This window comes from Glossina fuscipes, unplaced genomic scaffold, assembly GCF_014805625.2.
Source record: "Glossina fuscipes isolate IAEA_lab_2018 unplaced genomic scaffold, Yale_Gfus_2 60803, whole genome shotgun sequence".
Taxonomy (NCBI): Eukaryota; Metazoa; Arthropoda; class Insecta; order Diptera; family Glossinidae; genus Glossina; species Glossina fuscipes.
In genome coordinates this window covers 55,581-190,771 of record NW_024003102.1, presented here as the reverse complement: position 1 = coordinate 190,771, position 135,191 = coordinate 55,581, and the positions used below count along the sequence as shown (strand labels likewise).

At 34.7% G+C, this 135,191-nt stretch overlaps 1 protein-coding gene and 1 long non-coding RNA gene across 5 annotated transcripts; one reads left to right on the top strand and one right to left on the bottom strand.

Moving 5' to 3' along the window:
• Window positions 1-17,619: 17,619 nt before the first annotated feature.
• Window positions 17,620-108,335, bottom strand: LOC119643438 (calsyntenin-1). 4 transcript variants are annotated; one of them, XM_038042785.1, is made up of 10 exons: window positions 108,165-108,335; window positions 29,169-29,339; window positions 28,469-29,112; window positions 28,304-28,405; window positions 27,027-28,245; window positions 24,835-25,356; window positions 24,421-24,504; window positions 24,215-24,351; window positions 24,022-24,145; window positions 17,620-18,844 (listed from the first exon to the last, which is right to left on the bottom strand). In XM_038042785.1, the coding sequence occupies exons 2-10, from the start codon at window positions 29,329-29,331 to the stop codon at window positions 18,768-18,770; spliced, it is 3,072 nt and encodes a 1,023-aa protein (XP_037898713.1). In that variant the 5' UTR covers window positions 29,332-29,339; window positions 108,165-108,335; the 3' UTR covers window positions 17,620-18,767. The 4 variants fall into 4 exon arrangements, with proteins under 4 accessions (XP_037898713.1, XP_037898712.1, XP_037898711.1 ...); XM_038042784.1 differs by lacking the exon at window positions 108,165-108,335 and adding an exon at window positions 29,862-30,563; XM_038042783.1 differs by lacking the exon at window positions 108,165-108,335 and having other exon boundaries at window positions 29,169-29,355.
• On the top strand, window positions 42,427-44,895 carry LOC119643440. The gene is made up of 3 exons (XR_005248288.1): window positions 42,427-42,734; window positions 43,731-43,869; window positions 43,990-44,895. It is a non-coding gene; the product is annotated as an uncharacterized LOC119643440 (long non-coding RNA).
• Window positions 108,336-135,191: the final 26,856 nt, after the last annotated feature.

Below are 135,191 nucleotides of genomic sequence, written 5' to 3'. Positions count from 1 at the left end.
AAAGCTTAGTACGCAAGCGGCCAAGTAAGAAGAGAACCATATCTCCTTTAGCAGAGAAGTGAAAGTCCAGAAAAGGTTGCCGCCTGAATGCCCCTCTCTCTCGAATGAATGCCACAGCCTCTTGCTATATAGTCGCATACAATAATATAATAATAACATAATATGAATGAATACCATACCCGACAGAACAAAATAGATAATGACTCAGTTAAGCGAAGCAATATATGTATTACTAGATTAACAGTTACGAATATTTTATATCAAAGCAATTGGATAAATAATAATATATTTGAAATGTTCTTTCTGTATTTTCTGCCTCATATTAAAATTACGAAAACATTGTGGTTCTGGAGAATATAATATGATATACATATATAAAAATAGAAAACAGACATTCGTGTACTTAAACAATGTTAGAGCACCCCCGAATATATCAAGAAGAAAGGCCTAGTGATATATATGCGATAATTCAGTGGGTTGAGAATATAATGTGATATATAACAAATATAATATTTAGATATTTGTAATTTAAGTGTGACAAAAAACTATGGTTGAAATAAATAAGGATTCAAGCGAATGGATCAAGGGCTAGCACGTAAGTAATTAAGTAAGAAAAAAGGGACAATATCTCCAATAAAAGAGATGCGAAAGTATAAACTACATACAGTACCCTTTAAATTTTGATTCTCTACACGTTTTTACTTCCGAAAAAGTTAGTTATGATAACATTAGATCTATTCTCTATTTGATCTGGGAGTCAAATATTAATTTCCAAGTTGACTTTTCAGTTGTTGCACACGCATTCGGACGGTGGGCTAATAACAGTTTACATAACTCTTACATATATTTCGGATTATCCATCTATAACTGAATGATGTGTATAATGTGTATAACGCCATTACTTCTCAAGGCTCTTTAAAATTCACATCGAGTTACTTCCGAATCCTGCCCTCTCAACACTACTGGAAAAATTCCAAAACAGCTAGTAATAATAAGTTATTTTCGACTTCTCGATTCTGTAATTAATGGACTTATGGTCCTTTGATAACAAATTAACCGATATTAAAAAATAAAAACATTTAAACGCCTTGGCAAAGTTTAAGTAGCAACCTATAGGTGATTTCGACGTATCAGTGTTGTATTTTCAACAATTGCAAAATTTTTTAGCATATTTTTTACCAGCAGTAACTTTGAGCCAATTTGTTCCATGTTTTACTTCGTAACTTGGTTAGGATGTACACTCTCGTAGCTGTTAGGAGACAATCTGGGTGTGAGGAGAATTCAGATTCATCAATGCCAAACGTAAATGTGCTTTCACTACTACGTCTTCTTCAAAATTACAATATCATATTGTGAAATCATGACGCGTTTCAACAGCTACCTCCAATGGACATGTTTCATTGGCCCTAATTTGCATTACATTCGATTCTCTAAAATTACTTTGCATATCTGAAATTAGCAATCTTGACATAGCATCAGCATTCGTATTTTCGGTAGGTTCCCAATATCGTATGGCAAAATCGCCGGATTCTAAAAAAATTGCGTAGTGTTGCATTCTTGATGATGATAACGTTGACATTGACTTTCTTGGTGAAAATATTCGACTTAACGGTTTGTTGTCTGTAACCAGAATTAACTTTCGGCCGTAAACGTTTTGCTAAAATCATATCATCCCAAAAATTATTACGTATGCTTCACGATCTTGTAATATGAATTGTTTTCAATCATTGGAGCATCTAAACGAAATGCGCTTACTTTACCCCTATAGGACCCAACAGACGAACACTACTTACCGACCGAGCCGATGGGTCTAACCTGCTTTTCTCTTTACAAAAAAAAAAACTGCAATTTTTATATATATACATATAGGTATATAGATATATACAAATATATATATATATATGTATATATATATGTATGTATGTATATACATATCTCATTTTTAATCCATATCATTTCATAACAAATTTGTATCATTTTCATTAGCAAAAACAAATATCAATGTCTCTACGTTTATTAAAAGGAATCGGCTTTAATAATTTGTTACTGTACATGTATGATTACGTAAACTAATAAAACATATATATATATTTATAAAATAAATACAATGAAGTTGATGACGTGTTATCTCAGTGCTTAGCAAACATGGTTACTCAAATTTTCAGCACTAATATTTCTTATTAATGCTTTTCTTAGTAATGGTACCTGTACAAATAGAAGTAATCGGACAATTTTTAAAAAATTGTTTCATTTAGGACAGTTTATTATTTTAACTCCGTATAACAATAAGACTATTCCTAATGTTTAACCGACGTTTTCATGCGAATCAAAATCTTATTTATATCAATATTGTTTTTTAAGCAAAACTTTGCATACCTGGATGAAAAAAAAGCGTCAATAGAATAAGTAAGCAACGCTTTAGTTCATTTTTTAGCACCAGTTTTAATATCCGCTTTCAAAAAGCAATCGTTTTTCAATATTAGGTCAAATTTATAGCTATTTTTTTTTAAGTCCAAAAATGAGGCATTATTTTAATAAGGACAAATTTGGACTTCATTTTTTTTTTTAACTCAAAATACGGAGCATTGCTTTTATATATATATATATTTCCAGCTGTCTTAATATTTACAGATGTATAATCCACAGAATTAAACGATATATCTATGAGGAGTGTTTCTGCAACTACGTAATAAAATGAAACAAAAATTAAGTACAACTTTGACAAATGAACTGTTAAAAAAAATATTTTCGCAAGTTCACTTAATTTCCCAAGGCATTTTTCTTAAGTTTTGTCCGTGCATTTCGCCCGAGCTAACCCAAAATATTTTCCTCTCCCTTTTTTTTTTAAAATTGCGATCTCAGCATCCGTTTTCCCTCCACGCGCGAAATTAACAAAGCGACTTTCTGCAAGGTTGTGGTTGTAGCATTTATAACAGGAATATAAAACCGGTGTTACGGACTTCCTCACTAGAACACAATGTATCAATTTTATGGAGAAATATGAACAAATGGGCCACATGACCGAGGTACGCATCAATTCCTTGTCAAGATCCAATTATTTCATTCGACATCACTGCGTGGTCAAACCAGATAACAGAGCAGCAAAATTACGTACAGTTTTTGACGCATCTGCGAAAACATCATATGGTTATTCATTTATTGATCTGATGTCGGTCCAACAATAGAAATTGACTCATTTTCAATACCTGTTCGTTTCCGATTGCCACGACTTAGAAACAGACACAAACATAGAGAAAGTGTTTCGAAATATATTAACAAGATCAAGCTTATGGGAAGTATCAAACAACGTTAATATCTAACTCCTAAAGAACCCGATTAAGCACTTTCCATCATCATACTTACCGTCCAAAGAACTGATTTTCAAGATAAAATCAGAAAATAAAAAAATCACGAAGACATTAAAAAACAAAGCTTCACCTGAAGTTTTTCTCCTTTTATTGATAACAAAAAATAATCAGAGTCAGAAGTGGGTTAAAAGAATCAGCATTATCCTACGATGTAAAACGTTCGATACTCCTTCCACGCAATGTTACCTTGGTAATACTATTAAATAAAATAGCGCATGACGACAATAAACGTTGTAGCCCACAAGCATTATTAGAAGTAATACGGCAAAGATTTGGTCCAATAAAAGGAAAAAAAGTAAGAGCAACCATACAAAAATGCATACACTACAATAGGTCTCATCCCAAATGTCGTCAGTAGATAATGGGAATTTTCCACTACCAAAAGTCATAGCTTCTAGGCCTTTCATTAATATAGACGTTGTCTGTTTTGGTCCGTTAAGAATACACTACAATATAAAACAAAAGAAGCCAACAAAGACATACGTCGCAGTATTTTGTTGCTTTGCTACAAATTAAAATTATGCAACTCAATCTTTTTCAAAAAGGTGTGTAACGCTTTAGATATCTAACCTTTGCACGGATGTAATTATTTTCTTAATAGAAATGAACCTAACCCACTTTTCGGGCCTGGCTCATCGCATGGGTTGGGTAAAAATAAAATGTAAATAGGCTCATGATAAGTTTTCGTTTCGCTTTAAATATTTCATTATTTTTAAAATAACGTGCTTACTATTAATATCGACTTTTTTCCGATTAAATACAACTCTGTGCCCTATCCATACTACTTTTTCCCCGCCCCTCAGTCACCCCCAGAAAGTCTTACCAGTATTTTTATATTTTTAATAATAATACATTTATTTTTACTTTTCAAAGAAATAGAAAGAATTATAACAAACAGAATTTATAGGTAAATAAAATAATCTAATTTATAATTTAAGATACTCATTTCAAGGTCAGTTATGTTATTTCTTTTTTTTGTTTTTATCCTTTTTGATATAAGAAAAAAGGGGTAATCTATCACAATTTATAGGATATTAAAAATTATTTATAGTTAACAATGGACATACAGAATTATAAATTAAAAAGAAAAAAAAAGGTTATTCAAAATAAAGGGAAATTTTAGTTTATTTTAATTTAACAATTTATAAGAAACTTACCAAATCTAACAACCTAAAGAACTTTTAACATATTATAATTTTTGTGGTTTTGCATATTATTAAGAAAAAAATATCACAAAAAAAATGTCAATTATTGATTCGACGTCTCAGGGACACCACGCACAAACCCAAGTTAAGTAAAACGGTGTGAAGGGGAATGTTCTTTTACTCGAATTATTGATCTTTTCATGTTTTTCACTTTCTTTTACATTAGCTTGCTAATTTTTTAGCTTTGAGTTTTCGTCTCCTTTTTATATGTCACAGTTCTCAATAATGTTCGAAGAATTTGTTTGTCGGTTTATTTTTAAATTAGAACAACAGGTATTGTTTTTCTTAACATTATTCGCCAACTTTTCAATGTATTCACTTTTTTTTATTATTTAAATGTCACTCATACAACATCTGCAGCCGACCAACGATTTAGCTAATTCATTATTCTTATTATTATTATTAATTTCGCCAGAGAAATAAATTCTAAGACTAAACTCTTAAAAGCACTAGCATCTAAAGGCTATCGGCCTTTATTAAAAACGCTACCGCACTTGAGATTCGAACCCGAGTTGCTGAGTCGAGACTCTTGCCTACTCGGCCACCCAGGCGGATTTAGCTAAATCAATTTACACCATTTTGAAGTTTTTTCCATTTCCTTTTCTTTTGTTTAAAAAAGTTTCTGTCAATTTTTTTATTTTTTCCTAATTCCAAAACATATATTTACGATAATTTTCCGCACATACTTCTTTCACTTTTATGGCCGCAACCTAGCGAACGTTGACTCCTGCACTCTCTAGTGTACGTTCACACGTTCCACATTTTCCATTAATTAATAAAAAAAACAAAATTTTATTTTCTGCTCTTTTTTTTCACCAGCAAGAAAATTCCTCCTTTTTTTTCTCTTTTGACAAAAAAAACCTTTCCCCTACCTTTTTATTTCCTTGTCTCTTGATTTATTTTTTTTATATACTGCAGTGTCTATTACAGGTGAAAGATTCAATACTTTCAATATACAGCTCAAAGGGAATATAATTCCACTTCATTCCACCCGGGGAATTTCTATTCGGAAGCAGTGAAATCAGCAAAGCAACTCTTGATTCGTGGTGTCGACAACGCTTCATTAACGCATGAGGAACTGAAAACTATAATCGTGGAAATAGAAGCCATATTATGTCACTTACGTTTAATCACATAATATCTCCGATATGTCCCCACTGTCTGCAGAACATCTATTAATTTGTGAACTGGTGATTCACACAGCTCAAGAGGGCTGCTCATCCAGCTCAAGAAATTTTCACTCCTCTTAAGATTAAAACCGGAATTCTGGAAATCATGGACAAATGAATATCTACATAGCTACATCAACGTCATAAGTGAATGAAAATATGTAACGGGGGTTTATTTGTAGCTGGGTTTTCACTCAGGGCTGTCCAGCGGTCTGTTCGGAGAAAATTTGTTCGTTGAATTAACGGGACCGTCGTATTTCGATGTTAGATGAAAAATATATATTTATGGAATCAAAAAAGCATACAACATGGCGACGTAACGTTATTTGCGACGTGACTTGGTGGTGAAAGAAAAAAAAACCCACAAGTGTTTTTTTAGCTGGCAGCCTTGTTTACCTTTTTACCAAGCCGCGTGCGACTGTGTTGCGAAAATGAAACTATTGCATGTATGCTCTGTTAATTAATTTGTTTAGTGGTTCAGTAGGCAGTTTACTGGGTTCTTAAAGGTGTAAGAGTAATATAGTGTGCTTTCGGGCCGGGAGTCTGTACGATAATAATGCAAGCGCACACTGCTATCTTAAAGAACTCGTCCCGAAAGTAACGAACTACTAGTTTCTGCAAGGCCAGGGTATCCTTTCGGGCCGGGAGTCAATAAAATAATGATCCAAGCGCTCACTGTTATTTTAAAGACCCCGAGAGTGCATAAGATAATTATGCAAGAACACACTGTTATCTTAAGGACCTAAGCCTAATTCGCTCCAGAAAAAATATAAACCAAGAATCAACCAGCAATTTATATTTCACATTACTTCTGATACATATGATACTTCCTGTTGCTTTGGGAGTCAAAACAACTTATCAAAAATTTAGATTCAAGATAGCAATTTATTGGTATACTACGACGTACATTGGTATATATCAACATACTGGACAGATGGAGCAATGGAACCAGCTTACGACAACTACGTAACAACAAAAAGTCCAATTCACCAAGAAAATCATAGAACATTACCAACAGAACAGAGCTGATTTCAGTATGGACAAAAAATTGCCACAACGCAAAAGAGATGAAACTGATTTCGTTGAAAACATTGGACATTCGTTATTTGTTGTTCCTGAGTCCGAATACACTGTCATCAACAATTATCGAGTTATAAGAAAACGATTGGTTTATAGTAACACTCCTAAAGGTTGTCAATTCCACAATAACCGAGCACGTTTAAAAGTCCAGTTTTGACCGTCTTCAAGCACAAATCAATAAAGTCAGCAAAAATAAACAGGCACTCTAGGGCCAGTTATACCAAATTGAAGTCATCCACCATTGCAATATAGACATTATGCACCTTTCTTTTTTTTACTGACAAAAACTTACAACGAACGCAAACATGTGTTTTGATTACATTAATGGACATACATCACGAAATCAATCCGTTATTACCGGCTATAATTAAGAAAGTTGAAATACAAGAAATCAAAATGCACGTGCCTCAATCGTTTTGTATTACCAGCACCTGAAGACGCAATAAGTCAAGTTAATAAGAATGAAGGGTAGATTTACCCGTAATTATCTACTGTTCAACATAACATTACCTTTGATTGATCATAACAGACCTAAACCGTATGATCTAACACCTATTCCTAACTTTATAAACAACATTATGGCAATCATAAAAACATGCGGTCCAGTGCTAGCCAACACCAATCTAGGCCATTATCTTTAAATTTCATTATAACAACGCAACGCCTATGATGTTATCACTCAGAATTCGTTCATTTGCTTTAATGTTCAATTGCAATACAACTTTGGTGCGGGTAAATTTTCATGTGAAAGCGATTTGTTTAACAATAACACAATGCCAAATTTTCTCTTAAAAACTGTCTCAGCAAACGTGTCGTAGATACTCGTGTACATAACAATCAATGTATCTACTCAACAAGATCAGATACACCAACAAAAGCAGTACGCGACAATGAGACTATACCCTGAATATTTACATTGTTCCGGTGTGTTAACCTTTAAGCCACAATTCGTCCTCAAACTTGGTTTCATTCATCTGTCGGAGCATCAATCAACATCACTATTCTCATCATGCATGTGTCTTGAAAAATTCATAAAGTTATCACACTAATAGCCTAAACCATAAGCACTTCACCTCAATGAATTGATGTCTTCAAAGCATAAGTCACAATTAATACAAGAAGCTGAAGTACAACATGATTTCACCTTAAGTCATGGTTTAAGTGTTGCATATTCCACAGTATTCATCAGTTTAGTTACTATCATCGTTCCATGCAGCATGCTGTTCCTCAAGAGAGCTGGAACTTCTCAGACAGTTCCTGTACCAAAGCATGAATTGCCAACCCGCGACAGTGAATCACAAACCGATTAAACAACACCTGTACCAACCCCGACAGAGCTGCACCGTTCAGATTTCAAAGAACTCACCTATATTTGACCGTTGGTCAACACGGGGGAGAATGTTTAGTTTTAATATATTGCAGTGTGATCGCATACCGTCATATGCATCCACTTTGAAGTGTGAAGAAGAATAACAAAATTTTTGTCGCACTTCAACTGGCTGGGTATTGCATTACGAAATGCAATGCTAGGCGCCCCAATTGATTAGGGATTACGTTAGTATTAAGTCACCTATTAGAATTAAGTATAAATAGTGTACCTTTTAATAAAGAACTCAATTGTTATCAAGCCATTCAAAATAACAAGCGTATTAATCTGCTGAAATCCCAAAGGCATCCAATCCGCCTGAACCATAAAATTTAGCGACCGTCTCTCGCCGAGACTTATTGGCATCTTAAGAGACGGACGGACTTGGCGCGGCTTAGGGCTAAACTGCGGTACACTTTATCACACTTTGGAAAGATAGCTAGAGAATCTTTCCACCAAATCTCACCAAATTTTTTCATTACAATATATGTATTTATAATCTTTTATTATATGTTCTTTACTTTGGTTCATTCATCGCTCATCTAATTCATTTGTATTTGTGTTTTCTCAATTGCATGTGCACGTTTCTCTTATTTTTGTACTTTTACTGATCTTAGGCAATTATTTCGGTTATATTTGCATACAATTTGGGGCGTTTGAGATATGTCGCTGGTTATTTCTTGTCTTTGTTATCAATTTGTAACCCCCTTCAAGTGGGCATTCATATGCACGTTTGCACGTACAGGATTGTTACAGGAATAATGTAAAATTCATATATAATAACTTGTATAACTCGGCTATAATTGAAGTTTATATTAATTCTTATTCTTCAGTAAATTTCATGTTAGTTATTAGTTGCAATCAAGCGTTTCTTGTTTCAATTGCCTGGTCTTCTCTTACTAATACAAGCGTGGAAAACACCAAAGTTAGTACAGATCCCACGCAATATCTGAACTGAATAATAATAACGGGGTTTTTCATTAATAGCTGGAAAATAGGAAAACTGGGCCTAGGATATGCGCCTGGTCTTCACAAAGGCCATAACGCTGATATTTCAGGCAGATATTTATGCAATCTCTGCACATGCCCCGAATTTCTATAAAGGCACTGGTGGAAGAGCTGATCGTCATTCATTCCGGAAACCAAGCGACTTTAAAAGGCTTTAAAGGGCAAACAATAAGGTCCACGTTAGTGTTGGAGTGGCTCCAAACATTGAATGAAGTACTATGATGTGCACCTAATATGGGTACCTGGGCGTTTACATATCGAAGGCAATGAAAGGGCTTTTCCTTTAGCCATCCGGGGGCCCGAGGGACCATTGTAGGCTTAGCTTAATCCTAATAGAGACAGAAGAAATTGGATCGTCATTGGAAGCAAAGCGCAAACCAAGCGCAAGCAAATATATTTATGAAATCTCCTGGCACAGCACACACACTACAGGAACTACAAACGCGCGAGCGGTCAACGGCTTTCCTCATATACCGCCTGAAAATCTAAGACATATCTAATGCGGATTCATCGAGATTGTGCCAAAGGAAGAGTGAAACGTCTCATCATACCCTAAGCGAATTCAAAGCAGAACTAGGCACGAATATGGGGCCCCAAACCAAAGAGAGTAGAGATTCAAAACGATCTTAAAGCCGAACGTCTAAGGACATTGGTATGTTTCACAGATCTCTAAGGGAGCGGTACGGAGCGCTCACATCAGAACATGATAATGCGGTCGGCGGCCCAAAGTGTAATAGGCACAGATTTTAATGACAAAGAAAAAGTGTAACCTACATGTGTATAGTTAGAGGAACGTGTAAGATTTTCCAGAAATATTAATCTTCGTGCGATTGCCGAATATTTAAATAAAAGAAATCAAAACTTCGACTTAAAAACATAACTTTATTTAATGAATACTTACATCAACTTATCAAACAACGTGTTTTTCAAATATATACTGAAAAAATCTAATTGAATGAACATAAGCTGTAGGAGCTAGGTTGCTGGCCGTTTTGGAAAACCATGTTTCGGGGAAAACGTGTTCAAAGTTTTAAAGCTTATTTACCACAACAAGTTTTTCCCCATTGCCCCACAACCTGAAAATTGGAAAATTGCTCAGCCACATCTCACATTCTTTTTTCTTGAATATTTTATGGTAGAATGTGTTGCTTTTGCTACATCTGTCGCAAGCAGCATCGCATCTTTTAAATCTGTAACGAAATAATCAGGAAAACGGTCAGAAAAATAAGTAGTTGTGCATCCGGAGCCTTTACTAACATCTTCTGTAAATAGTTCTAATTGCTCTGCAGAAGCACTGAATTCGAACCGGTCCCAGCTTTATATAAATACAACAGTCGCCTCAATGAAGCTACCCCAACGTATTGTTGTTCCCAAATGCAATCAAATAAAGACAAAGAGAAGATGGAGATCAACGGGCAATATGTTGGACTGTAATTTCCCAACATAATTTCCTTTGATGCGCGTGAACAGTTCGACACACTTCCAGAAATGCCTCAAATTTCGAGGGAAAAAATTTATTTTAGATAATGAACGTCTTCCATAATTTCAAAACCGTCGATTAAGCCAACAAAAGAAAATTTTTTTCTAAAAAATATGCGGTAGTTTCCCTCACAAAAATGAAAATATCGTTTTCAACGTTGATAAAAACATTAGAAGTTGCTGCACGCATGTTAATACTGAACATGGGGCAAAGTATACATTAAGAGTGCGACATAAACTTTTTTGCGTTTTGTATCTATTTTGTATCATAATCCAAAACAGACATGTAATGAATATATCCACGTATATCTTAGAAAAATGGAACAATTGAGGCACGCCCATCCCATATTATAATATATGAAAATTTAGTTTTTCGTCTCTTTGTTTTGTCTTTCGTAAGATAAAAGCGCGACTTATAAAAGATTAGGCCTTAGCTAAATATAATTTTCTTACTTGTTAACTTACTGCTTGGAAATATTTGTTCGATGAGTCCGACAAATCTACTTTTGATTTGGGCAGATCACCCAACTCAAGATGCACTTGCTTTTCCCTTCCAGTGCTAGAGATTTAACACTTGTGTTGTTAAGATTATCTCCATCAAGAAAACTGTGTACGGATTTGCGAGTGTTTCGTTGATGGTAAGCTCTGAACAGACAACTCTATCAAGAAGTTCTCTTGCGGCAGCACTTTAGCACCCTGATACTTTTGTTCGTTTTTAATAATTATAATTTACTGGATCAAGTACATGAAAACTTAAACTGAAAGCATTGAAGAACAAAAAAGGTCTCTTTTTTAAGGGTTGTACAGTGAATATTAATCGCATCTGGTGCTTTGCCAAGTGCAAAGAGTGCTGATGGCATTATGAATGAAGGAGATAATAGAGTGCGTCTTAACCCTATTAAGGTGTTGAGACAGGTGACTGCTTTGCCTGGAATGATGGTAGGGTTTGCTCTGTCAGTGGTAGTAAGAGTTCAGGTAAGGTTGATGATATGTCAAGTGCGACTGGCTCATACGATACGGATGTGTCATTAAACAAAAATCGCTTAGGCAGTGGCATCTCTAATTCCCTACGGCGTAATAATGAGTGTATCAGTGACGGGCAACAGCAAGTTTAAAATAAGGCGGCTTCTGTACGAGAAGATAATATTAAAAAAAATTATAAACCTGTGGATCCCCAACAAAAAGGCAATATTCGTGTGAAAGCTGGCGCTTAGCACTTCTGAGAATAACATAAAAAGTTATCCTGCTGCAAAAGTCCCATCTGTTAATTTGAAGCGCATTTTCAAATTGGCCTCATTTGAACATAGAACTCTCTCGTGTTTTAGGTGTTAGTTTCGACTGAAAACATGGAAATCTTTTTAAGTAAAAGATTGTGGCCAATTAGACCCTTAATAAAGGAGCTTATTCCTCGGGATCGACACCGCAATACGTTCTCGGTAGTTCTTCTACCCACAAAAAACTAAATGTTTCTTCAGGCCTAGTTACCTTCATATATCAAAATGTTAGACGCCCTTGCTCAAAATTTTACTCTTTTTTCGTAAATTCAGTGAGCACGGAGTTTTCCAATTTAGTTTTCGCTGAAACATGGTTAAAGCTTGATTTCCATTCGAGCTTTTTCACAATTCCTTCCAGGTTTGCGGAAAGAATCGATTGGATCGAACTGGTGGTGGTGTTTTAATTTCCATATCTACTGCAGTCCCTATTCTTTTGAGTTTCCTACTTCTAACAATGAATTTATTACCATTCGGGCGAAAATTGGCCTCCGTTTGTGACATGGCCGAAAAATATAAACCTGCTGATAGACTCATAGCGTTGAGAGACTTCAATTTGGCACAAGACGTTGATATTATAATGATAATTCTGGCTGTTTGGTGTCCACTTCAACTTGTGATAGAGTAATTTGGTTTTTAATAAATTATTTGACCGTAATTTCCTTCAATACAACTTTACTCCTAACTGTAGCTCTAAATGGCTGTCTACCTTTAAGTTTACCTGAGGATTCGTATCAACCTACAATTTGCATTTCCTTTTATTACGGGCATGGTGGTCCGTTGAGTCACTCTAACAAGTCAAATCCAACTTGCTCAAATAAACCTTATAATTGTAATAAAATCAATATTTTACTGCTTAAATCCACATTATACCCGATTTTTCTGCTAGGAATATTGAAACCCTACTATCATCGTTGTATAATGTGTTTAACTTAGCTATTTCTGTATCCATTCCGTTTAAGTCACCTCGCTCTCGAGCCACGTGCCCACATTTCGTATTTCGCCTATTCTGCTGCAAGACATAGATTTAATTACATGGTTGTTGCAGATACGTTCAGTTAATAAAAGCGTCACTGTTGGTTAATCCTAAATACTTTTTTATAAGTTTGAAAAGAAAATCCCCATAAATCCCTTGAAGGTTTCTTTAAGGGCCCCTTTTATTTATTCTATACATTAATGATCTCCCTTCTGTGATTACATCCAACGAGATCTTAATGGACGCTGACGATGTTAAACTGCTTTCTTGCTTCTCCGGGGAATCGCAATCGCATCAGCATCAAATTGACTTAAATAATTTTCTTAGATGGTGATCGCTAAATTTCATGAAATTACACCTGAAAAGATGCAAGAAGCTTTCTCTATTAAGAAGAAAACCATTCAATACCGAGTATTTCATTGATTCACCCAAACGTTGATTCGTTAATCGGCTTAGGTGTTTTATTTGACCAAAGATTGCGTTTTAATTTGCACATTGAGCAAGTAAAGCACTCTTTAAGTAAAGCTAGGTCCGCGTTTGGTTTTATTAAGAGGTGGTTCTATTAATAGCGGAAAGGCCCTTACATAACAAAAAGGCCATACATGCGCTTAGACCAATACTTGAGGATGCCTCGGTTGTCTGGTCTTCTTTCTATAGGTGTTATGTGAACCCTTTAAAACACCATTTTTGCTATTTGCCCTTAGGAATTGGTGTTGGGACCTGCTTGTCTCTAGCCGTCCTTATGAAAATAACTTCTATTGTCCTTACCATTATTTGAGAAAGGTAGATCTATTCTTGGTTTTTCTTCTTAATTAAGGTAATAAATGGTACTATCGATTCGCTCACATTGCTTGGTGGCATAAGCTTTATTGTCCCTAATCGCTTCCCTAGACAATTTATCTTTATTAAGCTTAGTCAATGCAGATGTAATTACGAGACGTTCATCCGTTCAGAGTTGTTTTCAGAGATCTAAATCATGTCTATCGCTTAATCTCAATATCGCACTCTTTAAAGTCCATCAAAACAACTACGCTTAATAGATACCATTTGCCTATGTCCTCTTTATCGCAATCCTAACATCTCACTATGATTCGAAAATTAATTGGTTAGTTTACTGTTAACAGTTGTCAAGCTTCTGCATGTTTGCAATTGTTTAGGCGTTTATTTGCAACTTTTATATGTAACGGCTGTGGGTGCGTCGCTCTGCTTTTCTTTCTTATTTATTTATACATGAATTATTGTTTTGTTTTTTGTTTGCTTCTTTTTATAAACTTTGTATTATTTTTTTAATTGTTGTGTTTAATTAGTAAAAGATTTATTTCTAAAAGTCAATGGAATCCGGCTGTTAATTTATTTTAGCTGAGTTCCATATGTATATAAATAAATGAATTAAATATAAAATAAAAGTAATCCTTGAACCAAAAATTGTTTATGAGATTTTGTATGTCCCACACATTACCATTGAAAGTTCTTGGGAATTTGCCATCTCTGTTGACTTTCAGTTTAGTGTCGAAACTCCTTTCGTTATATACGAATCCATGACAGTCTTGGTTCTTTGGCAGTGAGATTGATGTCGAGAAAAAGAGCGTGTGCTCAAATCTTGACAGGAGAACATGTCAACCGACGTTCCTTTATTAGTTTATTGTCTTCGCTGATTTGACAGACGGAAATGGATTTTCCGAGAGTGGCCATACAACATTCGTGTTTGGCAATGTCGTCCCCTTATAAATGTTTACACAAATTGGTCACAGGGGACCGGGATGCTAGGCAGACAAATAAAACCGGCCCCTCAAAAGCCCTAACCGGCAGGTTCATGCCTTTTGGTCCTAAAACACCAAAATAAAGTATCTTTTTATAATATTAATTAGGTTTTTAAATCAAGTTTTTTGTGTTTATTGTTACTGTTGTGAATATGTTATTTAATTTTTTTTTACAATTGAGTGTTTCGTTTTCTCTTTTCTTCTCTTCTCATAGTTTTGTCTGTTTCCGTCTTTTTTTTTGCTGCGGTGCTCTCGTGCAATTAGCTCCCTTCCCACAGGGCCCATCTTCGATCAACGCAATGAATACATTAAAATCGTTATAAAAACAAAGAGCGCCTTCCTTTACAAAATACCATAAAAAAAATTGGGTTAAAAAATTGGATTAGCCAAATTGCCAACCACTCTTGATATGACAATGAGACATCGTTAACTGGTCCGAGAATCTTCGATTGTATATATAGCTAATCTAAAAGCGATTATTCAACTGACAGGCTTAGAGGGATTGATTAATCAAGGGCGCTAACTGAGTGATTGAAATATCTTGTTACTCGATAAATAAACGGCAAAACCATTATCTTCCTAACCCAACATACTTCATCTAAGTTCAACTGATTTCAACCAACGTCCTTGAATTATTCTGCGCTATTGATAAGGCTTTCTTCGACAATTGTCTAACTGAAGCTGCTCATGTAGATTTCAATAAGGCCTTTGATTAAATACATCATGAGTTTAGAGAAACTTTATCTACTAGAATTTCCGACCTGCTTGATTAAATGGATAAAACCCAACTTAAAAAATATACTTTTACTTCTTTTTTCTAATGTTTTAGCGCTTCAAAATCGTATTTATAAGACAATAATTTGGTGTGATATTGTGTAATCAATTTTAAAAGCAATTGAAGAAAAAAAAGAAAAGAATACAAAATATTTTTTTCAACCCATCGGACGAGGTCTTCGTTTCCTCAAGAGTCTCTCAAAGCAATTGCTTATGTCTTACTTATGTCTTACGTGTTACGGTTTATTCTATATCTTCCCCATTTCTCTATGGTCATCCAGTACCTCAAAATTCTTAAATACACGAATGAGGTTAAATTGTGTTAATCTTCTAATAACCTCCAAAATCCATATTTAATTTTGGGCGTTATGACTCGCATGGCTTTGCTGTGCAAAGTAAGCTTCATATGCTTCCCCTTTAATAAATACGAAATCTTGACTTTCTCTAGAAGAGCTGCTTTACCAGCGCCTTGACATATTAACAATTTTAATTGGAAAGGGCCCCTCATTTTGAGATTGACGCGTCACCTTTAATACCAAGCCTCGCTTCAAATTGCCTATAAGACAAAAACAGAAAAATAAAGCGACAAATCTGCTAGTCTTCATTACGCAATGTTCGAATGAACTCGACGAGCCCCATATAAAGAAAAGATTATTCGTAAGTCTGGTGAGACCTGTTATTGAATATGGTTTACCCGTGTGATCCTCTTATATATATTGCATTGGCTCAGTTGGGTATGTTCACAATCTACTACAGCAATTAACAGTACAATTTTAATTTCAATTTATTTAGCTTTTATTTCTTATTTATTTATAACTGATGAAGAATTTGCTGTAATGTAGCGTAACAGTACATTAAAAATAAGTCAGAAATAAGTTGGAACTAAAATGCATTGTTAATTGTCGCCGTATTAGTAAACTGATCGCAACCATATTTGGAGTGAATATGCATGCAGGTGGCTCTGTCGAATATAATTTGCAATTGTAACATTTTATTTGTTTATGTATTTTTTTGTTCCCACATTCACAAATTCATCAACATGTCGCTTTATTTAGTAATTTAATTTTATTGAATTTGCAAATTTAAGATTGTTATAATAAATTTTTTTCCCTTTTCTTTCAAGTCCCGTTCAGACACATCGAATATATTATTACTTCTGTGTATTGTTTTTCTCACTATTTAGATTTTACAAATAAAACATTAACCATAAACATGCGCATTTAAAAGTTATAGTACACATTCTTACTAAATAACGAACTAACAAAAATGTTTACATATGGTGTGTCTATTTTATTTTCCAAAAAGAATAGTTGATACCATATTAGTAGAAAGATCAAACAAATCTTCAAATGACCCGTTTTGTTGATTTCTTACTCTTTTTAAACGCTGAAGTCTATATTTTTCGGAAAAGTTTACAGAAGTAAAAAACCATACAAAAAGCACAACTTATTTATACATATATATTTCCCAAAGCTTTTTCTGATAGAGTGCCAAGCACACTCACGAATTTAAAATTAAAATATATCTCTACACTTTGATCAAATATACGGTATATGTTTCGTATCGAGTCTACACAAATTTTTGTTACAGCCCAGTTTTGCGTTTTAAAGTGAACTTTATATGTTGTATCCACCGTCAAAATGTATAACTTTAATAATTTTATTAATGTTCGTATCAGAGAGAAATATACACATACACCTGTCAATAGTTAACATGAAAACAAAAAATTCTCAATAATTGATTACCGTAAACCAAATTTACAATTTCGAACAAATTAGGCAAAAAACGTTGACAAACGTTAAACACTTAACACAATTCCAATATTTAAAGACCACTTTAAAAATCTACACGCCTGTAATTTATAAAGAACAATAAGCGTCTACCAGAAATCACGTAAAGAATGATATACGGTATGGCAATAGAGAAGCAATCTTTTTCGTATCACAAAACGGTTCTTTTCAAAATGTGTAATAACGTATATAATTTGAAATTAAATTATTGATTGAAGAGTATATTTATGACATTGATAAGGAAATTTTGGTAATTTAGTTCTGGTCATTTTCCTTGTCTTTTTTGTAAGACGCGTTCTATGCAAAAACATATGTAGTTCACTTATAGATTTGTAACTAAATTTAAAATATATTTCACTTTTGCATGTCGAGACAATTAATATTTCAGATTTAGCTCGGATTTAATAATTTAGTATCGGTGGACATATACTGATTTCCGCGTCTGCGACTTGTATTATTTTAGTTTGTAATTGCGTATACCATTTAATTGCTAAATAGTAGTCTGCTTTCTTACGTTCACGAGTTGTTATATCCGCGATTGTACCATAAGCATGCAACCATTATACACTCAAACCAGTTTTTTCGCCGTCTTTTTTTTTGCCTTTAGACGGTGCCTATTCACCGCACAAAAACATAAAAAATATATATAAAAAATAGCTTTCACAACACAATTAAAACTTTTTTTATGCGATGAATCGCATCAACGCACAAAAACTGGTTTGAATGTGTACGAAATACAAAATCGATACGCCCGTTTTTAGGTTGACGGTAGTCGATTGCTTTTGTAGCGAGTTAAGGTTCTCGCTCGTTGCAGTTACAACGGAATTTATGTGATATCATCGGTAAATATAATTTGAAAAACAAATCCGGTGAAAAAATTAAAATCTATTAAACAAAAATATAAAACAATGTCTAATATATGGAATTAAATATATGACTGTTTATTTAAATTGTCTTATTCTTTTTTCTTAATAGCTAGCTTGATGTTTATAATCTCCATAATAAATATGCTCTCTACATACTGCCTAAAGAGCCCCTAATATCACATTTGCAGAGTACTTTTTAAGCAGTTTCTATTAATCTTACATTTCCATTTTTAACACCTCAATTTTTTCATTAGTTGCATATTCACCTATCCCTTTTACTGGATTTTATAATTTTTGCAAACATATAGGAATTTCTGGGATTAAATAATTTTTCCATGTTCCATATGAGCATGCTATGCTATTTCCATATGAGCATGCTATACTATTCTAAATTCGTCCGAGGACAAACGTTTCTTATTTACGTATTTTGTTATATTGTTTGCCTTTTTATGTCTAACAGTACGCAGTGCTTGGTTTATCTTTGTTTTATTTATTCATTTATTAATTTGTTTATTTTAAGGTAGTGTTTAAATTTAATTACTTATGCTGTATATACTTTGTTCTGTAAATGTTATTTATATAGAAGCATTTCTTAGCGTATTTTTCTGGATTGTGTCTGCATGTGTTTATGTAAATGATTAGGTATGAGTAAATTTTAATTCACTGCCGCAGTAAATATATTCGAGTTGTCCCATTCTAACTGGTTGATATTAGCAAATCTTCCTTTGACCACTGAAATGAATAGTAAAACAGAATATAATTAATAAATAAAAAAGGGATCGAATACTGTACGTGCAATTTATGTCAAATCACGTATAGGTCGTAATAATGTGCGTAATACACAAATTTATAAGTCCAAAGTTTTATGAACATTTTTTTTTTTCAAAATCCGCCCCTATGACACTTAAAACCTCATCCTGTTACTACTTTGAAATAGGAATATTGGTGTGATATATACGTGTCATTTACATACCCGAAGTTTACATTTAACATTTTGCGAAACGCCATGTATTAAAGCTGATAGAATTGAAAAGAGCTGTCTGAATATTCGTAATGCTAATGGAAATTCCGCAGTCTATTAGTGTCTATTTGCTTTGTGGATCTCGTACAAATGAGCTTACGAGGAAATTTAAAAGGGACTTACGTAAAATTATGAACCAAAATGAGAATTTTCAAATATAGAATAGTTGCTGTACCAGAGCATGAATTCAGAGCGTACTTTTCGGTAGCGACCTTATGTAGTAAAGGCTCGAGTTATATTCCAACGAACCGACGAGCTATACTTGCTTTTTCAGATTCGGTATTGAGCAATATATCAGCGCTTAATTCCGATTAATAAGTTCCAAAATGAGTTTCATTCCGATCGATTACCAGTTAAATTTTCTTCAAGCACTCAAAAAAATTGTATCGACCTTTTTCCACTTACACTTTGAATGGTCAAAAAAGCTATGTCAATTTTATATTCACTACAAAGGAAGTAGATGACTGCGTCATATCACCGTATTATTATATAATACATGTAATCAGAAGCAGAAATTATTACAGAAGATAAACGAACAGCAAATCGACCATATGAACACTCGTAATTGCTCATCTCTAATGATAATATAAGAAACAAATAACAATTTTCTGCGTAGAAAACGCAATATTATTTCCGCGTGTAAGCATATAATGATAACGTACAAACTGTCATTGTTGTAAGTTTTGCTCTGCTGCTAACGAGCATATAGTAAATTCTCTGGCAGTGCACCTTAACCCAATTTCAGCACACATCTCATAAAATATAACGTCGTTAAACGTCGTTGGTACTTGAAATGCGCCCAAAAAAGTGTCCAGATTTCGATAACAACGAAAATATAATTTGAGAAACCATTCCCCATGAAGGAATCAAATTTTTAACTTACATAGTTAACTTATCGGTGAAGTTTCTTATATTTCGAGTATACGGGTATTGACTTAAGCCAAGCAAACTAGCAAATGAAGTTAGCGGTTATTTACCTACTGAACAGTTGAGTTCTCTACGATAGATCTTTGAAACACTTGTGAAAGGAAAATATTCCAAATGAACCTTTTGGTTTAGAAAGCAAATCAAACAAAGTCGAGACTAAAGAATCTTCTAACTGACTTGTCTTTCGCATTGAAATAAATTTTGCCATAGTGGTTTGGTTTTTAAAATTGTATCTAGTGGTTTTCCGCTTCGCGAAGTTAAATTAATTCAAAGCTTTGTGTTAAAAAAACATTTTGGCGCTCCTCGTTTAGATCGATACGCTGATTTGCCTTCTATCTCTGCAGGTGTTCCGTAAGGATTTATTCCGGTTAAAATTTTTTACTCGATATTCTTTTCTTCCCGAAACTTAATGATTTCCACGTTGCTCTATACTACAAGAATATGAGTATTCATTTACTGCAATAACTTGGTTATGACATACTAGATATTTGTATTTATATAACATAGACGTTGCTTGCCACTATGATATATCGAAACCGTGTTACATGAAACTTTTTTAATTAGTTATTTTAACTAATGCATAAAATAGAAAAATATGTTTAAGCTTAGATGTAATATATATCAAAGCAATGTGTATCATGTTGTTGTTTTGTGTTATATCGAAACCCTGTTATAAGAAACTTCGAAATAATATAACCGTTTGATATAATATAACCGTTTTATAACAATCACAAATTTTGTACCGCGTTCAATATTTTACAAACATCATGTTATGCGATGGTGGCCTCTGTTTAATTATGTAACTAAGAGCGAATTTAGTTAAATGCAGAAGAGACTCAAATCACCTTTGTTACTCGAAACCCTTTCTTTCTCCCTTTATTTATTTTGCCAATTCAAGGTCATGAAATTTCTTTTCCTGATCAGATACTTGATGTTAGCTACTTGAGAGTTATACTGCACATATAATCAATCTTCCGCAATCATGTTCAGCACATCGAAAAGAAGTACGGTATTCTAAACTGAGTGCTGTAAATAAGATTCTCCTACGTAAAGTTGGTTTTCAATTGGTTATATTAAATGCCAGTCCAGAATGGCGTAACTGTTGATTAACCCACTTTAAAAATTTGCAAATATGCCAAAATACATTATTGAAAATGAAGTTAAATTTGCCCAACAATTTTCCTAGCATAAATTTCAACAAAATCAGAAATGTAGGCCCATTGAAAACAAAAATAATCAAATTACGAAGAAATTAACTTTTTGTAAGTCCTAATATATAACCTATTTTATAAGCAAAGCTGTGATATTTAAATCGGATATCTTTATTTGTAGATTTTCTTTGGCTGTGTACATCACATAAATGGCATGAATTGTAATGCGCTTTATTTTTTTTGCATTTGTAACGTTATAGAATAAGCAAGTATACCATATTATTAATAGCTACGTAGATAGATCAAGTCAACTTGCTTATGATAAAATACCATTTAAAAAATGTTGTACTTTCGCAAAATTAACAATACAACAAATTCGCATGATCCAACCAGTGAAACTGTTTTTAATCCAGTTCATTTTCTGATGAAAGATCCCTGTGTGAATACTGCGAACATTGCAAAGAAAGCAAAACAAATAGAAACTTATACTTAATGCTATAGAACTTATTGTGGACAAAGTTCCACTTGCATAACAGAAAAGAAAACAACGGATATGTAAGAAAAATGAATTGGCTTAGTTTGTTGAAAACTTTTGTAAGCTTTTTTTGTCGTGTAAGACGATACGAAAACGAAATAAACAACTAAATGGTCTTATATATTTCAAAACGGTCAGTTCCATATGCCAGCGATACGAATTAGAAAACAACTAGTTAAAGGCCACTAAGTGAAATGAAAGGGCCATGATATACGTAATTGGACGTAGGTGTGTATTATTTCATTTATAAAATTAAGAATTATCGCAATTTGAAATTTGAATGACCTTTATAATCTCAAGTCAGTGGTGGATTCTGGTTGTGACTCAAGTCAGTGGAAAATTCGATTGAATCTTTATATATTGTTTAAGCTGCTTATATATTAGGATGCGACGAAATAAAGTCAGTCATGTTTGGTTTTGCTGTCAACATCTGCCTTTTAATCGCCGACTTAATTGTATCCCATAGGGAGAATTACACAATCATAAATCACAATCTTCATAATTATGATCGTTTATATTCATGATTTCTCAAATGCTCTTTTAATATACCCAAGCGATCTAAAGTTACTATATACTATTCTTCTTATCGATCATGATACGATAGAAATGGGGAAAGAGCAAACTATTATTACTATTTAGGAGTATGGTCCTAAAGGCCATAACAAAAGAAATTACCTGTTGTGTATACAAATGATCTACTGATAACATTTTCATGAGACCGCCTATTTGCTAACCTGTATCTTGCTATTCTAACTTTGTTTACATTTATCTTTATTAATGCTTTCACGTCGACACTTTCCTAGTGTTGATGCCATTACTTCTATAAATTGTTACGATTGATATCATCTTGCCTTGATACATTATGTTTGTTCGCATCATTATTATTACTACTCTCATACATATTATTGTGGATATTTTCATATTACCCTTATATATATATGTATATATATGTACAGTAAAAATTCTTTATTCGCGGGGTATGTGTGCCGCGAGTACGGAAACCGTGAATACGAAATATGTGGATACCTATTGGAATCCTTTTATTATGTATGTACTTATTAGATCCGCAAATAAAAAAATATAAAACCGCGAATGTAGCAATTTTTGTAATTTTTTTTAATCCGCGAACAGTAAAAACGCGATTGAAGGAAGCGCGAATAAGGAACTTTTACTGTATATGTATGTTGATATCATCACATTACTTTTGTATATATTGTTGTAGATATTATCATATTACATTTATATACATGTTTTTAATATCGTAACATTGTCTTGGATGGATTATCGCAATAGTTGTCATTTTCATAAAATCCTGCTATCATTGATTTATTATTTATTATCATTACTGATATTAATATTAGCTTTCATGCTATTAGCATCCCATTTTTTTAAATTATTACACATCCAATTCTTTTGCGTATGCATTCAATTCTTTCTTTAAAAAAAAAGATACTGTATTAAAATATCCATTTTGGGTCTTATGCATTGTATATATTGTGTTTATTGTATATTCCCGGTATATTCCTGAATTTATATGTTGTGGGTGCTTCTGGCAGTGATGATAGAAAAGGCATAGTTTGTGCAGTGAATTTTAAGTCAGTAACAGACCTAACTGCGGTTAAGCCTTTAGTTTAATTTGCGAAAATTAAATGGGCTGCCTTCCTAATCTAAGCATAGGAAATTCATCCAACCTGCTGTAGTTGGTCAATAGCGAATTTAGTCATTAGGCTAGTGGGTTGTAAAGGGATGCAGAGTTGATTGGGTTAATAGAGGGCTCTGTTGTCAATCTTAAGACACCCGTCCGTATGTGGAAAGAAGGTAAACCGGCTTAACCGAAGGCCGTTATTTACCACCTAAAAGGACTAGAATACGTAGGAGAGTTAGAGAGTACGTAAGGTAGTGAGAAAACTAACTTCGTTTACCGAAGGCTCAATCACCAGCTGCTGAAGCATAGCGGTCGGCAAGTCAAATAAGTTACCTGAAGGCTCTGCTTACCAATCTACTGTCACGAACAAGTATGGCGAGTTAGTTAGGAAAACAAGCGCAACATGTTTGCCAGCCACTCAAATTCGGGCTTACAGGCAAAATTATAAAGTTCGTGCAGTAACGCGCAATACAAAAAGAAAAAGGAATTAAATAAGGTGTGTAGTTTCTCTCTTACGTGAATAGTCTCTAACGAACCCTGATCAAGACGGCTTCACCTCTGTTGAAAGGTGAAAATATCACGTTACAAGAACGTTTTAGTGAAAGCCTTTCCTAGAATTTATTTTATTACCTTCTTCATCTTCTGATTCCGAAATTTCGGAATCGGAACTCTCCTCAGAAATTGCATCTCCTTGCATGGGATTTATTGTAATTGTCAAAGCTGAGTCATCCCAGGTAAGCCCTTCGTCAGCAATCTGTTCAAGCGTTAAAAAATACAATAAAAATATTATCTTACTTTTTTAACTTGCTATATATAATCAGACCTTTGGACAAGGTTGATGACGTTCGGCGTATTTATGGTTGTTACTATTTTTCAAGCGAGCAATGGATACTCCACTCAAAAGGATAACCGAAAACACACAAACTAGTATAATTAGCGTTGTAGGATGTGAACTTCCAGCTGCGAAGTATAAGGTAATATTCGAATGAAATTAATGATAGCATAGAAAGTATTTATAGCTGTACCAACCTTTGTGACCAATGGAGTGTAATTTTGATTGGGGTTCTTGTGCGTCATGCTGTTGTGACATGGCATGTGAGAAAATTTTGTTATCTAAATAGAGGGGTGAAAAAAATTGGTTCGTGATTTTTTTTCCACTTCCTATACAAACCATTAACGAAGAGACCCATGTAAATATATATAAAAAAGTCAGTCTGTGAAGCTATCACTAATTGTGGAAGAAAGCAGAAGCATTTGAAACTAAATCTTAAAGACCTTCAAAAACCCGGTGCCTTCTTCAGATTATTACGAGCAATTTTAACTGAGAAGATAATAAACTAACAAACAAACAGTCTGTTGTATTATAAAATTATAACAAAATATAGAGCCTCCGATTCGCTAGTGGCAAGTATAGAGTTTAGAATTATTTTAATTTTTAAATACCAGCATAATTGATGTTACCATAATCTGTGTGGGCAGCCGAAAAAGCCAACAGTGCATTAGGTGTGGTCTTTGGTGAATCTAGAACACCAGTGGGTATCTGCTTAGGGTGCAGAACTGTTAAAGTTAATGTAAACTCTCCTGTATTGTATTGTAAATTCAATTGGGAGCAAGCCACTTTAAAAACCCGATTTAAGTAATAGGCCGGCTTCTTGTTACTGTAGACTAACGCTTTTAGTACATACAAATAGTTAGCCACACTATCAGTTCCAATCATTTCAACGCCATCTTTGTTAATGTTAGTCTTAATGTCCAAAGTAGTAGAGAGGGTCTCGTCGCCATCAATCTCTATTTCTTCATGGTCAGGATTTAATGAAGGAAATACAATAACACTGCAGGTGTCCAAGCTCTGCAATTCAGCTGAAATGCGTTCACCAATAAGACTAATTACACTAACATTAACGGTTCCCAAAATATGCACACCGCGCTTTATTTCTGGATACGTTACCAAATTGTTTGAGTTGCCTAATAAAGTAAAAAGCAAAAAATTATGGATGATATTGGTGTGCATACATAAAAAAATATCAGAAAAAAATGGAACTGTAAATAATAAATCGAACTCCTTTCTTAAATACCTAAAAATACGAAACTTTGGGATTCTTTCCAGTGGGTCTACTTAATTTTTTTGACTATGGGCAAAAATTATTCTGGTTGGATTAATTTCAACTGAGACTATTTTCCAATTATCTGATAAGGTCAAAATAGTTTTAAAATCCATTCATTTTGAATTAAAACATAATCATATATTTTAGTTACATGCTGTACATATTGCCCAATATTTCCATGCAGACTTATTTTGCTCGAAGATTGTTCATTATTGTGACATCTATGACAATTCGTGTTAGGCGGGATCATATAAAGTTTGTTATGAATGTGCAACGTTGTTCATATCTTATCTAACTATTTGGCTTCAAAGATCTGATCGCTTAATTAAAATTTACAGTTACGTGTTAATTTGACCTTTGGTGCCGAATGTCAAGACTTCGACGGAGAATAATAATTTGAGTGAATGGGTTTGATTCAAATTGCTGTGTCTCAGCGATTCATTTTAATGCTACGTACAAAAAGCAAGACCAATATTCGAGTTAAACAACGCCATTATATTGAACATCAGAAATACTTCTTTCCTAAATCCATAGCAGTCACACATACATCTGTATCATATTTCACATCAGTAACGTTATTAGTGGTTCAGCTGTGTTTGGCTTTATGCGATACAAAAAGTAGTTTGTCTGGTTTTTATAATGTGTGTGAAAAGATGATTTCAGACTGTCAAACAGTCATGAAGTGGATTGCTACGAGATATTGAGATTTGTATCTACGAACGCGAGCCAAAAATGAAATGCTGACTTATTTTTAACTGTACGGCAAGGCCTTTTTGAGTTTTTGCTGAACTTTGAACTTCTCCCTCCAACACCTCCCGCGAAGCTGCAGAGCCTTAGTTGTTCTCAAGACTAAAACTCTTTGGCCGAAATCTCGTGATCTACTACCAAACTGTTTTACCACTTACTGAACATTCAGTACAAGCTAATGCATTCATTCCCATAGCTTCAGCTACATTCTTCTTTAATTTAGAATATCATCACACTTTAATATACAGTGAGCGAAAGCTGACAAAAACTGATATGTATAAAGTGCAAACGCTAATATTCTAGTTCCCTACATCCAAAATTTAGCAAAAATTGAACTCGTCATCTTCGTTTCATGAAGCAATCAATTTCAACCGACAGAAGTTATTTCAGTAACAGCTTGAAAGAATGCAGTACATCTTTGCAGATGAAATATTTACTTTTATACGAATAAACTACTATTCATTTTCGCTATAAACTGGTAAGGAACAACGGTAGATATGTCGTGTTTCCAAATTTTCCTTATAGCTAATAGGGCTCTCGTAATCCCCTAAAACGCAATCGATATTTTTGCGAAAATTGCGAAATTAGAATGGGAACAGTCACATTGAAACATATTAACATAATGTTGCAATGATAAACAAGTGGATGTGCAGTCGAGACGATTACGAAGAATGTACGACCAATTTTCTTGCTTTGGCTTTATGTTGTCTTTCTGTATAAAATTACCTGTGTAATTCGACAAAACAGAGAAAAACAAAGCAATCAAATGATATTAAATCGCACCTTTTATAACGATTTGTACAGATCCTTGTTCATAATGAATTTTGGACCCAAAATTATTATTAACTAGATGTTTGTGGTTTGGCGTAGACACCAGAAAAGGTGCTGGTGTTACAATAGGTCTTCCTATCTGGTCTGGCCGCTCTGATCTGTGGACGTTAACGTTGGTGGATCTATTCTTGGAGTTGGGGAATGAAGCAGTTGCTAAAGATAGCGTATTGCTAGGTTCATTAACCATAACATAAGTTTCTACGGTTGGCAAACGTATGGTGGTCTGATTAATGCAAAACAGAGTGGTACGTAATTCAACATTACGACGACCTATTGTAGGATTGTCCTTCGTATTAATGTATTGTATGCGCTGAAGCAGTTGTTCCAAATGATCTTTATTGTGAGCCGCAATATAAATTTCGTTAAGTTGAGTGTTACATTGTATTTGTGTTTCGGGATCTAAAAAATTGCCGAACGGAGGCAACAAGTGCTCCGCACAATTAGTACCGCATTCGACATCAGTTGGTGAAAATACTCTATTTAGCAAAATCTTAATCTCTGATATGTCACCATTAAAGCCGTGTTTAAGATGATTTTCAGAGCTTTGGTAGCAGGCACCTACAGTGAGTGTTGTATTGATGCCGTGAGCTGCATGCAGTGGCCAATCGTCAATTACTTCTGGATTACTATGATGGTCTTCAGTGGAGCTTTCGAAACGTAGGCCATCAATATATAGATCGATTTTAGAGTTTTGATCGACATTAAGCACATAATGATGCCATTCGTTGTCGCACACCTGCGGTATTTTCCATCGCCATTCCGCTGGACTAAAGATATTCAAATCTCCTTCGTTAAAGTTCTTGCGCAACAATAAGATCAAACGACAGTTGCGCACAAAGAGTGCCATGTGGTGGCGATTCATTTTATGATCGTCGGCGTTACAGATAATATGTTCCTTTATATGCCTATTGGAAGCCGTTGGGCCAGTCTCAACAAAGTGACGAAAAATTGTCACTATGCTGAATGGTCCTTGAGAGAAATCTTGATATGACAAAATTTTATTGGGTACACGAACGCCAGAAAACCCGTCAAAGTGAAATATAGGTTCCGGTCCTTCATCATAGCTTAGATCACTCGTCCAATCAGTGCTTCGCGGAAGAAGATCGATCAAGTCAGAATGACGAGAACAGTTACTTATATCACGATCGCAACCAAATGAAATATGTTTAGTCTATAATTAATTGAAATTAAATTGAAAGCATTTTGTTTTTCAATATTGATCTCCTTACTTTTAATACAATGTTTACGTTTAAATTGGGTTTTTCGCATAACATGCCACATAATTCCAAACGGGCGTTTGGAAATAAAAACAAGCTTTCTGTCGATGAGGCCTAAAGAGAAGTAATTCAAATGGTAAACATTTATTTAATACGAACATGTTGACATTTAATTACCGTATAGTCAATGCGTTCGGGTATGCCCAAAAATCGCGCTTCACACATTCTCCGCACTTTTATGCTAACCATTATTGGTTTCGATTGTTTCATCGCACAATCAAAAGCTACTACTGACAATATATAATTATGTGAAATTTTATGGGATAGAGGCTCAGTGTTCTTTATGGAACCTTCGTTGTCAATGGAAAATGGCTGATCTCCGTTTAATAACTGGTATTTGCAGACATCTCCATATAAAGGCGTACAATCTTTGTCGATTGCTTCAACTCTGATTATCTCCTTGTAGAGTCTTCCCTCATCAGCTTCCGTTACATAAGAGGGCTGCAGGAACGTCGGCGCGTACTCGTTTACATCGATGACAGTTATGTGAACGTTTGCCGCAGCAGAATGTGTTCCATCACAGAACACTGCTACAATCTCGAAGTGATAGCTTTTACGCTTCTCACAGTTGAGGTTCCGATGCGCTTTAAGCACGCCCAAGTTGTTAATCAAGTTAATTTGGAACGGCACCTCATGATAAGGCTTTTTTACAATTTGAAAATTGCAAATTTTTTCTTCGTCTACTTTAATAAGTGGTGTTATTTCAACTGACGTTTCGTTTTCTCTTATTAGACCATGGTATGATTTTTCTAGAATATTGTCTATAAAGAACAAATACAAAAATATATTGTATTGAAAAGCATATTTCTGATTATACCTTTTTGCGACAAGAAATCGTCGTCGTTTTCGCTGGACGATATTGTCTGATATTTATAGGACGGTGTAGATGCTGAAGAAGAAGATCCTGGCAGAACTACTATCGCTCCAGCAACGATGTAATAACCAAAAAGAAGTAAGAAACATCTCAATTGCAAAACCATGGCAAAGCCTGACATAAGAAAAATTTCATTTACACAATGTTGATAAACTTTATAGAATTAAGATTCTGTAAAAGAAAGTAATAGTGTCGTCTGTTAAACATGCTCTAGTTGAAAACCAGGTTTCACATTTCTTTCACTGAAGGCATTCGCATGCTGCCAATATACTTTCGAGTCTTTTGCGAAGCTCCGTACAAATGGAGAAAAAATAACAAAAAAATGAGAGCCAAAACTTTAATGCAAAGCACTTAACCAGAATTATTCAAATTGGCTTCAAGTCAGAACATTTGTAGTGTATAACGTCACTCAGTTGAACCTGCACATAGGAGGATAATATGTATACACAAGTACTTTTTGTAATCCGATCTCGCAATTCACCTGTGTACCGGTTTAGTGTTCGAATTCTTAATGTAAGAAAAGTTAGATGAAAAGGTTACACTAGGTATTATTGGTTGAATTTCGTAGATCGAATTGCAAAACAAATCTCTAATTAAGTAATTTCAACATCTTATCATCGTCAATTTTATACTTACTTCAACACATGTCAACTTGGAATAGCGCGAATATTTTTGAAGGTCACAGAAGACTTAAGTAAAACGGACGACCCACCGCAATTTTCTACATACAAAAAATAAATTTATTTGTATATAAATTTCAAGAAGAAACTTTCATCTTGCATGCGCATTTGGTAATTACACAAGATAATGAATTAATTAATATGGAATTAATTCACAACATTTTCAAACTTCCTACCATCGTCAAGAATAAGTTGTCTTTAAATATTTAGATGATACGCAACCATTAACATGATAGCAATTTTGGTTTTTTACACAAAACACAAACAACGTTTATATACCATTTTCTACCACTAATCTTTTAAAAACTATTGTTATTTTATTTTGACGTAAATTAAGCATATATTTTAATTTTTGCTGATGGTGCACATACACGTGTATGTCTCTCGAATTATTTAATAGATGTGACTACTTTTCTTAACAGATGGTTTAATTTTATTTCAAAAGAAAAAAAATGTTTTTTTCATTCTTATTTTATTTAGAAAATTTAAGCACGGTACAATATTTAAAGGTTCTCTCTCATTTACATCGGATAAGACATATAATAATTAAACTGAGGGTGCGGTAAGTAGAACTTATTACGATATAAGGGAGGAAATTTCATTTAATTTGGATGCTATGTTCACCAATCACCGCTTGCGTAGAATAAAACAATTCTTAAACAATTCTTTAATGCCCTCTTAACACATCTATTAGCGTCTTAAACGAAAATCTAAAACATGCAACACTAAATATTGCCAAAGATTGAGCGACTGTGTAAATACCGTCGTTCTACACTAAGAATGAAAAGTAATTGTAAAATGCATCGAAAAGTTTATGAATTTCAAAGCTTTTACAATTTCAAGATATTTTATATAAAATTTTGTTATTAGACATTCTGGATTATGTACAAGTATGGAAATGACATTCCTACCCACAAATCCAACAATAGCAAATTCCATTCCATCCGTTCCATAATTTTGTTACGAATTTTCTTCGCAAAACATCGCAGAAATCCGTTGAATTAAATAAACCGTATGGGTAGCATTCAAAACTACGAAAGAAAAACGAAAGAAATTTTTGGCTCCGAAGCACAATACGTTCAAATTGCTTGCATTTAGTAAAAGTAACGTTAAGAGCAGCGCAACTTGGCTTGAACAAAAAAAAAAAAAAAGAATGGAGCAATACAAACTACAATATTACTTAAATTGCCATACCAAATTAATATAATTTTCAGATGGTTCGAATGACAGCGTAAGCGGTGCTTTACACTGACGAATTCTTTCACCTGTTTTCCATAAAACGTGAACTACGTGGAACATGCTGTTGTACAGATATCGATATATATATAGGTATATATGTATATACAAGAATACCTTTTACCTGTTTTACTCATGCGTACATACACCTTAATGGACATGCTATAAAGTATTTTCTACCAACTCAGAGACAAATGGATTAATATTTGATGCGATGTGCGATTTGAAAGCAGATCTTTATACAATTTTATGGATCTTTAGAAGTTTACAATTTAAAACATCTTCATATTGCGTGTTGTGTGTTATATTTAGTTTCTAGATAACTGCGGGCAAACCCTTGCGTTAGTTGAACTTGAATTAGTTGAACTTGGAATCTAAAGCAGACTCTAATAAAGAAGTTAACAATATCTTCGATATGTAAATCAAGAAAAAGACTACAAATTTATTGTGTTTTCTTAAGTACATACTGGACTAACTTCCCTGATTTTCGAACTTATGTTGTAAGGAGACAAAGATGTGAGAAGACGTTGTTTTAAATAAGATTTCAAAGTCGTAAACGGATATTTCCAGAAGTAGAATAAGCAAGAAGGTGTTTCTAAAGATGAAAGAAATATATGTATGTGTTTTTCAGAGTTTTTATTGCGCATTGCTGTGCTTTGTAAACGTTACAATACAAAATCTGTACATGGAAGCAAAGCAGTAGCGGGTATTAAGAGATTGTCATGCCTTCTGTTTATGAATAATTTTAACACAGATAAAAAATGGATCTTTGAAACTTTATTCACAAACGTCCATTCATTTATTTTTTTTAACTTGAATAGTTTCACTGCAATATGGTCCGATTTTGCTAAAAACGCCCAAAACCAACACGAATGCTTCCATATTTTTTGTCATTGGTTCATATTTAATGGGCATGGGTGCACACGGGTACTTTTTCAAAAAAAAGTTTGAAGATAACATCATGAAGTAACATCTATACATACTAAAACATTTGCAGGGCCGTAGGAACGTCGAACTTTTCTTATTGCGCTGACGGAGATTATACCGCGCTTTTCATGTTATTTTTCCCAAAACCAATAGAAAATACCAAGTATTCTAAGTAAGGAATCCATATTTGCTGACTACCTAGTGTGTGTAGCTATTATGTCCATGCGCGGTAAAAATACGTATCTGATGAACTTGTGGCACTATCGTTAGACCACATTTTCTGATTAACAAGTTGTAGTGTTTACGAATGTAGAGGGGATCTATCAGTCTGTATTTGCCATGTTCTTATCACAAGCTTCAATCTTTTGCTGTGATAAAATCAAAGAAAATTATTCAAGATAGCACGAGAGGGCAAACGCAAGAAAAAAAAGAGGATCGAGTTTGTCTATATGAAATAATGGTGGACTTTCCTTTGCAATTTTGAATGTAGCCAGCTCATCATAAATAATCACAGACGCAGTTGACTAGGTGACTCAAAACCCTAAAAATAGGTATCTAGTGTGTACAGATGCAATAGCAGCTAAATTGGTACAAAAGATTTGATTTATACTTTAGAGAATTGCAAAGAAAAAAATAGATAGGTAAAGATATATTAAAACGAATTAGAAGAGATGGGTTAATCATTTCATATAAATAGATCTAAAATTCTATATAAAATAGTGCCAATGCTATAAATTTTTATCATAGCACTTAATAAATTTGAAATCAACAAATTTGTCTCTAGAAGGTGCTCGAATTTACAGAAATTAAACATTTTAATTTCAATCATATACGTGATACACATTTCTTCATTAAAAAATATGAACAAAGAAAAATCATCAAAGAGGAAAGAAAAAACGCTAAAGGCGTTAAGCAGCGCAATAATTTGACAAGAAAATTTTGCTGAAGATAAATAATCGGAATGCCATTGAAATCAATTACAAATAGCTCTTCATCAATCGAAATCAATCGATATATAAACAAGAGACTCGAGCGATGTCGTAAAAACTCAGAAGACCACACAATCCAAACTAAAATAGGTGTTCTTAGTTCGTTTAATGAATAGACATTGAAGATTCAATAAAATTTCGTCAAGGAGACTAATGAAACAAAATCTGATGAAAACGAAGTAGAGACTCTGTAGTGAAAAACATTACGCAAGTCACTTATTAAAATTATAATACGTAATGGAACAATAAGACGGGCTGATATTCATAAAACAAGTTTTTTAATTGATCACCTCACACCCATAGTCCGTAAACTTCATTATATCTGACGCAAATTGAAAAGAGGAAAGCGGATTACTGGATACAAATTTTGCAATGACGCTGTACTTCCAGCTGTACATACAGAAACGGAAGGAGTTGATATTATATTAGATGTATTTAATTTGAGGAAGAAATATCAACAATTTTGGTTATGCCTTAATTTTAACGTTTTTACGGTAAAATCGTACTAAGGAATCCTTATTAAATTGTGTTTTTTTTTTTCATACATGAAGTACTATACTTTGCTCGGTTGCTAATTTATCTATTATTTTCCCATTATATTCACTTACGCTTTCCTTTGATTAACTATTATATTTACTTTTATTGCTGAATTTTTATATTCTTTGCTCTTCCTTTTTTTACATTTATTTTAATTGAAGTGAATGTCATTCTCACTATGACATTGTTTTTTGACTTGTAGGCTTAAGGTGCAATGAATTTGTCGAGTATGGAGCCAAGAATGTTACTGGTCTATGAATTGTTTGTAATATATATATGTTTACACTTTTTTTATATGTAACCAGTTGAGTCTTTGACACAATGTTTCTATATTGAGTAATTCTGTTTTTTTCCCAACTTAATCTCTTAGAGACATTGCAAATAAAGCTTACGTTAAAGACCCTACATCTTACAAATGGAATGTGATTTGTAGTATAGAAACAATGCTAAAAAACTACATGGAGAAGAAAAGCCATTTTGGCAGAAAATGTAACATTGTCGATTCCAAGAGTAAATGAATCAATGAAGGGTTAGCAATAGTGACTCAGTCAACGATGACATTGATGTATATGTTGACCCCATAAATAAGTGTTTCTTATATGGTTTGAACGTTAGTTCCGATGCCCCTATTTTACATGTCTTAGTGATCGTCAGCTGCGTTTGGTAACATTATATTAAATGTTTGTAGTGTTGATGGAACCTCGTTGAAATTTCTAAAAATAGTTATCCCTTTAGTAAGTAAGCCTGTGTTATATGTATTTAACTGCATCATCATAACACTGGAAGCTTGCAAAAATTATTCTGATAGATGAAACTGGCGTTTCATTCAATATTGGAAACCTAAGACTCACAAGTATTTTGCCTACATTGCCGAAGGTATCTAGACATGTTATAATGTCTCAAACCTCTCGGCATATTGCATAATTTTACTTATTGAATGGTCGACAAACAGGGTACAACAAGGTCGCAGCGCGTCATGTACATTACTTGGAATTACTGCATCTATAAGATAAAATTTATTTATTGTAGTACCATTGCACTTGTCCAAAAGTTTTGATCGAATTCATCACCAGAAGATGGTGCAAAAACTCAATAATGGATTTATGTTCGTCTCTGCTCATAAAGTCCGATTTGTCGGGCAGGAATCAATTTGTCTTTTAAAGGTCGTTAATCACGCATAGAGTAGGTTCCCACCTTCATCCCTAGATCCCTCTAGAGTGACTCAAGGATCCGTTCTCGGCTCAGTATTGTTTTCAATGTACTTGAATAACCATGTTAGTGCTGATGAGTTGGGAGTATACTCGGTGTACGGTTTTGCAATCGGTATCCAATTATTTCTTCATGGTACTTAGTCAAGGGATTAAGACGGAGTTCAATGTTGGGTGAGATCTATCTCTTTGCCGTTGAATATGTCCAAATTGAAAGTTATGAAATTTAGTATCGTAGATATGAGAATTCAAATGGAAGGATGTAAATTGGAGTTTTTTGATAAATTAAAAATTTTGGGTGTTATTATTGACAAGAGACTTGGTTTCTGATACCATAGAAAGAAAAAGCAAGCAATCAACCATCAACTGCTTCTAAAGCTGCGTCAATTAAAAATCTTCACGATAGAACCAGGGAATACTTGCTAGCATTAGACATTGGAAACAGAACAGACACTTAGAGCCCCTTATTACTGCAGATTTTAATCAAGAACTTAGATTGCAATCTGCACATAAGATTTGAACAATCTCTAAAACAAACTAAAGAGATACTCATCATTGAGCACCTGCTACTATTTCTGCAATTTCAATTCCAAACCATGGACTCGATCGACCACATCATTTACAGCATAGTTGGCAGTACGTGATGAAAGAAAAGGTGATAAATGCATATAGGAAGCCAAGTTCTCAGTCCTCATCATTCCAGACTTTCGTTGGCAATAGAATTTCACGAATTCAGACGCTAACTCTACCAGAGCAGTGGTGGCATATACCACCAAAGTACAATCCAGCAGATGTCCTGTCAAGAGGCCTGTCGACAGAAGTCTTGTCAGAATGTGAGTCATGCTTTTTGGGACTATTACGTTAACATCGAAGCCCAAAATGTTGGCCTAAACTATTGGTACCACATTTATAAAGTCCTAAAAATCTTGAGAGGAAGAAAAACGCACCTGTGATGTTGGCAACGAGAAATAATTACGAGTTTGGGTATAACATCAAACGCAAGGGCTCATTCAGCAATTTACAACGAATAATTTCACACGTTCTCCGTTTTTCTTGATTGTCGTTTATCAAAAATTCTTCGATGCCCGATTTGATGACTACTGTGGTATTCGAAGCAGCGCTCATAGTGATAAAACATGACATGCAAAATTATTATTTTAAAGATGAATTAAGCAAATTTCAGAACCATTAAGAAACTGGAAAACTAAGTTCGATTAGTGTTGCTTATCTCGTTTCCTTCATGATACGGAAATCATTCGGGTCAGAGCACGATTAGAAAAGTCAAGTCTACCCTATGAAGCAAAACATCCGATGGTCCTTTCCTATAATAACGTGATAGTAAAGTTTTACCCAAATTGGTGTATAATGAAATCAAAGATTGCAGCCCACAAGTGCTATTAGGAGCCAGAGATTCTAGCTAATATAACGAAAAATTACTGCAAGAGCAACCCTACAGAGTTGCATGCAATGCAACAAAGCTCGCCCCAAATTACGTCAACAGATAATGGGAAATCTTCCCTCAACATATATTACACCCGTTGTTAGCGCCTACATTGGCAAAATTAACTAGCTCAACATTTTTCAACAAGGAAAAAGAATCAGTAACATTAGCATGCCGATCAAATGGAATAGCAGAGGTGAAATCGGCACAAGACCTTCTAATTCATAGTGTTGGTAATGCATCACTAATATACGAACAATTAGAAACTGTAATTGCCGAGATAAAAGTTATTTTGAATTCTCGTCCTTCAATACCCATATGTAAAACTCCATTCGATATTCCGCAACTCTATTAGTTGCTGAAGCACCCACAGTTCGTATAGACAGTACAGCGAGCTGAAAGAAACTACCACCTCCGTCGAAATGGGTACTCGTGTCTCATCTTAAACACAAATTCTGAAATCAACTGTCCGCCGAATATTGGCATAAGCTATAACAAGGACAAAAGTGGAAGAAATCATCTCCCAATATCAAAACAAGAGACGTGGTTATCATCAAAGAAAACCATATTTTTATTATAAAACAGCCATTCGAATGGTCGATTCACACACGTCTATCCAGCAAATGATGGATCAATCCGACATGCTGACGTAAAAACAGCATAGGGAATTCCGAAATGTCCAATACACTGCCTTGCGTTATTTCCTATTCATGATAACCCAGAATAGGGTTCAAACGAAACGCAATCTAATTCAGAGTAAAATATTGAACCTGAACCCAAAAGAGTGAAATTCGCAGGAAGTAGTTTAGCATTCACACTTCTGGCAATGCTATTGATACTTCCACTCGCATTAAGTCGCTCGGTAAACAACCAAAAATTTGGATCAAAACTGGGTATCGATTTTGACGATGCTGGATCAACAGCCATTTCCACTCGTCAATGAAATTTTATAAGCTGACTAGATACCATCAACAAACACAAGTCTACAAAAAGGTGATCCATTTTCTCTGGCATTGTTAAGAGATCAGACGTCACTTGCCAACTCTACTATGAATCTTTTAAGACAAAGTCTGACATCCACCAAATCTAACATTGCTCATCTTGAATCACAAATAAATGATAGAGATGGACAGATTTCGCATAATGAGTTTTCAGATTTAGTTAACCCAACTATTCAACGCAGGATTCATGCAGATTTCCTTCCTTGGAAACAATTGCGGAAAATACAAGCATGTATTTTGTATACCTTAATTGACACTCACCATGGAAGAATCAATCCTTCGCTTCTAACTGCAACACAACTACAAAATGAAATAAAAAAAACATTTACCGCAATCTTTAGAATTACCTGCAGCTGAGGATGATTCCGTGTAGCTCTGCAAATTAATGAAAACAAGGGCTGGTCCTGTTCATCTTTGTGTAGTACTTAACATCACTTCTCCATTCATACATGATCACAGATTCATATTGTATGATCTACCTCCTGTTTCTAACTCCATAGACAACATCATTGTAGTTATCGATATATGCAGTCGAATGCCAAAAACGTTACTTTTTAATTTCTGCACATCAACTCATTTCATGCGATTTGATCAACTACAACAATTTTATTTCCCACAACATTCAATTGCAATACAACTTTGATGCTGAAATATTTTCTTGTGACATCAATTTGTTCAACAACAGAACTGTACTAACTAACAAGTGAAGATATTAACAATAAATATCACCTAGGTACCCTTATCACACAACAATTAATGGATTTACTCCATCACTCCATCCACACAAGCAACAGGTGTATGTCAAAAGAAAATTATCCTGATAAATCTGAACGGATCTGGTTTGCTATCCATTGATCCAAATTTCATATATAAGCGCAATCACATCTACGTAACTGATCATCATCTTATTTCACCCACATTTAGATTTCATATACATATTCAATATATGTTTTCATTTCATTTCGTTGCTACTTGGATGTTTAGATTTAACAAATATTTTATTTTGTTCCATATATTTTTAGTACATTTTACTCATTTAATTATAAACTTCAATACATCACACGTGTTTGTGTGTCTGTTCATTTATGAATTTTTTTTCACTTTTACTGACTGTACTCAATAAGTGCATGTTGCAATTTAATTGATTCCAAGTATATCATCTTTTGTTTCATTTTCCACTTACTATTGTTTACATTCCGCTTTTGTGGCATAACTTTTAATTGTCTTATATTGCTCATCTAGCAGAAGCAATTAATGGACAGTGCAAAATATGCATAAAAATTCTATGAAATGATATTTTTATAATAATCCTTAGTTTAGGTTAATTTAAGTTAATTGTAACTTTTAATATCTAGTAAAGTTTATTTTCGTTATCAGCTTGAAAGACAAATCTTAGTTTAGTTTTAAAGCCCGATTATACTATTTTTGGTTTATAAACCTCTTAGTGACAAGCGCTAAGCGGCATTTTTTAAAGTTTGGTACAAACCTGACGAATCGTATGAGTTGACCAATACTTCTTTGAGTTCCTTGGGTTCCACAAGAATTCAGTTAACAGCATGGAAAATTCTATTTCTTCCAAGATGATCATACATATACGCACCTTTAGAGAAGCTAACCGCCAATTTTATTAAAGTTGAGATAAAGAAATTCGTATTCCATTTGAAGATTTTTTGCAATGACTTCTGTTTATTTTGAAACACCTTTTAAATACCTATAACAAATTTTTTTCTATACGGTCTAGATATCAAAATACCGACGTCATATATCTACTTCCGTCAAAACGGATCGAACTGACCCACAGTCTTTGTGATCAAAATTTATTTTCAATCCTAGTTGGACGATGAACGCGATGATGTATATTGTATATAAATTTGAATTACAATGCTATTGTGAATTGTGAACAACGAGTAAATCGGAAATTCATATAATTCTAATAAACATTTGGATAGGAAACTGTTCGGAAATATAATTAAGAGATCGAATTTTATGATGAAATAATACAAAAATTGTTAGAATTTTCATTTCAGTTTCTTACATATTGTGTGAATATATGTCAGCAGATAACATTTATTTTTGAACCTTTGGTTCTTAATTGATCAAGGAACACTTTCACCGAATGCCAGTTTCTTCTTTTCATTTTTGCTATTGTGGTGATTCCATAAAAATGATGAGTAATATTGACCCTTTATGGGAGAAATAGGTACAAGTCATTTCTATCTTGAAGATAACAAGAGATAGAAAAGAAATTGCATTTATTTAAAGACCTCTTTAATGCAAATGGTAATCATTAAAAATTTATAATGAGCGTTTTCTAAGCTCAAAAGTTGAAATGAGTGAAATTGTTGTAGTTGTTATTGTTAGAATTTTTGTACAAACACAAAGAGAATGCAAATTTCTGTCGCTATAGGAAATGTGTAATGCACAAAATACCCGACTGTTTTGCTCTAACACATGTAGTAAAAATCACCAATTTCTTTTTATTTTGTACTTACATCGTACATACGTGTGGAATATTGCTATATACAATTTAGGATATGAATAATAAGCAAAATACTCAACTTTTTTGAAAATAGAAGTGCGAGTGCCCAAAACTCGTCTATTATTAACACCAAACTATCTACAGTAACTTTCAATGTTATTATCAGATTTGCCGCGGATCTTACCTTTTTTGACCAAAAGAGTTGTTACCACACAAACCCAGCTGAACTAATAGACTAAAGAGTAGACGTGCTTGGATGGACTTAGGTTTTGATATTGGGCAAGAATATGTATCCCTTAGCTTCTTTCTGCGTATCGCAGACATTTTGGCCAAACCGTGATATCTTAGTATTCTACAATGTTGGGTAAGCTTTTTCCGACTCTAGGTACTGAAAAATAATTCAAGAAGCATATAAGGACTTTCTAAACGTTTTTTCTCGTGGTATACAAGTAACGAGCAAAATCAACAACGCTCAAAACCTTTTTTTTTGCTTTTGAAGAAATAGCCTCAGGTTACATTACAAAATGAGTGTGTCCTTTGCCAGATTTGGCAAATATTCAATATCAATCTGCGCGCAAGAATTTTCAATGTTTGCAATTAGGAGAGTGGTCATCACGAATGTTATACAGGTAGACTTGCTTAGATCGATTCAGACGGTCAGACGGACATGCTTAAATCAACTTAGGATTTGATGCTGATCGAGAATATATATAGTTTGTGGTATTTCTGATGCTTTCTTCCGGGGGTGTGCGAACGTTTTGACAAAATGCATGTAGCCCTCATCTTTCGGTGATGTGTATAACAAGAAATATATATATTATGTTAGTAATTTATTAAATAAATTAAAATTTATTTATTGGAAAAATTTGAATTCACTTAACAAGCATTTTACTTCTATACCCACATTAGATGCAATAAGTGCTATAAGCATGCGCCACAGCTATGCTCTAGTACACTCGGCTTCTCCTGCAGAGATTTAGAATGAAACAAATAATATATTTTGTGAAAGTGAAGCCACGTTAAAAACGCTAATTCTGTACGAATTCTACATCGCATCAGTCGATTCTTTATCCAAATTACAGAACAGATATAAAATGGCACAGACGACTCTATTATAAAAGACTAGTCATCGTCATGGATCCGTTAAATACCATAAATTTTTTTTTGTTTCAAACAAAATAAATTGCAGTACCGTAATGGGCATCCATGTGTTTTTACAGCAACTTGTAAACAACTGAGACTTGTAGAGTACGAGCACCAACAAAGCCGTACGCACTATTACACCATTACCAGATCTTAATACGCTCTTATAGTTTAAACCCTTTCCATTATAAGCAAAAAAAAAAATTTTTTTCTTTTTTTTTTTGTGAGAGATGCTGGAATTCGGTTTCTTTTACCGTCAACGTTTTCTTCAGTTTTTTTTAAGCACATCGCTTTAACATATTCGCCGCTTATCAACTGCTACTTGAATTGATCTCACGTACAACTTACTGCGCTCGTGTTGTAAAAATTTGCTCTTTTATATTTATAACTGCAAAATCCGTTTTGTTATACTTATAACTTTCAAGTATTGCTATTTCAATTTTGATTTATTTATAATAAACATAAAAACAAAAAAAACTTAAATGTTCCTTACAAAAATTCTTGATAAGTGATGCCTCCGCGGTTACCAACTCGAGAGAGTAATCGGTTTGCTTCTTAGCCGATAACAAAAACATAAGAAACATCAAGCAGAAGAATATTATATCGCCTTTCTTGAATTGATTTCGTCGCCTGTGGAAGTGCATAGTCGTCTAATGTCTTCATAAAGTAGAACCGATTACACCATGCCCGTGTTTTGCAGTTCATAGATGTCTAAAGACTACAAGCAAAGCAATGAAAGTCATTTTCGGACCTCGAAATAAGAGTTCAGTACTTCTGGTTAAGAAAAAAACAGCGCCAAGCTGTACAATTATTTTTATGTAAATGGCGTACGGAATATGTAAAATCACCACAAAATTGCACAATGCCACAATATAAGCAAAAAAATAAATTTTGATTGTAGCTAATAATTAATATGGATTTTAATGAAATTAAGAACTACATAATAATAGAAGAGCAGAATTATACAAATACACGATAATTGATTTGGCCAAACGTGCATATATGCGCCCACCTGAAGTTTTTCACAAAGTTACAGTGTAAACAAAACTTGAAATTAAGCAAAGAAATAAACGACGACACATTTAAAATGTCTCAATTCCAATTCTTATAAACGAACGAGACTACTGTCTAAGGTCAACAGTAATTAAAGAATGCAAAATAAAGAAGCACAAATGCGCACATATAATAAAAAAATTAAAAATATTAAATCTAAGCATACATATTTGAATGCAAATCGAATAAATGAATACAAATTATAGTAAAATTATGCAATTTCCCTGCATTGACCAGCGGTCAACTATAGTTTTGTGTGTTCAAATTTGAACGGTTAAGATTTATGAGAGACATTTATGAGAGATGATATGAGAGAGATTTATGGGATATAGCGATGGCGTTATTTCATTGTTTGTGGTGGCAATTGTTTGAGCAGTTACAGACTTTTTGGGAGAAAAACATGCTGGAGAAAACAATGATGATAGCAGCAGTGCTGATGATTAATGGGGAATGCGCGTCATTGGCACTATGAGCTGAAGTGAAATCAGTTTGAATTTTAGCGTCGTAGATTGATCGTAACGTATGTTGTGAAGATGCCAGTTCTTTGAGTTGGTCGGATATTCTTGATTGATGATTTTATGTCTTAAAAACGGTTGATGTGTCAATTTTATAATTTCTTCAAAACCTGTATGGGAGTGTATAACAATGTAGTTGAAATAGGATGATGACCAGACACGTGGATATGGTTGTGTTTAAGTATGCATCCTGGATTAATGGTTAAGACACCACGCACACTGCTGTTGCTTTTGTGGTTGATGTGGTTGACTAAAGCCATTGGTTATTGGACAGAGATCTTCAAGTGACATTGGTTGTCTGTAAGTGTTGTTGCATAGATCGACTTGAGAACACAACATGCTTCAGATCAGAAGTTGTATTGCAGTCGAATATTGAGACACATAAAAATTTTGTAGTTGAGAAATTATAATAACACTATACACCCACGGATTCTTGTTGCTCAGTCATTGATTCTACCTATAATTGACTATTAGTTATTGGAAACCTGCTGGAAGTAAGATCAAGCTTTTAAACGGTCTGTACGGACTCTGAATGGACTATTTGTGTCCTACAAGTTAAAAAAAATATTGACAACTACTGAGATCTTTGAATATATATACTCTTCTATTTATACCCCAAGATGAGATAAATTTGAACGAACACTTTTGAAATGGTCTTTCATTTTATGTAAAAACACGGATGATGATTTCCTTGTCCCTGCTACAATAATTTCATCAGGAAGTAACATATTTTGTCGTTAAACTATTTGCGCAGGCGTTGCTTGTAAAACTTCTTCGCAAACGGATCTGCGACCTAACAAGGCCATTGGGAGAGTATTATACCAATTCCCAGGTTGATTAACTGCTAAAATTGTCGTTTTTAATATTCGATAAAATCTCTCAACCGTATTCCTCGTCGGGGAGCGGTATGGCGAAGTAATGATGTTATGACTTCCTAGTAAGTAGTAGTGTCTGAAAACATCTTGGATGTGAACTATGTTTTTCTGTCGCTAGAAATTCTTAGTGGCATTCTAAAACGACTAATGTAGCGAGAAAGAAATGTCCGGGCCCCTATTGCACACCGAAATGTCTCTAAGAGGGTATACTTCAGGCCAACGGGTATATCTGTCAATAATAGTTAACAGGTATCTATGATTACGTGAAGGACATAAAGGCTACTATGTCAAGATGAATGTGTTCACACCTGCCTTTTGAAATTTTTAGATATTGGTGGCCGTGTATGGCTTATAACTTTAGACTTTTGACATTTAATGCAATCTCGACCAAATATTAAATTTCCTGTTATTATTATTTCAGCAGCAACGCCGCGAAATAAGTCGACCTATGGCCCAGGTACGTAGATGAAATATGATATGTAGTTCATCAAAAATTATTCCTCGCGGACTCAAAGGCACAAAAGCTGCTGGGTGGTACTGCGATGCTTCACACCTTAATTGTATGTTAAATAATAAAACCTTAATTGGCTCTAAACTTAAATGCCTCTCTCTTATTCTATATTATTTCTGTCAACTCTTCATCGTTTTGCTGTATCGTAAAAATTTCAACATCCCGATAGGTGCCGTAACTGCAGTCTTCTATATGCCTTCTACCGCCATAGATATATAATGGTAGACATGGACCAAATCAGCATGGACCATATTCATGTTCAAGATAAGTGGTATCTATTGGGAACGCTGACAAGATTTCTTAAAATTTCGACAAGACCGCTAGTCATGCAAATCAAAAGCAAAGCATAAACTGCACAAAAATTAAAAGTTACAAGAAATTACAACTCCTTGATTTTACTATAAAACCAAATTTTTCCTTAACAACCTTGTATTTCACCAGTTCTAAACGTCTAGGTCTAATTAAGGGTAAAGGCTACGTACAGAAAAGTATTTGATTTGTTGTGAGTAGTCTGATATAAATAGTGGGTACCGTTTTTGTAGCTCCGTGTATTGATTGCCAACGAAAAAATTCTTGGTAGCTGAACTTCACAAAGTTTGTAGAAGAGTATTTACCGATAAATTAGTTAGGGGATCAATCGTAGACTTATCCTTAATACCTACTGATACTTTACTTACGTAAAGAATCCGCACATTTAATTGGTATTCGCAATAGTAAAAACGAAAGTAAATTCCCTCCGTAGTCTTTAATTTAAATTTAATAATTTCTTGCCGTAAGCCATAACAGTCGATCCGTTTGCTGCTCTTAGCACAGAGTCTGTATTTCTTTTGTTAGAATATGAGCTCCGCCAAATGTAAAATGTAATTTATTCGCCTTATCACTAATAAATGGGCCAAGAGCCATCAGATTATCGTGCTAATTGTCTACTGCCGCCACAACGAGCTTACCTAGTTTGTTGAATGTTCCGTATCTTTGCTATGTGAACAAGATTATTCACATATATTCGCATTTTTGTGATTTGTGAATTCGATAAAGTGTTTTCGAATTGCACTCCATATATTATCTGCCAACTGCATTCGAGCCTGTTAATGCCTCATTTAAAATTTTTTTGTGCCACAACAATTTTCTTACCAAGAGCCTTTTTGAAAGATTTTGGCTCTAACTTGAGCCAACAAGTAACGAACGCTAAAATGCCGACGGTCTCCGAACTCTGTATCGGACCAAATCTTATCTAGTCATCTATTTTCCTTGGTACCATGTCGCTGAATCAAAATCTTCTTCAAATTGCCCTACTTGGTTCCACTTGGTGGACATTGAAGAATGTCTAATGCAGTAATAATCATATTTTTAATTTCTTTAGTAGCGATTTGCATCTTAGCATAAATAAGCTACGCTTGTCCAAAATTGTGGAAGTTTTTCCAGCGCGGCGGAAATCTCAATGCCGGATTGGTCACCAGAAAAATTATAATGATCCACAGGCTGTGTATTAATAACACTGGAACTAACGTTTGCTGCTAAGTCGATTGAAGGTGAATCTGCCGTATATGTCTGTTCATTAAAAAAAAAATGAAAATCCTAACGATATGTAACAATTAGCAAATAATCTTAACAAGAGTTACACTTAATTAAATAAATTTGTTTTTCAAGTTGTTTGTTCACTTAATAGATTTTAAATCCTTAATTTTGTCTTGAGATTTTGTTTTTACGGCTTCTGATGGATCAAAATGCTTTCAGCTTGCTTTGCCTATAGCCGTTGTAATAAACTGTCCAATTTGATAATCGCCAGCATTAAATCAGAAAATGCACAAACAAAGGTAAAATCGACGTTCCTTTTTACTGTTTTCTTTAAAATGTTGCTGATAATTGGAGCGACGTCTCCGTGATTATTTTTGCGGGGTCCGTTGAGAGTTGTTTGATTCCACAGCGGGTGTTACATAAGTGTTTCGTTGAAAGTTATGAATAAATTTGTAATTCAGGATGACTGCTTTAGGACGCGTTTAAAGATATCGCCAAATTCTTTGATGTCACTTTTCAATAGTGTTCTTCCGATGATGTTTGTATTGATAAATTGTATTTTTAATCAGTTATGTGCGAATCGTACGTACAGACGGGAACGAAAACGTTATGTAAACAACTCTTTAAGGATGCACGACCAGAATTATCCGGATAGATATTTTTATACACCAACGCATCTAAAATTAGTAATGCTGTTTCTTTTGCTGTTGTTCAAGATAATAACAATATGGTGGAAGCTGAAGCGGTAGGGATTTATCATGCAGTAACTTTCGAGGCACAGTGTAGAGATCCACTCCACGCATACACCGACAACCGTAGAGCCCTTAATTCTTGAATTTTACAATACTCTCCACTGTCAATACAAACCCAAGAAAAAGGAATTCGAAATGCAAATAAACTAGGACTCATGCCTGTGCAGGGAGGATGCACTTTAGCATTTCACATATAGTAAGATTAGCTTAAGGGCTAGTGTTAAGAGTACAAGATTGTGTGTTATCGGTTGGCCACGCCAACTTGGGTGACCTAAATTCAAGAAGACGTTGATTTCTGTTTTCAGCTAACGACTTAGTTTGATCAAGCCCCGTAGTCCAAAAGACGACAGTGTAATCGTCATGGTGCTTTTATTTAACTGTAAGGGGTCGTGATTTTTAATTACACCTGCAGTAAAGTACCGTCCAATTGAACCATTGATCAAAGTAAGTTTATTTATTCCAAAAAAGAAAGTTTAATTCTACCAGAAAATGAGAAACAATTTTCTTAAACAAAATAAAAGTAGTAGCCCTCCATTCATTCAAAATAACTGAAGTGCATTGGCGAGCTACCCCAGGCATTACATCGCTAACATTACCTCATTGGTGTTCTTTAAACCGTTTACAGAGACAATTTTTATCATCTAATGTTCACTTTCGTGGACCCTTCTTCATAAAACATCGTATTCATGGAGAACAACCTTAAAACACGCAAAACTCAATATTCATATGCTTTGCGAAACTGATCACTTCGAGGTAAAATTGAATTCTTTAGCTACTACCATTATATTAGACTTCAGAAGGTTCATTAAAAAGTTTGGTATTTCGCAATGTTTCTATTGGGAAAACGCAGTGTATTTTGTTGGTGGAAGATATATAATAAGGAATTCAAAGAACGGAATTAGTAATTTGTACTAATCTTAAGGCTGTACTAATATATTTTGTACATTCTGCGAAAGAAACTTGATTTATTCTCTTACGAATGAAACGCCTGGAAACGTTTACACGTCTATCAAAAAATTTCTAAAACAACTATAACTGTGTTTTTTCAAGTACATTTAGGTATACTACCTAGTTCATTTTTTCCTCAAGCAGGAAAAAAGTTAAGCACACATTTCTTTATACTTTACACTATAAATGAAATTTATAATTTAACATAGACAATAAAACACATTCTTAGTATTTCCATACGTTTAAAACCGCCCTATTAATTGTTGCACAGGACACAGGACTTATTGTCTTGTTCTGTTGTTCCCGCGACACGCTCACTATCAAAGGGTACAACCTATGAAAGGTATTGCTTAATATATAGGAGCTTTAACGTTACTACGAACAGCCAAATTTTTCGACCTAATACGAATTGAGCAATTAGTAATGATAATATATCGCCGTAGAAATGAATTTTGGCACATATCAGCAACATCATCTCTTGTTCTGAAGGTAAAGTTCAACTGGAACTACCGCTGCATATCAATGTTATGAGAGACCGCCACACAAGAAGAACCCGCTGTCTTTGCACAAGGATCTCGAAAGCATATGCTTTCGATGCGGGGAAAACAATAACATAGCTATATCGCTGTGCTTCAGATAACTAATAAATTTCGAATCAGAGGATGAACGAAAATTGTTAGAAGGTGTTTTAAAAAATCGTGTTTAGAAAAAACCACGCCTAAAATTTTGATATATGTAAAATATGAAATGTATCTATATATTAAAATAACTTCTTTATTTATTTGCTCCATTTGTTTGTAATTCCATGAAATCTCATGAAATTGCCGTTCCAAGTTTTTTTCCCTAATCTTTTTTCTTGAACATTAAAATGTTATGTTTTTATGTCAAAGGTAGAATCGGATGTTTACACTTTGTTTTGCGAAACGGCAGGGAAACGGAACGAAAGTTTACAATTCTAATGCTGAAATCATAACTAATATCAAAGTCATATTTCAAAGATGGTTTTATTGTAGAAAGAATAAAATTCACAAATTATTTACATACTTATTTAAGAATATTACATATTAGCTTAATTCTATATCATTAGTAATTCGGAAATAAAGACTATTAGAGTTCGTAGAAGGTATATGATGTACGTAGCGAAAAAAAATCTACAAGTAAAAACGTTCAATTAAAGTTAAATGTCAGACAGTAGTTTGTATAATATGTTGGATTTTAGGGTTCATTCATAAGAATGTTGTCGAATAAGTAATTTGTAATTTAATAATTTTTGTTTATAATTAGTTTACATTTGTTATTTTATGTAACCTTTCCATAGAAAAATGTTTGGGCAAGTTTAGTATCATTTTTCTTGATGTAGGTCAGAGCACAGTTGCTCCATGGACAGACATGCAGTATATCAATTGAAGACCAACTTAATATAAGAGAATCTTGCTTACAATGCTTAGTTTACAATTTCTGTACTTTAATGGATGTAGCATCTTTTTGGCAATGTTGTGTTTATTTCTGTTATATTAAGCATGATAACCGAAAATTAACTTTTTATCCAATATAACTTGTCAGTACATAACTCGGTCAGAGAAAAGAATTTTATAGTCTTGAATTATCAAAACAGACGAAAGGAGAAAACAAGGGTTTCTTTTTCGAGTAAAAAAGATGGCTTGCGCATTGTATGCTTTTAATTTTATTTTAGATTTGTTCAAATAATTGGATACTATACTAATCCAAATCTGCAACTTGTTTACTATTTTGCAATCAAGCTTATGCTAGGAGTATATACGATGTCATCAGCATACATGACAATCATTAAGTTTTTTGAAAAGTTAGAACAGAAAATTAAACATAACATTGGACGCAGAACGACTCCTTGTAGAGCATCTGCAGGAATAGGTAATAAATCAGAAAATTAATCTAAAAGAGAAATGCAAAAATACCTTTTTGGATTATTTTAAGTCCACAAAACGGCAAAGCAAGAGATATCAATTTAAAAATCAGACTACTACGCCGGTAAAGTTTAGGCCGAGCCGGCTCAACCTAAAATTTTTCAGCCTAGAGGCATGTGGGTACAATCTGGTCTGAAGTATTATGCTGATTTCTAAAATTAAGTTGTTCATTTGGCATGATATTTTTTCTTAGAAACTGTTTGCTATAATTTGCTTTTAACGACGTTTTCAAAGATATTGCTTAGAGCGCTGAAGACTATTGGGTCTACAACTGTTCACATCGTTTGATGATGCCTGGTTTAGAAACGGGAATAACTTTAGCCGATTTCCAAATGCTGAGAAAATATTTGATGCATGAGTCAATTATGCAATTAGAAAATCGTATTACTTCATGAATTATATATGGAATCTTTCCTGGGTGTATTTCATGCACTACACATTTAACGACGTCATCACTGTCTTCCTGTGGGATATGAACTGCAAATGAGTTCGGTTTCGCATACCGCAGAATTAACTATATGCCTTCTCGCACAGGAACTTATGTTACAAGAGACTATGATTCTCTATGATTCTCGAGAAATTTTTCTGTAAAAACTTAATTTAAGAGGCGGAATGACGTGGCGTTTTTTACGCAGCAATTTCATATTCTATAATCACTTGCTACTTTCATCTAAAGCACCTGTTGTACCATCCTTTTCTGAAATTTTGTAAAGCTTGCAAATTGGAAATAAACATCGGTATATAAGTCAAGACTAGATCCAACAAAGAGGGCATACATCTTCGAGCAGATGGAATACAGGTTAGATCATTAGTGTGTAATACAGTTACCGTAAAGAATGTCGTGATTTCATTGAAAATGTTATCCCAAGAATTTGCTCTTGTGCAGCACCAATTAAGTTGTCTAACATTTAAATCTTGACATGTAAGAAAATCAGCGTTTTTGTAAGTTTAAATTAAATTTGAACTTAAGCTCATCTAAACAAGATCCACCACAAGAATAGATATCAATGAACCATCTAGAATTATCATTAGCGTTGCGAATATCTACACCGAAGTTTTCAATTACATTGGTTTTAATTGATGGAATTTCGCCAAATGTCAACCTAGTTTGGATTAGAATTTCCACTCCTCCACCTAACTCTTTCAAACCTTGTGCAAGTATAGTTTGGATGAAATAATTTGTCGGAATATTTACACAATGTTTCAAGATTTAAAAAATCTCTGTAGTAGTTGTATATATTTTAAGATTATTAACAACATAAAAAGCTAACTGAAGAGAAAATCAAAAATACTCTTAAATACTGAGACAAATGATTGTTTATGTTGCGCATTCATTGCGAGTTATTGTTGCGAGATCTTACACCATCTTTATGATGTAGGTCTGAAAACATCAAGTTATTTTGCTCCACAGAGAATTGACCTGAAGAGGAGTTATTCGGTGATCTTTCTCTTTGCAAATCCATTTCCTCAGAGTCATCGTCGTTTGCATGAAACGGAAGCCAAGAGTTCTTCGACCAGATTAGAACTTTGGAAACCATAGTGTCTTCAAATAGCCACGATTCGTTTCAATTTTTTATCTTCTGATCATCACACAAGCAAATCTCGATTGAATTAAAGTCGTGGTCCCTAACTTTTAATTTCCTAGCAGGAACATTGAAACCTTTTGAATACGTTTCGATACAACTTGAAACTTGTTTACTTCTTCGAAGGAAATTTATTTTCTTGAAGAAACCTTTCTTCATAATTGGAGGCAAAACACAAAACAGACGCACAAGTTTCAAGACCTACTACATCCTGAGTAAACAACTCAACAGGAACAAATGATCTAATATCGTTTCCACAAACATCAAAAAGAACAGCAGAACGATATCGTCCTCTTTCTTCTATTTTTTTTAAGAGTTTTCCAGAACCAACGCAAACGAGTGGCAGACCGTTTAGTTTCTCTATAAAGTGACGACGGTAACGAGGATGCATTAATAATTCTGGCCTTAGCTTTGTTATATTCATGTAAACAAACATGGAATAGTTTAAAAGTACGAATCGAATGGTTGTCAAAGGGATTATTTGTAACCTTATTTACAGTTTGAAATAATTCCGACTGATTATGTCTTGGTATTTGTACGCTCTCGGCAGGATCTGTTTGATTCTAAACTGAATGAGTTGAGAGTCGCGCGCCATTAGAGGCATTGAACGGCCCAAGGATATTCCTGGTAAGTTCTTTTAAAAGTTTGCTGCATTTAGGATAACTTGATTTCAAAACATTTGGAGTTCCACAACCATACGAAAATATACGCCTATCTGCTTGGCAGTCTTCGAAACGATAAGCGTTCTTTACGCAATTTTTTAGTTTCCTCAACCATATTATTAGCTAGTTTATCCCCTGCAATTTCGGAAGTATTGTGAATAGTGAGTTTTGTGAACTTATATTTATTTAATTCTTCGTGTAGTAACCCATGTCTCAACACAAATTCCAAACAACAAAAAGTTCCTTATCAGTTATAGAAATTTCAATTCGGCAAGGACACGTCATAATATACGACAAACTTTTCAACTAACTATGGCTTTCTGTCACGAATCACTTCTCTTAAATCCAGATTGGGATGTCAAATCCTAAATTGAATTCTAAGTGTTTCCCATTCAACGACTTGAACTTACGATGGTATCGCCAACAGCAATCTAAGACTTTTCCTCCACACAATTAATAAAAATGGCGACGTAAAACTATGAAATTTCTACATAGATTTTAGTTAGTTAAAGCTTGAATCCAGCACAGAAAATTATCAACCGTCATAACTTCATTTCCATTGTTACTAAACCTTAAATGCCCACTGGAAATAATACTACATATTTTATCTGGAACTAAAACGTGATCTGAATGATTAAGAAGTGGTTTAGAGTGTATCAGTAGTGATGCAATGGGAATTTTTACCAGATTTTCACTGAGCACGTTATCGCCGGACAATTGTAATGTTGTGACCTGTCTATACGTTTTAAGTTATTCAGATTTTTCATTCAAAGTATCAAACGACGGCTCAATAGTATTACCATTTGTGTGTTTGCACCAACTTAATCCAAGGTGACAGTTTCAGCCGTACTCTTAACCAGACTAAATCTTGAACAAAGAACAATGTGCAAAGCAGCTATTTGCCAACTCTGAATGACTAACACATTAGCTTAATTAAGTTATCTTTAATTAAATTAATAGGAATTGAAGAGAATGACTTAAAAAAAATAAAAGTTAATCGTCATAAACGAGATTAATTCAATCAAATGAGACATAATCTATATTATGGTATGCGCGATAATTGCTTGAGAATATAATACGATATGTAGCAAATATAAGGGATAAGTACATATTTATAATATAAATATTCGTTATAAGGATATGATTTGCAAATCAAAAAGAAAAAGTAAAAGTTATACTTTTAATAAATTGGAAAAAAAAATTTTAAAAAAATATATAAATAAGTATATATAAAATATAAAAATAAAATACACCGATTGAGCAAAAAGACCAAAATCATTTAAAGATTGAAATTTATTTATTTATTTATTTTATTCCACTTATACTAGAAACTCAACTAAACAAATAACAGTCGAGTTCAATAGGCTCTTAATGCAAAACTAATATTAATTAACAATAAAGTTGAGTATAAGCATAATAAAACAAATAAGAAGAAAAAAAAAGAAAAAGAAAAAAGAAAAAAAAGCATGTACACTATCAGCATAGGAGCACACTTACAACCGGTACAGGACCAAATTGCAAATGAACCCATAAGCCATCGCAAACATGCATAAGCCTGGCAACCGATAATAAATTGACAATAATTCACTTTCGAAACGTAACGACTTTTTAAGGATAAAAGCTAGTTTAAATACGACATAGGTAAAACCAGCGTATTAAGCAATGTTGCTTTAATGGACTTTAAAGAGTCCGATAACGAGAATAAGTGGTAGACGTCATTTAGGTTCTTGCAAACGACTCTGAGCGGATTGAACAGCTCATAATTAAATTTACACTAATTAAGCTTAACCAAGATAAAATGCCTAGAGAAGCGGTTAGGGACATTAAAGCTTATTTCACCAAGTAATGAAGGCGAGTCAATAGCACCATTTATTACTTTAATTAGAAAGGAAACGCCAAGAACAAATCTATATTTCTCCAGAGACGGTAGGGGCAGCAGAAGCAACCTATTTTCATACGGAGGAAGAGAGGCAATCGGATCCCAACCCAAATTTCTAAGGGCAAACAGCAAGAATTGCTTTTGAACAGATTCAATTGAATCTACGTAGCACCTATATGAAGGAGACCACACAACTGAGGCATACTCGATTATGGGTCTAACCAAACACATGTACAGCCTTTTCGTAATGTAGGGACCATCAAGCTCCTTGGACCACCTTTTTATAAAACCAAGCGCGGACCTAGCTTTGCTAATCGAAAGCTCAATATGCAAGTTAAAACGTAACCTATGGTCAAATAGAACGCCTAAATCTGTAATCGAATCGACGTCCTCCAACTTATGCGAATCTATGAAATACTGAGTAATGAATGACTTTCTTCTTGAGAATGAAAGCTTCTTACATTTACTCAGATTTAGTTTCAAAAGATTCAAAGAGCACCATGCAACAAAATTATCCAAATCACCTTGAAGCTGATGTGATTGCGATTCAACAGAGAAGGAAGAAAACAGTTTCACATCATCAGCATACATTAAGATCTGGCTGGAATTAACCACCGATGGGAGATCGTTAATGTATAAACTAAATAAAATGGGACCTAAGTGACTTCCTTGAGGTACGCCAGACGTAACGGGGAATTCATCCGAGGTGATGAAGTTAAACAAAACTCTGAAGGATCTATTGTGCAGATAAGAGCTTATCCATTTCACTAAGTAGGGTGGGAAACCAGAGGCTTGGAGTTTAAAGATAAGTAGTCTATGGTTAAGCATATCAAATGCTTTGCTTAAATCAGTGTAAATAACATCTGTGCGAGAGCCACTAGAAAAAGCCTTGAAAACATGACAGGTAAACTCTAACAAGTTGGTGACTGTAGATCGCCCTTTCCGAAAGCCGTGCTGGTGCGGAGAAATATACGAATTAATGGCAAAGGCCAAATGGTGAGTCACAATTCGCTCGAACAGCTTGGACAAGACACTCAACTTGGCTGTGCCTCTGTAGTTCTCAACAAATTGTCTACTTCCACTCTTGTGGATAGGAATAAGGAAATTACTCTTCCAACACGAAGGGAAAACACCTAAGTTCAAAGACAGGTTAAAAATCTTTGAGATCACACCACATAACTCGACAGCGCAAGATTTAAGTACACATGATGGAACTCCATCAGGTCCTGGCGCACAACAATATTTTAGAGAACTCAACCCTTTAAAAACGTCATCTTCCGAAATTACCAAGAGACAGAGTTAGTTATAGGATATGGGTAGTCTTCTGATAAATCGAAGTTAGCAATCAAAAAGTTTCGTCGGAAATACTCAGCAAATAGATTTGAGATTTCAAAATCATCCGAGGAATCACAGCCATTAAAAGAAACATGAGAGGAATGTGTGGAAATTTTTCTTTTAGACTTAACAAATTTAAAAAAGTATTTAAGATTAGTAAACAGAGAGGATTTAATGAATTGAAGGTATTTGCAGTAATAATGGTTGTTGAGGGAGTTAAATCCATGCCTCGCCACCGAGTAAGCGAAATAGTCGAGCGCAGAGCCACTTTTCGAATATTTTTTGACTGGCGTGTTTTTTCTAGACTCGTAATATTTAATTGTCTTATTAAACCAGGGGGGACATCTGCTTCGAGGTCGACTATGCTTGATCGGAACAGATGCAGCAATAGCTAGATTTAATGTATTGTAGAACGATGGCAATAAGCTTTCAATACTACCGGTTGAGAAATCAAGCGTCAGATGTGAAAGACGATGTTTTAGTAATACAATATTGATCTTATGAAAATCATAATAATTATTTCAAAAAGTTTGAGTTGGCACATTAAGGCAGGATGATAAGGATCCTCAGGTAAACTAAAAGGTGGACAACGATTTACGTAAATCTCGGGAAAATTGGCAAAGCAGAGATCAAGCAGTCTACCATTACAATTAGGGGTACGATTATATTGACCCAAATTATGATCAAACAATTCACTAAAGAACAGCCCTATCAGACGTTGAAGTAGGAACCAAACAGCCAGAATTATCAGTGTTACACCAAGTGACTTGAGGCAAATTGAAGTCACCCAATGCAACGACCAAATCGGTGGGTCTATACCGCTTGGCCTCTTCACAAATGAGGGCAGCGTGTTTCCTGTAAATGGAGATATCAGAATTTGGGGGTATATAGGAGCAGGTTATAAATAGATGTTGATCAGGCATATTCGCACGAATAGCGATAAATTCACCGTCAGGAGAAGTGGGAAATTCAATTAAATTGGACGGGACTGACGCAGATACGGCAATTAATACACCACCACCAATGCGATTTACTCGATCATTTCTAAACACTTGGAAAGAATTATGAAAAAGTTCCGACGAATGTAGATTGGGTTTAGCCAAGTTTCAGTAAAGGCCAAACAGAAAAATTCCGTGCTCACAGAATTTAGAAAAGTGGAACGAATTTTCGAATTTAGGCCCCTAACATTTTGATAAATGAGAGATAGTGGGCCTGAAGAAACAATTAGCTTTTTGAAGGCGACAAGACTATTGCCTTGGTATTACGGGGACGATCTCGAGGGATAAATTCCTTAATTAAGGATCCTACTGGCCACAGTGATTTGTTTAACAACATATCACTGTTTTCAGTCGGAACTAGTATTTTAAAAGAGGAGATTGCCCTAGATTGAGAAGGAGCCATTTTGAAGATGCTAACACGCTTTAAGTTGACTGATGGGACTTTCGTCGCCAGATAACCTTTTATGTTATCCACCGATGTTTCAGGTGCCAGTCTTGACACAAATATTGCTTTTCTGGGAGGAACTGCCGTCAAGAAAATGTCATTATTTGGAACAGGAGGGGGGGTTCACGGTAGGAGAGTTTCGAGTTGGGGAAAATATAGATGCGGTTATCGCCCTTGTACCGGCAGCTTGTGCGACTTGCCCAGTCTGGTGACCAGCATTCACACGCGAACAGCCAGAAGGAGAGGATGACTTATTTTTCTCTTCATTTCTTTTAGGCGATGGCACTTGATTAGAGTGAGAGGCGGCTCTGGGCGGAGATACCCTTGCCACTTCAGCATAGCCTAAAACCGATGGACTTGCCGGTTTGTTTGTAACTGTTTTGCTACCAACCGACTCAGCAATATCGGAAACATTACTATTCATTTTAGAGTTAGAGGGAGCGGTAACTTGTACCAACGAATTAGATTTGGAGAAAGCCAGAGGTGATGTCCCACACGCTACGCTACGAGTAGAAGATGAGTGTCCAATAAAGCGACACTCATCAAACCTAGACTTAAAGCTCAAACTTTTCCCACAAGGAGCCGAGATTTCTACTCAATTCCGAGAAACCATAACGGGTCTCCGTGAAAAGTTTATAAAAGTCAATGTCCCGCTGCCTACAGTCAGGACATGACCATATTAAGCCTTTAGCCGGATCAGCGACTGTGTCAGCAGCACGGCCGAGAATACCGGCACACTTTGCATGACTAAAGGGCTCGCAGAGCCAACAAGAAACGAATCTATCAGAATCCGGGCCTGATTTCGCCCGACAAGGTGTATATAAACACTCGATGTCCTGTCAAAAAGACAGTTGTTGATTATGAAGAAGAGACACACAAATCACAAAAAAAAATCCTGAACATAAAAATTTATCAACCAATTTGTGCAAAACTTCTCTGTTAGGTTGACACTGTAACGAGAGATCACTAGCAACACAAACTCCAAACAGTAAAAAAAATAACAGAGAAAAAGAGAGAAAACAAAAAAAAAAAGAGAGATTTTTATCAGAGCTCAAAATTTTTGTTTGCAAAAATCAAATGAGTCAAATGAAATCGTAAAAGAAAAATATTTCTTTTACTTTGAATTCACTCACTTTCTTCTCAAAGTATATTATAAAATCATACACTATAAGGCAGAATAGCCACGAAATTCAACAAAAAATTAAAATTTTAATTGCCAACGCAAAAAATATACGACTATACCGCGCGACAAAGTTGCCAGAAATAAAAAGCTACTGAGAGAAATAAAGATTTTTATGGTCTTCGGATTCTTTATCAGTAACTAGAAACTAACGCTTGTTCTAAATTATGTTTCTTTTTTCGAATAAGCATAGAGCACAATTTAACATTAACTACGATTCAGAGAAAATAGTGGATGGCCTGGGCCTAAATGCCAAACATTGCACCATGTCACACATCCTAAAACAAATTTTGTTTCGTCTATGTATGGTACAAATAGTAGATAAGCAGGAACAACAAATTGTTTGACAATGGCAATGTGCCAAAAGCATCAAAAATTCCAAGCTGTACTTACTCAGTTCTAAAACTCATGGGTCTGCACATAAAAATATAAGTCACCACGTTTATGTATATATATATTCAAATATTGTTCTTTCGAAAATTAAAATAATATGTATTCAAAATCAAAGAAACTAGCATAGGAGGCGGCCTCTTAAAGGTTTGAAATTAATAATGATCTAATTATCGATAAGATGGACTCCGCGTTAATAGGAAGTCGTGTTCTAGTTCGGGGGATATGGGGGAGTATTACATTTTTGTCCCACGGACACTCCACGGACAGTTACACTTAGAAGAAATAGAAGTGCTTTACTCTAATAAGAAAGAACGGACGCATGAAATTTAGTTACCGAATGACCAGATCGTTAGCCCTGAGGCATTCCGACCTCCTTCGGCCCATGTTTTACAATGGGTGACCCCTAAGTTAGGTCCGATGACTCTCTAATCTGCTTTTTTTCACAAAAAAACCGTACTATATGCTTTTTTTCTTTTCCTTTTAATCCATATTACTTGCAACAGCAAAAACTATATGAATGTCTCTACATTATTTAAAAGGACGCGATTTAAATAATTTATAAATATGTATGTATGATTACTTAAGTTATGCTAAATACTAAACAAATCATGTATATATGTTATGTACGAAGAATAAACACGATGACGAACCTTATATGCCAACTGCTTGCCGCTGAATATGATGACTTCAATATAAGAGATGATAAATGAAGTTGATGACGTAACGAAGACTGGAACTCAGTATCACTGTTGTGTACTTTAAATATTTCGTTTACTCAAAAATTCGGCATGAACAACCAATTCGTGACGAAATCATTGCTTTCTTTGAAATTTAGTTTCTTTATTGTTTTCTATAATAACTTGCATAAATATATAAAATATATAAATAAATAATAATAAATAAAATATAAAACTTTTTCGTACATTTCAGGGGAAATGATGGCAACGCCAAAAGCTCGAACGAAGAACCTTTCTATGAGATTTTCTAAGAAATTTATTTCTTGTAAGCTATTCGTTAATATTATATTACATTTATTTATTTATTTATGTATACATATATTTTTCTCACACCAATTTCTAGCGCTTACATAGTCTCTTAAATACTTTCTTTCCTTTAAAACGTACATAGTACAACGTACAATTCTATTGAAGTACATATTAAGTGCGCGAAAAATTTAATTAGAACACTGTTGTTGTCTAACGGAACGGATATATTCCAATGTTTTTGTTCAAGTATGTACTAATTCAAATTAAATACAAGTCAAGCGTAGGGAACATGCAATAAAATTCGATACGAACAACTTTAACATTAGTTTCCAAAATAAGAGGTGTGGTTTGAAAATTTAAGGCCAAATATAAGAAACATAGCACTATCACACAGCGGGCAAAGTACCGCCATACATAAAATCAATTCGCAATATGCTATAAGCAATAAGGATTGTAATTCACTAATTAACTACAATATTGAATATAAAAATTTGATTTTTGTTATATTGTAGAACAATTAAAAGTGGTTCTTCTCCTCCTCCTTCGTAAGAGCGACCTTAAAAAATGAATAGACTTTATTAATATTTTTAAAATAAAAAATTGAATTACTAACCTTTGCATAAACCAAAGCATTGTTCCACAACGCATAAAGCTTTGCAATGAATATCATTGGATTTATTTTTTCACCAAACAGCGTGAAGTGGGCACAGGAGCCATTTTGCCTAAAACTTGTGTGTTAATCAACCCCACTTGTTTATTTACTAATATTATTTAGCAATATATTACTCACCTTTTACAAGCTTAAATTCTTGTTTTGTTTCTGTTTATACAACTTTTCTTAGACTACTAAGAAAATACTAACACAAAACGATAGCTGTTTTGCTCTCGTTTTATTTGACAGATTTGGGGGACAGTAGTTCCTATCTGTTATACATACAATATCAAAAAAAAACGAGAGTTAACGAAAAATAGTGGATGTCCATGTTATACATAATGCAAAGTTATCCCAAAGACGATAAGGATTTTTACTCTTTATACGAAATTATCCCCCAGGTTTCGATCTTTTTGCAAAATTTCGTGTCATTTAAATTTATAATTGAATTATACATTCCAATTAAAAGTTAAAAACATAACTCTAATTTTTTTTTTTCCGAAAAACTAGATGTTGTTTTGCTATTGTTGTCAATTTTACTTATAGGTACAATTTATACTATTTTTCGCCCAATCCAGGTGTCCACAAAATTAAGCGAAATAATAATTTAGAAATGCGAGCAACTCACGTAATTGTTAAACATTTGTTACTTTTATTTATTTACTTACTTATTGACACATAAAACTCAGCTAAAATCTATAATAGCCGAACTCAATTGACCCTTAGACCTTAAGCTAAGTATTGTTAAAAATACGACAAATTGTATGAAGCAAAATGAAGAAAAAAAGTCAAGAAATAATAGAAAGAGCAAAGTTCATCTATATATAAATAAATAATAGAAAAAAAGAGAAAATGCGTGTACATATCTAGCACAGAGGCACACCCGTAGCCGGTATAGTTTCGAGTTAGGAGTGCAAACAAGTAAAGGCTTGGCAACCGCTAATAGTAAACAAATTCATTTCATTTTCGAATCGTACTAAAACGTTTAGATTACAAGTGAATTTAAATATGACGCAGACCAATCGCTCGTATTAAGGAAAGTTGATTTGATGGAATTGAAGAATTCATTATTTAGATGAAGTAATAGATATCTTTTAAATTTTTGCAAACGAATCTGAACGGTTTAAAAAATTCATAATTATGTCTACCTTAATAGAAACTAGAAAAACGACTCGGGACAATAAAATTCACCATAAAAAGGTCGGCGTATTGACAGTACCATTTTTTAACTTAATTCGGAAAGAAATACCAAGAATAAATCTTTATTTCTCAAGTGACAAATAAACAATCTATTTTCATAAGGAGACACAAACGTATCTCGACCCAAAGGGAAAAGAGCAGGAACTCTTTTTGAATTGTTTGACCAATTGGATCGATCAAGGAATTTAGTGGCGAACATTAGCTTACCTGTATTTTTGCGATTGCGGCGTTCTCATGAAAAAGGCACCAAAATGATCTGTTTTTGGTAGAAATAGGTCGCTAGTTCTAATGCTATGTTGTGCCAAACTATGAGTAAAATATGCTTTTTCTGCGCAATAAACAGAAAAGAATATACACGTATGGGTCTAAAATTTTTTTGGTATGTGTTATTCTAAAAAAAAAAGACTGAAACTAGAAACGTTTGAAAGCTAAAAGGGCATAATTCGAACTGACTGGTTGTGAGTGGAAAAAGAGGATGTACATCATGGCATCCTGTTGATAGATCAGAACAAAATTTGGCTTGAAGAAGAAGTGAATCTTAGTGGTAGGCAAGTGCACCTTTATATTTTCATTTTCAGATATGAACCGTTTTGACATATTACAAACTGTAATGTTTTTGGCAAAAAATTAGAAGTGTGACTCAAATAGTGCATCTGTGGGTAAGGCGAAGTCTCAACGTATAACCATATTTGGTTAATGATAGGCTGCAGACAATAAATGAACCCCGGACAAGGCACAGACGGATGTAAAGCAAACAACAGAGAGATATGTGCTTCAATACTTTTCTCTTGTGTTATTTTGGTCAATAAGGTTAACTTATTTTGGTGATGCCAAGCTGAGCTAGTTCGAAGCAAACTAGATTTTGTCTTTAGTTTCCAGGACAATTCAAATTTACCCCTATCATTCACAAGACCATTAAAAAAAATGTGTATTTCAAAAAAGCTTGTATCCATATTTAGAAGAAAATTCGTAGCGATAATCTGATATGGAAAATTAATAGGTGGCATTAATAGCTTAAGGACATTATTTATACCGTACAACAATTGTGGTACATTAAGTTTTTGTAATTGTGTGCAACACTCACAAGGAGTTGATATAGACCGAGCTTTTATTATACAGATCGAATCAGAATCATGTTCTAAATCTATGTAAGTTTAATTGCTTGTTCTGTGTTCAACCTGCAAGTTGCAATTTTTGAGCTATTTCCATAAAACTTGCTATACCGACGTGTTGTGGTCCAAGGATGAAAGCTGTTTAAAGTGGTTTGGACCAGACTATTTTTTCACCCACTTCTCATGAAGCGTATTGTTTGGAGTTTGGTTGACTACATTAAGCAAAGGTGTGTAGGATATTTACTGGTGGGCCATGGCCCACTATAGTAGTGTTACTTCTTTTATTTTTAATTTGAGTAATAAAGATTTGATTGAATTATGTATGCGGGAAAATTACAAAGTTTTGGTATATTTACATTTATTTATTTACCCGTTTATACCTAAAATTCAACTAAAGAAAATTATAAACAAATTCAGTGCATCTTAATAGAAAATCTTATACTAATTGTTTTAAAATCAGTATACCATAAAAAGGAAGTAAAAATGGAAAATAATAGTAACAAACTAAGTTTAAAAACAAATTACAAATTTAAAAAAAATAATTCATGTATATATAAAAAAAAAGAGAGAGAAAGAAAATAAGAAAAGCATGTACACAGTTAGCACAGAAGCACACCCGCAACAAGAACAGATTCAGGTCACAATTGTACCCTAAACCATTGCAAACATACATAAACTTGGCAACCGACACGTTAAGAACCCAACATTATTTTATATAAAAAATGGGATATTAGGAATGAAATGTTAATTTAAGTACGACATAGGTAAATCGCGCATATTAAACAAAGTTGCTTTAATAGACTTTAAAGAGTGAGATAATGAGAATAAGTGATAGACATCATTTATATTTACGCAAATAACTCTGAACGGGTTAAACAGTTCGTAATTATATTTGCATTGACTAAGCTTTATCAAGATAAAGCGTCTAGAGAAGCGGTTAGGGACATTAAAGCCTACCTCACGAAGTAATGCGGGCAAAGCAATTGTACCATTTATTACTTTGATTACGAAGGAAACGCCAAGAACAAATCTACGTTTCTCAAGTGACGGTAAGGATAATAGAAGCAACCTATTTTCATAGGGTGGAAGAGAGGCAATCGGATCCCAGCCCAGATTCCTAAGGGCAAACAGCAAGAATTGCTTTTAAACAGATTCAATTGAATCTACAGAGCACCTACATGAAGGAGACCACACAACAGAGGCATAATCGAGTATGGGTCTAAACAAACGCATGTACAGCCTTTTCGTAATGTAAAGATCATCAAGTTCTTTGGCCACCTCTTTATAAGAACAAGCGCGGATCTAGCTTTGCTTATCGAGAGCTCAATATGCAAGTTGAAACCTAAGCTATGGTCAAATAAATCGTCTAAATCTGTAATCGAATCGACATCCTCCAACTTATACGAATCAGTGATATATTGAGTAACACATGAAAGAAAGAAAGTTTCTTACGTTTATTTAGATTTAGATTCAAAAAATTCAAAGAGCACTATGCAACCAAATTGTTCAAGTCACTTTGAAGCTGATGGAATTCCATTAGGTCCAGGCGCATAATTATATATTAGAGAGTTAAACTTTTAAAAGTGCCATTTTCAGATATAACCAAATTAGGAATTGAAACCAAATTAGCAATCGGATATGGATAATTTGCTGATAAATTGAAATTAACAGTTGAAAAGTTTTGCCGGAAGTATTCCGCAAAGGGATTTGAGGCTTCAATATCATCCAAAGACTCAGAGCCATTAAAAGAAAAATGCGAGGGATTTATGGAAATTTTTCTTTTGGAATTAATAATCTTAAAAAAGTATTTAGGATTAGCAAACAGAGAGGATTTAACAAACAGAAGCTATCTGCAATAATAATGGTGGTTGAGGGAATTATATCTGTGCCTTGCCGCTGAGTAAGCGAACTAGTCGAAAGCAGAGCCACTTTTCGAATATTTTTTGAATAGCGAGTTTTTTCTATTCTTGTGATATTTAATTGTCTTATTAAACCATAGGGGACACCTGCTTCGAGGTCGGGACTGCTTGATTGGAACAGATGCAGAAACGGCTAGATTTATTATATTGTAGAACGATGACAGTAAGCTTTCAATATTTCCAGTTGAGAAATTAAGCATAATATGCGAAAGATGAGATTTTAGCAATACTATATTGATTTTATGGAAATCGTAATATTTATTTGAAAAAGTTGGATTTGGAACATTAAAACAGTTTAACCATCATGCTTGTGATGAAAGGAAATACCCATTGCTGGATGACAAGGATCCTCAGGTAAGCTAAAAGGTGGACAACGATTTACACTAATTTCAGGAAAATTGGCAAAGCAGAGATCAAGCAGTCTACCATTACAATTAAGGATACAGTTGTATTGACCCAAATTATGATCAAATAATATGTTAAAGAACACAGTAGCTCCATCAGATGTTGAAGCAGGAATCAAACAGCCAGAATTATCACTGTTACACCAAGTGACTTGCGACATATTGAAGTCACCGAACGCTATGACTATATCGGTGCGTTTAGACTGCTTGGCCACTTCACAAATGAGGGCAACGTGTTTCTTGTAAATGGAGATATCAGAATTTAGGGGAATATAGGAGCAGGTTATAAATAGATGTTTATCAGGCATATTCGCACGAATGGCGATAAATTCAACGTCAGGAGTAGTAGGAAATCCAATTGAATAGGACGGGATTGACGCAGGCAATTAATACACCACCACGAATGTAGATCAGGTTTTAGCCAAGTTTCAGTGAAGGCCAAACAGGAAAACTCCGTGTTCACTGAATTTAGAAAAGTAGGACGAATTTTTGAATTTAGGCGCCTAACATTTTGATAAATGAGGGATAATAAGTCTGAAGAAACATTTCGTTTTTTGAAGGCGACAGGACTACTGCATTAGTATTACGGGGTCGATCACGACGGATAAATTCGTTAATTAAGTATCCAACTGGCAACAATGGTTTATTTAACAATATGTTCTCAATCGGAATTAGCATTTTGAAAGACGAGGTTGCTCTAGACTGAGAAGGAGCCAATTTGAAAATGCTAACACGCTTCAAATTGTCAGATGGGACTTTCGCTGCCAGATAATTTTTTATGTTATGCACAGATGTATCAGGTGCCAGTCTTGACACAAATGTTGCCTTTCTGCGAGGAACTGCCTTCAAGCAAATGTCATGTGTACTAGGAGCACTAGTGTTTGCAGATGGAGACTTTTGAGTCAAGGAGAATATAGAAGTGGTAACCACACTTGCACGAGCAGCTTATGCGACGTACCCAGTTTAGTGACCAGCGTTCACACTCGAACGGCCAGGGGAAGAGGGCGACTACGCCTGAGTAGATTGAGTGGGAGGAGTCATCCTTGCCACTTCAGCGTAGCTCAAGCCAGAAGGACTTCTCGGTTTGTTTGCGACTTTGCTACCGACCGACTCAACGATACCGCTACCGTTCTTTGTAAACTTTGCGGAATCGTTCACTTGCACCAACGAATCAGACTTAAGAGGTAGTTGTAGAAGTAAAGGAAGAAATTAGACTAAGGAAATTCATCAAAGGTGAGTGATTTGGAAAGAACTCTGCGCGATGTACTATGAAGGTAAGAGTTTATCCATTTCAATAAGTATGCAGAGTAGTACAATACAATACAGTTCGTCCAAGATAGTTAGGTAAAACATCCAACTTGGCAATGCGCCTTTTCTACGAGTTGTCTACTTTCATATTTATGCGGTGGAATAAAATAGCTAGTCTTCCAACACGACGGGAGAGGTCCAAATTTGAGAGAGAGGTTAAAAATAATTGATACAACCTCACAAAGTTCCTCGGCGAATGCTTTAAGTATACACGATGAGGTGCCATCTGGCCCTGGCGTGCAGCTATACTTTGTTATTATTATTCTCCTTTTTTTCTTCTTGTTTATTATAATCTAGTTTTACAATAATTAATATAAGATTTTTATTAAGATGCACCGAATTCGAGTGTAATTTGCTTTAGTTGAACTTCGTGTATAAATGGGTAAAAAAAAAGTAAAAAACATAAATAACGCACTCCTATCTCCTTCAGTTCGCTGTAAATAATTTCGTTACATGGTGCTCGTATGACTATGACATTAAACCTAAAAAAATGCAAGAAATTGTTGTCCTCAAAGTGGAGCCCATTTTCCACTGGATATTGTAGTTATTCGCAAAAATTGGGAAATGCCATATTAGGAAAATAGATTGTTTATTTTGGGCTTCCTCTGATTGTCTATATATTTCGCCTCCAACCAAGCTCTGATCAAAGGTGGCATGACATTCAAGGAGGCACGCAGGCACCTAATCGCGATTCGCGCAGCCTCTGCAATGGCGAAGGCCCAGATTAATAGCACGCGGGATATATCTATGATTAGTCCATCTCTAGCCACGGCAATCCGCCTAAACGCCCAGTGCAGGGGCTCAGACACCCGCAACTGCCTCTTCATACAAAGGAGTGATAGAGTTCACCAAGATAAGAATTGCATTAGTCGACTACCCCAAGACTTTGTGGAAGGACAACCAACTGACGTCGATAGAAGGTGCACTGTGTGACATGATCCGTAACCAGCGAAAGTAAAGCGTGATACAACAGTGTACTGGCTGCACTTTCTGCTCTGGTTGGAACGTACTTACCTGTTGAATGAGGCGACGGAATGGCTGAAGATCACGATGCCAGCCATAAAGCCATGGGAGGGCGCCCTCTTAAAGCTGTGGCTGAGGAAGAGTTACCTCGACCTCCTGTATCTGTCGGATATTTCCCCGAATGTGAAACGTTGTCCCGGTAGACATATTAAAGCTTCTGGAAGGCGAGAACAAAGAATTAAATACTGAGTTGGGGCAGGTGCTCCAGAGAGACAATAAAGGAAACACAACGGGCCTAACTCTGGCAGGGACGAATTTTCGGCAGCATTGCTGAGGAAAACGAACATGCTGCCAGTTTCGGCTCAGAAGCTCAAAACGGCCTGAACGCCGCGACCGACGACGGAGAAGGCTCATCGGGCTCTGTTCGAGCAGTTGGAACGTCTTTACCAATAAAAAGGGCAGCGGTGGAGTGAGAAATATCGCAGTACGGCACTTCCAAAAAAGGTTTCGGGAGGCCGCCTAGAAGATAATGGGCCATTAGGGATCGGGTCGAACCCTCAAGATATGCCCAGGCCTTTTACTGCCTCGAAAACTCAGGTGCCGCCTGCACCTAGGCACAGACAAACAAAGCGCGAATTGGGCAAGCCGCATTTCGCAGCACCGAAAGGCGGGCGAAGCTCAAGAGCTCAATTTTGTTTCGGGCGGCCTAAATCGAAAAAATAGCCACGTCAGGTACCAAGTGAAGCTGCACTATGCTAAATCCGTAGGACGTTCACAAATGATGGTCTTGGCGTAGCCCTCATCCAGGAGCTTTGGGTAAGTGCGGATGCTTTGCAAGGCCTGCGCACAAAGAAATGAAAGTTTCTTTATAACACCCAACACGGGCGGCCCGAAACCGCCCTGCTAATGAGAGGCAATATAACCTTCTTTTCACTTTCATAGTTTATGTTGGAGTATTTAGTGGCGGTTTAGGCCTTGAAGGCTTCCCCCAGGGAAATCGCTCACTGGTGCCAGCGTCCGCCTACCGACGGAGCGATGGAGAGACAACCACAACCGAGGTACGGAGGCTTGTTCAGCACTTCAAATCGCCAGACTGGACTGGCTTGTCGGCTGTGATGCAAACGCCCACCACATAGTTTAGAGAAGCTCACGTGACAAGTTGAGAGGGGAGGGCTTTCTTGAATACTCTTTAGAAAACAATGTAACTATTCTAGATTAGGGTAGAAAAATCATTTGAGAAGGGAGGGCTATTACTATTACTATTCTAGATTGAGATAGGAAAATCACCTAATTTCCCCTACTTCAGAATGGCATGTATCGAGCGAGGTCTCATTGTCGCCCCCTTTGGGGAGATGAACTATGCTTTGATGAGAAGCATAGATGTGCCGAAACTCTCACCTCCCAGCGGTGATCCCCGGGCAACGGCTTCGGCCGGCTAAGAAGAGTTTAAGGTTTTGGGCTGCTAACTCGGCGACGAGTTTCTGAGAGATGGTGGAGGGGTTGGCTGGAAGAAGAGCTCTTACTCAATAGCTAGTTGCTACCGAGGAAATATATTGAATGGTATTTAAGTACAATGAAGGTAGTAATCTAGCGAGTGCATGGTAGAGTGCATTAGACTAGTCTGCCATGTCCAGTGCAATACCCGAGACCTATATATCTTGAAGAAAAGTAGTTCACTTGGTGCTAGCAACCAGGAAAGTATGGAGGATCCGAAGCAAGTACGGTTGTTTTTACCAACCGCCCAAAGTATGCCATAAGGCTTTGCAAAATAAACTGGGAGCCACGGGGGTCAGGAAGCTCGCCTCACAAAGCCACGTATGCCTGCGGGTATATGATGGACTTTGTCCTTAAGTCGTAATAAATAAATAAATTAATTATACTATTAATGCAAAAAGGAATTGACGGACGGCCTTCCCTTTGGCCGATTGATGGAAAATGTCTGGTAAATTAATTAATACATGCAAAAATGGAAAAGGGATATGACGAATCAGTTTTCCCCTTTTACCTATTTTTTACTTTCGAACACATGTCACGGATGCCTGCGGGTAATGGTGGTAATTGATCAACAGCACAGTGGAAGCCTTATGGCGGAAGCAGTCAGTTGATCAATTTGTGAGTCCTGACTGCTTGGGTGCGGCCCTTCGGGGAGTACTCGTGGTGGTTGTGGTTGGCGAGTTCCTAGCTAATATGGAACAATTGAGTGCAGCTAGGCCTCGCCATTCACCAGAGTGGGGTTTATTGTTCCATACACAATAAACTGATCTGGACTGTGGTGCTGTTTAGGCCCCTACTCTGTGGGGATTGTCTAACTCGCCAGGGGGCGTAGTACGCTTAAAAGTGGCTTGGGCCACCGTGGGGTTAAGCCTTTCAGGCAGGAACCCACGTTAAACCCTTGCCACAAAATTCTGTCGCACCCTTAGTACATACCGTTCGATATTGTGGGCGGTGAGGGGTGATGCCAAATTTATTATTTTATGCTTGGGAAAGCATATGAATTGAGGAGCGTTTCGTTTTCTACTTTCGGAAAACAGAAGCACGTCTCAACCAACTCCCCAACTGTGCGGAAGCACTGACGTGCAGGCGCTCTGTTCAAACTTACAAGAGGTCTACTAAAAACGCTGTCATTTAAAGACCAAAAGGTCCAGGAGGGAAGTACCTTGGCAGAATCAGAGACTTCATAAGCTTCGATTCGGTGCTAGGAAATTGTTCAACAGGGATAAAAATTCCGGAAACTGGGGTAAGTAGAAGGAACCACATACCACATACAACGCCGAGGAGAGGCGGTCGAAGCGGGCTATGTGGAGCAAGCACTATGAAGGTATAAAAATCCACCTTGAAGCAGTCCGCCTCCAAAAACTGTAGTGGAGATAATACAACCAAAGCTGATTATCAATTGGATAATCACTATTCTGAATTCCAGGCTTAGTGCTTCGGAGCTGGCAGGGGCATCCTTAACCATTACGGCCAATAGACGGTGCCCCCAAGGGGGTGTACTCTTTCCTCTGCACTGTGGTCATAGATGAGCTGCTAGTGAGTGTAAACGAGCCGGGATTTAGAACATAAATTATGCGAACGAGTTGTGAATCTCTGTGGTGGGCTGGCATGAACACTCACTGATAGCATGATTCGCAAAAATGGTTTTGTTGATCTTCTCGGAAAAAGAGTAAATTCTATTCAAATCAGGTGAAATATCTGGGTGTCTACTATAGCAGAGGCCTACTCCAGAATCCTTATTTAAGATGGCAAACGGAAAAACCAGAGTATTCTTTGCCTGCCAAATTGTTTACGACAAAGCTCAAAAATTATCTACTAGTCTTATATCACCATAATCATCCCTATGCTAACCTACGCACTTTCGGCCTGGTGGCCTGAAAAAGCGGCAGCGACGACATTAAATAACACTTGACGTGTAGCGTGCGTTGGCATTACTGAGAGGATGAGATCCTGCAACTTGCCCTAGAGGCGCTGCTGGGCATCAGAGTTCTTCCCATTGCCACAGAAAAGGAGTCTTGCCTGCTCGCAATTAAAACTGTCGAATTTCGACAGATTAAAAGCAGGTAATCTCAGGGGACGCTTAAAGGCATTAAATTTTGCTGCCTCGCTGGTTCTGGGTGACCATTATGAGCCCTGGGAGGAATCAAGTGAACAGATACCATGTGTTTTACGAGCATTTTCTAACGGACACGGTGCTCCGAACAATAGAAGGTGGTAAGAATCCTAAAACTGAAAGGAGGGCGAGTACAATAGGTCTTTTAGGTCGCAACGCGGATTGCCTACATAATTGATAATAATATTTTGAAGTCGGTACGTGATTTCACATGGGTTAGAACAATCTAACAAGAAAATAGAGACGAATAAATATACATCTTTGTTTCCTTTTGTGGGAACTGCAATATTCAGTTTCCGGAAAAATCATTTTGTATATGCTTTCGTTTAAACATAACGCTTCATTCAATAAGTCCAAAGGATGGCAACAGATGTGATATGACTATTGACAAATCCAGATTTTAGATAAAACCAATCCTCAAAGGATATATATCAATATTTCATGACACTCTGACCATTCATTTCCAAGTTAGATGTGTTTTAGGGGCTTGTTTCATTTTTGCGTAACAATGCAAAAATTTCAATGCTATGTAGTGTTGTTGATTGCAAACGCCATGTCTGGTAAAATTTTATTCAAGGTACGACTAGTTCCTGCACTCATCAACTTCGCTATCGTCGGTGCAAAGCTACGAGTAACCTGCTCCACACAACCATTAGCTTGCGGTAATCCCATAAGGCAGGCAAAAATATTCATAAAGTCTTCCTACACAAACTACTGGCATTAAGAAAAATCGACCTGCGTTTAGTCACCGGCTTCCACACGGTTCATAACTCCCTCAAATACTATCTGAAAAACATGGGTATATTTGATACCGATCCATGCAGATCCTCTCAAGGCACGAGAGAAACGTTTAATCATATTCTATGTGAATGTGAGGCCCTCTACAGAATCAGACACCAAGTGTTTGGCGAGTATTTCACTACGCCGGACATGGTATGGTGCTCCAAAGAAGGTGGCGGGATTCATAAAAATCCTAAAACTGGAGGGCTACGGGTATGGGCGAGTACAATACATAGGTCGTGGTACGTCTTGCTTACGTAATTGATAATAATACTTCTGGTTTTTTCCGTCAATTATTTCCTTTCATTTAGAAACCAAACAATAGTTAGTTAAAAATTGAATATTTTTTAATTTTCTATTGAGTTTATTATGAAGAAGTTTGCTGTCATCATTTGCAAAATTTTGCGGTAAATAAATTTACTATTTTTTATCGCTATTATCGCCCTTATGTTAATGGTATACTACCATAATTTTTTAGCGTCACTTAGTCATGAATTATCATACACACATGGTGTTGTGCTCTACTTAAATAAAAAGTGGTAAGTGAAACATAAGAAATAAGAATTTTTATGCATTTAATATACGTTACTCGTTGATAAAAATTCTAATTATAATCGCAGTGAATATTTTACTGGTAAGCAAACTATGAAATAAAATTAAATGTAAAATGAACCATGATACTATCGAACTGAATCCGTAATACAACAGCGGCATTCGAAATAAAATTGTGTGCTAAAGATTACAAAATACGTTTTACCGAATTATCAACAAAGATTTTATATTAAATAAGTAATATACAAATTCAATAAATTTAAGAGTGACAAACAACCTAAAATTGGCGACCCTATGCTTAGGACGCCTGCCCTCTGACGACATACGGATCCATTTTATCAACATTTCACTTCATGTGATCGTTTGAGTCCAAGAAACATTCTTCTTGTTAGCAAGCTTTGCCAAACTTTCTGATATAAATAAACTGAAACAAAATAAATATACATATAATGTCGGAATGTAGAAAACACAAACAGCGACCCTTGGAGTATGTAATCATTCTGATCCAAAACCTTCGGGCTTCGACCAGTGCTCAATTTAAATGTTGGATGGAAACAATTTTGCAAAATACGCTTGTGATGAATGTACAACTCACACACAAAATCTTGATATAATATCAAAAAACATTAACGATGTAGTCATCAAAAACGAAATTGTGTGTGAATAAGTGAACATGTGAACGAGTATAAAGAAATTGAAGAATATATGCTAATTTGCTATGTAAAAGAACGAGGAAAAAATTGGAAAATTTACTATAGCTTTACTTCTGCACCTAATTAAGCATTGTTAGAAATAGAGAGGGATAGTGAAAGACACAGTGCAATGTAATCTTAAAAACTGACAGGTTACTTTTCTGTAGACTGGGTAAGATGTAAGGTATGCTACGGAGCTAAAGTGATAAAATGGTACATATGTTAAGGTTTAATCATATACCAAAAAATTTTTTGAAACACACTGCCAATAACCAAGGAAGAAGCATCAAATGTAACAGAGAGTTTAACTTAGCTATTCTTAGAAAATCTCGTTTTGATGTCGTCACAAGATTTACCTGCTACCTCGTTCCAAACTAACATTTTCTGCTCAACTTTCATATAACAGTTTGGTTGATTAAAGTATGGCAAATATCGATCAATTCAGCTTAGTTATGTACGTATTTTTGATAATAAGTTGTCCTTCCAACGAAGTTTTGAAATTGATCAACCTTCTGGGGAGGGTAAATTACTTAATATCTTTGATCTTCTCGTCAAGAGGCCCACGAAATCTACATTTGATAATCCGAACGTCTAGTTTCTCAGCTAAATGTTAAGTCGTACTTGTCGACTCTTGTGAAAATCATTCTTAAGCCTTCAATGTGCTCTTCCTCCTTCGAACTAGCGATAAGAACATCATCAATATATGCAAATATGCAACGTTTGCTATAAGGTTTTACATTATCGAAAAGATACATAAAGTTTTGCGTTGAAAGGTTAGGGCTGAACCAAAAGACATGCGAACGAATTCAAAAACGTCAAAGAGGGTCGTAATCGCGGTTTTATGAATATCTTCACCCGCGGTAAGAGTTAAGTAGTAGGCTTTGACTAAAACCAACTCGAAAAAAAGTTTCTTGTTTAAAATAACTGTATTTGAGTTGTGAATATGCCGAAGGAGAGTAATCGTGTTAACTGCCGTGAAATGTGCGCATCTCGCCCCGTCATTGAGTTCTTCGCAACTAAGTCAAGTAGTGAACAATAACGAGTTGGATGCCCTACATTTATCAAAAATTGAAATTCACCTTTCGCTAAGTTTATTTTCGAAGAATGTAATCTTTTAGATCTGGAAAAAGGTACTAATCCCTCTATTACAACTTTAAGGACAGTAGAAAATTTAATAGACTTCATGCAGCCTGGTTTAAAAAATACAGAAAGGAATTTGTTAAGGAGGCTAGTACCTCTATTATCTGAATAGTTTTCACCTGCAAACTAGTAGGTTGGCCAATTAAATATTTATGCTTGACGTCGACTAATAAACCGTATTTACAGAAGCAATAAATGTCGACATATAACACTAATAGAAAACGAATAAAAACAATGTTTTATAATAAGATGTATAGAGACCCCTTATATGTGTAGAGGATTATCCATTTTGTCGTCCGATTTTAGCAACCCTCTTTCAATAAGATATGCCACTTTACATTATGGATTGTTTAACAACCGCTGAAGGTGTTAATACAGTTTTGCACAGTGAACTAAGATCATCCTATTTCGCACTGCCGGACCTTTTTTGTTGGGTTACCAAATCGATCGAGTTTACGCAAATAGGTCCTCAAACTATTAACACTTTGAAAACATTATGGCCGAGCTATTATTACCTCAAAAGGGTCCACTCCTACAAAATGTCCCGAGGGGAGTATATGAATAATATTGTATTACACACATGATCGTAAGGTCTAAACAATATATTGACAAAAAATTTTATCCAAATCTCAACCAGCAGAGTGTTCTAGTTACATATGCTTTCGGAACCGCAAAATGGATAAACCTGGATATATAAAATTAACAATTTCGCGATTAACTATCTGATTTAACAGTGTTCGATTTGAATTAGTTATTATTTTTATATTTTCAATAAGTATAACAGCTCACCGCATTGATCTTAGGTAAGGTTTTTTGTTATTGCTTTTTGATTGATTTTACTATTGGCTTTCGAATAAAGATTGGAAAGCTGATTTAGAATGCACAAGATTATTGTTTTAAGAACTGTTTGATTTCTCGCCACTCGTTTGGTGCCACTTTCGATAAAGTCAAGTTTTTGCTTTTATTATTAAATTTTATTTCTTCTGACGGCATAAGGGGTGATTAATATCCTCTCCACCGTGCGAATTCGAACTCAGTGCCGTTTTTTTTTTTTGCTTTTCTTTTTTATTTTGCAAGGATTGCCGGTTGTGCATATGTATCCTTATTTCCACATAAGGCAATACAATTTGAACATACTGCTCATATATGGCATCATTCTTTATAACATTTTGAGAACTTTGAATACAATTTATTTATTTTAAGCTTTGTTCGATATTTTCTCCTGCTGCTCGCATTGACAAAATTACCAAACAATGTTTTCAACACGTTTGTTCGCTCTTATTCGACATTTCACTAAGGAACTTCTGAAATTATGCAGAATCCAAATGAAATTCCTTCATCTGGCGCTTGATGGCAGGAAAGTAGATGGAAATGATGGCAAATGTTATGCATCTTCAAGAGAGGTTTCAATTACTACCCAATGGAAACATGGATGGAAACATCTAATAAAATTCTATCCAATGTTAATCATCCGGCCGTACGTTTTATATACGACCTCCTATAACTCAATTCTTCTCCTCCCTCCTTTAAAGTTTTCGTTGACAAAATTAATAATTTCAACATTCTAGGAACTAATGTACATAGCTTGTTCAACCTTCCTTTTGGTTATTAATATATTCGGCCAAAAATTAAGTTTTCACCAGTGACAAAATCGACAGTCTTTCGTAGCGTATCACCATTACTCGAAGTTAGTTAATATCAAATGGAAGCATTTTTCACACATCTTTACTGATGGATCGAAGACCAATGTTATAGACAGCGGCTGTTGGTTTCCAAATATTAATATAAAAGCTTATTTCTCAAATCGCCCCTGTAACACATTTTCTGCTGAATGTTTTAGGATCCTCGAAAACATTCGCTTAGTGAGTACTCAGCTTCAAAAAAAATACCCTTATAGTGTCAGACAGTGAATCTGTCTTACCCGCTTTGCAATTATTTCACTCAGGTAAAATCCATCCTTACGTATTAGAAATCAGACCTTTATTATATAGAATTAAATTTGATGCATTTTGTTTTTATTCGCTCGGGATGCCCAGTCACAATGGGCATTCTTGGCAACACCATATGAGATAATAATTCATCTTCCAGGCCATCACATTGTAATGATCGTGCTCTGACTTCTGCTGATTTGAGGCAATCGATAAGAAGCACTCAGTTCTTTCTTGGCAACAGCGATGAAATAACTCAGCTTATGGTCGTCATTTATTCTCTTTATTTCCGCAAATAAATAAAACTCTTTGGTTTATCAATTGCATCCTAAGACGAGACATTATTTGCCTTATTAACATGCTGATGTGTAGTCACACGAAACGGCATGATTACCTGTTTAAAAGGAACATAGTGAACTTACATGTGGGATTTTTCAATCTCCTGACTATATTTTTATTTGTTTGTCCGAAAGATGCTACTTCTTTACGCCGTTCCACACTTCGAAAATTGATATTATATATATAGTCTTCATGATCGCAGCTTTTTTGACATTTTGCGTTCACACAACTTAGCGACTTACTCCGCTATCTTCTATTTTGTTAAAAGTTGCCAACAAGATATATAAACTGTCATTTCGTTTCTCATTATGATCCTGCTCCCTTTCACCTCTGTTTACATTCGAACTTTTCAGTGAGCGAGTAGTAGGCAAAATTAATAAAATATGTGAAAAAAAAACATGGCGGACGTATAACACGCGAAATGAAAAAGAGATTAATCAAATGTACTTCAATTACGAAATACAAAAAATGAATAATATTAATAAATGATAACAATTATATACAAAAACCTAACTTTATTAAGGCCCAAACAAACAATTTTGTTCTCAAATTGGGCCTTTTTTACACATTACAGCGAACCTCTGGTTTTTGGCTTGCTAAGTAACAGAAGAAGAAAACAAATTATTGGAAATGTGTGTGGTAGCTACTAAAGCTGAAGCATTAAACGAGAAAATTTCGAAATGTGTGATACCATACGAAGCACTGTTAAACAAAATAAATCGTGGAGACACGTCTGTAGCAAGTAGGTAAGCATACCAGTGGAACAGTAAACATTTAGAACAGCGATCGAAAAGAAAAAAAAATTCCTGCCACTAAAACACTTAAAACAGGCTCTTTTGGAAGGGTTCGCAGCCAGAAAACGAAACACCAAAGACGAATGTGAAGTTGCACTGTACTTGCATATAAGACATACAAAAACTGAAATCAACAGTAGCTATGAAATCGCTAAATTTAAACGTGTGCTAAAAGCGGTCATAATAAATAAAAAAAAAGAAACAACCCAGAAATCTTTTACAGAATTAAATACCGAATTCTTTAGGTCAATGTAGTAAACAGAAACAACCGCGACAGCACCTTTGCTGTGATACATCATACCATATATGTACAAAAACAGAAATGGCTACCGAAACACATGAAACTAAATCATAGCTACTAGTCTTAAACGATAATTTCAGAACCATTAATTGTTGTGTTCCTTCAAGTAATACATGCAAACAATCTGATATCAACATTATTATTATTATTATTATTTTAATTTTAGACTAATGAAATGAATTCTTAGACTAAAAAAAGACATTAAGCACTAGCAACACAGGCTATCGGCTCTAATTATATAACAAAGAATAATAGAATGTATATTAGATAATGAGCTTAGTAGTATTAATAAAGTAATGTATAGAATTGATATTCTGTTCTGAAGCTGATTGTAGAATGTTCAAAGGGTTAATCGTTCGAAATGCTATACTTCTAGCCAAGGAAAAGTTGAGGCGGTCGCAGAGAATGTGCTTTATAGTAAGAGTTTGTCCACAACTGCAGATTGGGGAAGAAGACTTCTTCAGGATCCATTGGTGAGTCGCAATTGTATGACCAAGGCGAATTCTCGAGAATGTTTGGATCTTGGTTTTCTCAACATTTGTTGGATATAGAGGTGGAGTTAATTGAGGGTTAATGCAAGAGTAGTGTTGATGATGGTATTGTAAATTTCCTTCTGCAATTTTCTCTTTAACTTTTCTTCCAATGTATCTTTGAAGATCCAACTTTTCCATGACATCATCCATAATTAGAGAAGCAGAAGCAGCATACTTTGCCGCTCGATCAGCCTGCTCATTTCCCAGTAAACCGATGTGACTTGGTACCCATAACATTTTGATTTTTCCGTCGGGTGTAGTAATTATATTCCTTAATTTGTTGATGGTGCCCCATCTCGAAGTCGAAGGATTCTGAATAGCTTGTAATACAGACAAACTGTCGGTAACAATAACGGTTTTGAGTTTGTTTTTATGGGCAAGGTTGGCAGCGTGAAGGATAGCTCTGGCTTCGGTTGTGAAAGTTGAAGTACTTTCGTGAAATATGTGGTTGAAAAGAACCCGTCCTGTAGCATCTACCACCGCACAAGCAGGAGGCAGGCCAGGAGATTTTGAGCCGTCTGTGTACAAAAGATTCCAACCAGTACTGTCCAATACTTGAGTTTTTTCACCTATTAGATTCCTGAAGACGTAATTTGGAGTATCTTCTTTCTTGTGCATAGACAGTGAGATGTCAAAAGAGCAGTTTTTCAAAATCCATGGAGGTGTAACGCCAAAAGAGCGGGAAATTTTTAAAGGAATGCTCAATTCCTTTGCGACGCACATACAATGGTCAATTGCAGATGGTGACTTTGGAATTTTCATCGCAATAATAATCTTTCTTACGTCATCACCGAGAATGGATTTGTTTGAATTAAGAAGCTTGGGGACTATTTTAGCTTTTAACTCATACAGTCTATTTTCTAAAGTTGGGAGACCAGTTCCAATTATAATATTATTTATGGGCGTCGTCCGAAAAGCATAACAGCTTGTTCTGACGGCTTGGTGATAGACCGGTTTAAGGATGTTGATATTAGATTTGCAGATATTGCCATAAATTATCAATGCATAGTCAATCTTGTTTAACACAAGCATTTTGGTAAAATAAGCAATAGTGTTAATATGCGCATGGCTTCTCCAAGCAACGTACTGTATGAAATTTACCCTGGTTAAAAGAGAGTTTTTTAACCGAAGACAGTGTGCTTTCCAACGATAATTGTTGGAAAACGTGAGCCCGAGAATATGCAGCGTCTGCACGTTTAGTACTGGTAAGTCATTAATATATACAAGTAGATTTACTGCATCGTATATCTGATTTCGGCAAATGTGCATTTTTTTCGAATTTGTGTGGAAATTTTAGCCCCTGATGAGTTTGCTGTTGCGGAGATCTCTCGTCCAGCTTGCTTCCATGATGTTGATTGCCTTCGTGCTATCTTTTTCTTTTGTAAAAATGTACACATCGTCTACGTAGAGACAAGGTTCCACTCTTGGTAAACGGCAAAGTATTTTGTTAATTTCGTTGAAGGTGATCTGGAAAAGCGTGACAAAGAGAGGAGATCCTTGCGGAATGCCATTCTTTAGTGGAAAGGAATCAGAAAGATGATTGTTGATTCTAACTTTGAACCGCCGATGCGACATGAATGATTTGATGTAGTTGAAGAATTTGGGTCCAACATTCCATGATTTCAAGAGTCTTAAGATAACATGAAGACCAACTCTGTCGAATGCTTTTTCGAAATCAATTGAGAGAATTGTTACGTGATTTCGTTCGGAAATTGCTTTGCTTGTGAAATAATCAATATGTAACAGAGCGTCGATGCATCCTCTACCCCGCTTGAAACCAACTTGTTGCTTTGTTATCAGGTTCTTGGATTCAAGAAACCAAGATAATCTAGATGCCATAATCTTCTCTAAAACCTTAGAGAGGCAAGATAAAAGAGAAATTGGGCGATAATCAGATGCGATGGAGGCAATTTTTACTTTGAAATTGGAACAATTGTAGCCAATTTCCACATGTAGGGTATATGGCCAGTCAAAAATACCGTATTATATAGGTCCAGTAATTTGTTTTTACTAGACTTAGACATAGCACTGATCATTTGTTATGAGATGCGGTCTAGACCAGGTGTCTTCCCCTTCAAATTGGAGAGACAACTTCCAAGTTCTGAGGTAGATACGCAATTTTCCAGGAACATGGCACATCTATCGATATTATTTGAAAGAGATATTGGAGTCCTTTTATTTTCGATGAAAGCACTGGAGAAGTTGCTGTCAGAGGAGTATTCACACCACACTTTTCCAAAGTAATTAGAAATCTCATCTGCGTCAGTTAAAGTTCCATTGGGAGTGCAGATGGCAGAAATTTTGTTCAGGTTTGTAGTCCTATTAAGTCTGTTGATTTTGTTCCAGACAACTTTCATTGATGTATTTCTGTGAATTCATCTCGAGAAAAGTTCGAAACTAAGTGCCTTTGATTTCCGTAATTCCTTCCTGAATAGAGCATTGGCCTTTTTGTATAATAACAAGTGATTTTGATCAGGACATCTCTTAAAGCGGTGCCATAGATCCATTTTATTTTTCCTCAAAAACGAAAGCGTGTTGTTCCACCAAGGAACCCTAGCTCGTTTAAAAGAGGTGTTGGATTGAGGAATAGAAGGATGACCAGCCGTGCGAATCGCTTTAGACATAATAGCAGCATCATGGTTGCAGTTCCCGTTAAATGGCTTTGAATTCAAAAATGACTCCACCTGTTTGGAATAATTGATCCAATCCGCTTTATCTAGGAGGAATTTGGCCTGTTTTCCTGGAGTAGCAGAGGACGTTGAAAGTTTAAGATCGATTATAATTGGAAAGTGATCACTATTATGTAGATCATCAGAAATAGACCAGGAAACCAAAGGAAGAGCAACATGTTAAATCAATATGTGAAAAAGTATTATGAGTTGAGAAGTGCGTTGGTTTTCGATCATTTAAAACGCAAAGGTTGCTTTGAAAAAAGGCCTTTTCTAAAACAGTACCGCGAGTGTTGTTCACTGTTGAGCCCCAGATAGTATTCCAACTATTAAAGTCGCCGCATATTATTAATCGGGGGGGGGGGGCCCCCAAGAATACGGAGAATAAATTGTAGAAAACGATTGCGAAGGTGGGATATAGAGCGAAAGCACTGTAAATTTTATTTTTAACATTATTTGTATGGCTACGGCTTGTATATTTGAACTTAAATTTATGCGTTTATGAGGTATATTTGATTTTATAAAAACACCTAATCCTTGTTTGGAATATGAATTTTGATCAGCATTCGTGAAGTATCCAGTATATGATTTGGGTGGAATAGAATTAAAAGAGGTTCTACAATGGGTTTCTTAAAGTGATAAAAAGGTTGGATTAAAATCACTTATGAGTGTACGGAGTTCATCAAAATTATTATTAAGTCCCTTAATGTTCCATTGTAGAATTTTAAAAACTTTTTTTAATTGTAATGACATGTAAGCAGAGTGAAAGGAGTGTCAAGTTGACATGTGAGCGTCTCCGTCGAGAAGGTCGCTATAGGAATTTTTCGTGAGTGATTTATTCTTACCAGCAGCATAATCTGTACTTAGGTGGTTTGGTACATTTGAAGCGCAACGAGTGGGCGCACGTGAATAATTTGAAATTGAACGTTGATTAATGGATGAAAGAATGGGATCATTACCATTTGTTGAGTAAAGTTGAGAGCTGGACATTCTGGAGAGTTTAGTATATTGGATTTTAACATATATATTGTTGTTTCAATTTTTTCAATATTTGGTGTTGTTTTGGTTTTTTCAATATTATCTTTGGCGGGTGATGTAACTGGTTTCGCAACATTATTTTTGGTTAAGGGGGGAACAGGTTTTTCTTTGGAAGCAGTTGGAGTTAAAGCCTTACTAGGCTCGATTTGCGAGGCAACAGCAGCGTAGGTATTACTTATTCAAATTCCTCGGGCTACAGATGGATTTCTTTCCCGGTATGTGCGTCGCGCTTCGCCCATGCTACAGTAATTTTCTGTTTTGATTTTTAGTATTTCACGCATCTGTACAGAACGTGGGCATTGTTTGTCTAACGCTGAGTGTTGATCATTGCAATTTATGCAGAAACTACGGGTACAGTTTTCAACATGTGGAGGAAGACCACAGTTAGCACAAGATGGAGAACTGGTGCACCTTTTTGCCGTATGACCCAGGCGTTGGCAATTTTTACACTTCATAGGATTTGGGATGTATAGTTCTACTTTACATTTATACCACGCCACATCAACTGTTCGCGGTAATCGATAGCGATCAAAAGTTAAAATAATCCTTCCTGTAGGAGAGCGTGTTTTTCCGTCATCATTCAGTTTGGTAAATTTATATATTTCAGTCACTCCTTGATTGCCCATTTCGCGAACAATTTCATCTTCCGGCACATGCTTTAAGCAAGGGGCATAAATTACGCCTCGAACCGAGTTAAGTTTCTCATGTAGTTTAGCTGAAATAGCACATAGATGAGCTAAAGATTTGGCCTTTATGAGCTTTTCGGTTGCACGCGGGTTCCCAGCGAGGACCAGTAAATTCCCATCGCGTAGAATCGAGATGGAGTCAATGTATGTTGTAATGCTATCTAGAGCTTTTTTTATAGCAAAAGAGCTAACTTGGGAAACTGTTATTCTAGCATCGGTTGAAGAAATAACAATATATTTTTTATCAATAGGGGTTATATCGCTAATTGGCAACACCGGAAAATCGGAATTTTTCCTTTTTTTTCGTTGGGGGGATATATCACTTAATATATGAAATCTATTCGAGTTTTTATCTGGCGGCCCCGTGGCCATTATGCCTTATTGTTGTCTATTGTTTATTATTTGTGAAATAACCACTCACTAGAAAGGGCTTGGGAAACTACTGAATAAAATGTCAGATGTTTTCAATTTTTTTTTTTTTTTTTAATGTATTTAAAGGAAAACACGTACGGTATCCGCGATAAACACTTTTCGCAATAAACACACAAAAAGTTCAATAAATTTCAATAAGTTTGAAAACTTTTAAAAACGTATAACGCAATAAAGAAATTAAATTGCAAAAATTTTTTCACAAAGAGAAAAATATGACCATAGCGCTTGACCATAGTTGCCGTCTTTATCAACATTAAAAATCTGATATCAACATTAAAAATCAATTTTAAAAAAAAATTAAAATTTTGGGGTAATATTTGAAGCAGTAAAGCCCTGGTATTGAATCTCTCCGCAAGAGATATTCCACTTATGAGAAAATGTAAAAATGAACTACAGTTTGCAGAAGAATGTGTCACAACTATAAATTGGAAAGGAAAAACGCTAAAGAATTAGCATAAAATGTTTGGCCACTAAAATAAAAAGAGTTTAGAAGCGATGATCTCCAAAATCGAAGTTGTTGGCGTTCATACAGGCGTGACAGCAAAGTTACCAAAACGTGACACTTGCTTCCCAAGAAACCAATCAAAAAGTCGTTCCAATTATCCCAACACAGAAGAATCGAATTACTTGAGCAGGGGCCTACTTTTTCAAAATTAAAGGTATGCTATCGAGGTCAACTATCGAAAACACTCCACAACGAATTGGTGTCCCCATAAGAAGAAACCGCATTTATTGAATATTGCTTAAAGAAAGTTGCCGCAGACGGATTTTTGGACCGAGGTCGTAAATATGGCGTACTATATACGCTCGTAGACGACGAACAACCAATTTGTATTCGGATTGAAACTCCAAAACGCTTCCAAAAACACGTTACTGAATAGAATTGAAGACAAATTTTAAAAACACAGGGTTGTTGTGTACCACAACGTTTCCAAATGGTAGCGGATAGCAAGATCTATAAAATTAGACGTTTTTAGAGAACTTTGAAACCATAGCCATGTGCCTAAGGAAACGTGTTTACTTCTCCAATTGTTTATTTGCTTTTTTCAATTCAGCTGAATTAAACAACAAAGCTTCTAGGTTCAAACTTGTAAGTAAGCTTACATTAGTGAAAGGAATTAACTTAAAAACTAATTTCAAGGAATTTATGACAGTGTACAAAGAGTGAAAAGTGTCAATGGGTATTAAAGTGCGAATATTTTAGTAACCAGCACAAGCATGTGTGCAAGAGCTTGGCCACACATTTATTTAAGCAAATCAATTTTTACAAACTTGTTAATTGTTATTATTTCGTGTTATACAATGAAATAAAAAATAATACTTCCGCAGGAAGTTCCTTAACGAAAAAATTGAGAGTTGATTTTGGATTGATGCAATTCATTCTACGACGATGTGACAAAAATCATGCAACTGACGCATATCCAATCTATTAACCACAACCTTTTTATAATGTATAGATCTTAAATTTACTCAACCTGTACTTAACAAGTAAGAAAGTTAGATTCGGCTGGGGCAAAATCTTGCATGCTCATTATCATTAAAAACTTTACCGCCCCGTGCTTTTATTCAAGGTTACAAAAAACGAATGGGTTACAAACTATCTTCCATCCTTTAGTCCACTAAACGTTATTTTTAAGGAAAAATTAACGTCGCGACGTTCACCATAATTAATTTAGAATTATCCTTATCGTCCTTTTATTTGATACCCATATCAATGATTTGTTAAAAAAAACTAATCCACCATGTCCTTGTGTCCACTACTTTTATTTTATAATTTACACATTTTTAGGGAGACAATATGCCTTTATTTGGGGAATGTACAAAATAATATTAAACATCTTGTCTCATAATTAATAAGCGTAAAACCTCAAAAAAGGAAAAACAAAATATATATGACCATTTATAACTATGTGTAGCAAGGACGATTTTACCATTTATCTACACAAATAGTAGAGTTTTGTGTAGAGTGAATATGGAAGGTTTCAGCTTCATGTAGAAAAAGAGAGTTGTGATCAGATTACTCTTTACTGCCGACCAATTTGGCTTTTATTTTTAACTTCTAATTCTTCTACCAACTTTTAAGTCGACATATGAATATATATACATCGTAGGGTACCCGAAGCTTTCTTTTGGGTGATTTAAACATTATGACAAAATTAATATACCCCATCCTTCGTTGATGGGTATAATAAAACATAGAGAGTTCTATATGCAAACTGAAACGAAGTTAGTTATTGAAGGTCGTGCCATATAAGTTCAAGAACGTTGGATGAAGTATTCTCTTGTCAGAGAATTTTTTATTAGAGTGAAAGTCTTTTGCACTTTCTCAAATTTAGCGTTAAGAGATGGATGGAGCATCACACAGCTATATTACTACCATCTGGTTAAAGGTCGTTCCGAAGTGAGTACAAACTGCAGAAACTGAACAGTTCGCCTGATTTATTGCAGACGGAAGGTCAATAATATACAATAGAACGAAGACGAACGCTAATGAATGTACACGTTTAAAAACTTATGCTGAAAACCAAAAATTGATTTTCTCAAAAGGTTGATTGAAACTAATGTAAAATGGTGAGTTTTAACATATTTTAAGGTGATTTTCTGCGAAGAAATGCACGTTGAATATTGAAACCCTGCTATCATCGTTTTATAATGTATTAATTGTAGCTATTTCTGCACCCGTTACTATCAAGCAACGTCACCCTCGAAGCATATGATTACCATGGTTTAACAAAATGATTATATATTACAAAAGTAAGAAAAGCAAACTTTACCAAACAATTTATGAAAAGTGACACTGCTTATGACTATTTTTCTGGAACGCATTGATTTAATTACTTCAACCACCAATGTTATTGCAGATACCTTCAGTTTATAAATTCCTCACTGCTTGTTAATCTTAAATATTTTTTTAAGTTTGTCAACTCCAAAAGAAAAATCTTCGTATATTCCTCGCAAATTTCCTTCAATGGGTACGAGTCCTCTTCTAATATTGAAACCTCAAACCTATTTGCTGAATACTTCCGCCGACATTTTTCAGCTGCTGGTTCCGATTTAAGTGTTAACTATCCATGTGATCACTAACTCGACTTCGATTCCTAACTAAAATGACGTTTTACATGGATTGATGTCACTGTGCGCCTGGGCCTGGTGGCATTCTATCATGTATACTTAAATCATGCTCTGACGAGTTATCCGGTGTTACTTCAAATATTTGTAATGAATCCTTGAAATCAAGTGTTTTTTCTTGGTATTGAAAGGATTGTTTCCTTATTCCGCTTCAGAAATATGGAAACAGACATTACGTTCAGAACTATAGAGGAATTGCCGAGTTGAGTGTCTTATCGAATTGTTACTCTGAATTTAGCTTTTGCTATCAACACTTATACTTCTCCATTGCAGCATGGGTTCCTGAAATGAAGATCCACTGTTATAAAAAATACTTTGAGTTCACTTGCCATGTCCTGAAGGGCTTTTCTAGTGGATCTCGCCCGGATGTGGTATATACTGATTTTAGCAAAGCGTTCCACTTAGTTGACCATAAGTTATTGGTCTTCAAACGCCAGACCTCTGGCTTCTTTTTGTCCTTAATGAAATAAATAATACCTTCATAACCGATCATTCAAGATTTTGTTTACCAACTCAGATAAATTTCCTATGAAGTCTGGCGTCCCACTTAGGATTCTTTTTATTTAATTTATACATTAATGATCTTCCCTCAATGATTAACTCCAGCCGTATCTTAACGTACGCTGACGATGCTAAACGGTCTTCTTACTTCTCCCTGAAAACGCAATTCAATTAAATAATTTGCTTAAATGTGCTCGTTAAATTTTACGAAGTTAAATCTTAAAAAAATACGAAAAGATTTCTTTGTCAAAGAGAAAGTCACTGAGTATTTCATCTATTCACAAAAATTGGAAAACTTAGATGCGTTCATTGATAGAAGGGTTCTATTAGACCAAAGATTATAAGTTAATTTCCACATTGAGCTCTCTTTTAGTAAAGCTAGGTCGGCGCTAGATTTCATTAAGAGCTTAAGGATCCATTTGTTACAAAACGACTATACATATTCTTAGTTAAACCGATACAGAAGTATGCCTCTGTTGTGTGATCTCCTTCCCATAGGTATTATGTAGATTCAATTCAATCAGTTCGAAACAAATTTGTACTGTTTGCCCTTAGGAATTTCGGTTGAGACCTGCTTGTTTATATTCCTCTTTATGAAAATAGGTTACTTTTGTTATCCTTCCCGTCAGTTGAGGAACGTAGATTTATTCTTGGTGTTTCTTTCTTAATTAAGGTAATTAATGGTACTATCGATTCGTCCGCATTACTTGGTGAGATAAGCTTCAATGTCCCTAACTGCTTCTCTAGGCACTTTATTTCCATGAATCTGAGTCAACAGATATGTAATTATGAGCTATTTAATCTGTTCAGAGTTGTTTACAGAAACCTAAATTATGTCCATCACTTAATCGGATTCTTTAAAGTCTATCAAACCAACTTTGTTTAGTACGCTCGATCTGCTTAAGTCGTATTTAAACTAACTTGCAATCTTAACATCTCATTACGATTCAAAAATTAATTGTTATTTACTTTTATGGATTGCCAAGCGTTTACATCCGTGCGAGAGCTTAGGCGTTCACTGAAAACTTCGATCTGTACCGGTTATGGGTGTGCCTTTGTGCTAGTTGTAAGCTGTTTTTCTTTCTTATTTATTACATGAATTTTCTTTTTTTTACTTTTCCTTATATGCGTTATATTGCTTTTTAATATTAATTAGTATAAGATCTACTGCTAAGAGTCATTTAAATTCGACTGTTCATTTATTTTAGCTGAGTTATAAGTAAAGAAATAAATAAATATGACGACCAATTACATGCTCTAACAATTTCGCTGAAATATTTAGTTTAGCAAAGCAATTCTCAATTAGAGGCCTCCTATCGTCTTTATGAAGGGGGACAACTGCACCTCACTTCAAAAATTGCTGTGTTCTAGAGGAATTAAAAATTCTAACTAAACTCCGCACAATTTTAACACAAATGACGAAATACAATCAGCAACCAACAGAGTAATATATTAGACGTAAAAATAAGCTCTGTCAATTGAAACTGGATGCTTCATAAATAAAAATTTTGAGAGTACGTAATTTAGATCTCGGCACTTGTACTGTACTATTTTAAGTCCTTTATGCACAGCCGCGCATTGCATATGTTAATGTTGAGATGGATGTTATTTACGACACTGCATTTTTTTCTTCTTGATTTTAGCTGGATTAAATTGGAAAAATATTCACGTTGTATGAACTAAAGTCACAAAGTTCTCACACGTAAGTGACCCATATGTCTTTAGCGTAGTCCAAATTATTTTCATGTATTGGTAACTTTTCTGGCATATGTAGCTGGTTAAATATTGCATGCGTAGAGTTGTTAATTTTTTAATTGTAAAAAGGACCGGAATGGAATGTGGGGTGTTATCACATTCGAAAGAAATCAACTGAAGCACTTAGAATATGGTCTTCGAAGAGGAGTACGGAGGAAACGAAGAAGGCATTTCCTGCTTCTGGATTCAGCCGTACTGCAAGATACACGGCAGGGTTATTCAACTAAGAGCTTAGGATCCATATAGGATAGCATCTCAATCCAGGACCGAGACGTTAGACTATATAGACAAATAATCTGGCTAGAGTTTTTTGGTAATATCGTGCGTTATAAAACCCACTATCTGAAAATTACCTTGCGCTTAAATTTTGTGTAAGCTTAACGTATAAAAATTTAAAGTAATACGGCCTCGAGTGGTGATTGAAGGAATAACGAGTAACATCATTCTTCCAATAAGGATACATGAAATGGTTAGAGGTGAGTTCAAGCATAAGTTCCAAGGTAAAGTCCATCTACCGCAAGACAAAATGCGTGGACTAGACCACAAAATTTTAATTTCTACCGTATGAAGTTTCGGAAATTGTTAAGTTGGCTTGAATGAAAATGCAGCTATGAAATAGCTAGAAGGTGCATTACGAGAGTTCATGCAAAAAATTATCGTCTTCAAAACGATTAGATTAACACTAAAGCTACCGACATTTCATGTATACCTATTTCTACCATGAGCGGTCAAATGACCGCGTCAAAAAAACATATGTAAAGTAGATAGTAAACAAAATATTTTTCTGATGCTACAATAAAAACTAGTTCCCCGCTTTTCGATGTTGTATGTTTTATTTACTTTTATGCATTTTCATCACATTTACAAATTACAGCATTTTGTATTGCACATTTTCCACCTACGTATTTTTTACATTTTATACAAATTTTGTTTGTTTTGTTGACTTTACAATATCTTATTTGACAAGATCTCCGTTCAAAAGAAACAGTGTTTGTATTTATTATTGTTTTTGATGAGCATTCTTGGTTTATCTGTTTCTCTTTCTGATATTCGGTTCCAAGTTCTTCCGTCAATTGAAATAAAAGCTCTTGCCTCGATATTTCCTCACCCGTCGTTTTTTCATATAAAATCCAAGCATTTATCCCGGCTAAATCTAAGATATTGAAAAATACCTGTAAAGGCCAACTTTGACATTTAGATTTTACACTATATTTTCTGGCCATTTGATCGGTTACATCTACACCGAATTTTGTGCTATTGTAAAATCTAATTGTCTCTGGTATACGGGTGCCATTTTTTTCAATTTCAACGGATGAATGGATTGAACTAAGTATCAATACCTTTTTATTGCGTTTAGCTTTATAAATTGTAAGAATAAAATCTGTCGATTTGTATAATATTGCTGAAAAGCGTGTCATACTATCCTTTGCCTGTCTTCCTAATTTTGGTAGCTCTCTTTTATTTCTCCGGATAATTCCAACAAGAGTAGTTCTTTTTGCTAGAAGTTTACTCGCTAAAGACGCGCTTGTAAAAAAATTGTCAACTGTTATATTTCTCCCATGGCCCGCATATGGTTCTGCTAATTTCAAAGTTACGAACTCTCCAAGTGAGATTAATGATTCTCTCCCTTCATCTTTTCCCAAATATGGAAAGCCGTTTACTATATATTTACTAGTTACATCGGAATTTTATGCCAAATTTGTCCGGTTTGTTGGGCATATATTGAGTAAATCTACAACGTGCTTTTGTAGGAAATAATTGCCCATCTATAGTAAGATATGCTCCTGGTTTCTAACAGTTTTGGCTGTTTTCGATAAATTTATACCAAACTTGAAAAATCAATGCGAACTTATCGTTTTGTAAGCGTTGGCTTCGTTGATTTTGGTTGTCAAATCGAATAAATCTCATGATTGCTGCGAAGTCGTTTCGACTCATAGTTGTCGAGAAAAACGACGGACCCCATTTCGTGTTCCATAAATATGATAAATTAATATTTTTAGCCTCATATGCACCGCGTGCATATAGAAGTCCAATATAATATATAATTTTGCAATAGATAAATTCCATTTCGTTTTCAACACTCGAAAGGCTTCTGATTCCGTATATTCTCTTACATGTTCAATCATTTTATGATCAATAATCAAAGAAAATGCTGAAAATGCTCTGCCCTTCATAATATTTCGTTTAACGTATCCTGTCGGTCCTGATATTTCGTTGAAAATATTATAAATCGATGTTCTTCCATTGTTATATCCTTCTTCTATTTTTTTCCGAACAGTGCCGTCCATAGCAGTTTCAATCTCTTCCTCATTTTCACTTCCGGAACTAATTATAAATCTCTTTCTTTTCTGTCCTCATTGTATATTCAAAATATTCTCTTCGTCCGTATCGCTGTCAAATAAGTCACAATAATTTTTTGATCATCTTCCGTACAATCTTCGTCGATATTATTTATTTTGTCTAATAAAATGATATTCCAAGAATGTCGGACACATTAATTAAATTGTACATTGTCTACAATTACATTGCAGACACGTAAAACAATTTCAAAAACGCGATTATCGAAGAATATAGTCGTAAATAGCATAAATTTTTCAAGCGGTCAAATGACCGCCCCGGTCGACTAGACATGGTATAATTTTTTTTCGGAAAATACACATTAAAAAAAGTTGTAAATATTGAAAAATTGTTTGTATGTATATTTTAGGAAAAGTCAATAAGATACATGATGATACAATAACGTGTCATGCGAGAAATTTTAAACGAAAGTTTAAAAACGGTCATGATTAGCAATGGTTCATATCGATGCAATCATACTCAACAGATTAGCGGCTCTGCAAAAATGGAAATGTGAAAATATGGATTCATATCTATTTACCCTCAACAACAGAGTTTCGACCGTCAGAGTAACCGCAAATTACCGGTCAAGAAGCCAAAGGCAATAGATGGTTGTGGTATATATTTTGAATGCAGCTGAAGTTTACCCAAAAATTGATAGAACTTGTTTCTGCATCTAACAATTTGTTAATGTTAAGGATCAAGGAACTAATTTTATGAAATGGCAATATTCGGTATCATAGTAGCATCTCTATCATAATAGTGTCTTACGCGGTCATTGATATCTATTCTAAGAATGAGTAACAGTTTCGAATTTTAGATCCTACTCTCAAGATTATCAGAATTAAATGACGCCGACGGAGTAAAAAAGATAATTTTGCGCTTTAAGTTTACAAATTCGTCAAAGATAAGCATTTTACTTTAAGAATGTAGCTTAGATAAGTCAAGTAATTAATATGAGTGAATCTATGCTGTACAAGGGAATCGTTAGAATAATCCTGTGCTCAGTCACCTTACAAATATTTGTTATATAGTCTGCTTTTTTGTTCTTTCCTCCTTTTCTTTTACTTTTATTATATTTTTAAATTACAACCTATTAAAAAGGGTAATAAGTAAATGTTACGACAAGGTGAGCAAAATAACAGAGGCTATTGTTTCCCAATTGAAAAATGTAACAACACAGAAGTGATGTTTATGTAAATTAACGTATATTCAACTAATCTTAGAAGTTTCATTACAGTAATTTGTAAGGAAGTGTCCAGTTCCTTACTGCCCTCCTCCAGTAATCATTATAAATTATCTTTACACATTACCATTGTTAATACTACGTACATTATACTACCGTACCTAGACCACGTTCCCCCATGCTACTGCTCATACTATGCATTAATCTGTATACTTGTAATACCTTTTTTTTAACTATGCATATTCAATTGATTTTATACCTATCTCACGTGTGAGTCTTAGTCATAGCGCATAAACAATTATAATTTTGATATCTTCCTGCATACATTAAGTTAATCAAACACTGTATATGAATCTTCATAGCTTAATATTATTCCCTCTAATATATCTGAGAATACATCCTAATCCATTGAAGACCATGAATATATTGTTTTTGAATACGATTGAATTGACCAAATATCATGAATAATGCTATCATATGTGAATGTATATAGTTTAATTGTGTTTCCATATGTGTAAAGTCAAGAAAGGCATGAGACGTTTTGCATTGTGCATTTGTTTTCAAAGCTGCTTAGTCTGCGTACATGACGAAAAATCGCGGAGGTTAACTTAAAAGGAGTAATTCATTTTCATTTAATTTATTTATAATTTACAAATTCATTTATTTTATTTGCATACAAATATATTTCACACATTCCAAGACATTCTAGAATATATTTTTTGGCACTCGTCTTGCAAAAAAAACAGATAGCGCGCTCTACCAAGGGCGTGACGCGTGATAGCCAAAGTATATAATACAATATATATATATTAAAAATATGTGTACATAAGTAAAAATAAAATTAATAAATGTACAAATAATAAATAAATTAAACAAATATGGATTACTCCTCTAACGTAACCTTGTTTTGATTAGAAATAATTTTTTTATACTTTTTCATATAATTCAATACAACCACTGAAATTTATTTAAGTATTTGGTGGCCAAAAAAAATGTAGAAATTTTAAATATAAAATAAACGATGAAATGAAGATAAGTTATCTTTGGTATCTGCTCTTTAGTTTTTTCGTGCATATTCACTTATATGTATGTCATAGCTCATGTTAAATTAAGAACGCAGAATGTTATACGCTTTTGCTTTGTAAACGTCTGATACAGTCTAGCGTTATATGAAGAACTCTTTAACGAAATTTATGTCCACACAAATAGTGAGAGTGAAAGAGCAAGAAATTACATTCAGCTAATCAACAGCGCTACTATTGCTCTTGATATCACCAACCTTAAAAGAGATTTTATTTGCTTTAATTTTGACCAAAATTTTGAGGTGTCTTATAGAATAATTACCCAACTTCTGTTAAACACGCTTGCGACGTACGTACTCTATTACTACGCACCCTTTGTTATCCAGGGAATATCCATTCAATTATTCACCAAACTCAATTACTAACACATTATACAGACGCAACGCAAAAATACTCAGCCAAATGTACTTATTTCTACACAAACGAAGCTAAGCTAAGTGCAAACGAAAAATAACATTTAGTTATTACTAACATTAGTACGCTAAGTTCGTTTAACCAGAGACAAGGAAATATGTGATTGTTTCCTAAGTTTTGTCCAAAATTAAAACAGAATTGAATCCTGGAATTTAAACAACATATTAATATTATAATATGAACAGATGCCGTGTTGAATAACTCATGTGTGACGTGGACAATTGGAGAAAATATGTCAAATATATAGGAGTAACCACCTAAGTATATAAATAAAGTAAGTAGATTACATAAAGATAACATAACTTATAACATACAACATACATTTTTTTAATAATAAACCATTTCTTCATATTTCTTGATATCAAAATTTTCATTGAAATTTACCAAAGCGTTTGGCGAACATAGAATTTAGAATTCTTCAAAATAAACGATGAAAGGAAAACAAGTTGTATTTGCTACATGAATACTTCCTGTTTGCTCTTTTCTCGTACGTGCACACTTATATGCATGCCACAACTCGTATTCACGTAAAAACACAGAACTGTATTTGCTTCCGTTGTGAAAACGTTTAACAGAATGCAACGTCATATGCAAAAACTAATAACAGAATCTTTGCTCATACAAATAATGGGAATGAAAGAGCATGCATACAACTGGCTGGTAATTAACAGCTTCACCACTGTTATTGATAGACCAGGTGTCTCCAAGAATATCGTAATTTCTATTTCGACCAAAATGTTGGAATATGTATGTTTATCGTCGTCTCTGATATAACACGAATTCTCTGAAGCATAGTGTCTGTAGCCGACAACTATATAAGCAGCAGCCAAAAGACGAAACTCTTTTATCTTCAACACTAGCCGTACATCTAGACTTACTGGTATGCTGTTACGACTACAGTTTCAACAAACATGTCCGACAACCTTCAAAAAAAGTCTATTGCAAATGTGCTTCTATATCCTTATATCCGTCTAAGTATATTATTATCATTATTATTATTATTATAATTTTAAACTAATGAAATAAATTCTTAAACCAAAAAAAAAGACATTGAGCACTAGCAACACAGGCTATCGACTTTAATTTATAAATGTACACTAGATATTGAGATATTGAAATATTGAGTTTTAATAAAGTAATCTATTGTATTGATATTCTGTTCTGTAGCTGATTGTAGAATGTCCATAGGATTAATCGCTCCTAATACAATACTTATATCCAAAGAAAAATTAAGGCAGTCACAGAGAATGTGCTTTATAGTGAGAATTTTTTCACAATTGAAGATTGTGGAGGAAGACTTCTTCAAAATCCATTGGTGAGTTCCAATCGTATGACCAAAGCGAATTCTCGGAAATGATCTTGGTTTTCTCAACCTTTGCTGGATGGAGTTAATTGATGATGGTATTGTAGATTTCCTTCTGTAATTTTTTCTTTAACTTTTCTTCCAATGTATCTTTGAAGATCCAACTTTTCCATGATATTATCCATAATTACAGGAGCGGAAGCAGCATATTTCGCCGCTCGATCACCCTGCTCATTTCCCTATAAATCGATGTGACTTAGCACCCATAACATTTTAATTTTTCCGCCGGGTGTTGTAATGATATTCCTTAATCTCTAAGTCGAAGAGTGCCGAATAGCTTGTAATACAGACAGGCTGCCAGTAACAATGACGGTTTTGAGTTTGTCTCTACGGGCAAGGTTCACAGCGCGAAGGATAGCTCTGGCTTCGGTTGTGAAAGTTGAAGTACCTTCGTGAACTATGTGATTGAGAGGAAGCTGTCCTTAAGCATCTACCACGGCACAAACAGGAGGCAGACCAGAAGATTTTGAGCCGTCTGCGTATAGAAGATTCCAACCGGTAACCTCCAGTACTTGGGTTTTTTCAGCTATTATATTCCTGAAGACGCAATTTCGAGTATCTTCTTCCTAAGTGTGAAACGAATATTCCTCTGACAGCAACTTTTCTACTGTTTTCATCGAAAATAAAAGGACTCCAATTTCTTTTTCAAATGCTATTGACAAATGTGCCATGTTTCTGGAAAATGGTATATCTGCCTAAGAACTTGAAAGTTGCCTCTTCAAATCAAAGGGGGGGACACCTGGCCTAGATCGCATCTCATGCCAAATGATCAGTGCTATGTCTAATTCAAGTATTATTATTATTATTATTAGAAATTTAGCCAGAGAATAAATTCTAAGACTAATGTCTTAAAGCACTAGCATCTAAGGCTTTCGGCTTTATTAAAAACTCTACCGCACTTGAGATTTGAACCCGCGACCATTAAGTTGCTAGTCGAGACTCTTGCCTACTCGGCCACTCAGGCGGATATCTAATTCAAGTAAAAAGGAATTATTGGTCCTATATAACACGATGTTTTTGACTGGCCATACACCCTACGTGTAGAAATTAACAGCAGTTGTTTTTATTCCAAAGTCAAAAAATTTCTCCATCGTATCCGCTTATCGCCCAACCTCTCTTTTATCTTGCCTCTCAAAAGTATTAAAGACGATTATAGCATCTAGATTATCTTGGCTTCTTGAGTCCAAGAACCTGTTTACAAAACAACAAGTTGGTTTTAAGCGGGGTAGAGGGTGCATCGACGCTGCTTAACATATTGATTATTTTATAAGCAAAGCCAATTAAAGCCAAAGGATTAGAGGCTGTAAGAGAGGGGTTTCAAGTTTTATTCCACGAACACTCCAGACAATTACAACTAGCGGAAATGTACGTGCTTTAACCCATATAATACAAACGGGCGGACAAAACTACTTACCGGACATGCTGATCTTACACCCTGGACCGTTATTTATCCTATCCTACCGGTGCTTGGTTTTCAATAGGAGACTCCGAATTTGGACCCCTAAGATACTTTTCGCTCAAAAAAAAAAAAAAAAAAATTTAAACAATACATATTTAGATTTATGTTTTAATAGAGAAAATTTATTATCACAAATGATTTAATATTAATACAGTTATTTTGGTTTCATATGCTTTATATTTGTATTTATATATATATATATATATATATATTTCTTGTTGTAAAAAAATATATTTGATATAAAAGTTAACAAAAATTTTATCTTCATTGGTTTTATGATGCTTTTCGTTTTAGCGATGGCACGGTTCTCACATTTCTGATTCGTCGATTACTCCACTAATTTTATTTTATTTTGTTTTATTTATTTTAATTCTTCTTATACATGAAACTCAACTAAACAAATAACAATCGAGTTCAATTGGCACTTAAAGCAAAACTTATAGTAAATTAGTAATAAAATTTAGTATAAGTACAATAAAACAATTAGGAAGGAAAAAAAGAAACAAAGCGTGTACACAATCGGCATAGAGCCACACTTACAACTGGTACAGGACCAATTTGCAAATGAACCCCTAAACCACCGCCAACATGCATAAGCATAGCCACTGATAATAGTTAATAATTCATTTTCGAATCGTAAGGTTAAAAGCTAGTTTAAATACGACATAGGTAAATCGCGCGTATTAAGCAATGTTGCTTTAATGGAGTTTAAAGAGTCCGATAATGAGAATAAGTGATAGACGTCACTTAGGTTCTTGCAAACAAATATGAGCGGATTAAACAGGTCATAATTATATTTACACTGACTAAGCCTAACCAAGATAAAGTGCCTAGAGAAGCGGTTAGCGACATTAAAGCTTATTTCACCAAGTAATGAAGGCGAGTCAATAGCACCATTTATTACTTTGACTACAAAGGAAACGCCAAGAACAATCCTACGTTTCTCAAGAGACGGTAAGGACAGTAGAAGCAACCTATCTTCATAGGAAGGAAGAGAGGCAATCGGATCCCAACCCACATTTCTAAGGGCAAACAGCAAAAATTGCTTTTGAACAGATTCAATTGAATCTACATAGCACCTATATGAAGGAGACCACACAACAGAGGCATAATAACCATTATCTCCTTCTTGTAAAAAGATTACTATTTTTATTGACGCTATGCTGCAAACGCTCTTTCCATGAGAAGCAACGTTTTCATGCCAAAATTATTTGTAATTATAAATATTCAGGTATCTATTAAGAATGTTGTTACTCGTGAGAAAATAAATTTAATTTATAAGCACTTTTGCAATAAAATAAGTTCCTTACTTTTGAGCAAAATTTATAACAAGCAAATCACTTGCAATCAATATCGTTAAATCGTTAAATTTAATTGACCCTCAGCGGAAAAGCGCAAAACCTCTAAAGCAGTGCCCCCAAATATTATTAAAAAGGAAAAAATCACTCAAGCAAAGAAAATTACCAAATTAGTGATGATTTAAAAAAAAAAATCACTGAAGAAGTGTAGATTTAAAAACCTTTAAATTAGCCATGGAATATATGACTACGTGACAAAAAAAAGGAAATGGGAAAGAGGAAATAAAGAATTAAAAGCGGAGCAAAACCCGCAAAAATAACGACCACTATTAAGCAAAAAGAAAAAGGCCAACAACACGGAAATTATTATTACCACTACAGAAAGAGATAATAACAACAGTTATTAACGTCCTATTACAATTATTTGTTCCTTCTTTTTTAACAAAAAAATTTTTCTCAAATTTAAAGACTATATTCAACAAGTAAGAACGTTATATTCGGCGGAGGGCGAATTTCGCATACCCACCACTATATTTTGCACCTTGTACTCTCGAAGTTGTTTTATTTGTTACCCATTATACTAATATTATTAAGAAAAAGTTAATCGCGTTGTCTACCTTACTCATTTTAAAATGAACCTATTGTTATGCAGATAATATATCTTCATTTAATTGGTGCGAAAAATAGTTTTAAACATTCGGTCTGGTTCGCCTTATAATAAATAAGCATAAAACCTCAAAAAGTGAAAAATCGAAATTTAATCACTTGTGAATTTGTGTCGGCATCGGTTATGTTTTCCATTGTTGCACATAAGGAGTGCTTCATAAACTAAATGTGGAGATTTTCAACCTTCTAACTTTTATAATTTCCAAGTAACGAGTAAAAATCCAAACATTTTTGTTCAAAAAACGGAATTGCGTTCAGTCTACGCTCCACTACGCGCTTTTGTTCTAACCAATTTTGAACATTTTCAATATTAACCTACTGCATGTAGGTTCTTCTAATGTTCCTACCAAATTTGAAGTCGATATTTTTATTTTTGCGACCAGGAAAGTATCAACAACACACACTACACAGACGGAGAGACATGACCCAATCAACTCAGAATTTAACGCTGATCAAGAATATATATACTTCATAGGATCTCTGGTGCTACGCATATTATGGAAAAAAGCAAAATGGGTATACCCCATCCTACAGTGGTGTCCTAAATATAATAATGTAATAAAAAATATACAACCAGAATTTTTTTCAAGATTGTAAAACAATTACCATTGCCAAGTAATCCACATAACATCAAAAGCATAAATTCAATAGTTGTAATATTACTTATGCATTTTTTGAATTAAAGTAAAGAGTGAATCTCACCCGGTATATAACATTTCCGCCGCTCTAACAATATCTCCATACAAATTATGAACGTTGACATTTATATCACAGAAGGAAAGTCTATTCTAACAGCAATAATTAAATTAACCAAATACCCGCAGGCAAAAATAATGAAATCAAGAACTGCGGAAGACATCAAACAACCTTTAAATAAGATATTCAGGAACTTCGGCATGCTCGAAACGGTTGTTATGGATAACGACAGATCATTTAACTCTAACGAAGTCATGTTCATGATGAAAAGCCACTTTAACGTTAAAATTTTCCGAATAGCGTCCTATGCCATCTCTGCCAATGGTCAAATTGAAAGATTTCACTTCACTTTCCGAGAACATGAAATGTTTCAAATCACTCTAAACGGAATAGCGGAACTGCTGGACAAACCTATTTACGAATACAATACAATTGGAAAAAACCTGTTGAGGTCTTTTTCGGAAGGGAATTGTATACAAATGCTGCCGAACGAGAAAGCGATAGAACCAAAATGATTCGTGATCTCACGAAGAAACAGCTATCCGGTTTTTATAGCCATAATCGCAGTAAAATCATACCAAAGACTTGCAACATGGGCGACAAAATCTTCTCTAAAAAAAAAAACCAAAAGGATAGATACCAACCTGTCGAAAAATTACAAACAGGAAATATTGAACTGACATTGGTGAACGATATCTATTCTATCTATCGCATCTATCATAACAGAACGTCAGCAACTTTCATTCTCTCTACCCATTCCTAATCCATCAAGCTAAGCAAAAGAAAATGCATTTAGACTACTTCAAACCGCCAAACAAAAGATCTCTGAATTTATTGGGGCGGCCTGGAAATGGATTGTCGGAAATATTACAACAAAATATAAACAACGCATTGCAAAAAAACAAAGGACAAGTAATTATAAATAGAATGTCATTTGAAAAAATTAACGAAGTAACACTATGAACTGATAAAATTCTGAGATCCGTTAAGAGCCAAGATGAGACAGATTCTTCAATAACTAAATTGAAATAAAAATTAGACATTCTAAAAGATTAAATCGTTAACCTTCAATATTGGGAAAAAGTAGGAGTTGAAAACTGCTTCATTCTATCCGCTAACGAAATGAAGACGGTCAAGAATCTTTATGAAACCGTAAATGTAGCTTTCTCAAATATAGCAGAATCTTTAGAGTTCAACAAAATCAAACTAGCTGCTAACCACATCCCAACCCTTTATATCATAATTATATCGATGAAAACTATCAATCAAATGTCAATAAAATCAAATTTAGTGATATATTAGAATGTAATAAAAAAATATTCGGCGTTAAAAATAAAAATTTGCATTTTTAAATATTGAAAGTAAATTGGGGGTCATTATGTGTTACATATTAGCGCTTTGCACTATAAGCACCTTACTCTTTTCTTAAAAAAAAATTAGGAATTTTTAAATAATAGATGTCTGTACGGATATTAACGTTCGAGCGGTTATACTAAGTTTGTTTTGTTCCATAATGTATGTTACAGTCAAAAGGAAGCACCCTAAAAAGTATTGTTGAAGAGACCCTATAAAGTATTGTCACGAAATTTGCCTTTCTCAATACGGTTCGTATCACTAGATCGTGGTCTATTTACAATCAATTTCTTTAAGGGTAGGATTATTTACAGTTTACTTAGTTTGGCAACATTCTTTCCCGACTGGCTATTGTCCCTTTCGCAAATATTCTGTTTATCTACATTTTTACAACTTATTACTATTACTTAATTTGATGACTTCAGTTTAAATACGCTAATCCGCTTTTCAACTAGTCTTTTTCGTCGGCCGACAGCTGCAAGACGCGCTACGAAGTTGCTGTTGGTTTTTACCTCTCTCGGAAAATCAATTAGTTGAAATTGGGATTTCCATAACAATATTCTTGATCATTAAAATTCTGAGTTGATTTAGCCACGTCTGTCCGTCTGTCCGTATATTATCAGCCTAAAAATGAGTTACTTTCCTTTTAATATACCAGCGACATGGGTATCGACTAAAACAACTTGAAGAGTAGAGTTTAAGCAGAATAGTTGTGGGTATACGAGATTCGCCCCCCACTGAATATAACTTTCTTTCTTGTTATTAATAACTTTACTATCAATTTTAAAAGTATACTTAAATTCAGGACAATAATTTTACTTTTCTATAAATTTGGACGGTTTTCTCTTTTTTCCTCCTGTCATCCCCTCTCTTGTTCTCCTTCATCTGTTTGTTTCTTTTCCCAGGCATGCCAATCTCTCATACGTAGAATAATTTAATCATTTTTTGCCGTTGAATTTACCCATCTTACCTGCTGTAATGGTACAGGGGTGTGTGTGTACATAAACGAAATCAAAGTCAAATGTTGCAGACTTCATGGTTTCCTCATGTCAGAGCAAATAAGCATTTGAAACGTTACGTAGGTTGGCCAACTGATCGTCGCAACTTCTTGTTTACTACGTGCTAGTTTCTCTGTCCCCACACAGGGTTTGTTTATACAAACCGATATTTTTCCTCAGGCGACAGATTTTTACTATAAGCTAGCATGTTAGTCATGGGAGCGGTTTTCTTCTTAGGACCCTTTTCTATTTAATTAGAGCACTAATTCCACATCTATAAATAATACTTATAAACAAACGAATATTCCAAACTATTTTCAATGTAAATTTTTTGAAGCGAATGTTTACTGTTGGTTAAATCTCAGTTGCAAACCATCGTCACAAATGTAAGTATCAAAAATAAATTAATTTCTAAATGGAAGAATTATTATGCCTTCTCAATGTTCTTTTCTCATTGCATTAATCTAAAAGAAATATTGCTGAGTGACTATCCAGACTAATGAGATAGTCTGAACAAACGAGTTGAATTAGATTTTTATCATCAAAAGTAGTTTTGATGGCAACGAACTATAGGGCATTAACAATAAGACAAAAAATCTTACATTATGCCCGCCAGTTGTGTGCCAAAATGAATTAAGGAGTATTCTTGTCTAAAATGCCTTCATTTCTTAGATTATGTTGAGATTTACATTAGAATTTTCTGGTGTTTACCAAAGCGATTTAGAAGCTTCAAAAAGATCTCCTATAGATGTTGTATGACAACAAGGTCACAAAAATCAGAGTGAAAAAGTTACGCGTAAAATTATATAACCAATGTTCATATGGATACTTTTCATTTTATATAATTTTCGATACCAACAGGATACGAGAATTCAAATACTTGTGACGAAACGACATTTCCAATCAATAGGGGATAGGGGTTCGCCTGAACCTGTCGTTGCTGACGGTATGAATTTCTGACCAAAGCAAAGACCACGTTTGTTGAGATAGCAGAAGTACCAGTATTTGCACTAACTGGCCTCCCCCTAGGTATAAAATCTTTTACTAAGCAACAAGCTTTTTAAACAAAGTGTAAAGATTTCGACAGATTGGAACACTCTAAATGACAAGACGATTGGTGATCACGCTAAAAATATTTTAAATATGATAATCCAAATTAAATAAATTCCGGGTCTTAGTTGAGTAACAACTAATATTATTTTCTGAAAGCTACCATCAACATCGAAATATTAGCATTTGGGATTTTTTTCCCGGGTTTTACCGGGCTTATGAACTTGATAACGAGAAGAAGAGCAAATTGGGATTAACGTTTCTAGAAGGATAATGCAATTTCTAGATTGAAGGTGGAGCAGATGGTTAAGAGATTGTCGCGATTACCTTTTTTTAGCGCCACTGCGTTTCTGGTCACAGAAGGTTTGGTGGTTTCTTCTTTAGCCAAGGCAGTAGTTAAACACTTTGTTCGAGAGCAGTTCTGTTAAACGACAAATTATCGACAAACCCTTTTCATAGCGCAGTATAAGTGGTATCAAAACGGCTGAATTCAATTTGATCAACCATATTATATGTTATTCTTTCTGCTAAAACTAAAATGTTTGTAATGTTCACACTCTTCGGACGGTAGCGCTGAACATTGATTTCCCTTTCAACGGCACTAAAATCTTACCTTCCTTACAGAACACATGTTTGGTTTAGTGAAAAGTCTGGACAAGAAAAAGAACAACGTCGTCCCGATTGGAACCACAATTGTGTCGGCTGCTTTTCCAATTAGGCCCGAGCATTTCCAATAACTGAAGTGTTTGCATAAATTGTTCGCTGATTACTTTATACACTAAAGTCAGAATAGTTATTACAGCTTAGATTGCTGCTTTTGCTGACATTACTATTGTTCGCAACATTGATGTTGTTGGATTTGTATGTAGCCGTAGCGGGCACAAAGAAATACACCTTTTTTGAGCATTTGTTGTGACGAATGAAGAACGAAAAAACACAGAGAGTATAGTACTTGAGCAGCAGCTAACCAACTAAATTGGATTTCAACTGCTAGCCCTTATTTGGCATAGAACATTCCGGAGCACCGACTTTCGGAACAAATATTTGCAACAATGTTTAAGCTCAATGAAAATACCTATATTTCCTTTACAGAATTTACAAAAGGGTCTAGGAAATCGTCATCCTTGACATGTCCTTGGTATGTGACCATAATAAATACAAGTAAGAATTACTTTTTCAAAACATCCAACTGGTTTGCCACGACAATCAAGGTTCTGTGATTTATCCACGAACAAATTCTAACGCAAATAAACAGCGACTCAAGAATGAAGCTAAATAAATACATCATTTTGCTGTCAAGCGTGCGAAGTGCTATCAACTCCAGTAATCAAAAGACCGGGTGATGAAAATTAGGGAAATCAGTTGGAAATCTGAGCAGTGGATAGAAACAGATGCGTCTTTCGCTAATCGATAACGTCAGCAGCGTCATCGATTGTTGCACTCTAGAAAACTTGTGCGTTATTGGAATCGTCCAGAAAACAGCAAATAAAATTTTTTTAATTTTTTCTCTTTTCTTTCTTTTCCTATTATTATTAATATGTAAGTTAATTTATAATTAATTTCTTCCTTTTTTGTTTTGATACAATTTGATCAATTGCAAACTCTAATTCTAATTTCTGATCTAAATTGTGAAACAGTTTTTCCTCTGAACAAAATTCAACGCATATCACCACCGCGCACATCGAGACGTAAAGAATCAACACTACAAAACCTATAATCAAGTCAATTAATTGAACTAACACCACCGGTCATCACAATACCAAATCTGTAGATTAACGATAACACTTACCAAGATCTCATTGCGTCCACAATATAATTGTCACAATTCGGGAGCAATAACTAAAGGGATTACGCAATAAGGCACAGTGTACGCATACGTTATTGCAGTTGTTTTTCAAAAACTTATGTGAACAGCACTCGAGTGTATATAAAAAATATTTTTTCTATTTATTTTTTTTTTTTTTTGATGTTGAGTTCGAACGGACTGATTACAGGTAATTAATTAACTCAGTGATCATTTGCTGCTGTGTATTTTTATTTATTTTTTTTAGTTAACAAAACAGACTTTTATATATAACTTGACTTTGTCATCACTAATAGTTGTAAGCTCTCCTAGCCCAACCATATTAAAACTCTTTAGGTATTCGTAGGAGAAAAGATCAGAAAAAATACCGTTTTCCATCAGCATCTTCGCATGTTTCGACAAAAGTAAAGACATTACATTGAGAAGTATAATCGTAGGACGAATGAGAAAAGGAAAGGACGTATGAGAAAAGTTTCGGCTGCCGTTTGCTTCTCTATGGTATGCCAGAGTCGGTATTTTATTTCCGAGTGGAACTCGGAATTGAAGACAGTTCGAATAATGAAACAATTAGTAAGTAAAACTAAATTGTGAACATGTTACCTGATCAAACAACATATTACCTTAAAATAGGAGACCAAGAAATACGTCTAAACTCTTTAGCGAAGACATAAGACGAAGCATGTGGAAGTTGAATTACATGTTAGCTAGCTCGAGCCATTTATCTGCCAAGGGACAAGGATAAAAATCACTGACAATATTTGGGAGATATACAAGAGTTAGGTTTGAGAACTTAGCAAAGGTAATACTGGACATATACTGAAGAATCTAGCAGAACCAACGGCAATCCTATGCGATATTTTTGTGCCATTGTATGCAAAATAGATAAAAGGGAATAAAGTCCTTCAACAGGAATCCCTGAGGGATTTTTAGGTACAGATAGTCCTCAATATAGGTCGGCATCTCAAGCAACCTTTCCAAATACTATTTATATTTTAAGAGCACAGTTCAACTATGTGCACACTTAAGCAGCTTTTACAAGGAAGCAACGGCAGAAACGTCAAATTAGAAGCAACGAGGGGCAACAGTGTGTTTGACAAAAGCTCACGTTGTTGGTCGCAATGAAAACCGTAAACTAAACATTTAACCTATGGTCCCCGCGGTTTCTGCATATCCGCTTTCAAAAACGGGTCCTCCGTTATTATTCAGCCTCCAGGCAACAGAGCAAGGGCTCATATATGTAGAAACCATTCCTTGATGCTACTTATGTCTTTGCCGAGATTTTATCGTTTATATTTACACACAAATTCTTATGAAATTTCGTGTTGGGTTTAAGCGAAAACAACTAGTTGATCTATTAACGGGCTTGTCTGGGACTCATTGTTCAGGGCGACATTCGGCCACGAGATCTGTTCTGAACAAAAAACACTACGATAGGCTACCCATAGAATTCCCAAGCAAGAACCAGACTACTTCGATCGACCCAATCATAGCATTGTCAATAGACTGGTCACAAATAATTCACTTCCATTCTCCAAACACAGCCGTCTGAAACAAATTAAACGCAATATTACCAGAGCAGCGCTTAAACTTTTTGTGTGGACCACCTCACTCGTCATTTTTTTCTCCTCTACATTTCGTATCCCAAAAGACTCCATTGAGTGATTACAGTCGTCTGAATATAATAATCATTAGAAACAGGTGCCAGTTTCCTCTTATTAACGATCAAGATAAGCGCCAGGAAACAAATTTTATCGAATTAGATCTAATCCAACTCAAATGGGGATATTTGAATTCATGTGAACGACTAAGAAACTATTCACAAGCAAGGGATATTAAGGGGACTGAATTTTATTTTCGACTATTTGTTAGTGTCGTGTTGGTTTCGATTAGAAAATCGAATAAAGGCATTTCTTTCAGCGTAGCATTTCTGAGAGTTAAAATTTCCATCTGCAGACGAAATTAAAAGGGTTACCATGCTACAAAAGTCAGCAACGGTAAAATAAATGCGAATATATAAGACAGAAAAAAAAAAAAAAAACAAATATCTAGTGGAATTCTAAAGCAACCGATGCGTTCGAGAAAATCAAAAAGAAGTTGTGTTTTAAGTACCTTATTATATAATTTTAATAACGAAGCAAAATTATATGCTACAGTCAAGGCATCGAAACTTACGCTCGAAAGTATACAGAGGCAAGCTCATAACGGTTTTCCTTGAATGGTACAAAAATGGGTATGCCCAGCAAACTTTAATCAATGTCATCACTAATGTGATGAGACAGGAATAGGCGCGAATGTTAAAATCAACTGCTTAATAAGATAATCAAGGTTAACACCAAGCATTCCGTATATTCAGAAAGCTCGTAGATGGCCTTCACTTGCAGACCGGAGGAATGTATCTGGTACGAAAAGCCCACTTTTCTGTATTATCCACAAAAATACCACAATAAAAGTTAACAATTATGAAACAATAGCTTCAGATATAAGATGTCAAAAGAATAATCAAGAAAAGAACATGATGTTCATCAACACTTTCGGTTCACATCAAGCATGGTTTACCACGAAGAAATCATTGGTTAGATTCATAGTGCACGTGTCAACTCCAGGATGAATTTTGCACATTTTTTCGCATTTACTTTAAGATTACGGCAAGGGATAGGGTGCTTTTTAAGAAGTTGTTTATTTGAAAGTCATCAGTGGCATTACAATAAACGAGTTTGTTGGCGCGTCAAATGGATCATAAGTAAAAGAGGACTTTATTTAGATGTGTTTTGGGGCAATCCATTGTAGGAGTATAGAGCTATTATTATTATTATTATTATTATTATTAATTTCGCCAGAGAAATAAATTCTAAGACTAAACTCTTAAAAGCACTAGCATCTAAGGCTATCGGCCTTTATGAAAAACTCTACCGCACTTGATATTCGAACCCACGACCACTGAGTTGCTAGTCGAGACTCTTGCCTACTCGGCCACCGGCAATAACTTTGTACTTTTTATGAACATTTCTTTTGTCACTTCAATCAAAAAGTTTTATAGGGACTTACACCCTAATTTTTTCCCGTCTCGCGTCTGTCTTCCACGTTTCTTTACACTATTCAGTATTCGAGTAAGGGATTTGCGATTCATACCATTAATTGTTTATATCCTTGATAGGATGGTTTTTTTGCAAGCCATAAAAAAAGATTTTCTAACAGACCGTTGTCGACACACTATTCAGTAAGAAGATGTTAAATATGCGATGCTAACTAAAGAGGAATTTTTTGTTCTGCGATACATTACGACGCCATCAACTACAAGCAAATAAATGAAGTTTATTATTGTTATTATTATGTTTGGTGAAATATGTTTGGACAACAACTCAAACTTTAATGCTTCCGAGCAATGTTAATACATATCTTCAAAAGGGAACGTATCAATGCTGACGTGGATAAATGGTCAATATGCGAAGAATTTCTCTAGGTTTGAATGACATTGGAAATGTAGCGCTAAAAAACGATAATTAACTCATACATGAATTGAGTGAATCGCGAATTTTTCTACCCAGCGTTTTGGGCTCACTAAGTAAGCCCTTTAAACAAGTTATTAAATAAAAATAATCAAAAAGTGTATTGCAGAAAATTTTCATCCAAATCAACAATTTGATTTTAGAAGTAAACACAACGCTTCTTCAAATCATTTGATGTCTCTGTACATTAAATTAGCGTCGAAAACCTGATCTCAAACTCATTTGTTTTCATATCAATTTCTTAGCAGAAGTATTGATAGCTTTAGAGTTCCGCTATAGTAACATGTGTTCTTAAAATACTTCTAAATGAACGTAAATAATTTTTAAAGATATGTCTCCATATCCGAGAGGAGCAAGAAGTCAACAATAAATAGATAAGATTGCAACTTACCAGCAGGGTTCGATTCAGGCAGTCTGTTTGCAGTGCGTAAGAGAAAGTCCGATATTTCAACAGGAAAATGTACTTCACGTGATGAATTTTTTCCAGGAATATCCCCTAAAACATCTACTAAGTTTAAGTTTGCGAAATTCCCTTTTCTTATCATATCACATATGTATCCTAGATAGAAAAAAGGTCGTTCACAGTGTTCAGCGGTTCAAAAATAAATGAAACACCACCAAATATTGTACCCATTAATAAATAAAAGTTCCGTATTGGCTCCGTACTATAAGCGAGCTTCCCTTATGTACAACATATTGGGTTTAAAGTAAAAGTACAATTCAAAAATTTTCAAATACGTTAAAATAAGCTACTGAAACTGGTGCTAAAATTGAGAATTGTTGTCTTAAATTACAAGCATGAACGTACAAGTTTTTTACATAACAACAAAAATGCATAATAAGTTGTCATTGTCTCTCATAAGTCAACTCCTTTACGCTCCATATGAACACTCTACAGCTAGGTTTAAATATATATGTGAACAGTTAAATATGATGCTCGAATTAGATAACAAAAATTTTAAGACTGTTTCATTTTCTCTTTAGTATTTTTTCGTGCTCAAAATGGTTAAAGTTTGTTTATTGTTGTTCATACTTTAAAGCGGTGGTGAATAAAAACAATGTGGCAATAACTTTTTAATTTTTCCGTAAGAAAAGTTGTCTAGAACATAAAACCAGTGTTGAGATTTATAAAGTTCTTAATTTAACTTCCTAAGAAAACCAAACAATTTAGAAATACATAGTTTATTTTAACTTTATAATACTTTTTAAAAATTAAAGTATTTTAATTTATTCAAGAAAATTGTAAGACATCTCCAAGTTCCATGTGATTTTAGATTTCTCAGAACAATGCATTTGTTCACTGGGTTAAATATCTCGCATAGTAAAATCCAGTTTCGAAGATTAAAAAAATTAACTATCTAATGATGCCATTGGCTTTTTAGAAACAAACTCATCTGACTAAACCACATCCTAGAAACAAACATTAATATTATTCTAAGACTTCACTACCGTATAAAATCATTTTTTTCCGGTAATAAATTCATTATTTAAGTTTTGCCCATATAAAACTTTTTTATTGATGAATACATAAATTATGTATAAAAGAAAACTAAGCTGCTTTTTACGATTGCATTTCAGTCTTCAAATTTTTGGAAAGATTTAAACTTAAATATACATGAGAGTTAATATTGCGATGGAATGAAGATTAAAAGTTCGTACATTCACTTGAAAAAAGTCCATTTTGAATCATTGCGCTCTCTTTGAAAAATGTTTTCTGTTGTCGTGAATATTAATTCCATTGCCTATAACTATTAGATTTACGTACGTATTATTAGATGTGAATATTTATATATAAAAAAGAAAATACATTTTTATACGGAAATAGAGACTGCCAACAGATGGACTAGTAGTACTTCCTTTCAATTATGGGAGGTTTAAGTGTTCTAACAGTAGGCAATAAAAACATTTTATTTTGTCGAATTTGTGTGTGCGTATTTCTTCGATTTTGAATTGGGTGAAAATGTAGCATACCTTCTGATCGTAGATAGGAAAATTTTTGTTTATTGTCCAATTGTTTTTGGTCTCTGTTGTTCGCTTGTTGTGTTTGATTAAAAAATGTTTTTGTAAACAAATACTTACACTGACATGCAATATACACAAATTCACCAAAATTTTCATAAATGTTGAAGTTGATTTGTTGTTACTTCACTATTTCTGTTTTGGTTTAATTTGTTATAAACATTTTCTTTTACTAGTATAAAATATTTACTAAGAGTCTAGCACACGAACAAAATGCGGCAAGTTATGATACGCGCACAAAAATTTAGTATACAATGTTCGAACAAATGCTAACGAAGAGGATAGAAATCGAACTAAAACATTAATGGTACCTATTCACAGCATCACGTGCCTCACCTATAATATCAATATTTGTATGAAGAAGTAGTACCGCTATATGAAAATAACTGCCGTTTCGTCGAATTCTTGTTGTTGTTTGTCGTTCCTTATTTGCTATCACTCTCTTATACTTAACATATAAATATTATGTATCTTCCACAATCGACCATTCATGCCTGAGAGGGAAGAAACTATATCGCATGTCATGGGTTGCCACATTTTAATTAGTATGAATGCTTATTTATCTTATGGTATCATTTTTATGTTAATTAGAAAATTGCGATACATTATTGTCATAATTTTGAACCACTCTCAATTTTTTTATTTCCCCCCTTTCTATTCCTTAACTTTCGTTTACGTAATTTTTTTTTTTTCAAAAAAACGATCATACGAGCTAGGAAAATTCGATGAAAGACAGATCTGTGTGGTGCCCATTTTTCATTTCGTATAGGAGAAAAAAGTGGTACGTGTCGAGTTCTTTACACGGAGACCATATAAATGCAGCGCAATTTTTGTAACATTTATTAAAAAATAAACGAAATATTTCCAAAATAAGAGTGATGAAAGGTCCAAATTTGTTAATAAAGAAAATAATATTAAATTTGCCAAATAAATTCCTAATAATAATAAATATGGTTTTTTTTTCTCCTAAAAAGTTTTTAAAAAAAAAAAAAGTTTTTCTCTCTTTTGTTCTGGCTCTCTTTCGATGAATATTTTGTTATATTTTATAAATTTCCCTTTCTACTTTTCTTATAGTAATACCTTGACGATAAATATATATATTTTACTTAAGTAGCCCCCACTTCCTGTCGTAACTCGAAAGCCATTCATTCTTGCATCCTCTACGACTTTCGTTGTCCGATATATCAAATAAGACGAAAAAAGCCAAATTTACGTTTGCTTGTTTACAAACAAACCATTATTATTATTATTATTATAAATTTAGCCAGAGAATAAATTCTAAAACTAAAAGCACTCTTTGAAAGCACTAGCACCTAAGGCTTTCGGCTTTATTAAAAACTCTACCTCACTTGAGATTTGAACCCACGATCATTGAGTTGCTAGTTAAGACTCTTGCCTACTCGGCTATTTAGGCGGATTACAACACAAACAAACCAAATGGTACAATCAGCAACAAAATTATATTAACGAAAATAAAAGCAAAATTATATAAAATTTTTAATACAATAAAATTAAATAAATTAATTAACATTTTTAGAAAAACAAAAGACAAATTGCAATGATTATTTCCTTTGCTTCCTTAGTCGGTGCCACAAATCATCTACACACATTATGCGGCACGGAATTTCGATGAGTTGTAAGTAAAATAAAGTAAGTTTACAAGTTCTTGTGTTTGTTTTATTTTTACCGTTAGTTTAGGTTTGGGAAGATAATGACTATTTAATTCGACCACGTAACTTCGAAAGTGACGAAGATTCGGATAAAGCTAAGACAATATTTATTTCCATATTTGCATTTCTTAGGATAACTATGAATTGTTAACCTAAACTGTGAACTCTACGTTTTTTATTTTGGATATTTATAACTCATCATATGAATTTTCCTTTGAAGAATATACAGCTTATTAGAATGAGTCGCAAAACAAAACTTATGCTAATTTACATAAACAAAACAACTTTTTAATTTTCACAAAGCATTTTCAAGTAGATTTATTCCTTTTGTCTTTTATTTCAATGTACTTCAATTTGAAAGTGGTGAAGTTGTGCCGGTTGGTATTTCTTCACTTATTCGCCTCATTTGGAAAGTCTCGGAAATTAAATCCTCAAAGCGAATCCATTCCACACAAAGTTTTTCTTCCACTTTGTATGTTTGATACAAAAGATGGGTGCTCTGTGGAAAACCTGAGTGAAAATTAACTTACCAGCCATTGGTAGTCTCGAGACTTCAACTTTAAAGTAAGAGCCAAACTGATCACCGGATGTATGTAGGTTCTTCTTCAGCCATCACCTGCTTTAATTTTCCCTAAAATGTATTCCAAACCCACTTTTGACGCGCGAAATGTCTATATGCGACGATATATATGTATGCCCATAAAATACAAAACCACATATATGGGAACATTATGTTTGCCGCCAGTAATATGTTTGATTGGAGAATACTCAGTCTGCTGCTAAATAGCCGGCGTCTAAATGGTAATTTTTACATAATAATTCTACCATTTTGTGAGCTGTAAGCTATAATACCCGTAGCAATGAAATTATAGTTTGCTTCATAAACTGAAAAAAAAAATTAAACAAAAGAACAAATTTTCACAAAAGTATTTACTTATTTGTTAACACAAATGCTTACCGAAGGAATTATAAAGGAAAGATTTATAATGGACCGAGTCAATGACGGTTACATATTTACCACCTGTTGCACCTATGCAATGATGGAAGCTCAAGATTTTATTGAAACCCTATTTTTTTCCGTCCACATTTGTTGTAAAGTGCTACAAACGCGAAATTCTTTCTCGTTATTTTGCTTATTTTATACATGGTTCTGCATTCAGTTGAAACGGAGTTTAGGTGAAAACTAGATGTACCGAATTTAAGAAAGTGCATATATTTAGCTGAAATGTTCGCCTGGTGTGAATGTTTATGAAGTTCGCCTACATATAATTAATCGAAATCTTTTGATTTCATTCACACAATTTCTTGAAATTTAAAGTGCTTCAAATTGTGCTGAGCGACACTAAAATATTGTAATGTGAAACTGTCTTTCATAATCTTTACATTTTTTATTCATTTCCTGCTGAATTGTGATTTTTAGGATAGTATAGGTATCGTTTACAATTCTTAGGAAACCTATTAACAAACTATTTAAAACGTTTTTTATCCGTGCGAATATTGCAATTCAGTTCTGTTGGCTCGACTCTCTTCGCCATCTGCGAAATGCTGCTTACTAAGGTGGCTTTTACAAGACATTACCATTAGCTAAATTCATCGCGACATCTTTGCGCGAATCCCTTTTTCCGCTAACTTTCTGCTAATTGTTGTTAATCTTCTCGCCAGCTGTATGAAACAGGTAAACAGTCATGAGTGTGCCTTTGAGTGTCTTTCCTTGAAGTTTTGTTTCTTGGAAAATCGACTAGTTTACATAAATATTTGAATCATTAAATGTGTGATTTTCGTAATAATATACTGCATTGGTAAACATCCAACTATGTAGTTTTATCCTATATTGTACAAACTGCCGTGTTTATAACAAAAAAAAAGAAGCGGCATTAATTTACAATAAATACTTGTCTCGTCCTTACTCATTTCATATTTATCGCTACAATACTTGCGGTTGACTTTGTAGTTCTTTAGGTCTTCTCGTAAAAACTGACCATACTAGAATCCACGAATATCCAAATAAAGGATAACATTACGCGAAAATATTAGTTTTGGGAAAAAGAAATCCATTATTTTTTCGGTAGATGGCTGCACTGTTTCTTGTAAAGTATCGATCAAACAATTTCAGATTTAAGCTCGTTGGAAAGGTGACATTTCGCAGTAAAAAAATTCTTTTGCTGTTTTTTGTTTGGTGCATTCAGTTGTGAGTTACAGCGTGTTAAAAATGGAAGTGAACAAAGAGAAAATTCGGTACATTTTACAGTTTTTCTTTGACAAAGGCGAAAATGCAAGCCAGGCGGCTAAAATTGTGAATGGTGTTTATGGTTCCAATTATGTGCAATTTTCGTTTCGTAGATTCCGTTCAGGAATTTTTGATGTTAAAGATGCACCTCGCACAGGTAGGCCGGTCGTCGAAAATGTCGATAAAAGCGGAGAAATGATCGAAGTTGACCGGCATGTTAGCAGTCGTCACATCGCCCAGGAGCTAAAAATCGACCATACAACAGTTTTAAACCATTTACACAAAGTTGGATTCAAAAAGAAGCTCGATGTTTGGGTGCCACACCAATTAACAGAAAAAAACATGATGGATCGAATTTCCATCTGCGAAGCCTTGGTCAAACGGAATGAGATAGACCCATTTCTTAGACGGATGGTGACTGGAGATGAGAAATGGATCACATACGATAACTCTGTGTGAAAACGATCGTGTTCAAAGAGCAGTGAAGCACCTCAAGCGGTGGTCAAACCAGGACTAACGGCCAGGAAGGTTTTGCTATGCATTTGGTGGGACTGGAAGGGGATTATTTATTATGAGTTGCTTCCATATGGCCGAACGCTAAATTCTGATCTCTACTGTCAACAACTGGACCGTTTGAAGATAGCAATTGACCTGAAACGGCCAGAATTGGCCAACAGGAGAGGTGTCGTGTTCCACCAGGACAACGCTAGGCCACACACATCTGCAGTGACTCGCCAGAAACTTCGGGAGCTTGGTTGGGAAGTTTTAATGCATGCGCCTTACAGTCCGGACTTGGCACCAAGCGATTATCATCTTTTGCTTGCATTGCAAAATTTCTTTAATGATGAAAAATTGGAATCTAGGGAGGATTGTGAAAATCGACTACTAGAGTTTTTTGCAAATAGAGACCAGGACTTCTATGAGAGAGGCTTTTTGAAGTTACCTTTAAAATGGCAACAAATCATACAACAAAACGGTGCATATTTGACCCAAATCGGACAATCCGAAGCATGTTAAATAAAGTCCTGAAGTTCATTAAAAAATAATGGATTTCTTTTTCCCCAAACTAATATAAGCCTTAGATCCAAAAATATGAATATTAAATGGAGAAAACGAAAATATGAGGAATATGAATATTAAAATGAAACATGAAGTTATGAAAATATAAATATTGAATGAGGAATGAAAAAACATGAACAATAAAGTATGACAATACGAAAATTAAAGTGAGAGATATAAAAATGTATGAGAATACGAATATTAAACTGAGGAATAGGAGGACAAAAATAAAAAATCTGTATATAGAAAAATGTGAAGGGAACGGTAAGAAAACTTGGTGATGCCTGAGACTTTTGTCAAAGAAACAAAATCGAGAACCCAAAAACCATCTGAAATAAACTCTTAAAAAAGTTTTGAAATAATCTCGATTGACATTGTAGGATCATAACGTTAACAATCTTAAATAATAAAAATAATTTTAAGAAGTGTGTTTGTAAATAATATTTTAACCACTAAAGCAAGCAAAATTGATGGCAGTCATTTACATATAGACAATTGTATGAGGTAAAATTATTTTCAGACGTTAATATTTGAGCGCATGAACAAACATTTTCTTTCCCAAACAAAACTAGTGTTCAATAGTCAACATTTACTGTGCACGTCTATTTAAAACATTAACTTCATATTCACGAAGTAGTTAATTAGCATAATTTTACAAATAAGAAAATTGCTTCATTTTTATAAGCTGGAGCATTCATTCATTCGACTTTGTAATGGACGCAAATGTTGTGCAGCGCTGCAGAAACGTTTGCGGCTCTCCCAACTTCTTTGAGCTGAAGCAGCTCTTCCATTCTTCCTGCAACATACGCCAGTAAACTAGAGAAATGTTCAAAAATTGTAGTTAAATTGTCAAAATACTAAATATTATAATACTAACTTTTATAACTAATATTCCTCGCTTTGCGGTGGATTTGCTTGTATGTTTTTTTTAAGATGTTCGCCGAACAATCACTATCACCGGAAAAAAAATTAGAGAGAGATAGTTTGTTGGCGTTCTAATATTTCTTGTTTTGTTGCTTCTACTATTTCGTTCAGGCTGTGCTTTCCTTTCCCAATAATGAGAATTGCTAGATTTTCGTTGACTTTGAAAAGCATATATGATATTATAATGGTTGTTTGCTGTAAACCAAAACTTTTAAATGCTTATCACCTGGAGTAGTAAATTTGTAGTAAAAGCCTTTACGGTCAATTGAATTCACTCCAGGCAAGGTTTTTCTCCAACTCTTGTAACGCGTCTGCTACAACAGTTGATAACGCGTTTTGCACAACGTTTACGGTGTGGTCACTACAGGGCAGCCGTTGGTAACCTCCTGAAGCGAATAAGGTCAGCGCGAAGCGCAATGCCGGCGGTATGTATATATGTACGTCTCAGACCGCCACTTGCGCTAATTTTTCCCAATGCATAATAAAGAGCTTTTGGAAACGCGGAATGTACTTATGCGTCTTTGTAAATATTAGAAACAATTTACTTACAAGTTTTGAGGTAGCGCCAAGTGGTCGGAAGCATTCCGTAATGCCTTTTTTGTAGTGATCCTTTCTTGTGCCTCGAGGTTTTCATTGTTCTCCTCTTCAATGAACGAGCATTAGAGGAAGTTACGATAAATTGTGATGAAAATGTACACATTGGTTGACATTCCCTAATTTAGATCGATAATTAAAAAGAAATCGCACTTACTTTTATCAATTTATTTTTTCCTTTTCTTCACAATTCAAAAATTTAACACAGTGTATTTTTTAATTTTTGAATTCGTAATTCATTTTCTAACAACTGTTTATATTTTTCTTTTACAGCTGTTTTCCAATAAACGCAAGAGAGATATGCGGTAAGTTTCCTTGGTTTATACTCAATACTAATGCAAATTTGATCTTAACAATAGCAAATTTATTGCGATCAGATTTCACGTCACTCAGAGCGCAGTTAGCGATTGTTTGGTGATTGTCGCCCGCTTGCATGAGTTGTCTTTAGGATTAGAACAAAAGCAAATCACAAAAAAATATCCATATTTCAAATTATGCTGTATGATACTTAGTCATTCTCGTACTGGTTTACTATGCACTAAATTGCACTGCGTCCATAAAAATCCAATGATCTAGTTTTATTTTTATTTTACCTTTACGTTGTGTGTACAAACTAATGTACTTACAACGAAAGAAATAGGGTTGATTGCTTCTATTTGCGACACTAATACGTCGGCTAGTGGATTTAGCAGTTTAGCTCCACCGCTCATCGGCGATGATTTTTGCAAAAAAACCAATCTTTATTTCACGGTTTGCACAATGTACAAATGAGAGCATTAAAAGCTATATCCTGCGTAAGTTAGCAGATTAAACTCGTTTAACATTTTTCCGGAAATCATCTTGTCGGAGCAGTTCAAGGCCTTGTGTTTGCAGAAATTGTTCTCTTTTCCTGGCCCTCACGATGTTTGTTTCTTTTTTGCGGCGGTGTGCGTTGTTCTCTCTTAACTATTAATTTTAGTAGTTAATTTAGAAAAAATAACTTCCCCTAGTTACGGAAGCAACCTTACATTTCACCACTTCATAAGCATGATTCGAGATATTGCAAAGCTTAGTGTTTTCACTAAACTGTATGATCGTCTTCTGTCAGGCGAATTGCGCCAATTGGAGCAAGTATCTCACGGCCACAACGCCATTTCACTATCTGCGACGACTAATCGCTGCGAATTGATTTGGGCTTTCGGCGAGGAAACAAACAGATATACTTTACACTGTCTTTTTAAAGGCCTTTGTTAGTATGACGCATTCTTTTCTCTTGTATAAGTTAAACCGTAATGAGCTGCCTTTTAATTTAATTAAATTGATGATATCGAACATTCCTGGGTGTTCCTTTTGACAGTTACATCCCTGTATTGATGTTATATCAAGATAGCCACCCTCTTTCTGGTTTTTTATTGTTCGTTAATGATCTACCTTCATGTATAAAAAATTAGAACGTTCTAATGGTCACCGATGGTGTGTTAAGATCATTCATTAAATTGGAGGTGTGATGATATGCTATTCTAAGATGACTCCAATTATCTAATTGGTGTAAGCGAAATGATATGTCTTTAAATCTGAATAAGTGCAAAAAATCAACACTCACAAGGTCTATCCTTTAACTATTATGTAGACTGTCATAGCTAGAGAATGTTACATTATTTAATGATTCAATATTGAATTTCCATTTACAGCTCCTTTCTGCAGAAAATACGTCTAAGTCTTTTTTGGGGCTTGTTAAGCGTTGAACAATTATTTCGACCACTACGTTATTGAAAAGCTGAGTGTTACGTTAATTTCTTCTTCTTGAATTTGCTGGAATTGTATGATATAAGGTGTATATTGACCTTATTAAATCTGCTTTCTAAAATTGGCGATGCATCGTTTGAGTCGATATCCTCAATGAAACTTCTATCTACTGCTTGAATTCGTCACCCCTTTTGAAGGACACTCTGAAGAGTGGTAAAGTAAACTCGCATGTGTCATTGCCGAACTAACGAAAGTGTCGACTTAGTTATGAAATGAGTTTTAACGAATCTGTTGCCATTGATTTTAAATAAGGTTTCTCTTTTTGTAAAACCGCTATCCCATAAGGTGGTGTTGTGTTTTTATCCAACTGCAGATATTGTATTTTATATAACTACAGATATTGTATTCATTACTTTGTTTTTATGACTGGGCGTGGATACAAAAACCATTACTTAGTGTATATAGAAGCTTGCATTGCATACAAAAATGTGTATATATTTGTTTATAACTTATTCGAAACTAGACAAGTCAAACTTTTACTATACCTTCAATTCCGTTATGAATGAAATATATTTTAAATATATAGTTTAAAAACTTGACTTTTGAGTGTGTATGCAAAATTGGTATAAATTATGTTCTTTCATATTACTCAAATAAGACAAAAGCAGAATAACTATACTTTCGAACAAATTTGTTCTATAAGTAGATATTTTCAAGACCAGTTATCACGAAAAACTGACTGCTAATTATGTATCTTTTAGTTATGTAGCGCTCACTTCGACGACCTAATCTGAGAGCCATTTAGTTTAGCATTTGTATGGCTTCCGTCATTCGACATTTATTTCGGAAAAATAAGGAGAAAGAAAGCGGCAAATTTGACATTTGTTTGTTAATAAACCAACCATATGATACGATCAGTAGCAAAATCATATTAACGTAAGTAAAAGCCCAATTATAAAAACTTCTTCGTTAAATCAAATGAAGTGAAATAAAAAGCATTTTTAACAAAACAAAAAAAAAAAACAAACGAGAAATGCAAACGATAGGTTGGATCAAGTCGGTACAGCGTGAACTTGTCGAAAATTTCACTCAATCGTAAATAATAAAAACCAGTGAATTTTTATTATAAATAGTTAAAGTTTTTGGCTTTTTTGTGTGTTTGTTTATTTATTTGTTCGCGGCAATGAAGAGCTCAAAAGCAAAATGTCGACACCGGCGGCAACATAAATTGGGAGAGCTGCAGCAATTGAATCCTGAATTTTCAAATTTGGCACTTCATAAGATAAGTGCAATATATCCAGCATAATGATGAATTTTTATTACATCTTGATCCTTTGCGCTTTATCAATGATTGACTTTTTCTAGTGGTTCAAGCACGGATGTTGTGCATATTTATTTTAGTAAAGCCTTCGGGTTAGTTAATCATAATTTCTTATCTTCAAACCCAGGCCTCTGACTTCCCTGTGTGCTTAATGAAATGGATAAGATCTTATCTTCATAAGATCTCATTCAGGGTTCTGGTTAACTTCATCACCTTGGACGAATTTTCCGTGACGTCTGGCGTCCTTCAAGGTAGCCACTTAGGGCCGCTTTCATTTAATCTACACATTAATGATCTCTCCTCGGTGAGTAACTTCAGCTACATCTTAATATACACTGGCAACATTAAACTGTTTTCTTCCTTCTCCTTGGAATCGCAACCGCATAAACTTCAATTTGAGATAAATACTTTGGTTACATCGTGCTTGTTAAATTTTATGAAATTAAATATGAAAAAATTCAACAAGCTTTCTTTCGCAAAAAGGAGGTAATTTAATACTGAGTATTTCATTAATTCACACAAGTTGGAAAATGTAGGTTCGTTCATCGATTTAAGGGTTCCATTTCACCATTACAGAAAAACTGTATATGTGCTTTGTCAAACCAATATCTGAGCATGCCTCTGTTGTGTCTTCTCCTTCCTATATGTGTTACGTATATTCAGTTGAACCTGTTCAAAAGCAGTTTTTGCTGTTTGACCTTAGGAGTTTAGGTTGAGACCCCCTAGTCTCTCTCCCTCCTTATGAAATTATTGCCTCCTTATGATTTGCTTCTATTCTCTTTACCATCACTTACGAAATGTAGATTTATTCTTGGTGTTTCTTAATTAATGATGTTATCGATTCGTGCTCGTTTCTCTAGGCACTTTACCTTCATTCAGCATAGTTAACGTAAATATAATTATGAGCTGTTTAATTCATTCAGGTTTTTTTGCAGAAACCTAAGTTATGTCTATGATTTAATCTTCCTACGTTGGATTTAAAGTAACTTGCGATCTCAGCAACTAACTGTGAGTAGTATGTATATGGGAGAATGTGGACGCGAATTTCAGCCGACAGAAAACAACACCTCTTTTTTTTGCTTTGCTCACTAATGTCATGTTCGGGTTGTAGTATATACGTATATATATATGAGGGAAAGTCGGCTACACACTTGGCCGTTACGGAATGTCACTCCTTAGCCAAAGTCACACCCACGCACATAAACAACTTCTCCGTCTATTTACCCGCCCACATACAGGGACATACAAGATTTCCCCGCCAGATCACATCGCTAACACGTGCACATCGTTTCCTCGCAAAGGTGGTTGAAAGAACAACCTCCGCTTTAAATAGTTACACACATTCTTCCTACCTACAAACAATTCAAAATTCAACTCAATTTTGCAAGAAAAACAGACTTGTAAGAAAGTGTGAACAAAAAAAATTGTGCCACATGTGTATCTTTGCAATTGCACAGGCTCATGCTACATTCACAAAATATGTCTTTGGATCAATCCTTTCTGTAAAGTTAGAATGCTGAAGTGCGAGCGCAATACCAATGTTGTGAATAAAGACTCAGTTAGCTGGCAGGATTCGACAAGATGTTGCATCAAGTCGTAACAACTTATATAGATTATAAAAAACAGAAAGTGATCAATGCAATATTAAAATAGTACAAAGACAGTTTTATTGATAAAAATGTGACTTATAAATTATAATTCTTATGAACTAATTAAGAATTATTTTGATATAACTGAACTTATAAAAATGATGCTCTTGCATTTTTGCATATATTTATTTCCAGCAATATGAACAGCGTGAAGTGTGCCGAAAAATGCAATATAAGCAAATTAATGTAAACAATCGACGACACACTTCAAGGTCTGGATTACGTAACAAACGATATTATTGTCTGCGGTCAGGACAAACACAGAACGCAATTATGCAAATGAAAGTGCATGAACACTCGAACATAGTTATGTTAATGAGTGCATGTGGAAATGAAAAGATACACAATTTATTGAAAATACATATATAAATTAAACAAATAAAATTGAATAAAATATATAATTAAAAACTAATCAAAACACAACTAAACATACAGAAAAAAGGTTCTTTCAAGGACATAAATTATTTATACTGCTGATAGCAATTAAGCACGAACGAATAAATAAATTTCCAAGAGAAAAGTAATAAGGTTTATTTTAGGTGGTCCAACTATTTCACCATATTACTTTTTTATATCCTAATGAATAAGGCATTCCTTCAAAGATATACATTATTTAAAATGTTGATAACATGTAAACACGAAGGTGAATAGAAATGCAAATTTCCAGGAAGAAAAAAAGTAAAATAAAGTGCACTCTGGGTGGTGCGACTGTTTCACCCTACCGCATTTCAAAACACTCAAACGTTTAATGATCCTTCCTCTTTTATATTCTTGTTGTTAAAGAATTAGTGTTACGGTGCATCATAAACAACAAAAAAGGACCAAATTGAATTTTATTTATTACTGTATGACCATACTTAAAAGTACTTATCGAGAAAAACTTGGCAACAAAAGATAGAAGAAATTTTACAGATAAAGCTTCGTTAACGTTTCTATACTATATAAGCAGAGCTTTCTCTTAACGTATTCTAAAAGTAATCAAAACTTCAAGTCGAGCAGTTTGTCAAAAAATTATATACCACATATAAAATATATAAAAAATCGGATGAATCTACTATAAATGTATTTTCTGCGACGAGGAAGTTGAGAAATCGCTGGCCCATTAATGCTCGAAGTTAGCAAGATCCTGTTAGCTGGATTTGCAGCAAGCTGATTCGTTGAATGAAGAACAATTGGTGTTCGACGTACAAGGTGCAATTTCTGTGGTGTCGTCGCGACTGAACGCGAATTGTTTCATACGCATCTGTGTGAAGAGTTCGCAGCACTGTGAAGCCGCATTTATAGAAAACCATCCTACTATCTCCATTATGAACAACGATCTGTCTACAACCAACGTCACTAAACGTAAAGGATTTTTGAAACCAGTACCAAGCCGAAAGTACCTGCCAGTGAGGTATATCGTGCCCCGAGCCAAGTTTTTGCGATGAAAACGAAATACAAACCCAATTGAGGACCATTAAGCACAGGAAGAACGTAGGTGTGCTCTCAAAAGAAAATGTATTTATCACATTTTTACCGACATCGGAAAATGTAATTCAATACAAAATGGTTAGTAACTTGAAGGACGAGATATCAATCGACAAATTTTTAGATGAAATCCGAACGTATATACACGAGCAAATTCAAACCAAATTAGGTGAATTTAACGTTGTAAAGTTCAATTTGAGGCTTTTTGGAAACTACATGAAGGGAGTGGATACAGAAATGGTGCTAACAATAAAACATTCCTTGACGAAGTTCGTTGTTGCAAGAGAAAGCAGTGAAGTCAACGGTAGGATTGACGAGCTTTTTATCGAAATTAAAAAAGTAGCTGGAAAATATCAGGAACGAGATAGCGGTTGGGCGATATTAGAATTTAAATTTTGCGAATTAACCACCTGCATGTTGGAATTCACTTCTGTGAGTTCACATATACCCTTGCCAATTAGTATATACACTAAAACATCCACAATTAATGTGAAAAATGCTGATGTCTATTGTTTTAAATGGTGCATGGTTGCTGGAAGAACCCCGCAAGCCCCCAGCAACCATCATAAAATGAAAAACCAGCAGAGATACAAAACACCAAATGCTACGCATGCGAGAAAGCAACAATGAGAAGTAAATATAAATACTTCACTTATTTTAAGGGGGAATTTATCGCGTTCACCAATAACGAATGTAGGAAGGCTTTTCAAGTTAAGCTATCTTACTTTCCAATTATTTTTCATAATTTAAGTAGGTACGATATTCATTTATTTATCATACAATTGTCAGTTATACCTTATAACAAAGATTTGTATATATCAATTATTAAGAGAGTAATGGAGAGAAATAAAGTAAAATATTTAATAAATTACGGGGATTCAAATCGATTTTTAAACTCTATTTTAAAAAAATTGGTCAAATATTTGGAGCCCCACCAGTTTAAAGTTTTAACGAAAGCTTTTAAGAATCAAAAAAAATGTTCCTTAATAAGTCGTAATGGCGGCTTTCCGTACAATTATATAGACGATAACAATTTTACCAAGCCGAAAGTGCTTCTACAATTATATATCAGATCGCGGATGTAGCGAGGCTGACTAAAATTTTGCCCAGGGGATATGGAAGGCGTGCGAGTGTCAAACCCTGAAAGATTATATGGTTCTATACCTTGGAAGCGTTGTCTAGATACTTACCGATGTCTTCGAGAATTTAAGGATCTTATGTTTACTGATATATAAACAAGATCTATGCAATTATAGTACAGCACCATCAATGAATGGAATGCCATGCTGAAATACACTAAAGTTGACTTGGCACTAATGGACGATCCTAAAATTCATACTTTTTCAAAACTAGCATTCGCGGTGGCATTACTTAGTGTACCCAAAGGTTGTCCGAACCAAACAATAAGGCTAGTCCAAATTATGATAAAAGCAACTCTAAAACAATTTATATGTTTGGGCCATGTCTCAAAAACTTTTCTATGCACACTTTGTATTTTTAAGTGAAACTGAAATAAAAGATTTCGACATTTGCTCTGTTGATATCGATGGAAGTAGTGATTACGTTATAGAAGTTCACCTAGATTATTCGTCTACTATTCATTATAAACACTACTGGCTTCCTTTCTGTGCAGCTAACAAAATTTCTCCTATTGGAAAGTATAAAAAACTCAGAATGTACTAAACATTTTCCACATTAAGTTTTTTTGATGTTCTATTGAATTTTTCACATATGGATCCTTTCCTATGAGTGTATGTGTGATAATTCCCTCCCCTGATCAGACTGAATGTTTGTAAATTTCATTAACTACTTGAATTTTACCCATTTTTAGACATTTACTTTTCAGAATTCTCAAATGTAGCTTATGAAACTTAATGACCCCACTAATCTTGCTTGACATCTCTCGGGAAACTCCGAAACATAATATTAACAAATCAATCTCAACAATCACTCAATCTCTCGTGGAGATATCAGCCAACTGAATTATTTAATTGCACGCACTTTGGTCGAAAATATTTATAATAAAAGCACGAGATTTGCTTTTTTAACACAATATTCTGACATAGGAGTGTGGATACAAAAAATTCCAATCCGAGTAATCAATCTCCTCGTTCAACATAAAGTTTTACCCTATCTCCTTTTCGCTTAACAATCAACAGACACTGTCCATTCTTCTTAAATTTAAAATTACAGTTAATGTTGTCTAGAGTTGGATGATTTCGGATGCTCTCAGGTTCTATAAAGTCAAATTGATTCAATTTTAGTTGTATGTATTCCTTGTATGCCATCAAATGAATCCATTTGTTGCGGGTAAAACCAATAAAATCACATATCATTATCTTCTAGCCATAAAACTAGTTTAAAATTTCTTGAAGGCGAAAAAACACATATAATTTTAGCTTTGAAATTGTTAAAATATTCCAAGCAAAAAATTAATTGATGATCTTGACTTCTTTTTGGTCAACGCGGAGTTTTCTGAACACTTTGCGATATGTGATTTATGTATTGACACGAAGAAACTAGTACTGAAAGTAACGTAAATTTTTTAGAACATAATTTCGAAGATTATATAAAATGGGTTTAGTATTTAGCAGTGACTCATTGAACTATCATTAGCATGACTATAACTACGATCACTTTTGTTGGTTTCCATTATTGTCATGGAAGTCAGAAACAAATTTTTATTAAAGGGTTAGCATGTACGAGTGTAAATTCTATTGTAGATTACAGCTCTTTATTTAGATCTCCATTCGGAATGAAATGAGAACACTAAATTCAAAAGCATTTTTGTGCTAAATTTATTCGTGGTGTAAAATGGTGAGATAGACTATTCCTGCTTAAGTAATATACTATTACCGTTGAATCGCTATGATTATGGTTATATATTAATAGTGGGAGGAGAAAAACAAGAATTTTCTAAAAAATATTTGAAGACCAAAGTTACATCCGTGGACACTCAAACATCTTCCATAAAATTACCCAATTATTTTGCTAAGTAACCGCATCGTTGAAGTAACTTTAAATTTAGATGCACTTTCAACAATTTATATAAATCTTTTATCTACATTGAAAAAACCTCAGATGCCGTTAAAGTTATTGCTTAAGATTAAATAGATATTTATGAAATGATGTTTTATATTAAGTCTTAGTTTATTTTTTAGTTTATAGCTAATAATCCAAGATGCTTTATAAATTTTACTAATCCTCTATTATGGATATTAGTGGACCATCCCAATCAGGCAAAACAACATTTTTGAAAAATTGCCTGATAAGTGCAAAAATTGATCGAATAATTTTGTATTGTCGTGAAGAAAATATGAAACCTGCTATGGATAATGTGGCTAATATTAAATATAACAACAGAATACCAGAGAATTTGGAAAATGTTCTCGACGAACCAACTATCGTCGTACTCGATGACTTAATGTTGGGCGCTTTCAACAAAACGGTTTGTAAACCTTTCACAAAGGGGCCACACCGTAGGAATTTTCCTGTCATTGTAGTAACACAAAACATATTTCACAAATCGTCGCACACAAGAGATATTGCAGTGAATTCAAAATATATAGTTGTTTTTAAAAATCCTAGAGATATCCTACAGTTAAACATTTAGCGAGGGAAATTCATCCCGAATTCACCTGTGAGAATATATAAATTCGTGACTAGCAAACCTCACGATTGTTTATTAATCGACTATACACAGTGCGTAACTGATTTATGAAGACATAGAATGAATTAATTCGAATTTTTGTTTTTGCTTCTACGCCACAAGAGAAAATGGTCTTAAAAAAGAGTTTAAAGCGAGTGAAAACCAATAATAACAAATTAAGAAAAGCTATCAGCATAGTTGAGATGATGAACTGATCAAAACTTTGACTGAGATTGTCTTTAACACATTAATTGGAAACACTAATGTTCTAGATTAAGGTTAGGAGGCTTCAAAAAAGTATAAAAAAAATTCTGATTCGAGATCAAATGCGACCATAACATCCAAAAGAAAGGGTCTTGCGCAGAAGCGCTTCTTACTTATAATTCTAGCATCACTATTACTTAATTTATTGAAAACTTGTTACTTAATGGTAAATATATTTAAGCCGAAACTAAATAAAGTCATTTTATTGTACCCAAATGCATACACTGTGATGGTGGATGACAAACAGAATTTATTAACAGAAAGTTATTACTATACCATTCAACAACGTTTCTCTTTTAGAATTTAACAAGTGGAGCAAAATTAAACAAAAATTAAATACTTATCTTAAAAGAAACTTAAACTAATTAAGCAAAACTTCGATCGTATACCTGAAATGACGTTTCTTAAAAATGATTTTAACATTGAAAAACGTGAAATCTCTCTAAAAAACATAGCATATCCCAAAAGAGAAGAAAAAAGTTACAAAGTTACTTGAATGATGGAAACACTGAAGCCACGCCTCACCAAGTAAGCAAACAACCTGCAACATCGGACAGAAAATCGAGAATTCAGAAACGCATTTCTCCGTATAAGATTCGACTTGGAAACCGATTTAAAACAAAGATGATTTAATTAAAAACGCAAATGCTATGAAACCGGACGGAAAATAAAAATCGGTTTAGAAATCTCCAATTCCATCCAAGGGTCAAAATAGTTTTAAGAGGATTACTTAACAAAAATGTATAATTTCGTTAACATTGAATAAAGAAATATTACAATCATATTTTGAGTTCATTTGTCCAATAGATTTTTAGCCATGAACTACATGGACTATTGTTATGTTATTTTATTAAACTACAATTAAGTTAGCGTTTACGCAAAATACTTCGTCCTCATTTATAAATATTGTAAACCTTCAGCAAAAGTCACCTTTATTTATTTATACCGATATAATAAAACATCGGAGCTGGAGATAAAATTTTAAGATGTCGTCGTGTTCTGTCTTCTAATGAGAAAAGCAAATGTTTCGAGTTCAAACACATAGAGTACTACAACGTTGAAGCTGCTACTATAAATGATATCTCTATACTCGTAGTTAGTGCAGACGGTGCCAAATATAATTTTCGTGATTCCGTTCTACCTACTTATATTGCTTCACTTCAATTAAAACATTTAATATTTCATTCCGAAGTGTAAAAGACTGACAGAGAGCAAATGTATACTTCATATTAATCAAATTGGAGATGAAATATGTCACATATGATCATTACATATGTCACCCCGAGTAGTAAAACATGAGCGCAGCATTGGTTCATCCTTCGCGTCTTTTTTTAGAAATTTAAAACCGTTGTTTCTATCCAGTTTGAATGCGATTAAAGAGCATAATGGCGATACTGGCAAATCTGTTCTCAGTGATTTAAATCGCAAACTGCATAGAAACATTTTGAAAGCGCAAAGCAAAAAGGCTTTTAATAATTTGGCAGAAAAAGCAGTCAGCAAGATATTATTTACATCTTGAAAAGACTCTGGAAAAAGTAATATAAGACGTAGCATTACAAAGAAAATAGGTCAGTCACAAAAGAGATCTAAATAGAAACGCAAGAAAAAAATTCAATCTGCGTAAGATTGTAAAGGGTATATTTACTTTGGAGTAATGAGCACTCATATAGAATGTATAGAAAGCGATCAAGATTTATTAGATATATGCTATAGAAAGCAGAATTCTAAACAAAGAAAGGTCACATTTAATCCTTTTCGAATTCTAGACAATCCTAGCTCTATAGAGTTTCTCTGCCTTGGTAACGGAGATACATATGGAAAGCTTTTGCGTTTGCAACGTTTATCTAAAGTTGGTCATGTGACTGAAAAGCTAAGATAGTTCTGATGTCACGGAAAATACGTGTAGCGTTGTTAATAATCTTCTACATTCAATGTTTCGAAGTGTCTCCGCGTATTTAAATAATGTTCTGGTTTCGCAAGGTGACAACAATTATTATTACAGGTCATACATACAATGTCTACTTAATTATTGCACTGATGCTGGTCAAACACATTTATCAAGTTCTGGATGTTATCCAGAGTACTACACCGGTGAAATCTTCCATGATGGTAAAAAACAATTAACTGACCTGTTTGATAATATAGTTGAATTGTTTAGAAAAGTGCACGAAGATGTTTTTAATCACTTACTAAATAATATTGATTTGCGCATTATATTTAATTTGGAAAAATCATCATCTTACTTAATGGAAGATCCTGACAAGGAAACGCAGGTTAAAATATTGGCAGCGCAATCGGTTATGAATCATATAGCTATTAATCCTGGAATACTGGTTACTCATTATAAAATATTACAAATAAAAATAGCTTCTATCCATTTCACAAAGTAGAAGTACGTGTACTGGAAACCACACTCTATCGTTAGATAATATCGGCATAGCAAAACTTCCAACATTTTTAGCTTTTTGTATGATTTACAATAGCGCTAATTAGGCGATCGAGCAATGGATCCTTCAAGCTCTAGCATGCTTATATGCAAAGGTTTAATTTGTCTGTCAATAGTGTTCTAATAACTACTCAATAACTTGAATTCGATTATTCAGCAACAAAATTAAAATCAACCAGAGCTTATAGCTTGCTTTTCAAATCAGCCGAGATCAGTCACTCAAATCGTGGTCTTCATACAAATAAGAAACTTTTTGATAGTACTATCGTTTGATCTCTCCGCTGGTCATTGTAATAACGATTTGTGTGCTAATAGCATTGGAGGCTAATTTACTCGTGTATTATCATCAGCCGTAACTCGCATAGTTTACTGCAAGCATGATTCAGTGTTAAAAATAGATAAAAACAGAAAGGTGAAAATTAGGATTTAAAATGACTACTATATAAATAGAACAAGCACTTAAAGCAAATCTCTTTACAAGGAAATGCTTCTAAAGTGTTTTTTCAGACACTTTTTATCTCGGAAAGTCGGACCCAAATCTGCTGTTCTAATAGCAAATACAGCCTGCTCTTATCAACCCGGGTTGAACGTTGTCTTTTTCTTCAATTCGGACACACATAAGATAATACAAATTTCTTCTATTAAGTTGTCACTGTATGTAAAAGTGATTATATCAAAATCACCAAAAAAACCAGCGCCAAGTTTTATTATCGATTGGAAACTAAGGAAACGAAATCGTTGCGATAAACTTGAATATTTAATTTATCCAAAATATCGATTGACATGGCGCGATCACAAGGGCGACGTACTCTGTCAATGTTTGGAATGCGCATGTCTGCCTTAGCGCGGATACATTTCCACCAGCTTTCGATACTCTACTTTCAAGGTAAGTGCGTCCAAACAAAGTGCGCTCCCATACATCGCGACCGTGGCTATTATTTTCATATTGGCGGCTTGCGGCATCCTCCGTCCTTTCACTTTTTTCAAAATGACTTTCTATACCGTCCCCACGGATTGATATCTGGTTCTTGGCATAAACAATGGAAGTTTTTTTTTTGTGCTGCTTTTTATAGCTTTCTTTAAATCACTGCGCGGGCTTTTATAGAGAGCCAACAGTTTACCTTTCCCGTCGAAGGCTATACTTTCCTATTGGCATTTAAGCAGTTCGTTCTCAACGACGCAATTTCGTCCTAACACGGGGATCCTCCCCTGCCTGTACTTTTTCCTTCTCATTAGAGTCCATAATAATATTAAAGTCTTCCTCGCCGAAGGATGGACATCTTCATATTAGACCGGTGCATTTGAGACGCTTCCTTTTTTTGCCTTCCTCGCGTTTGATATCTAGGTAGATGGCCTGGTGATGACTGTTCGTGTACTCTTCACTCGACTGCCACATGCGTCCTTCCACATTTCAGGCCATGCTACCACAATCGAGGGCCCACCCATTGAATGCACCTGCAATTACTACCGATGTTCTTTCTCGAGCGTCTGCCACGAGTTCGTTTTACGTGCGTTGGTATTCGCTTGCGTTCAGATTGGAGGAGTGTAAGAGGTAGCAGCATAAATTCTCGACTCTCGCCCTCACGAAACCCCTGTGCTGACGGTTTCCGCCCTGTATTGGGACTTAAATGCATTACTTATGTCATGCTTGATGGTAAACTCATCGACGTCTTTGCATTCGATTGTTTCGTGGTGCTTTAGACACCTGACTTCTGCCTCCTTTCCTAAAAGACGAGCTCACTGCTCCTCTTAGCTCTTCCGTTTTCCGTCCGGTAAATTGCTGAAGCAATTATCCTTCTGTTTTCTTCTTATCTTCTGCACTATCTTACCAAGCTGGCTTAATTCTGGTTCGGTTTTAATCTTTCAGAGCATATCTGCGTAGGAAAGCTTGGCTTACTTTTTATTTATTTATTTTTATTTATTTATTCTACTTATACATGAAACTCAACTAAAACAAATTGACAGTCGTGTTCAATTGGCACTTAAAGCAAAACTTATATTAATTAATATTAAAACTTATTATAAGTATAATAAAACAAATAAGAAGGGGGGAAAAAACATTTATTTATTTATTTATTCCATTTATACAAGAAACTCAACTAAAAATTTTGACAGTCGAGTTCAATTGACTCTTAGAGTAAAGCTTAAATTAATTAATATTAAAACTTAGCATAATTATAGTGAAACAAATAAGAAGGGAAAAAAAGGAAAAAGAAAAAAAGCGTGTACACAACTAGAATAGAGCCACACCCACAACCGGTACAGCACCAAATTGCAAATGAACCCTTAAGCCATCGCAAACATGCATAAGCTTGGCAACCGATAACAGTTAGCAACAATTAATTTTCGAATCATAACGACCTTTTAAGGTTAAGAGCTAATTTAAGTACAACATAGGTAATTCATGCATGTTAATCAATGTTGCTTTAATAGGCTTTAAAGAGTCCGATAATGAAAATAAGTGATAAACGTCATTTAGGTTCTTGCAAACAACTCTGAGCACAGCTCATAAGTATATTTACATTGACACAATTTACTCAAACAACTTAGGCAAGACACTCAACTTGGGTATTCCCCTGTAGTTCTCAACGAGTTGTCTACTTCCACTTTTGTGAATAGAAATAAAAAGAGACCTCTTCCAACATAAAGGGAAAACGCCTAAATTCAAAGACAGGTTAAAAATCCTTGAGATAAGGCCACATAATTCGACAGGGTAGGATTTAGGTACACATGATGGAATTCGATCAGGTCCAGGCGCACAACTGTATTTTAGAGAGCTAAACCCTTTAAAATGTAATTTTCAGTAATAACCAAATTGCGAATTGAAATCAAATCAGTTAAAGAATATGGGTAGTTTGCTGATAAATCGAAATTAGCAGTCGAAAAGTTGTCTCGGAACTATTCAGCAAAGAGATTTGAGATATCAAGATCATCCAAGGAATTAGAGCCATTAAAAGAATTGTGTGAGGGATGCGTAGAAATTTTTCGTTTCTAATTAACAAATTTAAAAAAGTATTTAGGATTCACAAACAGGGAAGGAGTTAAATCTATGCCTTGCCGCCGAGTAAGCGAAATAGCCGAGAGCAAAGCCTGTTTCCGAATATTTTTTAAAAGCGTGTTTTTTCCATTCTTGTAATATTTAATTGTCTTATTAAACCAGGAGGGACACCTGCTTTGAGGTCGGGATAGCTTGATTGGAACCGACGCAGAAATAGCTAGACATAAAATATTGTAGAACGATGACAGTAAGCATTTAATACATTCAGTTGAGAAATCAGTCATAATATGTGAAAGATGAGATTTTAGCAATACAATATAGAAATCATAATGAAAAGCTTGGATTTGGCATATTTAGGCAGTTCAACAAACCAGCATTAATATGTTGAAAGGAAATACACATTGTTGGATGAATAGGGACCCTCAGGTAAACTAAAGGTGGACAACGATTTACGTTAATCTCGGGAAAATTGGCAAAGCAGAGATCAAGCAGTCTACCATTACAATTAGGGATAGGGTTATATTAAACTAAATTATGATCAAATAATACGTTAGAGAACACAATAGCTATATCAGATGTTGAAGTAGGAATCAAACAGCCAGAATTATCACTGTTACGCCAAGTGACTTGCGGCAAGTTGAAGTCACCCAATGCAACGACCAAATCGTTAACTCTAGACCGCTTGGCCACTTACAAATGAAGGCAGCATGTTTCTTGTAAATGGAGATATCAGAATTTGGGGGAAGATAGGAGCAGGTTACAAATAGCTGTTTATTAGGAAATTTCACTCGAATAACGATAAATTCAACGTCAGGATAAGTGGGAAATTTTATTTTATTGGACGCACTGACGCAGATATGGCAACTAATACATTAATCGATCATTACTGAAAATCTGGAAAGAATTGTGAAAAAGTTTCTAAGAATGAAGGTCAGGTATTAACCATGTTTCAGTGAAGGCCAAACAGGAAAACTTACTGAATTTAGGAAAGTAGAACGACTTTTTGAATTTAGGCCCGTTTTTGAAGGCGATAGGGCTGCTGCTTTGGTATTACGGGGAAGATCTCGAGAAATAAATTCCTTAATCAAGTATCCTGCTGGCCACAATGGTTTATTTAACAACATACCACTGTTTTCAGTCGGAACTAGCATTTTAGGGGATCTCTTTTCTCTTCGCGATGCGTATGTAAGTATGTATGTACTCGTTCGAGTGTGTATAGGTGTGTGAGGGTAAGGAGTAATGTGGTCGTCTTCGGCAAGTGTGTAGCCGACGTGTATCCTTCTATAGTACTATCTGGATGTAACGAAATTTTAGCAAGCAAAAAAATTCTTCGTCCTGTGGACTGAGATTCCCATCGACGTTTCCTTATATACTGGTCCATAAGGCACCGCGCAAATTAGAAAAATATATTGGTAATAAATGTGGTATAACTTGTGATCAATCGAGCTAATACATCTACATTGCGCGCAGGCTTCATTCACAACCTGCTGGTCCAAACCCATGTATGAAATATTAGTTCTCGGTTTTATATTCAGCAGTTTGGCAGAAACGGCTGACTACCAAAACGAAAGTTAACTTTACACTGCGCAATTACCTTCGTGTATTTTTTGAAGAAACAATCTTTCTTTAACGCTGTAATTTGTTTATTTAAACAGGACGAAAACACCTGACTGAAAAAGTGTTGTTTTAACTGGCTAGAATGTTTTGTTTATTTGCCCATTTCACCATCTGTCAAAATGGCCTATAGAAACTGTTATTTAAAGTTTTCAAAGCAATTGTAACGAGTTTCCTTAGGCGGGGTATGACTCAGTCAATCCAGGATTCGTTGCAAGAAAATTTTAGAAAAATAATCAGGACCTTCGGGGGGAATGGTGTATGATTTCTTAGCTTTATTGGTTCCACTTTACTGGACGGAAGTACAGCGATGTTTGTAGAAAATGGCTGGGGCAAGGAACCAGCGAGGTATCCCGACTTGTCGTGCTATTACCGGCTTGTTTTGTTTTCCTCGTTTTACTTGTACGTTTGGAAATTGCACTTCTCTTTCGTTACGCTTTTAATATCGCGAGCACTAGACGGCTATGACACCAAACTGAACGAGTCCGTGCGATGCGCCGCTCTTTTATAGCCGAAATCTCGCTCGCTTGTCCTGTTGCCAACATGTTCTGTGTGTTTACATATGCTTATGAGTATACTTAGCTTAGGTTGGCTGCAGTCGCAACCTTAGTTACCACTTGCATAATTCTGCTTATAAATAACTTGATATCACTTACATCTAGCTTATTATTATGTTTGTTCCAAACTCGATGCAACAGGCACCCAGGTATCAAATCGCGTGATTCATTCACCGTTAGGTATGTGTGTGCTTGTGCACTGAGTTTGCATGTACTTTGTGTATAGCTTATTACTATGTTTTGTTCAAGGGTTTACTCACTAAGCACTCAGGCACCCAAATCGCGTGATTCGATCACCGTTAGGTATGTGAGTGCTTGTGCACTGTGTTTGCATGTGCTTTGTGTGTTTTTACATGTGTATCGTGTCTTTGTACATTTTGTGTATGCAGTTTATGCATTATCGTATGTTCTTATTATTTTTTTTTCTACCTAAGTTCAATTCTGCTGGTTTTGTTACCCTAACGGTGTTACACATTCTGCGCATTTTTACACATAGAGATTTTTGCTGAAGTTTGTTTCGCATGCATGGATTTTCTACCTAAATTCAATTCTGCTTGTTAAATATTTTGGGATTTTACTTGTATTTGTACTTTGAGTTTTTATTTAGCCTTTGAGTTCTTAAACATTTTGAGATTTTACTTGGGTTCTTAATATATTGATTTCTTGCATCTAAGTTTTCTTTTATTTGGGTTCTTGGCTCTGCTATCTAATATTTTGAGGTTTTTGAATCTAACCTGTTTGTACACTGGGGTTCTTAACTTCTTGGATCTGAGCTTTTTTCCCTTTTGATTGAGTTCTTGCCTCCGCTAACACATTTTGAAATTTGAATCTAAGCTTTTTGGTACACTGTGGTTCTTAATCTGTGCTGTGGTGTGCTTCTGTGGTTTTACGGAGGCATACTCACTATGTGCTTGTACTTTTCTCTTTACACACATGTGGTGTGTGTTTCTATGAACTAACTCACGTGGGCCTGTACAATAGGTGTTTAGACATTTTTCTCGTTACAAGGTATAGGCATATTCAGTGTGTGATATTATGATTTTATCTGTACAAGGTATAGGTATACTTAGTGTGTGTTTTATGATTTTGATATTGGAGGTGGCTGTCCGTGTATTGCTCACAGAACGGCATGCGTGGACAGATCGGACTTGCTGACTGCGGATTGGGGATAGATGTCTAAAGCGGACGGATTTGTATTTCGTAAGGAAGCAAAATCGCTTCCTTACACAATGTAAACTACTGCATTGTTAGAACAAAGGCTTTAAAAATATTATTGTCCATTCCAAGAACACAGTTTTTAAAAAGATGTCTTTTTCAGCCTTTCAGCCTTTTTGTAAACAATTACAGTAATTATTTTTGACGCTGTTAGATGAAAACATACTATTAATTTTTCTTGGATATTCAATTTTTTTAAACATGTACATGTGAGTATTAGAAGATAATTGAAGCTAGAAGACATCACATTCCTTCGACGGGAGAGTTACCGTTATAATAAATTAAATGTTACGTGGTCAGCAGGTTTACACAAATAATAAACAATAGACAACCATAAGGCATAATGGCCACGGGGCCGCCAGATAAAAACTCGAATAGATTTCATCTATTAGCGGACGCATCCCCCCTAAGAAAAAAAAGTAAAAATTCCGATTTTCCGGTGTTGCCAATCAGTGACATAACTTCTATTGATAAAAAATATATTGTTATTTCTTCAACCGATGCTAGAATAACAATTTCCCAAATTAGCCCTTTTGCTATAAAAAAAGCTCTAGATAGCATTACAACATACATCGACTCCATCTCGAGTCTACGCGATGGAAATTTACTGGTCCTCGCTGGGAACCCGTACGCAATCGAAAAGCTCATAAAGTCGAAATCTAATCTATGATTAGCTAAAGATTCATATCTGTTATGCAATGATCAATACTCAGCGTTAGACAAACAATGCCCACGTTTTGTACAGATGCGTGAAATACTAAAAATCAAAACAGAAAATTACTGTAGTAAGGGCGAAGCGCGACGCACATACCGGGAAAGAAATCCATCTGTAGCCCATGGAATTGGCAAAAGTAATACCTACGCTGCTGTTGCCTCGCAAATCGAGCCTAGTAAGATTTTAACTCCAACTGCTTCCAAAGAAAAACCTGTTCCCCCCTTAACCAAAAATAATGTTGCGAAACCAGTAACATCACCCGCCAAAGATAATATTGAAAAAACCAAAACAACACCAAATATTGAAAAAATTGAAACAACAACATATATGTTAAAATCCAATATACTAAACTCTCCAGAATGTCCAGCTCTCAACTTTACTCAACAAATGGTAATGATCCCATTCTTTCATCCATTAATCAACCTTCAATTTCAAATTATTCACGTGCGCCCACTCGTTGCGCTTCAAATGTACCAAACCACCTAAGTACAGATTATGCTGCTGGTAAGAATAAATCACTCACGAAAAATTCCTATAGCGACCTTCTCGACGGAGACGCTGACATGTCAACTTAACCCTCCTTTCACTCTGCTTACATGTCATTACAATTAAAAAAAGTTTTTAAAATTCTACAATGGAACATTAAGGGACTTAATAATAATTTTGATGAACTCCGTACACTCATAAGTGATTTTAATCCAACCTTTTTATCACTTTAAGAAACCCATTGTAGAACCTCTTTTAATTCTATTCCACCCAAATCATATACTGGATACTTCACGAATGCTGATCAAAATTCATATTCCAAACAAGGAGTAGGTGTTTTTATAAAATCAAGTATACCTCACAAACGCATAAATTTAAGCTCAAATATACAAGCCGTAGCCATACAAATAATGTTAAAAATAAAATTTACAGTGCTTTCGCTCTATATCCCACCTTCGCAATCGTTTTCTACAATTTATTCTCCGTATTCTTGGGGGGGGGGGGGGG

Coding starts and splice junctions, on each gene's coding strand:
- LOC119643438 (XM_038042783.1), bottom strand. CDS start 29,346: ATGTCAGGCTTTGCCATGGTTTTGCAATTGAGATGTTTCTTACTTCTT. Junction 29,113..29,168: donor CGATTTCTTGTCGCAAAAAG/GTATAATCAGAA, acceptor TGTTCTTTATAG/ACAATATTCTAGAAAAATCA. Junction 28,246..28,303: donor ACGTAAACATTGTATTAAAA/GTAAGGAGATCA, acceptor AATTAATTATAG/ACTAAACATATTTCATTTGG.